Source organism: Pristis pectinata, chromosome 3 (genome assembly GCF_009764475.1).
Source record: "Pristis pectinata isolate sPriPec2 chromosome 3, sPriPec2.1.pri, whole genome shotgun sequence".
NCBI classification, from domain to species: Eukaryota; Metazoa; Chordata; class Chondrichthyes; order Rhinopristiformes; family Pristidae; genus Pristis; species Pristis pectinata.
Window position 1 is genome coordinate 97786813 of NC_067407.1, and position 144179 is coordinate 97930991.

General features: G+C 41.8%; 2 protein-coding genes across 2 annotated transcripts; one reads left to right on the plus strand and one right to left on the minus strand.

Moving 5' to 3' along the window:
* Window positions 1–12088: 12088 nt before the first annotated feature.
* prr18 (proline rich 18) lies at window positions 12089–13461 on the minus strand. The gene has a single exon (XM_052012356.1). The coding sequence runs from the start codon at window positions 13383–13385 to the stop codon at window positions 12711–12713; it is 675 nt and encodes a 224-aa protein (XP_051868316.1). The 5' UTR covers window positions 13386–13461; the 3' UTR covers window positions 12089–12710.
* A 4466-nt stretch (window positions 13462–17927) lies between these two features.
* Window positions 17928–66985, plus strand: si:ch211-130h14.4 (uncharacterized). The gene is made up of 7 exons (XM_052011241.1): window positions 17928–18057; window positions 20891–20978; window positions 52297–52425; window positions 57409–57567; window positions 61620–61718; window positions 62791–62916; window positions 66896–66985. Exons 1-7 carry the CDS (start codon window positions 17984–17986, stop codon window positions 66983–66985), a joined length of 765 nt encoding a protein of 254 aa, XP_051867201.1. The 5' UTR covers window positions 17928–17983.
* The last annotated feature ends 77194 nt before the right edge of the window (window positions 66986–144179 follow it).

A 144179-nucleotide genomic window follows, 5' to 3' on the forward strand; every position in this document is an offset into this window, starting at 1 on the left:
TACTCACAATTCCTTTGCAATAAGTGCTAACATTCCATTTGCCTTCCTAATTACTTTCTCTGCCTGTCTGCTAACTTTGTGATTCACAAAGGACAACTAGAACCTTTTGTACCACAGCATCTGTGGTCTCTCGCCATTTAAACTATATTCTGATTTTCTTCTGGGCAAGGTGGATAACCTCTCATTTCTCCACTAAAGCTATCTGTATTCATTTGTAGACACTTGGTGTTCTCTTCACAATTTGCTTTTCAAGCAGCTTTGTTTAGCACCTTATTGAAAGCCACCTGGAGTTACAGGTATACCACATTCACTAGTTGTTCCTTACCCATCTTGTCCATTACAGACTGAGAAAACTAATAGGTTTGGCAAAAAAAAACTCTTACCCTTTTGTGAAAGCACACTGATGGAGCTAGTTTGTATTATGGTTTCTAAATGTGCAGCCTCTACATTAATAATAAATTCCACTATTTTCCGCAACTGATGTCCAGTTAACTGTCTTGTAATTTGCTGCTTTCCATTTCTGTTTCCTTTCTTGAAGAATTTTTTTTTGTTTTCTTGTCTGCTTCCAGGATCTCTTCAATCACCTGTTAAGACCCAAGAATTCAAGCCATTATGTTAAGAAAAAACTACAATATCTCAATCTGAAATTAAAAACAGCAAATACTGGAAGCAATCAACAGGGCAGACACCATTCTCTGCCTGGTTTGCTAGGTGTTTTCAACATCTGTTTTTATATTGTCCAGGAGGCTTGGCAGTATTTAGTTCCATTGTTCTAGCAAAAGTGATTATTTATAGGGCTACTTTTAATGCCTTTGTGGAGACAGATATGAAAGGTTTCCATATTTCACATAATTAATTCTCCATTCTAAAAGGGACAACAATTACCTTAGCTGCTCTTTTTTTTATATACACTTGAAGCTCTTACTGTCTCAGTAGTCATAGATAACTTTAATCCTCGCGTAGATTATGAAAGGTAGGTGTGATTAATTAAGAGGCCAAATAGCCTACTCTGCATCTAATTTCTCCTTCCTTTTCAGTGATCCTTTATATTAAAAAAATTACACAATCTTCTGGCCTACCAGCAATTCTTGCAACATTGGATGCTTTTTTTCAATTTGATACCCTCCTTCCCTAGTCAGCTATGAATGGATCATTATTTTTGTAGGAATATGGAAAAATGATGAAACCGTGTTCTGCCACTACTTGAGCATATTACCTTGCCATAATCCATTTTTTACCCATTGACATCGCTTTGTTAATTGCTTTTAAGGCTATTTTCAGACATATATTTCTCTTTCCTAAAATGAATAAGAAATTTTATGTTATGATCACTCTTCCCCAGAGGATCCTCTATAATATAATCATCAGTTAATCCTTTATCATTATGGCTAGATCTGAAGTAGCTTGCAACTCCCCACCCCACCTCTACTTTCTTCTTCATCATATTGTTTGCAGAAATCAGAAAATCTAAATATACTTAATTAATCAAGGCTATCTTTCATAATCTCAGAGTTTATTGTCATATGCATGTACATGTATTCACAAGTGCAATGAAAAACTTACTTGCAGCAGTATCACAGGCATATAGCATCATATAAGCAGCATTCACAAGAAAAACATAAACATGCACAATTTTTACAAGAAAGAACGCAATTGGAACAAAAAAAAGTGCATTTTAGTGCAAAGTGGTCATAGTGTTGCTAAACTAGTGATTAGGGATTTGCTGGTTGGTTCATCTACATGAAGATTAAAGTTATCCATGCCTATTGAGTAACTTATTTGCAAACCCTATAGTTTCTTGATTTGTATTCTAGTCCTATTAACAGTAGCTAGACTGTAGAACAAAGTCCACTTCTTGCCAGTGACACATCCCCATTGTTATTTCCCAGTTGTACCCATATTTCCTGTCTTAGCATGGTCATCGATTTGACATTAATATTCTACCATTTCTCCATGTCTTAACCTTCTCATAGAGTTATACAACACAGAATCAGGCCCTTCAGCCCAACTCATCCTTGCCAACCAAGTTGCCTACCTGAGTTTGGCCCATATCCCTCTAAACCTTTGATAACCACGTAACCATATAAATGCCTGTTAAACGTAATTGTACCCACTTCTACCACTCAACAAAGCTTTCTCAAAGTTGTGCTAATCTCATCCTTTATCAGCAGAGCTATTTCACCTTCATTTCCTTTCCACTTATCCTAAATACCACGTACAGTGCAATATTTGGATCCTAGCCCTGGTTATCTTGTAACCATGTCTCTTTGCTGATTATCAGACCATACCCATTTATTTCAATTTGTGCCTTTATTTATTTTCTTGTGATAGCTACATACTGTACATTCAGCTTTTACTTTTATCTTGTTACTACTTTTTTCCCTATTCTGAAATTATGTGGGGGTGTACTCCTATGTTTGTAAGCATTGTCCTTTCTTGCATACAAATCAAATTAGATGTGGGAGTAGGCTACTCAGGCCCTCAAGCCTGCTCCACCTTTAGTATTGTGGCTGATTTGATTGTAATCTCAATTCCATATTCTGGTTCACCCACAGTAACCTCGAACTCCCCTGCTTATCAAGAATCTAAATACCTCTACCTTAAAAATATTAAATAATTCTGCTTCCACTGCCCTTTGAGGAAGGGAGTTCCAAAGACTCCTGAACTTCTAGGGGAAAGAATTTCACTTCATCTATCTTAAATGGGTTACCCCTTAATTTTAAGCACTGACTTCTAGTTCTAGGTTGTCCCACAAGAGGAAACATCCTCTCTTCATTCATCCTGTCAAGATGCTTCAAGGTCTTAAATGTTGGAATTAAGTCACCTCTCATTTTTTCTAAAGTCCAGCTGAATCAGACCAAGCTTGTCCAACCTTATAAAGTCATTCCAGGTATTTGACTGTTAAGCCTCTGAAAAGCTTTCAACATATTGACATCATTCCTCACAGCACTCCAATTCCCTAAAGCATAACTTCCCCAATTGTTTTCAATTCCCCTAGCAATAAACTATGTTCTATTAGTTTTTAATTATTTGCATGACCGACATACTAACCTTTTGCAAATCCTGCATTGGGACACTAACTCTCTAGAAACAATTACCCATTTCACTATCCCTCTTTCCTGAAACCCCCTACCCCACCAGACCTCCCTGACTTTGTTAAAACCTTTGTTACTCAATTTGCACCTAGCCCAGTTCAAGTGGTCCATCCCAACAGAACAGCTCCCTCACTCTCCAGTGGCTCGTGAATTGAAGCCAACTTCTCCCATGCCGATCGTTGAGCCACGCATTCAATTCTAATCTCATTGAGCCTATGCTGATTTGCAGGGGGCTCAAATAATAACCAGAGGCTATTACCTTTATGGTTCTCCTTTCTAATTTGGAGGCCAATTCCTCAATCTCACCAGAGCCTTTTTCTTATTTGTTGTTGTACTCACATGGACCACAACAACTGAATCTTTACCCTCTCAGCAAGTTTCTCCATCACCACCAGGACTCGTCTTTAACCCTAGCACTAGGGAGGCAATACAATCTTTGGGATTCACATTCAGGACTGCAGAGAATAATATCCATCTTCCCTTTTATACTGTCACAATTCTATCACAATTCTTTTCGAACCCCCATTTGAATGGCTCCTGTACCGTGTTGTGGCCAGCTTGCATATTCTCCCTGCAATCTCAACTCTCATTCAAATAGGCTTTAAGAACCTCATGCACGTTGGATGAAGAAAAGGACCAAGACTCCTCCAACCCTACCTCAGAGAGTCACATTCTGACCAAAAACACGCTCGTTCAATTCAGGGACGTAACTGCCTCCTGGAATAAGGTGTCCAGGAAAAGTTGAACCAAATCACTTTCATGCTTCAAACAAATGATGATTAGTCTTATAAATAATGATTACTCTTCCTTAATTACCAGGGTACCAATTAAACCTTTCTCACTGCACAAAGAGGGATCTAAAATAGCATGTTCCTGAACATACTGATCCAGAAAACACGCCCAGACAATCCTTCCCAATGTAATTGACAGCTTGCAACATCTCTGTAATTCCTATTAGATCGCACCATTTCTTTTGTTCCGTGAGTTCATCTATTTTTGTTACAAATCCTGTATGCATACATAAAGAGTCTTCAGACTTTTCTCCACATTCCGTCCTCTCATTCCAGTTGGAGATATCATCATGTTTGTTTGTTCCGGCCCTTGCTTAGAGAATCTGATTCATCGACTCATTTTGCTCCTTTATACTATTGACTCGTCCTTTCTCTTAACTTTCTGAATCTGCCTCTCGTCACAAGATTGCACATAATGAAGGCTAACATACCATTTGTTCTCTTAAATCACTTGCTGCAACTGCTTGTTGGTTTTCAATGACTCATGTACAAACACACCCAAGCCTCTTTAAACACTAATACTACCCAACTCTTACTTTTTAACAAATACTCTGCTTTTCTGTTTTATGCGTTAAAGTAAATGACCTCATTTTTCCATATTTCATCTGCCATGTTCTCACCCACTCACTTAGCTTCTCTATATCCCCCTGAAGCCTCTTTATATTCTTTTTCATATTCACTAGCCTACCTAGTGGATTGCTCAAAGAGTGAGCAAAAAAAAACAAGACAGTCTAACCATTTCAAAAGTTAATGGTTAAATGAAAATGGAAGTTTCTTTTGAATTTAAAGTCACTGAGCTGTACAGCACAGAAATAGGCCCTTCAGCCCATCTTGTCCATGCCAACCATGATGCCTATCTACACTAATCCCAAATACTTGCATTAGACCCATATCCCTCTATTCTTCTCCTATCCCTGAACCTGTCCAAATGCCTTTTAAACTTTGTACAGGTGACCCCTGCATTATAGCCATTCAGATGTCACGAACCAGCAACAAAAGAAACACACTGAGCATGATTCAGTGTTAAAAACTATTTTATTAATCACTACTTATGATAATACGTAAAATAAAAGTTAAAAAAAATGTTAGTATGTTAGAATTCAAGAATGTTAAACCTCGAACGTTAACCCCAAAACTAAACTCTTCGTGTGTGTGTGTGACAAAGTCCAAAACTCCCAGTTCCTGAATGGTTCTTAAAGTTCAGTTCCACAAGCCATAAGGTGAAACATGAGCAAGGGCTTCTTCAACAACCACCGTTGTCTGAAGATAAGATGTAGATGTAGAAAAACATAGAGAGAGTACATACGAAATCCAAATGTTCCACGATGGAACCCAAACGACACTTCAGTGTTTACTCGGTAGTGACTTCCTCACCCCGAAAAGCATCCGAACCGTGGTCGTCCACACACAAATACCTGTTTCCTTCTACAGGTCAGCAACAAAGTGAACTCCACCGGATTACTTCCAACTTCCATACATGGATTTCAGTGGCAAACACAGTTATTGTTTCTCATCCATCGATAGAGAAAACAAGCAGGCTGGTGTCTCTCTCCCTTCTCTCTCTCTCTTTCTTCTTCTTCTTCTTACTTCTTCAACAACGTCATTACGTCCTTTATCTTCTATTGACGTAAGCACGCCCCACACACACATACACACACACTCTCTATCTTAAAGGGACTTTCACTGAGTCCGTAACACCTCCCACCTAAAAAAAAAATTTTCCCAAGAAAATTTTAACCGCGCATAGAGTTAGTAATGTTAATAATTATCATGCTACACAACTACAGACTATCAGATTAGTACAGATACATGTTTCCCATTTAACATCGGGAAAGACAATCAGCAATCACATTATCTTTGCCTTTAATGTGAGTTATCATGAGATCAAACTCTTGCAAAATTAAACTCCAGTTTAACAGCCTTCTGTTCTTGTTTTTGACTCGGCTCAGAAACACCAATGGGTTATGATCTGTATACACAGTCAATGGTTTCTGAGCGGTGCAAACATATACACTGAAATGTTGCAAGGCTAAAACAAGCGACAGTAATTCTTTCTCTATGGTGGAATAATTCTTTTGATGCTCATTAAATTTCTTTGAAAAGTAAGCTACAGGATGGTCAATATCATCAAGGTCACCCTTCTGCAACAACACAGCTCCTGCAGCTTCATCACTGGCATCTACTGCTAATGAAAATGGCTTTTCAAAGTCAGGTGTTCTGAGCACAGGATCGTAGCATAAAATGGCTTTCAGCTTCTCAAATGCTTCTTGACAAGAATCTGTCCAAACAAACTTTACTCCCTTCTTCAGAAGATTAGTTAGGGGAAGAGCAATATCAGCAAAATGTTTACAAAATTTTCGATAATATCCAACCATTCCCAAAAATCTTCTAACAGTCCTCGTACCTGTGGGAATAGGGAACTCAGATATTGCTTGAACTTTTGCCTGAACAGGAGCTTGCTTGCCTTGACCTACAACATAACCAAGATACGTCACAGTGGCATGGCCAAATTCACTTTTAGCCAAGTTAACTGTAAGGTTAGCCTTGGAAAGTCTTTCAAACAACCTTTCTAACGCAGAGATGTGATCTTCCCAAGTATCATTCCCAGTCACTAAGTCGTCAATGTAGGCATCTGTATGTTTTAACCCATGAATCACTGAATTAATCATTCTTTGAAATGTTGCCGGAGCATTTTTCATTCCAAATGGCAAAGCATTGTATTCATACAATCCAGAAGGAGTTACAAAGGCTGAAATCTCCCGTCCTCTATCTGTTAATGGAACACACCAGTACCCTTTTAATAGGTCAATCTTTGTAAGAAATTTTGCCTTTCCCACTCTGTCTATGCAATCATCCACCCTAGGAATAGGGTAAGCATCTGACTTTGTTACAGCATTCACTTTCCTGTAATCTGTGCAAAATCTAACAGTTCCATCAGGTTTAGGTACAATAACACAGGGCGAACTCCAATTTGAAGTAGAATGTCTAATAATATCATTTTCCAACATGTATTTTATTTCCTGATCAACAAGTTTACTTTTTTCCACATTCATTCGATATGGGTGTTGTTTGATTGGTTTTGCATCCCCAACATCAACATCATGGGTAATTATCGATGTTCTGTTTGGAACATCTGGGAACAGATTTTTAAATTTTAAAATTAATTCTCTCATCTGTTGTTTTTGTGAAACTTGTAAATGGTCCAACTTCGTTTCAAGGTTCTCCATGATATTTTGGTTTTTCAGTTTCGATGGAACAATATTTGGTCTAAATTGGCCTTCCTCAACATCAACATCAGGCATTCTAGAAACAACCTTTTCACCATCCACCAAGGCCACCACTGAATCCCTCTCATTATAAGGTTTTAGCATGTTTACATGACAGAGTTGTGTTTTCTTGCGTCTATCTGGTGTTTTGATTATATATGTTAGATCAGTCACTCGAGATTCAATAACATAGGGTCCAGAAAAACGAGCTTGCAAGGGATTATTTTGGCTAGGGAAAAATACCAACACCTTTTGCCCCACTGCGAATGTCCTAGGCCGAGCACGTCTATCAAAATATGTCTTCATTCTTATCTGGCTTGTTTTCAAATTCTCTCTCGCTAGCTGGCAGACTCTCTCCAACCGAGTTTTAAATTTTTGGACATAGTCCAACAGACTCAAGTGAACTTCCTCATTAACCCATTGCTCTCTTAACAACTCCAAAGGTCCTCTCACCCTATGTCCAAACACAAGCTCAAACGGACTAAATCCGATTGACTCCTGGATCGATTCTCTAACGGCAAACAAAAGTAAATGGATACCTTCGTCCCAATCCTTGGTGTTTTCAAAGCAATAAGTCTTCAGCATATTTTTGAGAGTAGAATGAAATCTCTCCAGAGCTCCTTGAGATTCTGGGTGATATGCAGATGATACAATCTGCTTTGCTCCCAGCTCATAGACTATTTGTTGAAAAATTTTTGACATAAAATTACTACCTTGATCAGATTGGATTTCTTTTGGCAAACCAAACAAGGTAAAAAATTTTACAAGAGCCTTTGACACCGTCTTGGCCTTAATATTTCTAAGGGGTATTGCCTCTGGAAATCTAGAAGTGGCACACATGATGGTTAACAAATACTGATTTCCAGTCTTAGACTTTGGTAAGGGGCCAACACAGTCCACAATCACCTTCGAAAAGGGTTCACCAAAAGCAGGAATTGGTTTCAAAGGAGCCACAGGGGGTTTTTGATTTGGTTTACCTACCATCTGACATGTGTGGCAGGTTCGACAAAACATCACCACATCTTTTCTCAAACCAGGCCAATAGAATTGTTTCAAGATCTTCCCTACAGTTTTATTCACCCCAAAATGACCACCCAAAGGCATACTGTGGGCCAGGTTTAAAATCTCATCCCTATAAACTTTTGGAACAACAACCTGATGAATAACTTCCCATTCCTCAGTAACAGGAACATGAGGAGGTCTCCATTTCCTCATTAACACTCCATTTTTGACATAGTATCCAGTTGGCACCTTTTCAATCTCCTCACATGAGAGAGCTTTTTCTTTCAATTCTGTCAACTCAGGGTCCTTTGTCTGTTCCACCATGAAATCCTTCCTCGACAAAGACAAATCTTTAAATTCAGGCTCACTGTAAGGATGTTGATCCTCCAGTGAAGACAGAAAAGTCTCAGATAAGGCATCAAAATTTTCTTCCTGTTTAGGACTGTCACAATGAACCACATCAGACTGCATCGGACTGTCTGTCTTGGCTAATTCTCTAGCTCTAGCTCGAGTCACCGCACATGAGGGGTAAACATCTGGATCATCCTCAGACTCATCAATCCTTGGTTTGGTCGTTAACCGTACCACAGGATCACTTTCTCCATTTGCAAGGTCATTTCCCAATAACAAAGAAACTCCTTCCACTGGCAAACTAGGTCTTATCCCTATCTCAACTGGTCCTTCTACGAACTTTGACTTTAAAATCACCCTGTGAAAAGGGACAGACATGGTCTCACCTGTAACGCCTCGTACTAGATTTACTTCACCAGTGTCACTTTCTTCACCAAAATTTAAAACACTGTCCAGCAAGAGAGATTGACTAGCCCCAGTATCTCTAAGAATTTTCACTGGCACCTGGGGTGACTCATCATTCAGTGAAACAAAACCCTCTGATACATACGAACGGAATTCCTTTCTCACCTCCTCCAACTTTTCCGCTTTTCCCTCTTGCAAGGACTGATCTTTAACAGCATCTCCTAAACCTTCTTGATTTTTAATTGCCTGAAAGCAAGCATTGGGCCCAGCTTCCTTCTTTTTCTTCAAAAGGGCACAATTAGATATCACGTGGCCAGGTTTCCTACAGTAATAACAAGTACGCTCAACAGATTTCTCCAGCCCTGGCTTCTTTTCATCTTTTCCTTTTTGATTACCTCCCAATTTAATCTCTGGTTTACCTGGATTGTCTTTGTAACTCTTTTGAAAGGTTTTAGGTTGTCCCCATTTGGATTTATGGGTTAAAGCATAATCATCTGCCAACCTAGCAGTTTCTTGTAAAGTTTCCACTGCCTTTTCATTTAAATATGTTGTTAATTCAGCTGGAACACATCTTTTAAAGTCTTCCACCAGTATCAATTCTGTCAATTTATCAAAATCCCCATCTACATTTTTAGCCAGGCACCATCGTTCAAAACATATTCTCTTTCCATTGGCAAATTCCATATAAGTCTGATCTGCAGATTTCCTCAAGTCTCTGAATTTTTGTCTATAAGCCTCAGGGACCAATTCATAGGCCTTCAATATAGCTTGTTTTACCTTGGTATAATCAGCTGCATCCTCAACAGACAAAGCAGAATAAGCTTTTTGAGCTTTACCTTTAATCACACTCTGTACCATAAGAGCCCATCCTTTCCTTGGCCAGTTTGAACTCACAGCAACCTTTTCAAAATGTTGGAAATACTGATCAACCTGATCTTCTTCAAATGGAGGGACTAATCGAACCTCCCTGCTGGCTGAAAAACCATCATCAGAATCAGATTCCGAACTCCTACGCTTCATTTGTAACTCATGCTGCCTCTGTTTCTCCTTCTCCTCACTATCCAGCTCCATCCTCTTCAATTCCATCTGCTTCATTGCTAGATCAGCCTCTATCTTCATCTGAGTTAGCTTTTGTTCAGTCTCTAATTTCTTTTGTTCGGCCTCTAATCTCTTTTCCTCTCGTTCGGCCTCTAATTTATTTTGTTCTCGTTCGGCCTCTAATCTCTTTTGCTCTCGTTCAGCCTCTATCTTTAACTGGGTTTGCTCTCGTTCAGCCTCTATCTTTAACTGGGTTTGTTCTCGTTCAGCTTCTATCTTTGCCAGCTGCACCTGTGCCTCAGAAATTGCTATTTCACTGCCAGGAAACTGTTTTAACACTTCCTTCTCAAACACCTTCTTTTCCACATAATGGCCAGCTATCAATCTCTGAATATCTGCCTTTCTCATAGACTGCTTTACTTCTGTAAGGTTTAGCCTTGTAGCAATCTTTATCAAATCATCCTTTTTCGCCACCTCCAATCCCTTTTGGGTTGGTGACTCCAAAAATGCCTTAATATCCATTGCTGCTGGTTTCCACACACACAAGCCAATTAAAAAAAGAATTTATCAGACCTCCCTCAAAAATCTTTGGATTGAATCTCGAACAAATCTCGTCAATCTGGGGTACAATCCCAGACGACACTCGTTAACCTTGGGAACTATCCCGGACGAGCCCCCAATTTTGTCACGAACCAGCAACAAAAGAAACACACTGAGCATGATTCAGTGTTAAAAACTATTTTATTAATCACTACTTATGATAATACGTAAAATAAAAGTTAAAAAAAATGTTAGTATGTTAGAATTCAAGAATGTTAAACCTCGAACGTTAACCCCAAAACTAAACTCTTCGTGTGTGTGTGTGACAAAGTCCAAAACTCCCAGTTCCTGAATGGTTCTTAAAGTTCAGTTCCACAAGCCATAAGGTGAAACATGAGCAAGGGCTTCTTCAACAACCACCGTTGTCTGAAGATAAGATGTAGATGTAGAAAAACATAGAGAGAGTACATACGAAATCCAAATGTTCCACGATGGAACCCAAACGACACTTCAGTGTTTACTCGGTAGTGACTTCCTCACCCCGAAAAGCATCCGAACCGTGGTCGTCCACACACAAATACCTGTTTCCTTCTACAGGTCAGCAACAAAGTGAACTCCACCGGATTACTTCCAACTTCCATACATGGATTTCAGTGGCAAACACAGTTATTGTTTCTCATCCATCGATAGAGAAAACAAGCAGGCTGGTGTCTCTCTCCCTTCTCTCTCTCTCTTTCTTCTTCTTCTTCTTACTTCTTCAACAACGTCATTACGTCCTTTATCTTCTATTGACGTAAGCACGCCCCACACACACATACACACACACTCTCTATCTTAAAGGGACTTTCACTGAGTCCGTAACACAGATAACAAACATTCGCCCTTGCGGAATTCACCCTTACAGAATACACTAATCACTACGCAAAAAATTGAGTTATTTCCTCAACACAAGTTGATTATAACGCAATAGATAGATTAGAGAACACTTATTTGCATCGTGCTGGCCGCACTGGTTACAGCACAATCGGGAAAACCTGTTTAAATCTGTGCTTTTGAAGGCAACAATAGTTCTGCAATAACACTACTTTCCATAACGTGAGGATTCTTAGGAACGTAACTATCGTGTTATAGTAGGTCTACCTGTACATGCTCCTAGAATTTGTGTGAAAAGAATTAATTTTCTTGGTGGGTGTAGAGATGGCACAGCTCACGTCAGGCAAAGTGGTGATACAGACCATTTCCTCGGAACACAGTACGGGTGTCATTGTAATTGTGTCTGCCTCTACCTCCTCATCTGGCAGCTAGCTCTATTTAACCGCTACCCTCTGTGTGAATAAACGACCTCTTCTCCCCCTCCCCCCACCCACACCTTAAAGTTATGTCCTCTAGTTTTAGACTCCCCTACCCTGGGAAAAAGACTATCTACCCCATTTATGATCCATGTTATAAACCCTTACAAGGTCGCCCTGCAACTTCCTACGTGAGAACATACCCAGCCTAGGCTTCTAACGCCCTCCGTTTCAGACATCATCATGAGCGTGTGGTTTAAAGCACATTTTCAGATTTTATTCGCCAAACAATTTGCAGAATACCAGGAACACAGAAGGAATTAGTTTATTAAAGATTGAAATATAAAAACGGTTTATTGCAATAAGGTTGTATTGACGATTTTAAACGTTCAAATATAAACTAATTTTAAATTTACTGTACAATTTAAGTACTGTTATATACGTTGCCAGCAACTACTAACTACGAAAATAAAAAGTTGGCATAAATAGTCCACGATTCGATTTTCTTTTCAGTGCACGCCCACTTGAAAACGAGTGCGGGAACTGGCTCATTCTCGAAGTTGGTTGGTTATTAGAAACCGGTGTAATGTCATCTAAACATCTGGTGCTGATTTCGCCAAATCCACACTTAAATCCATGTTGCACAATACCTCCAGATTTTATGAATCGGGAAATCTTCCAGGTAGTACTTGCACACAAAACATTCCGTTAATTGTTTCCACCCACCCGTGCTGTTCAGATAGCTTATTCAAAAGCCCCCCTCGGGGCTCCAATGGTAACGGCTCCTACTCATTATGTTTTCCCAGGTGTTTGGTTTGCAGGAACAGCGATGGTTAGAAGTACATTGTATGGGAAACAAAGTGACCTTATAGCCGCTTTTGGTGGTCGCAGCAACAACTTGTCGAGCTGGCCGCCGAGGGGGAAAAGAGGCGGCTAGCGGGCCAGCTGGGGTAACCTGGCCAGCCTGCCCGCCGGCCCCCGAGCGCTCTCCACTCCCCGCAGCCACTCCAGGCATTTCTGCAGGACCGAGCTGTCGGGCGGCCCGCTGCCTTCCCCATCCTCCTCGTATTCCACGTCGTCGTACTTGTGCTGGTCGTTGAGCAGCGAGATCTTCAGCAAGCTCCCGATGTCCGAGGAGGGTGGCGCGGCCGGGCACCGAGGCGCCGCCTTCCCCTTGGACCGGCCCGTCAGCTGCTGCCGCTCCAGGATGCGCTTCTGGATCACCAGCACGGCCTCGGGGGTGAGGCTGAGCGAGAAGCGCTCCTCCTCCTCCTCCTCCTCCTCGCCGCCACCAGCTCGGCCGGTGCGCTGCGAGTGCCCGCTACCCCTCCTGGCGGAGGCGCCGGAGGCAGAGGCCGGCGCGCTGGCACACGAGTTGCCCGCCAGCCTCGGCCCGAGCAGGCGGGGCTGCGGCCGGCGGCCCCCCAGCTGGAAACCCGCCTTGGGCCACGAGTGGGAGAAATTTGGCGGTGGCGGCGGCTGGGGGGCGGACGGCTGCACTTTCTTCTTCGGCTGCCGCCGGGGCTCCTGCTGCCTACCGGGGCAGCATATGGCCTGGCGGATTGGAGGGAAGGGTACCGCCGCTCTGAGCGGGATCTCCGTCTTCATTTCTGCCAGACGGAAGATACGGCAAGTTCTCCCGCCTGCCACCCTCCCCTTTATATGGGGCGCCGCCGCAGGGGGGGGGGGGGGTCTCGGCCACTGGACGGCGGCCCAAGCCCAGGGGCGGGCCAGTGGGGCGGAGCCAGGGCTGAGCGGGCAAGATCCAGCTCAGTACCCACCGGTTAACGTACTGTGTTTCGCACGAGTAGCAAAGGCACAACGAGATAAATTGTTCGATCCGAAAATAATTTGCACCTGTGCCAGCCAGTTCAAAGAAATTAGATCCCTGGCTACCAGATTAAATAGCAGAAATTAATTATAAAGCATTTGCTTTACAAACAGCCGGCATTCGTTACCACTTGTGTCACTCAGTCTCTCGTGGTTCTCACAGACATTCACTTTGTTCTCTTCTGCCCTCACCCCTCCCTGTAATTTAAAACGTTACCTAAATCTGATGAAAGTTCACTGACCTGAAGCGTTCCTCTGTTCACCTGCCCGACCTCATATTTTCTTACAGCGTAAGAGTAGGCCGTATTTGCCAGCCATAAGCGCATTCAGGTGCAACTTACAGTAACCGGCACATCTCTTTGAGATTTGGAAGGAAAACAGAATACCTGGGCAAAAACCACATGGTCACAGGCAAAACATGCAAAGCTTCACAGGCAGCACTGGAGGTACTGGAGATGTGCGATAACAGCCCTGACGGATGCCTGGTGCATCCCAGTGCATACTTGCAGTATTCCCCGTGTTTATTACAGAAACAGGTCACTAGGCCCAACACGTCTGCTTCATACACGACTCCTTCCACCTTACGTAACAGAGATGAGGAGGAACTTCTTTAGCCAGAGGGCGGTGAATTTGTGGAATTCATTGCCACAGATGGCTGTGGAGGCCAAGTCATTGGGTATATTTAAAGCAGAAGTTGATAGGTTCTTGATTAGTAAGGGCATCAAAGGTTACTGGGAGAAGGTAGGAGAATGGGGTTGAGAGGGAAAAATAAATCAACCCTGATCCAATGGTGGAGCAGACTCAATGGGCCGAATGGTCTTAATTCTGCTCCTACCTCTTATCATGCTATTCCTTTCCTCCTTGTGATTGTCTGGCTTTGATCTATATCCATTGAATAACATACTTGTATATACAAATATAGAAGTACTCCAAGTACTCTGCTGGTTAGAGACAATTCAGATTCAGTTTATTGTCATATACACCAGGGTGCAATGAAATTCCTTGCTCGCCTGAAGCTCACCACGTAAACAGTGTACATGGTAATAATAAATACAAATAATAAATGTAGTGATGATTGCAAAAACAACAGAATGGTGCAAAGTATAGTGGTGCAAACTGAGGTAGCGCAAAAAGAAATACTAAAGTGATGTAACGGAAGGGATAGAATTCAGGTTTTGAGAACATGGCAGCACCACCGTGAAGGGATCTGAAAGAGGTGATTGGTTCAGAAATCTGATAGCAGTGGGGAAGAAACTGTCGTCCGGGCTTTCAAGTTCCTATATCTTCTCCGAGAAGATAGGAGAGAGAAAAGGGAACGACCAGGGTGGTAGGCATCCCTGACGCCTTCCTGATGCAATGCACTGCGAAGATAGTCTGGGTGGAAGGATGTGATGAGTCTGTGATGGAGGACTGATGATTCAGACCTTTCATCACACATTTTTCACGTTTTGAACTGGACCTTGCTGTCACAGTGTGAACTAAAGGGGATACATTCAATTGCAAATCAGATCCAATAAGAAATATGGGAAGGAGAATTAGACTGAGAGGAAGAGATAGTAATGACAGAATATTAATGTCAAATTTATAACCATGCTAAGGCAGGAAATGTTGATTGTACCTCGTAACTACCAATATCTCCTTGCTCACTGCTTCTTTGGGATATACATGTGAATATTAAAGTCCAACATTTCCAATCAATTGTTTGCAGTAGATTTGCTGACTGAACGCCAACAATGAACAGGTCATAACTTCTGTGTGTGTACACAGTTCAAATGTAGTTGTAAATTAGTCTTGAACTCATATGAACCATATTATGTAGGTATGTTGGGAGGCCTGGCTAACTTGCAATGAACAGATATTTCATTGACAAATACAAATGCCAAGGAAAGTAATTCATCCATGGCTAACTGCAGTGGTTCAGGATAGTTTCAGATTAAAAGAAGAAGCTTGGAAAATTGCCAAGAAGAGGAACAAGCTTAAGGGTTAGAAGCTTAAGGAAGCAGTAATAAATAATGAAAAATAAATGACGATGAGGAAAAGATACATTATGAGAGTAAATTATGATGAGATATATTAAAAAATTGTTGGAGCACTTATTTTGTTGGGAGGATGGGGCCTTCCAATTGTCCACCTCTACTTGTGCTTACACAGTGAATCTCTCTAGGCCAATACAGAGGACATACAAGAATCAACTACATAGATATGTGTCTGGAGTTACATAGAGGCCAGACCAGGTAAGGAGGGCAGATTTTCTCTACTGAAAGACATTATTGAACCTGATGGGTCTTTATGACTACCACATCCAAGTTATTAACTGAATTTAAATTCCTTAACTGTCACAGTGGGATCTGAACTCTCGGTTCTCAATTGATAGTCCAGGCTTTTGATTTCTTGTACAGTAATTTAACCACTACATCAGCAAAAGTGATCATGATACAAGGTAAATCCAAACATCTTTTAATGTTAACAATAAGCACAGGCAGTTTGGTCTCTGATACCAAAGGCTAGAGGACACCAAAAACAATTCACGGCCTAAAGGCATGAGACCACATAAATAACTACTAGCATTTGTTGTCAGAATTCTGATAGGCAATCATTAACACTCAACATACTTTTAAGGTACCTGCACTTGCACCTGCACGTGGTTTAATTAGTAAATTAGTTAATAAAACTATAATGAGAAACATTAATCAACTCTTCTGGGTTGCGAGTAGGACTGTTAAAGATCATGGATTAACAACATCTGGTAAATGGCTGTACAAAGAAAAATATTAAAAGATAGATTCATCTTTCTAGTTAAAATGCCATTCTTGGCTGAAATCATACAAATGTGCAAACTATAGAAATAAGGAGTTTGCTGTATTCCTTTGCAAGATTTAAGGTATAGTCTTCAACATGAGCAGAACTCTGGACCTCTAGACTCCTGCAGTCACTAGGTTTCTCAGTACAGAAACAATCATTTGTGTGCAAAGGACTGATTAGCCTAATTAAAAGAAAAACATTGCTGCCAGATGATTTAAGCTACAACAAAGAGATAAGTAAATAGGCCTTAACAACAACAAGACAGATATGGATGGTCTCCCACAGCAATCAGGGAGGGTCAACGGACAGAATCAATTAAAAGTAATAACTTGTTTAAAGGATATAATCAGAATGGAAACATCTTGAAACTACTTGCACATAAAATTATTGCACTGGGTTGAGATAAGCAGGAAGAAACAGCTCAGCCCCTACTAGCTAAGATTAACTGACCAGTGAAGCATTTTACCTAACTGATTCATGCTGAACTTGTGGTCTAATGTTGGGCCCAGTCAAGAAAACAAGAGAAGGCGAAGAAATGTACCATCAAAATCTTAATAAGCGAAATAGATCTATCTGTTCATTTGAGATAAAAGTCCCACAACCAATGGCTTACTAGCTAAATTGCACTTGGCCCTGTTGGACTCAATGAGCCCAGACTTGTGGAAGTATACAGTACTATCCTTCCAGCTGGCAGTATGTCAGAACCTATGAGGAAATGCACCATTACCCTTATCTACAAGGAGATGAAGAAAAGGAAAAAGATCAGAAGCTGGTGACCCAACTGAGTGTTAAGTGAGGATTGCAGTCAAAGGTGATCACCAGTCAGGTCATCACCAATTAGGTGATTCACCCATATCACCCAGATCTGACAGTTTTGTGCCACTCCAGGATGTGATTGCCTACATGCACTATGGGGGGAATGAACACTTGCCTAGTTAGCTTGGACCATGAGAGGGTCTTAGACAGAATGTTGTACATGTGCACAATGGATGTGCTGTCCAAAATGGGCTTTGGGGAGGGAATCCATAATTGGATACACTCTACATAGACATCTGTAGTGCAGACCAAAACAACAAGTGGGAAATGTAAAACTCCGCAGTCAAATCTGGAGTCAGGCAAGGCTCGCTTCCCTCTTTTACCATCGGGTAAAAGGCTCAAAACAACAGACAAGCATGCTCTAGCATAAACGAGATGACAATCCCGAGGGTGGGGGGAGAAGGTGGGGGGAGAAGGTGGGTGGATGGGTGTGTGTGGGAGGAGAGCACCAATGGTGTGGGTTACCGGAAAGTGGAAAATTCAACGTCCTTACTATTAGGTTATAAGCTACCCAAGCAGAAAACGAGCTGTCGTTCTTCCAATTTGCATTTGGTCTCTCTAAACCAATGGAGAGGGCCATTACCACGGAGTGTTGGAGCATATCATTTTAACTCTCCTTCCCATTCCCACTTCAGCCTTCTCCATTGCTGTAGAGAGGCAAAATATTTCCTATATTGCATCGACCCCTTGTGTGCACCAACGTTGACGGTGGAGCCGCCGGGCGTGGCTGGTGAGGGCAGGTGGCGGCGGGAGGTGGGATGCCTTTGAAACAGCGTCCCCTATCACCCGGAGCGACAGCTGTGCGGAAGTTGGCAGCTCGGCACCGCTGTGGGTGAGTGCTCCACCACCGGACCCAACAAGTCCTTTTGTTGATAAACGTTGTGTTTTGATTATTTTGATGGAAGGCTTGGTTTCGGAGCATGCCATTCTTTTTTTTCCCTACTTATTTCTGCTCCTGGCTCTTTCTCCTTAATTCACCCGTTTCCCAACAGGAGGAAACTCTGAGGCAGTTCGTTCACGTTTCCTTCTTGATACAGAACATTAATTCTGTAGCGAATTCCCCAGCGAATAAAAAGAGTAGGTCTGCGTGTCTTACAAATCAGGCTACGCCTACGGTTTAAAGAGCAATATTGGTTTATTAAGCATAGAAGGAATACTTAAGAAACGGCTCGCTCGCCCTAGTAACATATGCCTCCGAAAAATACCAACTTTCTACGGCGCCTCCTCTATTTCTTCTCTATAAATGTATTCCCTGGTCAAACACGCATGCAGGCACACACAGAAAATCTGGAACAAAACCCAGAATCAAACGCTGGCAATACAAAACCAGTCCTTCTGTTCCAGTCGAGAGCTAAGTTATTTTTGCGGATGTGTTATCTGGGCGTCGGTTGTTAGGAGAGGGTGGACAACTCGCCGTTCGCTGGACGATAGAGTTTAAAGGAATGTCCTTTAATGTTTAGTTTATAGGTAGGTCATCAGAATAAGTTAATGGAGGCCAGTTCCTGGAGCGTGATAACCATCAGTTTAATGTCTAAGACCCAATTCAGCTGAGTGTCCAGCACTCTGACTAGGGAATTTCATCCGCACTGTATCAGGGTGGCTTAATATTCTTGTAATAGTGATGCTACTGACGTTACTTCATCTCCATGTGTACCTGTTTCTCGAGTTCCTCAGTGTTTATGTGTGTCTGATTAAACAGTAGCTTCTTTAACAAAGAGAAATGTGTATACCAACTGAATATCTGCTCCAGAAGAAAGTTTCTGCTGTAGGAAGTAAAGTCTTGCATATTTTCTGTATTATTAATGCTTTCACTCAGCAATGTAACGTTGCTGGAAACTCTGGCTGAATTCCTTGCAGTTTGTAAACAATTGCTCAGCAGAAATGAAAGCATTTCATCTTGGTTATTAGACTACAATGGTGTTGAAATAAAAAAAACTGCAGATGCTGGAAATGCTGCAAACACTCAGCAGGTCAGGTAATATCTGTGGAATGAAAAATAGTATGTTTCAAATGGAACACCTAGTTATGACAAAGGGCCTTTGAACTGAAATGTCAATTCTATTTCTCTTTCCACCGGTTCTGCCTGACCATAATGCTATTATTAGCTTGACCTCTTGGGTAGCAGTGAAGTAAATAATGACACACCTTAGGACATTGCAAATTTTGCAGAAAGAATTTGTGGACCATTATTGATTACTAGGATGTCTAATGTTTCTTGGAGTTTTCTTAGAACACCACTTGGTATGGGAAGTGAATTGGGCTTGAGAACTGTTGATGGACTATGATCTATTCAGTATTCATCACGTGAACTGTAGGGGAATGCATTATATTTATCACAGGTGAGCTGACCACCTGTTTTGTTCTTGACTCGTGCTTAGCTTATCATTGATGTCAATGTTCTTAATGCATTTGTATGTGGAGCAGTAATGTTTGGAGAAATGGGCAACCAGGCACAAATCAAAATGAAGAGTAGTAACTTTCTTGAGATTTTAACATCTTATTGCTGACGCATGTGGCTATTTCTTAGAAGCATTGAAATAACAATTCATGGATGTTTTGCTTCTGCCAGAGCTATTCTTTAGAGCAGTGTTTTTATTTGACTGTTAGATGTGAAAGAAACTTGCTCAGATATCATTGGAAGAAACTTGCTCATGTACTGACCAAATTCATGTAGACGCTGGTTTCTTGCTCTGTTGATTAATCGGTATTTGCAGAATTGTTTTCAATTCGTCCAAGGGAAGATGCTTCTTGTGCTGGCAGTTTCATTTTCTCCCTTCTGTTTAACAGCACTCCATGATGTAATGTAAACAAAACTTTTGTCATGGTCCCATGTGGCTATTTCAAGCATTTCTACATAACCACTGCCATAGAATCTTCTGCTTGGGACTCTACACAAGCTTGTGTGTAGTTTATTGGAAAAAAAATTGCCAGGGTTCTGATCCCAAATAGCCTGGATTGGCCTTGGTTTTCTACGGGAGATATGGTAAAGTATGATAAGTGCCTATGGTGACTCGCATACCAAGAAACCTTGCAGGTTGTGAAAACTGTACCACTATGTATAGAAGGTAAATGATAATCTTGCTTGATAACCTTGCAGGTGCATGGTGTTGTTTTTGTTGTAACTGCCATTAAACTGATCGTGGAGATTGGCATTGTTACATGAGCAGTGATGTATAATCAGCTGCAAACAATCTACTGGAGGAACTCAGCAGATTGTTTGTTGCTCCATATTCCAGCATCTGCAGTCGCTTGTATTTCTATATCATCAGCTTATCCTTTGAAGCCTTTGGTGCACAACATGTAACTTGTTGGACTAAAAGTACATCTTGTAATGCTGAACGTGTAGGGATGTCTCATTGAACAATAAGGAAGGTAGGTTACTTTTAAAATTATTTCTATTCAGAATAATATTTTTAATTATGTAGTTTTACTCTATTTTCTAATTTAAATTTTTAAACATCTCTGAATGTCAGACATTTTAAAATATGAAAAATCCCTGAAAACTTGTTAAAGCCATCAAAGCTAAGGGTAGAGTTTTTTCTGCAGTCAAACTCTCGGGCTTTCTGGAGGGCCTGCCACTGTAGCTGGAAAATGGGATGCTCTAGGCTAGTACCTGATGAAAGTCTTGCAGTAATCGTTAATTAATTCTATTTCTTTCATTTCAGCTGTCCTTCAACTACAATGTGTACGCACATGAAGAGCAGCCTTCCTTCTCTCTTGGATGCATACCTCCCACCTCAGCTCAAGAAACAGGTAGAACCTACAATCTCATTTTCATTATAAACTTTCCAAATACAATGGGAGCTTTTGGCTGGGTTGCAAGTCTGTAAATATCAGCTAGACACTTCTGCTGAAATAATTACAGCTTCTCTGCTTACGATATACTTTGCATTCTTTGAAATAAAAGATGTCAGAAGAGGAGAGAAATGAAAACTGAGAAACACTTGTATTTATGCCATCAATTTTTTGAGTATCGCAGAACATATAATTAAGGCAATTTTTCTCTGCAGAAAAAACTAACTTCCCAGTTAAGTTCTTTATGCTAGATCCAGATGGACAATAAAGCTTCACCTAATATACTCCTAAATGATTACACTCCTTCCAGTGTGACATCTTTTCTTCACCAATTAACCTCAGCCTGAATCAAATCGCTTGTGTCTCATCTGATCACAGGCATCAATGTAATTAGGCATGTTGCCATACGTACACATAGTGTATCATGTTGGAATTCTTGTTATGCAACCTCTTTGTAACATGTAAGGTTTGAATTGAAGCGTACAACCTTCACTATCACAGAACATGGGGTTAATCCAGCAATGTGGTGCTGAGGTAAAAGATTAGCAAAGAACTTAGTGATTGGCAGAGCAGACATTAAGGGCTGAATAGACTCTACCTGCTATTTCTTGTGGTCCTAAGAGGATAACCAAGAAGGAATAAGGCCTATTAGGTTACATTTCTGATCCACGTGTGGAGGGGTAGAATGTTGGTAAGGTTCTTCAGTGAATAATTTATGGGTGTTTTCACAATAGAGGAGCACCATGTTAAGTTGGACAATCATAAAAAATAGTGAATGGGATAACTATAGTAAAAGAGAAAATATTAAATGATTTTGAAAGTGGCTAAGTTGACAGGCCTAGATGAAATGTAGCTCTGGTTGTTAAAAGGAGCAACATAAAAATTGTTATACCGAAGCAAATATGGAGTGATGTAGAATTGCAGGTTAACTTGTAATACTGTTGATCAGAAATATGCACTGTAATTATAATTCTGTGGTCTTTCAACATCCTACATCGTGTGTGGAAAAACATATCTACTTTGACAATGCCTTAGAAACTGAAAACCTTCACTATCTGACGTGCAGGTATATTGCCATTCCTTCATTCCTAGTGGGTCAAAATCCTGCCAGATGATATATAATAGGAGTGCTGGCATTTGAGAAGACATCCTCTCACTACAATCTTCTCATGGACAAATGGAGATGTCCATTGAATACTGATTTTAAAAGTGCTGCCCAGAGTCCATAAGCAAATAAAATAACTAAGTTTCTAAACTATGGAATGAAAGCAGTGAAATAAGCAAAATCTTAAGGACCATCAATTGAGCAACACGCCCAGTGAGACCAAAAAACACTTGACTGATAAACAAGAACATTGGTAGTGACTCAACAGAGAGGAGCTCTGTGAATAAATTAAAGCAAAATGCCTTTTCATTCCTCTTTGTAGGCAAGGCTCCAGTGCAACAGCTTTTGAAACCCCATTCCTTTGAAGGCACTGGCCCCAGCTGGGTACCAGTTCTGCTTTCTGGCATTTTTCTCAGTTGGCCATATATTACGTGCGAGTTCATTCAAAGCTGATTGCAGCCGATCCTCACTGTCTTCATCTGCCCTTAAGTGTGCATTTACCACTGCGGTCAATTCACAGTGATTGGGAGTAGGACACTTGCTTGCCTCCTCCCCCTCATTAAAGTAGGCCAGTCATCCTCTGGAGCTGGGTGGGAGCTCCCTGCTCAGAAATCAAACAACTGTGGGTGGGTCTTCCAGTTCATGCAGGGAGTTTCAGTTTAGTACATGATGTATAGAGGGATCTTGGGGTCCATGTCCATTGCTTGCTGAAAATGGCTGCACAAGTTGATAGGGTGGTAAAGAAGGCATATGACATGCTTTCTTTTATTAGTTGAGGCATTGAGTTCAAGAGTTAGGAAGTTATGTTTCAACTTTATAAAACTTTGGTTAGGCCGCAACTAGAGTATTACATTCAGTTATGGTCACCCCATTATAGGAAGGATGTGGAGGCTTTGGAGAGGGTGCAGAAGAGATTTACCAGGATACTGCCTGGATAAGAGGGCATGTGCTATGAGGAGAGGTTAGACAAACTAGGGTTGTTTTCTCTGGAGTGCTGAAGGCTGAGGGGAGACCTGATAGAAGTTTATAAATTATGAGAGGCTTATTTAAAGTAGATGGCTGGTATCTTTTTCCCAGGGTTGAAATGCCTAATACTAGAGGGCATGCATTTAAGCTGAGGGGGGAAGTTCAAAGGAGATGTGCGGGGCAGGTTTTTTTACACGTAGAGTGGTGGCTGCCTGGAATGCACTGCTGGGGTGGTGGTGGAGGCAGATATGATAGAGGTGTTTAAGAGGTTCTTAAGTAGGCACATGAATGTGCAGAGAATGCAGGGATGTGGACCATATGCAAACAGAAGGGATTTGGTGTCACTAATTTAATTAGTTTGGCACAACATTGTCGGCTGAAGGGCCTGTTCCTGTACTGTTTTGTTCTATGTTCTAATTAAAGTACTCTTAGATCAGTAAACAGCAGTAAATCATGATTTACTTGTATGTATAACTCTGGTTTTGCAGTGGCATATAGTGCAGTGGCTGGGTGCTTCCAATGATTATCCTGCCTATCTTTAAAGCATTTGAATCACACATCCATGGTACACCAATTTTTAAAATTCACTGCTCCTGCTCACTTTTCCCATAGTTCATGGGAAATATAGTTAACATTCTTGGTTAGAGGACAGCTGGTTGCTCCAGAATTCCAGTCGGTGAGGGAATGTTTGGCTGCCACTTCCTAATGCTGGTTTTAATCCCTCATTAGAAATATCACAAAGTAAGAACTATCAGGAGTTGGCCATTCAGCCCCTCGTACCATCAACAAGATCATGGCTGGTCTTCTACCTTAGCACAATCTTTCTGCCCGATCCTCATTAATTCCTTGAAGTATCCAAAAATCTACCAACTTCTGTTTTAAGTGAACTCAATAACTGAGCCTTCACTGTCCTCTGGGGGTAGAGACTTCCAAATATTCACCACTCTCGGCGTGAAGACATTTCTCCTCATCTCGGTCTTAAATTGTCTCCCCCCCCTTCCAAGACTGTGATCTCTATTTCTAGACTCATCCATCCTGTCAAACCCATTAATAATGTGCAATTCAGTGAGGTCACCTCTCAGTTCTCTAAACTCTATGTTTAAAACAAAAAGAGAGGCTAAGCCTATCTGATCTCTCCTGATGTGACAAACCCAGCAATTCAGAGACCAGTACGGTGAATCTTCACTGCACTCCCTCTGTAGAAAGTACTGTATAAAGTTTTTACACAAGGAGACCAACATTTTACACAATATTTCAGATGCAATCTGAACAAAGCCCAAAATAATTATGCTTGGATATCTTTACTTTTATGCCCGATAACTCTTGCAATAAATATAACATACCTTTGCCTTCCTAATACCCATTGCTCCTCAGTCTATTGACATTTAAAGATTCTCAGCATTTCTGTTTCTTCTGCTAGAGTGGATGACCTTGCATTTTTCCACATTGGACTCCAACTGACCTGTTGTTACCACCGACTTGCCTATATCCCATTATCATCACTACTCAAATCTCACTGACTTTTGTGTCATTAACAGATTTGGAAATTTTGCATTCGGTCTTTCAGCCAAATCATTGATATAGGTTAGTAACAATGGGAGTCTAAGCACTGTTCCCTGCAGTCCCCTACCAGTACAGCCTACCAAGCCAGGAGAATGTTTTCATTCTCTTTGAAAATAAGAATATAAAAACACTAGAAACAGGAGCAAGTCATTCAGTCTCTCCAGCCAGCTCTGTCATTAAATAAATTGTGGCTGATCCAGTCTTGGCCTCAACACCACTGTCCTACAGTGTCTCCTTAACAATTGACTCCCTTGTAGTTCCAAAGACTGTCAATTCCCACCTTGTGTATGTGTAATGCCTCCACACCACTGTGAGGTAGAAAATTCCAAATATTCACAACCCTCCAACAGAAAACAAAATCCTCCTCCTCTCTGTTGTCAGTGGGCAACCCCTTATTCTGAAATTATACTCCCTAGTTCTTGATATTCCTATTGGGGAAAAATATCTTCTGAGCATCTATCCTATCAGTCCCTCTCAGAACATTCTGTGTTTCAATAAGGTCACCCTTCATTCTTTCAAACTCTGGACAAGTGTGATATGATGCATTTTCAGCGGTCAAATGCAAAAGAAAATGTAAAGTAAATGGCAGGACCCTTTGGAGCATTGATGTACAAGGGATCTTGAGATACAAGTTCATAGCACCCTGAAAATGGCAACACAAGTGGATAGCATGGTAAAGGAGGCATATGGCATGCTTGCCTTCATTGGTCAGGGCACTGAGTAGTTGGGAAGTCTTATTATAGCTGTATAAATCTTTGGTTAGGCCACATTTGGAGTAATGTGTGCATTTCTGGTCACCACACTATAGGAAAGATGTGGAGGCTTTGGAGAGGTTGCAGCAGAAGAGGTTCAGCAGGATTTTACCTGGATTGGAGTGTATTAGTTATGTATAAAGGAGAGGTTGGACAAACTTGGATTGTTTTCTCTGCAGCAGCGGAGGCTGAGGGGAGACCTGATGTAAAATTATGAGAGGCATAGATAGAGTATATAGTCTTTTTTCCCCCAGGGTGGGAATGTCATATGGTAGAGGGCATAGATTTAAGGGGAAAGCTTCAAGTAGATGTCAGGCAGATGGTTTTGTTGCACGGAGAGTGGTGGGTGCCTGGAATGTGCTGCCTGGAAAGGTGGTAGAAGCAGACACGACACCAATGTTTAAGAGGCATTCAGACTGACACATGATCAGGCAGCAACTTGAGGGATACAGACCATGTGCAGGCAGGTGGGATTAGTTAGATTGGCACCATGGTCGGGGCAGACATGGTGGGCTGAAGAACTTGCTCCTGTGCTGTTCTATATTCTTGTGTCGATTTAAACCTAGAAATTAGAAGCAAAAGTCCATTTGAGAGTGCTCTACAATTTAGTATGGTCACGGCTGATCATCCAAATTCCATACCCCGTTCCAGGATTTCCTCATGTTCCTCTATCTCTAACAGTAACATCCAGCTCCTTTGATATATTCAATGCTTTGGCTTCAGCTGTTTTCTATGATGGAGAATTCCACAGGTTCACCACTCTCAGGGAGAAGAAATTTCTCCTCATCTTTGTCTTAAATGGCTTACTCCTTATCCTATGGCTGTAACCTCAGGCCATCAAACATCCTTCTTGCATCTAGTCTGTTGAGTCCTGTTCAAATTTTGTAGGTTTCACTGAGATCCCCTCTCAGCCTTCTAAATTCTAGTGAACATAAACCTACTTGACCCAATCTCTCTTCATGTGTCAGTCTTGCCATCCTAGGAATCAGCCTGGTGAAGCTTCACTGAACTCCCTCTAGAGACAAAAAACATCCTTCCACAAGTAATTCAAAGTGCAGTCTCGGCAAAGCCCTGTACAAATGCACTAAGACATTCCTGCGACACGAATCCCCTTGCAACGAAGGCCAGTGTATCATTTGACTTCCTGATCACCTGCATGCTTGCCTTCAGAGACTGGTGGGTGAGCACACCCAGGTCTTGTCCCTTGCCCAATTTATTGCCATCCAGATAACTCTTACTGGCACCAAAGTAGGTAACCGCACTTACATTCATACAGGCAGTCCCCAGGTTACGAGAGGGTTCTGTTCCTGAAAGCTGTTCATGACCCAAATTTTCTGTAATTTGGAAATGAAGAAAAACAGTGCATAGGAGAGGATCACAGAAAGACCTGTGATGGGAGAGCGAGCAGGTGTGGGAAGAGTGGCCATCAGCCAGCCTCACTGACTCAGCCCCCAATCCAATTGTTGCGAATTAATGGGGGAGGGGGTGGAGAAGCATGTGGAAATTCCCCATTCCCACCCACAAAGATCCCTGCAGCTCCACTGCCGCTCAAACCACTAGTTCCTGCTGAAAACCTCACTTCCGCCTCGGCAACGTACGGCTGCGCAGTCAGGCTCCAACCCCACTGGCTGACTTCAAATCATTTGACTCGCCTTGCACTCACCCGTGAAGCTCTGCTATGAAGTTAAGGGAGCTTAACTTGTTTAAAAAAATTAATGGGAAAATTTTTGCAAAGTTGAAAATTCATAAGTCACTCATTCGTATGTGAGGGTGTCCATAAGTCGAGGATTCGTAACCCGGAGATGATCTGTATTGTGTTGATTTGAGCTGCTGCTAGATGGTAAAGGGAATAGCTTAACAAGGCCCTGGTTCAGCAGGAGCTCTGCCTTCCTGGCCTTAAGCTTACTTGGTATTTTTAGCCTACCTCGCATCCTTCTCCCTCCCCTGTAATTTTCGGAGCCATGGGGTCATGTGAATAGAACCCTGCTCTAATTCTCCACCTACACTCAATGATTTTGCTGCCTCTTTGACTGACATCTAATCCCATAAGACTGAACTGTAATTCTTCCAGTTGAATATTGGGTAGACTGAAGATCTTAGACTTGGCATCCTCTGGTACCCTTTCCCTGGCCACTGCCTCAGGCTAAACCAGACCATTTCAAGATTTCAGCCTATCTCACCTTAATCTGAGTTTTTTTTATCCAAAGGCCCGTTCACAGTTGAAAACTGTGTCTGTTAAACCCATACTGGCTCCTCATCTCTAATCCCTCATATTTAAATGATCAATAGTGTTCAAATCCATCCATGACCTTGCTCTTTTCTAGTTCTGTAATCTTGCCAGTCTTCAAAAACTCTGCACTTCCCCAGGTTGCTGCTGGTGTGCAAGGGAATGCCTTCATCTCAACACTGGCTGTGGTTTCAGCTACCCAGGATCTAAACTGTGGAACTTCCTCCCTTAACACTCCTGTCTTTCCATCCCCACTACCTCATTTAAGACTGTCTATAAAGTGCATCTCTTCCCAAGCTTTGGATATCTCCCTTTAATCTCTCCTAGGCCAACGTGGCTTTGTGATTTTAGTGTTTCTGCTTGATTATACCTTTTCTGAGGTGGCTTCATTTTGTATGTTAAGGACTTGATATAAAGGCTCTGATTTAGATTGCAAGATAATATTGAGCAGCTTTATGCATGATCTTAATCCAGTGACCAGCAGATTTGATAATTAGGAACATGCGAGCCTATGTTTACCTGCACTTTGGTGTTTCTTAATGATCTCTCCCCTAAAACAAGGTAATCAAAAACAACTATACACGATAATCCAAGTGCTTCCTCACCAGCATCTCGTGCCTGCAGTTTCTAGGTTTATCCCCACTGCACATTTTGAACAAAGGGACAACATTAGCTCTCCCCCACTCTTCTGGCACCTTGCTCATGGCTAACAAAGATGCAAAAATCTGTCGGAGCCTCAGAAATCTCCTCTTCTTTGTATCCTGGGATAGATTCCATCAGGCCATGGGGATTTATTCACCTTAATGTGCTCCAGTATTTCTAGCATTGCCTCCTTCCTGATACAGATGTGCTCATGAAGACTTTTCATTGTTCCCCCAATGACGAGGATAAAAGAAGTAAAAGCAGGAGTTGCCCATTTAACCCTCTTGCCTGCTTGGCCATTCAATAAGATTTTTTACATCACTGCTACATCCCTGCACTAGCCCTTTGTCCTTTGATTCCTTTAATATCTGAGAAAATCTATTGATACTTGTCTTGAATATACTCAGCAACTAAGCTCTACAACTCCTGAGTGTAGAGAATTCCAAAGATTCTCTACCCTCTGGTAAAGAAATTTCTTCTTGTCTAAATGGCTGATCCCTTCTGGGGCTCCAACCCATGGTTCTAGACACCCTGGCCAGAGGAAACACCATATCTGTATCTATCTTGTCAAGCCCCACAAGTATTTTGTGCACTTGAATGAGATCACCTCTCATTATTCTAAATTTGAGAGTGTAGACTCACTCTACTTAATCTCTCCTCAGAGGACAATTCCTCTCCCCCACCCACTGTAATTCCAGGAATAAATCTGGCAAACCTTCGCTGCACTCCCTCTTTTGAAAATATATCTTTCCTCAGATAGGAATACCAAACCTGTACACATTATTCAAGGTGCTCTCTCTGTATAATTGGAGCAATTATAAAGAACTCCTTTGCAATAAGGGCCAAACCACTATTGCCTTCACTAATTCCTTGCTGAACCTGCATGTTAACTTTAGGCGGTTTTGTGTTCAAGTTCTCGTAGGTCCTTCTGAATGTCAATGCCTTTCAATCCTGAACTATTTAAAAGATACTCCACCTTTCAATTTTTTTCTCCCATAATGGATGACTCGCATTTTCAACATATTCCTCCTGCTATGTGTTTATAGCTCCTGAAGTGCCCTCTGCACTCTTTTCACAGCCAATAATGCCATCCACATTGTGTCATCATCATCAGGATCCAATATATAACCTCAGTCTTCCCTCTAGTTTGCTGTAAATAGCACCAATGTCTGTGAGGTGGCATTTATATCACTGATATTGTATGTGTCATTGAGATGGCCATCAAAAATACAAAGGATCACCACCTGATGCTTTGTTATGGAAACACATGACCGTGCTACCCTTATTCAGTTCCATCTTACTTGATTAAGTGGTAAAAGCCTTTGCACACAATGCTACAAAAAGAAATTAAGATGTTTCTTTCAGCCTCAGAGTTTAAACAAGATTTCAGAGAACTTCTGTCATCCTGTGCTTAGTGTAACTGATAAATCAGATGGCTCACGTTGCCTGCACTTAATTCATGACACAAGTTTGCAAATCAGACTCTTGGCTGCTGGTCTAATTCAAAGACCAAATAGTGAGCATCCTCCAAACACAGAATAATTGCTGCCAGAGGACTGGAAGCATTGTTTGCTTGTCTCCATGGTGCCCACTGTTACGGTAGCAACAGGGCCATAAATACTGCATCATTTCACAGGCAGTGGAATGAGAGGACAAAGCCTATGCTTAAATCCAGAGAGGAATTTAGCTGATTAATAGTCCTCTCTGGCTTGGGTTGATAGTGGGGAAAGGTTCCTACTCATCTAATGTGAGGACAATTAGAACTGTATCAGTCACGTTCCCACAGATTTGGTCAATAAATTGTGACAATCTCTTTTTGGATTTCACAAGTTAACAAGCATACTGCAGATACTATTCACCAATTTGTTTTTAGATACATTTAGATATATATATATATATATATATCTTGTTTGTGTTTTTAAAAGTGTACAGCATTTGTTCGGAACTATTGACCAACTGATATATAATGTGGCTTTGTTTATTCAATTAAATATTCAATTAAATCTTGTCAACTTGGAGACCATTTGTGTATCTTCAGAATTGTAGGCACTACAACTGAACTGATGTTATTACTGCTAAATACCTCTATCATAGGAATATTTCTCCATTTATGTTAGAATATCCTCATGCTTGGCAACTGTGTTTCTCCTATTTGCCTGCATATCTTCCGATGAGAGATGTGCACCAACTGTTGACCCCTTCGCAAATGTAAGAATTGAACAATTTCCAGGGTTTCTTATCAAATGCCCTTCTGTCCTGCATTTTACTTTAGCTTACTTGCCCGTAGAAATGGTCTAATGTATTTGGCAGCCTTAATGTTTAATTTGTATTGAAATACAATAATGATAATCTCCCCTTACACCAAACACATCCACACTTGCCACAATAAGATCATTTCTGTAAAACATAAAGTATCAGGTAGCTGAATTGAGGGAAAAAAAGAAAATCACAAAATCATGATGTGAGAAATCTAAAACTGAAATTTGTTAAAAATACTCTGATCAAGATGCATCTTTCGAAAGAATCATTCAGCTAATGCCTTGGATGTAGGCCCTTGAAACTATACGGTTGGAACCATAAGTGACTGAAAGCCACCACATTTCATAGGCTGCAGTTTATGATGAAGGTCCAAATGTACAGCATCAATCTTTGACATTGTTAAAGCAGATTGCCCATTCTCAGCCCCCAAGCAGTAGTCCTGAGGATGAAGACAGTGGTCAAGTCACTGGAATCGAAAAAGTGCATTTGCACTGCTGTACCTGGTGATATTTTCTGATCACATCAATTGCCTTTATGAGCTGGTTCACTATATTTTATTTCTGGTGATTTATTACTGCATACCAAACAGTGGATTACCAAGTTCAAATTGTTTAAGTACATCAATATTGTGTGTTATTTCAATTCCTTGTATGTGAAATGGAAAATGTTGCAATCTATTGTCCATATGCTGAAGGAGCCATGTGTTCATTCCTCTTGATTATCTAATAATTATCAATCAGCTTCCTGACTTTTCCATATCTTGAAAGAGCCACCTTGCATTGACTGTGAACTGCAATAGCAGCTATGATGACGACACTGTGTCTGCTGTGATTCCATTTTGTTTTCAGAAGCATTGACTGCTTGGAATTTTTCATGTGTGTTTGTATATATGCCAGGTTTCCATTTGCTTGGTGGAAGTTTAATGCCTGAACAGCATGCACTTTAGATGTGAATTTGATTTGACTGTTATTGAATGTTGATAAAGTGCCAAAAGCCACGGGAATGCTACAGAGTGGTGTTTGTGGTTGGCACAATTAGGGGTGAGTTTGAGTCCCCAAGTTCTCTTAAATATTAGCATTAATCAAGTACTAATTTTGTACTTGAATAATCCTAAAATTATAAATTTTAGCACACTTGCCAATTTAAGATTAAAATCTTAATGTGTACACAAAAGGGAAGGCTTCTAATTTACCAGCAAATTTCCACTGGCTGCATTGAAGTGATTTGAAGTGTTTTTTTTCCTCAGAATATCTTTTATAGCTTAATTGTGCATTTTACGAATAATCAGGACATTGCATTATGTAGTTCTAAGCACATCCTTAAATTTGCTTACAATGTTTACAATATATCAATTGCTCACTAATGTTTCATCCCCAATCATAAGTGAAATGTTTGAAAGGTTATTGCATGTGGCCCCATCCCTCAGTGTCCAGTGGTGAGAGGACCTTGCAGTGACCGCAGCAAGCTTTAGTGTGTCCCTCAACGTATACTCCTGCACCTTGGAATGTGCCATCAGCAGCATTTGGTTACAGACAATTCCTTGTACTGAAGACCAACAAGCCGCGGGCAGACCCACGTGCATATTTCACTGAGTTGCTGATCTTCCAGAAGCAGTTGATAGTTATTTCAGTGTGTGTCCCTGTAGAGCACAAAGTCCTGTGTTACACAGCTGCCTTGGGCAAACCTTGACAAACACCACTGCAGCCCTTTCCGGTCCCTGGTGCAATCCTGATCCAGGAGGTGACAGTTGAATATCTCATCTGCACCACAGCCATTGGAGGGTAGTGTGCAGTGGGATGGAGACTGCAGCAGTTCTTGAAGGATCTGATGGGAATGGAACTTCTCACTATCTGCCAAGTGAGGTCTTGGTCTTCGTGCTTGCTTGATGATGAGGTGTTCTGCCCAATAACATTAACAGTCTGCTCGAGGACCCATCCAACAGTTCCACCATCTCCTCCCGCAGAGCCCTGAAGGCATTCTGTGCAGACCACTGCCTGATTGACACACGGTCAAAGGTGCACTTCTGCAGAAACGGGCAGCCAGTGCAGCATGGTCCAACTGGATGGAGGCCAGGGACAGGTGAAACCTCAGCAGTTAGTCTTGCTTGGTGTTTGCATACCCAGGCTCTATGAGCAGCCTGATGCAGCCAAGCACAAAGGTCGCAGTAGGATGAGGGTGGTCATATGGAGTATACTTCTCTACCTTTCTCTGGAGATTTGTGCATCACGTTCCTATGGACTAGATCCACTTTGGTCTCCAGATGAGATGAACACGGTTGCAGTTCAGGAGCAGAGTACAGGCAACACCAGTACCATGTACAGCAACACCAAAAGCACCTTCAAGCTGTTGACCAGCTTCTTTCCAGCAATTGAGTAGCACCACTTCTAGTTTCTGCTTAGCCTTGACTATTCACTCCACTCCATTTTTGATGAGTGTCCTGGGTCCTCTGTGCCAGGTTTCCAGGACTTTTGGGTAATCGGACCTTGCAGGAAGGTGAACAAAGGATCAAAAAACAAACTGCTGGAGGAACTCAGTGGGTCAGGCAGCATCTATAGAGGCAAAGGGATAGCTGACATTTCGGGTCGAGACCCTGCATCAGGAATGCCATAGGATGAGGGGGACCATGTTGAGGATCATTTGGACCGTGACTTATTCTGTGCTGCTTCATTTTAAGTCAAATTGTTGTCTGACTTAAAAACTATGGGTGTGGGAGGGAAAGCAAACAAATTTTGCACCATTTGCTGCCAGAGGTCATTGATGTAATGCTTCTGTCTGTGGGGGGGAAAAAACTAAAGATTTGACAAGGGATAGTGCTTCTGTTTCGCCTTTGAAGGAAGTGAACAAGTTTGAGAAGTCACAATTTGTTGGCACAGAGCAGGCAAAATCCAGGTGCAAAACAGCAGCAGCAAGAGTGCAAAAACTTAACTACATCACTGTACAGTTATTGTTTATGTCATTTGCCCTGGCTTTCTAATGGTGGCCTTGGTACAGAGCAGTTATTGTCTGCATAGATTAGCAATAATGGTTATTCCTTCTGTTCCAAAATGAAATTTACTGGCTGCTGTTTTATCTGACAGCAAAGCATCCTTGTGGCAGGCAGAGTCACCTAATCATTGTCCACTGGAAATGTGCTGCCCAGGACATTGGAAAAGGCAGAAAAAGATGTGTCCAGAGATCCCATCTGAAATAAATGTTGAATGCTTTATACATGGAATTAATGTTGTGGAGGTAGCTTTTACTCTGGGTGCAGGTGGCACCAGTTTCTTCCATGGTTAACCTCTTGTCTTTAGGATTGATACCCTAACAAAAATAGTTCTCTACCAATCCTTAGCCTGTTCACTGTAACTCCATTTCCCTAAACTGAGTGGTCAATAATTCAGGTTTGGACATGAGGTAATTGATAGAAGGATTAGAGAGTAGTAGAGAATTTTTTTCCCCTTTGCAATTTATCATCTGATAGCTTGACAGGATTAAAAACCACCCCATTACTGAATGTAATCAACAAAGCTACATACTGAGAACTGGAAAGCAAGATTGCTTTCAATGGTCATTTATTTTCAGCTAATATGCAAGTGAGGGTCTGATCAACCACCTCTGTGAAAGATAATCTACATTAATAAAACAAATAAACTACAATCAAGCAAAGCTTATTCTAAAAATATATATATTTCTTTAAATGGAAGACACTTGCACACTCCCAAAGATGTAGAAAGAAACAAAATAAGATTGCAGATTTCTCAAAGCCAATCCTATACCTTCCCCTCTCTTCCAGCAATAATAAGACACTGTTTTGTTGGAAGTCATCAGGTACAAAGAATCACATTTTTTTTTGCAACACTCTGAGGCCTTTTAATTCATCCAATGCTTAATCACTCAAAAAAAAACCCACAAACCCATATTCTTACAGTGGCTGTTATGAGGGAATTTTCTCCACTCTGTCTCTCAATCTCATTTCTCCCACTTTTGCAGAAATGTCACTACTTTTGGAACCTGAACATATGGAACTTCCTAACATTCACAGCACATGTCAAAATGATTTCTAATAATGACATAAAACTGCAATATGAAAAGCAAAGCCAACTGCAAAACAGTGTAACAGAACTCTTCAAACCACGAGGCAAGTGCTGAAGCTGATGAGATCAACAATAATGATGATGATCGTGGTATTCACCTCATTTGTCAGTGCACTAAATAATGGGTGAAACCAAACATCTGCAACTCATAAGTCAGTCTATGGGTTGATACAGGTCTTCAGTAATCTTCACTGTCCTTCTAATCTAACTTGGTGAGGAAATGCCCTGAAATTTCCTTACAATAATACCATGCTAGTTCGCAGTTCTTGAAATGCTTTCATTGCAGATAACATTCAAATCCAAGAATGTTGAAGTGATATTTGATTTAATCTCAGGTGACACTGATACTCAGGTTTTAACACAATAACTGCTTACATGGCAGAGATCACATATGTAATGCCCATGCACAGAAAACTTAACATCAGTACTTTGGTTATATGAGCATTGGACAGAATGCCCTAAATAATGACACCAAGCAAAATCAAAGTTGGAATAAAGGAAGATGTTACCCAAAAAGTGCACTTCATCATTGCCACGTGTCCTATATCATGAAGAAATGTGAATGCCAGTGAACCACTCCATCCTGCTCACACTGAAAGCAACTTTATCACCTTTTCTACAATACTATAAAGCAAACTCCAAGTCGTCAACAGGAATACCATCAGCTCTCTCATTTTTGAACAAGTTATATGTACACATTTCCAGAGATACAGACTGTGAAAGAAGCCATCAATTTCTACATAAGTGTGCCAAGACCAAGAAAAACGGCATGAAACCAAATGCCCAGAAACACACAAACATTTAGAGCCACAAGGAAATATGGTTCTTGTGAAATGATGAATATAATGGCAAGCAGTCACTTGAAGAGACCCATGATTGCAGCATCAAGTGGTTTTCAAAATACCACAAGGAACATATCATTCTGCAAATACCGTTCACTATTTGTGAATCTGATGTGGACAACCATTCGATAAGAGTAAACCTGAACATTAAAATGGAAAAACAAGAGACTGTGGATGCTGGAATCTGGAGCAAGATCCTAGATCCACAAACAGGACTGTCCTGGTAGGCCCACTGTTTTTGCCTGCTCTTGCCCCACTGAACGTATCTCCTCATACCTTGACCCTATCCTGTCTCTCCCCCACTCCCCACCCAACGTCCAGTCCCTTCCCACCTACATCCAGGACACCTTGCATGCCCTCCTCCATTTTGACAACTTCCAATTCCCTGGTCCTCACTGCCTTATCTTCACCATGGACGTCCAATTCCTATACACCTCCATTCCCCATCAGGAAGGTCTTGGGTCCTCTCCGCTTTCTGAAACAAAGAACTAACCAGTTCCCCTCCAGAAACATTCTCATCTGCTTATCAGGACTTGCTCTTGCCCTGAACAACTTCTCTTTCGATTCCTCTCACTTTCTACAAATCAAAGGTGTAGCCATGGGCCCCAGCTACACCTGCCTTTTTGTTGGCTACGTGGAACAGTCCTTGTTCCAAATTTACTCTGGCACCACTCCCCAACTCCTCCTCCACTATGTTGACAACTGCATTGGTGCCACTTCGTGCAGTCATGCGGAACTCAGCAATTTTATCAACTCCGCCACTAACTTCCACATTGCCCTCATTTTCAGCATGGATGTCCAGTCCCTGTACACTTCCATCCACCATCAGGAAGGCCTCTGGACTCTCCGCTTCTTTCTGGACAACGGACCCAACCAGTTCCCCTCCACCACCACCCTCCTCCGTCTGGCAGAACTGGTACTCACCCTCAACAAATTCTTTCAGCTCCCCCCACTTTCTCCAGACCAAAGGTGTAGCCATGGGCACCAGTTATGTCTGCCTTTTGAATGGCCATGTCCCAAACCTACACCACTATCTCTCCCCAACTCTTTCTCTGCTACACTGATGACTGCATTGGTGCCACTTCCTGCAGCGCTCATCAACTTCTACCTCACCCTCAGACTCGCTTGGTCCATCACCAGCACCTCTCTCCCCTTTCTTGATCTCCCTGTCTCCAACTCTGGAGACAGATTATCCACTGACACCTTCTACAAACCCATTGACTCCCACTGTCACCTCAACTAAACCTCTTCCCACCCTGTCACTTGCAAGGATGTAATTCCCTTCTGTCAGTTCCTCATCTCCGCTGCATCTGTTCTCATGATGAGGCTTTCCATTCCAGTACATCTGAGAAAGATGTCCTCCTTTTTCAGAAAACTTGGTTCCCACCACTGCCCCCCCCCCCGCTATCGATGCAGCCCTCACCCACTTCTATTTCCCGCATATCTGCCCTAACCCCCCCCTTCCCCCCCCCCCGGTCGTAATAGGGACAGGGTTCCCCTTGTCCTCACCAAGCACCCCACAAACCTACACATCCACCACATCATTCTCCGCAACATCCACCATCTCCAATGGGATCCCACCACCAGGCACACCTTCTCCTTCCCTCCCCTCTCCATTTTCTGCAGGGATTGCTCTCTCTGTGACTCCCTTGTCCACTCATCCCTCCCCACCAGTCCCCCTCCAGGCACTTATCCCTGCAACCGTGCTCTGCTACACTTGCCCCTACACCACCTCCCTCTCCACCAATGAGGGCCCTAAACAGTTCTTCCAGGTGAGGCAGTCATTCACATGTGAATCCATCAGTGTCATTCATTGCATCCAGTGCTCCCGGTGCGGCCTCCAGTACATCGGTGAGACCCGACACAGGTTGGGGGACCACTTCATCAAGCACCTTCACTCTGTCCACCATAACAGCCAGGATCTCCCTGTGGCCAGACATTTTAATTCCTCTTCCTATTCCCACACCGACATGTCTGTCCACGGCCTCTTCTACTGCCAAATTGATGCTAGATGCAGATTAGAGGAGCAGCACCTCATATTCCCTCTTGGTAGTCTCCAACCTGACGGCATCAACATCGATTTCTCTAACTTCCGGTCACCACTCCCCTCTGGTTCCCCCCCCCCCCCCCTTTTTATTCCCTTACCCACCAGCCCCATCACCCCTTCTCTTTCCCCTCCCACACCCCCTCGATCTACCCATCACCCACACATTCCTCCCTCCAGTTCCCTTCCTCACCTCCTTCCCTTTATTCCACGGTCCACTGCCCTCTCCTATCAGATTCCACCTTCTTCAACCCTTTTCCACTTCCAGCTTTTTACATCATTCCCACTCTCCCCCTCCCTCACCTGCCTCTCATCCTCCCTCACCTGGATCCACTTATCACCTGCCAGCTCTTACTCCACCCCTTCCACCCCCTCCCCCCATCTTTTTATACTGGTTGTCTGTCCTCTTTCTTTCCTGTCCTAATGAAGGGTCTGGACTCCAAACATCAACTGCCCATTTCCTTCCATTGATGCTGCCCGACCTGCTGAGCTCCTCCAGCATTTTGCGTCTTGCTCCGGTTTTCCAGCATCTGTAGTCTCTCTTGTGGCTCACACACTTAACCCACTGGGTCTCCTTCCCTCCCCCACAGGTTCAATCTCCCTTATCTGACTACATTTATCACCTTCCCAACTTGTCAGATTCCAGAATCTGAAGCCGTTTGTTTCCACTTGTCACCTTCCAGCTCCTGTCTCTACTTCCTCCCCTCCCCTCCCCTCCCCACCCCACCTGCCCTTCATCCTCCTCCTCCACCTGGTTCCACCTATTGCCTGCCAGCTCCTGACACACCCCTCCCCCTCACCTCCTTATACTGGCTATCTCACTCCTAGACTCTCAGTACTGATGAGGTTCTCAGCCTGAAGCATTGACAATCCCTGCCTCCACAGAGGCTGTTGACCCGCTGAATTCCTCCAGCACCGTGTGCTTGAGACCTGAGCAATCCCTTCTTTACTTACCTATTGTCTCGGTTGTATCTTACTTTGATATCCTTACTCTTTATATCACTTTACTATATGTTTTTTATTAACATGGGGAGGGATATGGTGGTACAATATTATTACACTTTGTTTATATATTTCCCATTTAAGAGTACTGTATTTCATCTTGGGACAACAGCTTTAAGCATACCAGTAGCTTGGATGTGGTTTAAAGAAAGAAAGCAGCTATTATTTACAAGATGTTCAGCATGATTCTATGTAATTAATCGCAGAAACTAAGGCTAAAAGGAGGGAGTTAAAGTGGATCACATCACTTGTATATGGGTGGTTCTCTTCAGATACTGAATATTCATGGCTCTTCCTTTTTCATCCTATCCACTCTTGGCAAACACATCTGCATGTTTTAACAGTAAAATGTTCATCTATGTTCTGATGGATCAGGAAGGTGTATTCCTTGACCTTACAATGCATTTTTTTTAAACAACAATTTCATCCCAAGATGAAATGCAGTGCTCTTAAATGGAGTGTGCATCAGAAATGTGTTTGTGTAGTGAGGCTCAGCAGGGGTAATATGTGTTTGTTCCCTGGATAACTTTAATTATTATAATGTACTAAAATTATGCTCTAACCCAACCCCTCAATTCCCACTTGTTCGCTTCCATTCATAATACCCATCACAAACACTAATCTTAAGAGAATCGCAGTTGTATTTCAGTGAGCTGAGAGGACCTCAAATGCAAGTTGGGTGAATGTGTTAAAAGCAGCCGCCACACTCCACTCTCAGAATCTGGGTGATAGTTACCACCATACCCAAGTCAGCAAGTATCCTCTGTCACCAGTCCTCATTAATAATAACAGACTACATGCCCTGCATATCATCATATTGGAACACACAAAGGAACTGCATTGAGGGCTGACTTCCTTCAATGCTTCTCCAATCATGACCTCCACAGGTGGGGCTGAAGGCATCCCACAGTGAGAATGATATTAACTCAAGGCTACTTTTTACTGGAAACTAACTTCCTTTATGCTAAGTGTTTTGGAAGCTCGTGGGCCCCACCTAGTGTATTATTTTGGAAAGAACATAAATGCAGCCAGGATGCATTTTGTTACATAAAAACAGGATTGCATCAAACATTAAACTGTGGTACAGAGGTTGCTGGGGGCCTGTTAATCAAAAATATTGGACTGGACTGTAGGAATTTTGGAAATAAATTTGTCTTTTCAAATAAACTTTTTTTTAAAAAATGCCATCTATCAGTTTTGATTTTTGCATGTAAGGTTAACAGTTCACATGTTATAAAATTCTTGCTTGATTCTATTCTACAATAGCTAGTGTTATTGCTACAATAGCACTTGTTAATGTAATGGTAGTTATTTTAAAATTACTGTATAGTCTGCTGTAGCACTCTCTCCTAAAGCTGAGGAAAGTCCATCCACGCCTACAATTGTTGTAGTGTGACGTCTGTAGGTGACGTACTGACACACCAATACTTGCAACCAGACCAAAGAAACCATGCTCAACTCCAATATCCAGTCCTTCCTTCTGTCGTGTCTAAGATCCATTATTTTGCCGTATGCACCATCTTTGCCAGTCCGTAGAAAAGATTGATTTTCCTCCAGCTGTAGAGCATTTGTTGACAAGGCCCAGGCACTGGAAATGTAAGTGAGATTTGTCGTTTGACCTCAGTCTGTTGGTGGATTATGCCAACCACATGAACTAAATCAATGGTGACAGTTGACCAGAGAGCTCTGTGTATCACAGACTTGCCCACATTCCACAGAAGTTTCTAGAAGGTGATGCAGAAACATTGTTTTAGCACCTAAAATGAAGTTCTTGATGCACTTCAGGCACAGTGATTGAGCCAGAGCAGGTCCAAGCAATTTCCCAGTACATTATGAACGTTGAGTTTATTAGGGCAGATCTGTCAAATGGTGACCTCTGTCCCTCACACAGCTTCAGGAAACTGCCCAGATCCCAGGGATGTTACAATATTCAACCCAAAAACACAGCTTACCTTTTGGATTAGAATTGAAATATGGATATTATGGCCATTAATGATTTAAGAAATTATTAAAACTAAGTATAACACTTAACAATAACAGTGAGAAAACTTAAACTATTGAAATGAACAGTTTAAACATATCTAAATTAACTGATACCTAGTCCCTGCAGCCTCCCCCCTCTATTGACTTGATGAAAAGAGGAGCTAGTCTTCTGCCAGATCTCATGTTGTCAGTGCAGAACCCCCTCTGTATGTGATGGAAATTTATCACCACTGAGTGGCCCTCTGAACTCCATGAGGCCTTTAGAATTGGAACCCGTCTGGCAGAACAATCATCAATCTTGGACCATGACTTCATCATCAATGCAGAAAAACCCAGCTTGCGGGCGGTTACACAGGGAAGTGTTGGCAGCTGCATGAGGAACTGATTACATTTTCTGCAAAATTGAGCTGATTTTTAAAAAATCCCTGTGAGGGGCATTTGTGTCACTTCTGGCTTGCACATCTCCAGCAATTGCCACAAGTCAAATGGCCAAGAGCCCAGCTGCATATCTGCAGCTCCACTCCCAATACAAGATTCTGTCAGAGAGAATGTCTGTGCTGGGAGGGTACTTGGGCCACGGTCAGTTTATGTGATATAACTGCCGCACTTCCTGTAGAGTGTGCCTGATGCTCTCCTGACAGCACATTCCAAGCAAATCAAATCCTTCCTGAGGATGACATTCAGACATACAATGTTTTCAGTAGTACCTAACCTGAGTACTGGATGGATAGAGAACGGTTGACCCTTGGACTTGTATTACCCATCAGATTCCAATACCTGGGCTACTATTGCATGTGTTCTAAATACAAAGCAACATATTATTTAATTTTTACCATTTTGTCACCAGCTAACCTTTGGGTGTGTTTTCCAAGCAGCTTTTGACTTTCCTCTAAATATTATATGTAATTCAAAAGAAATTGTTGAGATATAAAATTTATTTATTGCTATTCTGTCATATCCATGAGAATCTGCCTTTTTGTTTCTTTGTAACTTTTTTAAAAAAGGACTGAGTTCAGTTTCCAAAGGGCCTTTCACAGCCTCAAGAATGTGCACGTGAACTGTAATGTTGGAAACACAGCTGCTAATTCATTTCACAACAAACAGCACAGTAACATGAGCAGATAATCAGCCGTGATTTTAGTGCAGTGTGAACTTTTACTGCCATTTGAGAGAACAAGAAGGGACCTCCAGTTTAACGTCCCACCTGAAAGATGGTGCAAACTCCTTCAGTACTGCACTGAAATTTCAGCCTAGATGTTTCTACTCGTATCTCAAGTCCTTTTATTTTTTTTAAAAGTGCAGCTGTTAAAGAAATACAAATGAAAATGATACATACTTTCAGGCTTAATTTGATAAATACATACATGTGCCTAGTTTCAGAAATTCCACGTGTAGGTAAGTTTGACTTGACAGGTTAGTCTTACCTGTTTGTGCATTAATTGACTTTAGATATGCAGATGTCAACAGCTGATTGTAATGGAGTTTCTTCCCAATCTGCAAAACATTGTTCACAGGATCTGACATTATCAGTGTAATCAACCAAAGCATCAAATGTTTGGTAACACCCTTGTTAAAAGAAATGTACATAAAATGTGTGTGAGCAAGTATGCAATAAGGGAATTACCGCTTGTAGTTTTTATGAACACGTTTTACATGGGAGAGTGTCTAAAGAGATTCTTTGCTTGCTGGTGATGTGCATTGAAATGTGGCAATGTAATTCTTACATTAATCAAGTACTATTGAAGTAAAGACACGACTGTAGTTGTAAAGCATATTGGGAAATCTCAGGATTTGTTTTATTGTATTAAAACTGTTCAAATTCCATCACCTCTACTCCAGAAACAAGGTCATTCTCACCTTGGCCATCTGCCTATGGTGCTTCCATATGTGCCCACTCAGAGGCTGTACTCCAACTTATCGCTGACTCGTTCACTGAAGCAGATCAGAGAATGGGTCTTCTGCTAAACAACAATGGTCATCTGCTAACCTGCTTCCATTGCACAACATCACCAGCAAATAACAAAGGTCCAAGATGAGGCGATGCAAAGTCAGTGTGACTTTCCACATATTGGGAGCCAACTTTTGGTGAGGGCAAACCTCATACAATATTCCACACTGCCTACAGCAGCCATCGGAAGTGGATGTTCCATGCTCAAGACTTCACTGGTACAACACTCATGATCTGTGAAAACCTCCTTGAAAAAATCCTCACTGACTCCTAGGAATCCCTGGCCCCTCAAGGCTCAGAATGGAGAAAGGGCATCTGGTGTAGCACTGAGAACCTGGAGTCTCTTACCTGGGGCTTTCGGAAGCCCAGTGAAAATATCACAGGACTGCAGTGGCTCCAACGTGACCTGACCCAACAAGCAACTCCTGCAGCACCTGTGGGAGATTTTGAAGATCCCACATCGGCCACATCGGCCTCATCAGCTGCCTCAGGATCCACAGAAATGGAGGGGGAATGAGTCATCCCCATCCCAAGACATTGCCTGGAGAAAGAAGACTTGATTAATTTTGGGACATCCTCTGGATTTTATTTTATTGAGAATTACTAACCGATGGAAGGACGTTTGTTGTGACAAATTTGTACAGAACATTCTTTTAACTGTTTGCCCCAAAATGCACAGCTTTGTGTACATTATTTGACACTTTTGTAATTTAGAAGGGTGGAATGTGTCTGCTTGGAGTTCAATCCATGTTCCGTGTATACGGCCAAAGTTAAAATTTCATAGAACAGTACCATCATGGAGCATTTTTGAACATTTTGTTCTTTTTTTAACATTGTTTTCTAAATATTCTTCAATAAACTGACGTAGTTTGTTTATCAAGTTAGAAAGTGTATTTTTCAACAAACTAATTATTTTTGATCAGTGTATGAGGGCACACTGTGCAGTAGTTGGTACTGCTGCCACACAACTCCAGTGACCTAGGTCCGATCCTGACCATAACTGTTCCCATTGGACCTTGTGCATTCTCCCTGTGACCATGTGTTTCTGCCAAGTGCTTTTTTTTTATTCATTCAAGGGATCTGGGCATCATGGGCTGAGCCAGCATTTAATTTCCCATCCCTAATTGCCCTTGACAAGTTGGTGGTGAGCTACCTTCTTGAACCGCAGCAGTCTTTGAGGTGAGGGTGTACCCAAAATGCTATTAGATGGGGCAATAAGGAAGAATTGATGAGCATGTGAGAGAGAATAGGTTACAGAGGAATGTGGTGGAATGGGCCTGATAGGATTGCCCTGAGAGTAGACGTAAGACTCAATGGGCCAAATGGCCTCCTATTTATTTTTACAACATTGACTACCACTTAGGGAAATCAGATTTTAAACAATTATAACATTGACTTTCAGAAACTTTGCAGAACTACTTGATAATTCCATTAAGTATTATCCATCATCTTCCTCTGGGAAAAGTTGCAATGACAGGATTTGGAGTTGGGGATAATAAGAGGAAAAGAGCATACTCGGAACACTGGTTAAGAATCAGAAGATATTTGTGGAGCGTTGTCACCTGCAATTAATAACTACATAGGAGCAAAAACTGAACTGACTCCATATTTTGCACCACTGTAGAATCGGGTATGTAACAGAGTTGTTTGAATTGTGGGATTATTGTAGGGACAGCTATGCCCCCACAAAATGTTGTGCTCTGCTGAGGGAAAACTCCACTAATTTGAGAAATTTTTGCTCAACAGTAAAAGAATTCCCCAACAATGTGGCAAATGCTGAAGCCAATACTGAGACCAACAGCATTCCTGATGATCCTGAGTTGCATTTTGGGATTCACCACACTTGTCATTGTGCTAAATAAGGAGTAGAACTGAACATTTGCTACTTGTGAATCGATGTATCAGGTTGATACAGGACTCCAACACTCTTCACTCTCCTCCTATTCTAACTTCGTGAGGAAATGCCATGATCTTTGACAGTTCTGTGAGTGATTTATTTCCAAATAACACTTAAATCCAAGAATGCGAAAGTGACATTCGATGTAATCTCGGGTGACAGAGATGCTCTTCAGTTTTGACACAATGACAGCTCCTTACATTGGCAGACGTCGTGCATGCAATGCCCATGCGAAGTAAAGATCTCATCAGTTATATGAGTAGGGACATAGTGCCCTAAACAACGACACTGACACACTGAGTGATTATTGGAACCCAAGTAGCAACTGCATCCAGAAGTAACTTCCTTCTTTGCTCCTCCAATCATGACTCCACTGGTGGAGCTGAAGATACCCAGCAGTGGGAGTGAAGTTAACTCACGGGCACTGTTTTTACAGTTTTCCTTTGTGTTAAGGGTTTTGGAAGCTGGTCATTCCATCTAGTGTATTCTCTTGGAACGAACATGACTATAGTTAGAATGAATGCCAACTCCTTGGTTGTATAAAACAGGATTGCATCAGTCATTAACTTGGTTCAGAGACTGCTGGGTGCCTATTAATCAAAGCACATCAAGATATTAAACTGGAATGTCTACAAGTTGCATCAAGACAATTTGGAACAGTTTGAAACCAGGGAAAAAGTTTAAGCACGGGAGCATCAAGCATCATGGGTTTCCTGTGACTTTTGCTGCTGATTTTTCAAAAATCATATTGGAGGCCTCATAAAATCAGTGCAATCTCAAGGGAGACACAAGAGACTGCAGATGCTGGAATCTGGAGCAACACACAATCTGCTGGAGGAACGCAGCGGGTCAAGCATCATCTGTGGGAGGAAGGGAATTCTCAACGTTTCGGGTTGCGAAACCAAGATGTTGTCAATTCCTTTCCTCCCACAGATGCTGCTCAACTGCTGAGTTCCTCCAGCAGATTGTGTGTTGCTCCAGTGCAACCTCAAGTTCAATGTGCAGCCAGCAGGAAATTAACCTATTGTACAAATGCCAGATGGCTGGGACCATCCATTAACAGCAGAAATCTAGTTTGGGTTATCATGGGAGTTAAATTTACAAGATTCATATCTCAAGCTTTACAGATTAGCAGCATCTTAGTGTTGTAAAAAAATGTTTTAAGTGCTGAATCTTCACAACATAAATCCTTTTCTCTCTAACATTGAATCCTAAAATGAGAACCTAAGAAATTAATTTCTGATCTATTTGCTTATTTATTTAAAGAGTTCACTATCAAAACTTCTCCATGCGTGTAAAACAACACTGGCTTTCCAGTAATATCTGGAAGTAAAATTAGATGTAATTTTTTATTACTTAAAACAAATATAAAACTGATTTTGCATGCAATATTAATAGTTCACATATTGTAAAATTATTTCTAAATTCTCATCTACACGGTACAGGCACGGTAGTGTAGCGGTTAACGTAACACTATTACAGCGCCAGCAAGCCAAGTTCAATTCCCACCGCTGTCTGTAAGGAGTTCGTACGTTCTCCCCATGTCTACGTGGGTTTCCTCCGGGTGCTCCAGTTTCCTCCCACATTCCAAAGGCGTACGGGTTAGGAAGTTGTGGACATGCTTTGTTGGCACCAGAAGTGTGGTGACACTTGCGGGCTGCCCCCAGAACACTCTACACAAAAGATGCATTTCACTGTGTGTTTCCACGTACATGTGACTAATAAAGATAGTTTATCTTACCTTACAATAGTTAGTGCTCCTGCCCCAATACTATTTGTCCACATTATGGGTACTTGTTTTAAAGTTGCTGTCTGCTGTAGTACTCTCCCCTAAAGCTGAGGAAAGTCCATCCATGCCAACAGTTGCTGAAGTGTGATGTCTGCAGGTGCTTAGCAATACTTGCAACCAGACCAAAGAAACCATGCCCAGTTCCAATATCCAGTCTTCCTTTCTGCACTATCCAAGATCAGCAGTTTTGATGTATGCACTGTCTTTGGCAGTCCGTACAAAAGATCAGTTTGTCAGCAGCTGTGGAGCATCTGTTGGCAAGACACAGGCAATGGAAATGTATCTCGAAGGACATCTGTCATTTGACCTCAGTTTTGGGATAACAGATGGATTATGCCAACCACATGAATTAAGTCAACAATGGACAGATGACCAGAGAGCTCTGTTACGTCAAAAGGACTTGCCCACATTCCACTAGAAGTTTCTAGAAGGTGATGCAGAAACTTGGTTTCAGCACCCAAAGTGAAGCTCTTGATGGATTTCAGGCAAGATGATTGAGCAGGGAGCAACTCCAAGCATCTTAGGGCAAATCTGTCAAATGGTGACTCCTGTCTGTCTCACAGCTTCAGGAAGCTGCCCAAATCCCAGGGATGTTACAACCTTCAAACCTAAACACAGTTTATTTCCTAAACGTGTGTCTATGTGGCATTCAAAATTATATTAAAGATTAAAGTGTAGCGGCTCTTACCGTGATGTGAAAGCAGGACACTAGTCGCTGGGCTGCAGAACAAAAACTGATTTATTTTCCCACCACGTGCTGGCCTTTTTAAGAGGAACGGTTCCCGCCCATCGAAAATGGAAATGACGTACGCGTTACGTCATCAAACTTTTCCCGTGTGCGGCTTCTCCCCGTCGCTCGGGGAAGACGAAGGCCCGACGCCATTTTGGGCCTCACCGCTCTGACGGCGTGTGACCCGACTGCCGAGCCAGTTCGCTTGCTCAGACGGTGAGCCGCTACAAAAGATAAATTATTCAAAATATAACACTTGAAAATGAAAGCATTTAAAATTATTGAAATGAATGGTTTAAATATATCTGAATTAATAATACCCAGTTCTTGCAGCCTCTTCTCTCCACTGAACTAAAGAGGGAAGCAATCCCTGTACCAGGTCTAACATATCAGTGCAGAACCCCCACTGTATGTGGTTCTTTGCTGAACTCTGAGGCCTTCAGAATTGAAACCATTTGAGCAGAATGACTGTAATCAGCAGGCCATGTCTTCAGCTACAATGCAGAAAAGCATTATTGGCAGACAGTTACACGGGGAACTGTTGGTAGTTATGTGGGCCATTTAAAAAAAAATGGTGTCTTGCACTAGTTCTGCTTTGCTTCAGGCCAGAACTTGCCACCAATTGAGATCTGCCTGTTGCAGATCTGACAGAGGCAGCTTGTTGGAAAGTGTTGTCCTAATTCCAAATGTCAGCACCTTACCTGAGGTAAGGCAGTCACGTAATGGAAAGCAGGACAAGCCCATCTAAAGAACAGCTTGAGATAATTAATTTGACAGCTGTCTCAGTCAGGTCTGGCAAAGGCTTTGTATGTTTCTAAGTGACTAAGGTATTCAAAGACTATGAAAAATCAATTAAATATTTGAAACCATTCTTAAACAACCTTTAAAGCATGGAAGAACAATTAAAACATAATTAAGAACATAATGAAAATCAATAAATTACCTCATTGGATCTAATACTGCCTATTGAAACAAGTGGACTGGCTGTTCTTGCACCCTCTAACCTGGCACAAGTCCAGCAGGCAGAATCTACTGTTCAGATGAAAATTCGCCCACCTGAAATGCTAAATCTACTCAGGTGCTGCTGGACCTGCTGAATATCTCCAGCAATTTCTGTTTGAATTTCATATGCTCCAGTCATCAGTACTCCATGAGCAACAATGTTATAACCAGTTAGTGTTTATGTAGCAAAGGGTTTTGATCTTCATATGGCAACTATTTAATGCCACATTCAAGACATGACATCAAATAGTCCAGCACTCCTCAATACTACACTGAAGTGTCAGCCTCAATTCTTGTGCTCAAGTCTTTGAAAAGAAAAACTGTGTAGATCTAAACTCTTGGAGTAGTAGCTATGACTTCAACTTTCAGCATTGTAAAATAGATTCTGATGTAGGGGTGAATAAAGCATGGTGAATACTGTACAAATCTTCACCCTGATTTTGTTAAAGAGCTACAAAACAAAAAACTGGTTTGGTGATGATATTAGATACACTGATTCCAGATTTGTAAAGCATTCTTTATAGGATGTTTTAAGTAATTTGAACTGTCTAAGCATGATTAGTGCAAATCTGCCTGCCAAGTAGGTTTTATTAATACGCTCACTCAAAACATCATGTGGTAACAGCCTAATTAAATCACGTGTATGCACAATGAGACATATTTACAAGAGGAACCTTGGTGTTTTTCATTAATGTAGCAGGGTGACCAGGGGAGTTGTTTTTCTTTTGCTCGTATATATATTGCCATTTGCCAATTTGATTACTAAGCCATAACAGAGAGTTCATTTCAAAAGTATTTTAATGGATATAAAGTGCTTTGGGGATATCCTAAGGCAGCAGTTCCCAATCATGGGTTTGCAGAGATATTTGACAGTGTAATTTTAATTTCAATTTTATTTCACCTGGCAGGGTGATTAACGTCATTTTGGGATCACAAAAATTTCATCATTTAATGGGATGCTGAGAAAAAGGCTGCGAAGCACTGTCCTATAGTTATGGAAGTCTTTCATTTATTGTACAGAACACTTCTAATAAATACAGGTGCATTGTTTAGCATATGATCTTCTAAATAATGAATACAAACTGCACAGATGTCACATCTTTTGAGTAATTTGTGGCAGTTTAGGCTTTGAGTATGTTTTAGATTCAGAAGTTTTTGCTTTGGAGCAATTGTTGATGTGAATGATAAATGCACTCAGAACTGCAGTAGTTTTGAAAGGGATCTTTTCGCCAAGTTTTACTCATTTGCATCCGGCCAAAAGGTCAAAATCTTTCATGAATTAGTGCAAGTGAATAGCATTTTAAAATACCCTTTTTTTTTAAAAAAGAACTTCATTTTTTGAAATATCTTTGATTGGAAATCTGGGGTGCAGTTTGATTTAACAAAGCTGAAAATTAGGAAACCTGGGTTTAAATAACTGAAAATTTAGAAACCTGTGTGGAAGCATTAACTAGTATATTGATATACATTGTGTTACTAAAATTAAGAAAAGAATGAAAAGCTTTTAAAATGTATCAGTGCCCAATTCTATTACATCTATTCTGATGAAAAGTCATCAACCTGAAACGTAAACTTGGTTTCCCTCTCAGAGTTGCCAGACATGCTGACCATTTACAGCATTTTGTTCTTCTCTTAGATTTTTAATGTCTGTGGTATATTGCTTTTTTATTGATGAATTTATGTAACTCCCCCAAAACAGCAATAGATACAGTCCTATAGGTAATAATGAATTAAGATAGGAGAGCAGTTCCTCTAACCTCTGATACATCTATTCATGGTTCTATCTCAAACTATGATGCTGCCACGTATATTTCCCCCTCTCACTCCCCAACGCCAGCCCAAAAGTCCCTGTGTTTTACAAACCCTGTGAGGATATTCGTGTCTCAGGACCTTTGCCTTGCACATCTCCAGCGGTGGCCACAGGTCGAATGGCCAAGAGCTTAACTGCAGGTCTGCAGCTCCACTCCCAGCACAAGGTTCTGTCAGAAAGGATGTCTGTGCTGGGAGGGTGCTTGGGCTACCGTCAGCTTATGTGGTGACACTGCCCCCTTTCCTGGAGAGTGTGCCTGATGCTCTCCTCACAGCAAGTTCCAAGCAAAGCAAATCTTTTGTGCGTATCCTGAAGATGACATTCAGACACACAATGTTTTCAAAAGTATCTAACTGAGTACTGGATGGATAAAGAGGAAACTTTACATTACCCTTACATTATTCAATATAATCCTTACATATTTCCAATATCTGGACTACTATTGCATGCATTTTTGTTATCTTGATACAAGATCTTTGCATATATTTTCCTAGCGACTTTTGACTCTCCTCTAAACATTATCTTCTTCTGAACTAGGTTTATTTCTATTATATTGTACCTATGGGGATGGGATGGCGCATGGAATCAAACTCGTAATTGTACTTTGTGTATTTTTAAAAAGGGACCAAGTTCCGTTCCAAAGGGCCTTTCACTGCCCCAACAATGAGCTCATGAACTGTAATGTAGGAAACACAGCTGCTAGTTCATTGTAGCAGGTTGCAACAAACAGCACTGTAATATGAGCAGATAATCAGATGTGACTGTAGTGCCATGTAAACTTTTACCGCCATTTGAGAGAACAGATGGGACCTCAGTTTAACGTCCCACCTAAACAATGGTGCTGACTCCTTCAGTATTGCACTGAAATTTCAGCCTAAATTTTTCTACTCTAATCTCACGTCCTTTTTTAAAAAGGAAAATGCAGCTGTTTATTGTAGGCATAAGGATGGTTGTAAATTAATTTTGTGCTTCTGAGAAGAAAACAACCACAGATGAAAATGATACATACCTTCTGTCTTAGCTTGATAAATATGTGCACATGCCTAACTTACCTAGTTTCAGGAATTCCACGTGTAGGTAAGTGTGACACGACAGGTCAATCTTATCTACATGTGCAGTTCCAAATCTGAGCAAAATTCTTCACGGCATCTGGCCAAATTTTGTCGGGATCAATCACTTTTAATAGTGTGATTATATAGATCTCCTAGACTGATTTTACCAGCAAAGCAGCAAATGTTTGGTAACACCCTTGTTAAAACACATGTACATAAAATGTGTGAGAGGGAGTATGAATAAGTTATGAATAAGTTTGGAAGGAAGGCCAAAAATATTGTTTGCTTGCTGGTGACATGTATTGATATCTGGCAATTTAATTTCCATGTCATAACAGTGTCTTTACTTCAACCTTGTAACATCATCTTGTGTTTTATTGTATTGAAGCTGTCCAATCTCTATCACCTCTACTCCAAAAACAAGGTCACCCTAACCTTAGTCATCAAGCTTGCATCTGCCTATGGTGCTTCCTGTGTGCCCACTCAGACACTGAGCTCCAATTTATCCCTGACTCATTTGCTGTAGTGAATGGGCCTAATGCTAAATGACTGTACAACAAAGGTCATCTATTAACCTGCCCTCACTGCACAACATCATTGCCAAACAATAAAAAAAAGCTATGGAAAGCCACGATCATCTTCCCTATCTTTGAAACTACCAACTGGCAAGAGCGAACATCAAGGACCAATGTAATTAAAGAAAAAAATAATAAAAAGAGCTTTTGTGCTATTATTCTACATCTTCCCATTACAGACTTCCCATTACACATATATGTATGTGCTTGTACTCCTGTTTCGCACATTCGTACACAGGCTCAGACACAGGAGTCCATCCCCACTGCCCCAAACTTGCTTCCAACTCACCTACCATCCTGCCCATGCTCCCAGCTGTGCTGCCTTTGCGAGCTCCTGCACATCTGGCCCATGTTCCCAAACTCCAGCCCCTGCTGCACACCTCTCCACCTTCCTGAACCTCAGCCTGGCTGCACACCTCCCCATGGTCCTGGTGCCCATCCTTCCCATTCCAACTGTACTCTGACCCACTTTACTGGAACCGTGGTTCAGTCTGTACAACTGGCCCATGTTCCCGGCCTGCAGCTGCCCAGCTCAGGCCATGCACCTGCTCACATTCCTGGCTGCACCTTTTATCCAAGTTCCTGCAATCTGATTCATTGAAGATCCAAAGTGGAGCTGGAGTGGATCAGATTGTGAAGTTACTACATCTGGGATTTTGTGAAACTCTGCTCCACTCACAAATTCAAGTCTGTCATTATATTTTTTTTATCATGGACCAATAAAGGCTCTGCTATGGACTGACACTGACCACAGACCAGTTGTTGACAAATCCAGCCTCAGATGATCCAAGCAATGTTTGCGATGGACTTGTACCAAAAATGCAGAATAAATGTAAAGAATTTTCATGATGTGCACCCAAAATGAACAACATTTCTAACAATGGATACCCCAACTTCTGTCATAACTGGCTCATTAATGTGTTCATGTTATTTGAAAATGTACAGAATACTCTGAGGAAACTGCCAGTACTTGCTTCCTACACACTTTAACCTGCAGTATTTTGGTTTCTTGCAGGGTGACAAAGGTCAACAGAATAATCCACAAAAAGATGGAGGGTCAGGCAAACACAGAAGACTCCCCTCATCAGATGAGGATGAAGAAGACCTGAAGGTGAAAGCCACAAGGAAGGCCCTGCAGGAACAGGTAGACTGCAGCCATACTTGTCCAGTCATGGGTGAACATGGGCAATTTTTTCTTCAAAAATATCTTCGTGGTTTTATACTGTTTACAGTGTAAACTGGGCAGGATTACAGTGGAAGAAGAAAGAAAAAGGTACTGAGCCACGTTGACTTCCTTAGTGTCGAGGATGCAAAGTTGTGTGTGCTTTTGCCATAAATTCCATTTAAATACTTCTCTTCTGCCCAATTCTTGGACCCAAAGAGGAAAATCTGCTTCCAGTAAACTTGAAAATTTCAGAGGGAACTCATTTTGATGATACAATGCCAGTACGTTAAGTATCCTTTCTTCAAAATAATGACCTTTTGCTACCATCCTTGAAGCACAGTGTTTTCCCTGACATACAGCCAAAACTTTAACTTCATCCTATTATAAAGTCAAACTTCATCCTGATGATAAAGTCATAGCATTATACAGCACAGAAACAGGCTCTTCATCCCACTATGTTTATGCCAACCATCAAGCACCTTTCTATCCTAATCCCATTTACCGGCACGTGGTCCATAGCCTGCAATGCCTTACCGATTTGTGGTCATCCAGGTGCTTCTTGAATGTTGTGAGAGTACCTGCCGCCACCACCTTCTCAGGCAGCATGTTCTAGATTTCAACCCCCTTCTGGATGAAACAATTCTTCCTCAGATCACCCCTAAATTTCTTGCTCCTCACCTTAAACCTATGCCCTCTGGTCTTAGACACCTCTGCCATGTCCTTGAAAAGGCCCTAAGGATCTTAAGTGTTGAAATGGGATCAGCTCTTATTCTTAGTATAGGTCTAGTCTCTTTAATCTCTCCTCATACGACAAACCTCCCATACCAGGAATCAGTTTGGAATCTTCAATGTATTTCCTCTGTTGCAAGTAATCCTTCTGTCCTTGGGTCATTCAGCCAAGTCACTGATGCTAGAAATCTGAACTAAAACAGAAAATGCTCAGGCACGTCTGGCATCAAATCTGCAATGAGCAAACACTGCAGATGAAAGTCTTTGACTTAACGTTTTCAGCTCTGTTTTGCTCTCCAGAGTGTTTTTCAATTTTCTCCGTGGCAATGACTCCAATGTTAGCTCAGACATTTGTATTCAAGATCTTTGGTCAAACTTCCTATGGTACACCATTAATAGAAGTCCAATTGCTTCCTTTTATAACTACAGAGTTTCCTGAGCTTATCCCAAAGTACAATTCCTTGTCTTTGAAAGATTCCTAGTATAAGGTGAAATAACCAGATCACCAAATCCACGAAACGAATGTTCAACTAACTGAGCAGATGATCTTAGATGTTCATCAGATTTGTTGGTCAGAGCATGTTGAGTGAACACCTCAAAGACATATACTCAAGGCTATGCTCTATGGTTGAGCAGCCTTTACATGGGAAGGCCAACAGCTACACTAGCAACGTGAAACAAGGCTTATAGAAGGTTTAACCATCTGATCTAGATTAGCGGAATCAAAGTAATCACTGCTGAGAACCATCCTAGGAAACAGAGTGAACTTCATAAACAGGCTAGGAGGCATAATACGTCTTTCCTCTTTCTGGCAAATCACCATACATTCACTGTGGGACAGTCTGCCACACCTGGATTGGCTTCTTCTGTCACACTAAAGTCTTGCATCTTAAATTTGTGAGTCCCTTCACCCATCCAGGTATTGATTGGTTTCCTCCGAAACAAACTCCAACTGTGGAGACACAAGAGGTTCTGCAGATGTTGGAACCTGGAGCAACACACACAAAATGCTGGAGGAACTCAGCAGGTCAGGCAGCATCTATGGAGGGAAATAAACAGTCGATATTTCAGGTCGAGACCCTTCATGAACCTAATGGAGGGCCTCGACCTGAAACGTCGACTGTTTATTTCCTTCCATAGATGCTACCTGACCTGCTGAGTTCCTCCAGCATTTTGTGTGTTGCTCCTTCACTGCGGTGTGCATATCTATTTATTGGAACTTTCTATTTACCTTGCACAAATTCCAACATCACTGTCTTCCCAATGAATTGCACCCAACCACTAATTCTTTTTGTTATTTCAATATGAAGGTCCTTAATATAGAAAAAGAAAAAGAAAAATTCAATATTAGGCTTTAATTAGAAACCAGTTTTGCATTTTCCTAAATCTGTACTTATTGGTATTGGTTTATTATTGTCACTTGTACCGAGGTACATTGGAAAAACTTGTCTTGCATACCGTTCATACGGATCAATTAATTACACAGTGCATTGAGGTAGTACAGGGTAAAAACAATAACAGAATACAGAGTAAAGTGTCACAGCTACAGGGAAGTGCATTGCAGGTAGACAATAAGGTGCAAGGTCATAACAAGGTAGATTGTGTGGTCAAGAGTCCATCTCATCGTATAAGGGAACCATTCAATCGTCTTTATTGATGATATTTATTGATGATATTTATTGATGTTATGTTCAGTTTCTATGACAACCCAAGGGTTCTTTTAAAGCCATTGATTTTAACCTTTATCCTTATCTCTCCCTAAAACCTTGATTTCCATTGGTGCAAGTAACAGGCAGAGGTCTAAAGTCTTGTCTTGTAAAAGGTTGGCAGCAGACTACTTAAGTTGTAAATACTGCAGACTGATGACACAATCAGTGCCATGACATAATATTAACAAGTCACAGGCACACCCTTGGTTTGCAGCAGACCACAGTGAATGTCCTCTCCCACCAATGCGCGGACATAGGCCAAGGTAAGTTGCAAAACATTTGTCTTTAACATCCCAAAGGTGAGGAGCAGCAATAGTTGTTCCCCCAGCCCTGGTAACAAGGGAATCTGCTTCCAATCTCCAGATGTGAGGGGTTCCTTACTGCTTTACTCAATCTTGAGGAAACCCACTCATTGACCACCCTGAAACCCAATGACCATCAGTGACCAAGTATTCCTCTTGCTACCACAGAGCTACTTCTGCCTGGTGGGTTAGAAATTTAATTATCAGAAGTTTTAATTAAAAGAGGCTTTGCATGTCTCCCACAATTTCCACCCTAACTCCGAGCAAAATAAAAGCTTTCAGAATTTCTCCACCATTGTTTGTGCCCTATGTGCCTTGATCATTTCTCAGGACTCCTACAGACAGGTTAAACATCATTCAATAACTTGCAAAGAAATCAGAAAATTGGACTGGAGTGGGGTGGCTGCCTTATCCATGCCCTGCATTATGGATGTGCATCAGCCTTGCCACGTATACTTTTTGTATTAATACTTTTATTTTGGTTCAAATACACAATCAAATTAAGTGAACAAGGAGGCTACAAATCAAATGTGGTAAGATCCATTTTGCTGCTCGCTAAATGAAACGCCTTTCCTCAACATGCCCAGATCCTTCCAAAGTCTTCAGAGTTCCAAGTTTCCGCAAGGCTGGCTCCTGTGAGTTGACTCCAAGTGGATATTAATGATTCCTTTTAACAGAGCAAGTGCACCTTTTTGTTCCTGTCATTTGTTCCTGGTCTCCAGTGAGGGGTTCACACTGTGTAGTAACTCCACATGCATAAGTAAAACCATGGAACAGCTGGCTATCACCTGTATGCTCTAAGGACGGGTCATTGACCTAAAATATTAATTCTATTTATCTTGCTTTGGATGCTGCCTGATGTGCTGAGTATTTCAGCCCTTTGTTTTTATTTATAATTGTTTTTATGGATGCCTTAGTGCCTGCCTATGGTGCTCTTTACACTTTTACACAGTACTCTCCCAGTCCTACAACCAAGCAGCTGTGACCCTGAGCAGCTGTGGGCCTGGATACCCTAATCCTAACCCAAACCTCCCACCTCATTGTGAGTAGCATCAGACTGGGTTATCTGGCAGGCAACAGTGAGTGCACTGCCAGAACAGACAAGGACACAAATGTTGTCTTCTTGAACAAGGGCAGGAGTTTGTGCTTCAAAAAAATACCATTTCAGGGCAAGTCAGTAGACAGTTGGGGGATTGTGACACCCTCAAAAACCCTTTGAACTCTGGTACGCCGATCCACGTTGCCCAGTCTGTGCTTCCACTGCAAGATTCCCAGCCTGGGCGAGTCTGCCTGTGCTGGAGTGGAAGTCACGTCTTCAGCCACGTGACCCTGGACCCTGATTGGCTCCACAAGTGTTGGCATGGCTATGCCCGAAATAATGGAGATATGCAAGACTAGCGTTCAATTCCCCATGCTCTCAAATGTCTTGCACAGGCTTGCAGACATTTAATAGAATGGGAAGAGGGCAGCAAAGGTGGAAGGAAAGGCCAAGAAAATCAGAAGCTGCAGAAACATTGTGGAGAATGGAAGCCAGAGGCAGGGCTGGAAAGATTTTGAATACAGAAGGAAGAGGGAGAGATGACAGAGAGTATTAGTGATCAAAAATGGTCCTATTTATGACTGGCACAGTGGAAATAGTGAAACGTGTGCATGGCCACCTTAAAGGAAGAGCCATATCCCAGAGAGTTTGTTTGAAGGGAAAAATTAAAGGAGAAAAGGTCAATGAACTCAGAAGGGAGAAAGCATTAAATTAGTTAAGTTAGAGGTTGAAATCACTGAGATTGAGAAATTGGTTGGTATGGAGGCTGGGAGAGTAAAGGAATGAAGATATATCTTGTACTGGCAACAGTAAACTAGGATTCTAAGGATGTGTAGGGTAGTTGTTTGGAGGAGAAGCAAGAGCCCATATTTTGTATAAAGGACAACAAACTTAAAGGGAACACTCTTTAAGTAAAGGGTTATAAGGTGTTCAATCTGTTAACTAAACCCAGCCATCAGCCTTAGATATTAAAATTTTGTTAATGATGAAGTTTGCTTTCTCATTGCTAGGAGAGAAATATCAACATGCCTATTCGGAAGCCATCCTTTTTCATGCCACATTTACATCATTAAAATAAAATACATGTTCAGCAAATTCCAAATTTTCCATGAATTAGCCCATATATAATCTATTTGTGATATGTTAAGACATCCTTGTAACATGGTTCTTACTCATTGTTTAGCACTATCTGGAGATTTACAAGAATGTGTACAGGCTGTGTAAGGCCTTGCAGTTACATTACATGGATTTACTGAGCAAGAGAGTCCAGAAACAGCGCCACGAAATCAAAGAGCGAGATCTTCGATTCCAGGAGAAGACTGAGAAGCGGAAGATGGAACACGTATGTATTAATGAAGAGCACTGTATGGATGAGGACAGCCTTGCTTATTAGTTTGCCATGTATTCTTTGAGAGGCATATTTCAGTAAATTGCAGGGTTTTTAATAGTACTTAATAAAAAGTTCAGTTCACTTTAGGGATCAAAACCATTGACCTTCCTCTTTTAATAACATGCAGCAAAGTCAACATTCTGCAGTTGATGTCAATGTTCTGTATTTAGAATTAACTTTAAAAAGTCAGTGCAAAACAAAGCTCAACTATTAATGGTTTCTGAGATCACAAATTATTTTCAAGTGAGGAAGGGGGTTTCTGCAGAACCCATTGGCTCTGGACCTTATTACAACTTTGTTCTGAACAGGATAAAGGAGCTGAACTGTTGGGGTGAGGTGATTGCGGCAGCTCTTGGCATTAGGGGAGCATTTCACTGAGGGTGACATCCAGGAGCCCAAGTAAAATTGGGAATCAAGGGCAATACTCCTTTACTCAATCTTGCAGAAATACTCTCATTGATCACAGGCTGGCACAAGGGAAATGGTTGTCGTTTTTGGAGACCAATCAATTTGGCCCCGAGCGTCACCACAGAAAGTCCTCTGAACGGTGTCCTCGTCGCGGCTGGCAGCCTAATCAGTGACCAACATGTCATCACAAGGTCAGAACTGAAATTTCTCCAGTGCTAATTATGGAACATTCAAATCTATTTGCGACTTCTGAGTCTCCACGACATGTCTCCACGAACTGCATAATATTTAGATGGCAAGTAACACTCAAGCCCAGGGTGACAGGCAATCGTCAGCAAGGGTGTCCAATTGTCCCTCTTTTGGCATTCAGCAACATTACCAACACCAGATCCTCCACAATCAACAACTCAGAGAAGGGATGGGGAAGCAAGGAGCAGAAGCTAAGCTGGACAACACACGTGTATGCCATAGATCAGAGACTGAGTATCCTACAGCAAGTAAACAGCCTCCTGATACCCCAAAGTATTTCCGTCATCTGGAATACACAAGTCAGCTGTGTGATGGAATCCCTTCTGCCTGCATCCTCAATATGGAAAATATCGGGGGGTGAAATCAGCAAATGTCAAGTGGGGAAAATGGCTAATTCATAGCTCATTTCACACACCATCTGATTTCCTATTGAAATCAGTGAAATATAACATCAGGCATGCTTTGAAACTGACTGCTGATTTTCTAGTAGCCATGATCAGATTAATGTTCACTTGAAACCGATTGCGACCCATTGTTCTTATCTGTTGGATTATATTATGTAATTATGTATAAATCCAGCAGAGGGAGCCAGTCACAAAGATGATGATATAATTCACACCGTTAACTTAATTTGTAATTACGATTTATGAAAGGGATGTGTTCACGGAAGAGGTTTAGTTGGGCTAAGTTTTGTAAATTGAAAGGGAATTTTCCAATAATTTTCTATGAATGGCTTGTGTTCCAGAGCTTAAGTTAACTGCAAGTTAACAGATAGACAAGGGGAGCAATCTTGTTTAAAAAGTGGTTGTCCTTCTACTTTACTCAGCACTTTCACACTTGATAGTTCATCTTAGACAATGTCCTGGGATCAAGGACAATTTCCTTCCACTCCAATGTTGTGGGTTCTTCTTCCAATGTCTGGCATTAGCTGTTTCATTTAAACGTCCTGGGCCCATAGCCTAACATTTCATCCCAAAAATTGCAGCTGTAACAATGTAGCACTGCCTACTGCACTGGATGCCTTTCCCCCCAATGTAGATTCCATACCCTATACACCAAGCCCCTGATCACTGGATTCCATGGCCATAATGCCTCATTACCCTCCCAGGCCATTTATCTCATCCTAGACTCAATTCCCTCATCGTTCATTCCCAGCATTCCAGTCTGCTCCTTCCAGGTCAGTCATCAAACCCCCCACTCTCACTATCTCCCAGTCTCAGAGCCTTGTTCTTCCCTTGTCCCTAGAAATCAGCTCATCCAAGTTGGAATAAGTTAGAAAACCTGAAGCTCATGCTGTCAGTGAGAAACTTTGGCACCAGCAGCAGTCTGCCATTTTTTTAAAAATATAAACGTTTATCAACTAAAAGCACTACAAAAGGACATCCAGTGTCAAAGTACTACAGCTAATACAGAAAATAGAAGAAAAACAAACTATGCATCTGCATAACTACAGCAATAATGCTAAAGCAGTTTGCCATTAATAAGATGTCCATTGTGGCTGCATCCTTGGGGTTAGACGTCAGACCTATCAACAGCACCACATTTTATTTTGATTTACTGGACTGTCTCCATACATTTTTGCCATGGAAACAACTTTGTAAACTGAAAGGACATAAATAAGAGAGTGGGAGACGTGATGGCAAGTTCTTTATGGCTGCTATGTTGTGGGATACAGGTTTGCCTTAAAGTGAGTTAACAAGCGGGGGAGGTATTAGCGATGGCCAGGGAGAAACTCACTTTGCCCTTGCAGTCCATGGGGGATATGGCATATGGTACAAGAGATAAAGAATGGAAAACATTCAGCTGGTCCAGGCTCAATCTGAGATGTTAACTCTCTTTCTCTTTTCCATATAGATGCTGCCTGGCCCACTGAATGTTTCCAGCCATTTCTGCTTTTATTTAAGATTTCCAACATCTGCAACTTTGTTGATTTTCAAAAAATGAAAGTTGATGACATGATGAACAAAAAGTATAGTTTTTAAGTTAAATTAATATGACTTGTTACAATCGTGAACTGAAGCTAAGGAATAACATTCCAGTGAAGCAAATTTAGTGGCAGTGTGATATGTCATTGCTCCCTAGTCTTGTGTGCTGTGGAAATCCTGCAAATAATAGGATTAGCAGCCCACCGTATATCAACCCTGGTGTTGATGCTAAACAGCTCTCCTGATGAAGAAGCCCAACATTTTTTTGTTAGTCATTGCAATTCATTTGACACTGGAGGGCAGCATACAGCCCACATTCCCAAGTTATTGTTATGTAGTTCTTTGACACAGTGGTGCATCCTGTTAAACCTGGATGCGCATAGAACGCAGACTACGTCTGAGTTGTAATACACAACTTCAGAATCAAAGGCATGACTGTAGTAGCTTTAATTTTATGTTAGAATTACTTTGTTTAATGAATGAGGCCGTCTCCAGAATTAAAATAAAATACACTTTCTTTAAGAATGTGTTTTGTCAAGAATGACCACATTACTCTAAATGAGTAGAGAATTCTATAAGATGCGTCTTATTCTATTTCACTGTTGCCTTTTGAAATGAGGGACAATATCACAAGTAAACTTTCACCTGAAGTATTAAGTGATTTACAAAATCTTGTCTGAGAATCACTGTACAGTTTATATCCAATGCTCCAATATATAAAGTGTGGCCTATACCCAAGCAGATCCAGATCCAATTTCTTTCAGATTTGAAATTATGATTACTATGTAAATACTGGTAGACTATTATAAAACGCACATAAGCATGAACATTTCATTTCTAAAATATTGTTAGTAATAGTAAAGCTGAGTTAGTGGAATTAAGCATCAGGCCATAATTGTGCATCTTCATCAATAGCTCCAAAATACTCCTTTCAGGTGAATGAATAAAATTCAACAGAAAATAAACAATGCGTTGCTTTCCAGAAAATGGGAGAAATGCATTTAACATAAATAACTTCAGAGAAGTCTGAGGACATTACCAAATCTTCATTTCCCTTTCTCTTGTAAGCAGCAGAGTTGTTTTGCAACAAGTAATTGCTGCTTATTATGGCACACAATGAAAAGAAGGTAGAAAAGGACTACAAACAGTTTTATAGGTTTGTCAGCAGGGAACTCTTGGTACAAATTGCTGGATAAATGAAAGAGCCTGTTGTTTCCTCAGTTAAAATGGTGAGTTATGTCAAAGGAGGAGAGGTGGAGCAGCATCAGCAGGCAGTGTTAAGGCTACCTGCTGGGTCCTAATTGGCAGCCAGTGTTGTTAATGGCTTCCTGTGGCTGAGTGTTTACATGTGATTTGCTTGGTGCTTTGTATCTCAGCTACCAGAAAACTGACAAGTTCTTCTATCTGTCTTTTTTTAAATAGAATAGTACAAGGCGATTGTTTGGTCACCAGTCAGAATGTTCCCAGCTCCATCATGATATCAAATATCTCAAGTCTGTTCCAAAGTCTCATTATTACATGGTATGAGTCATGAATCTTTTGCTTTCTAATGACTTACTAAAAAACACCTCAGAACTCTTAAATCAATTGTCATTCAAATTTTACATGCAAAGTTGCTAGCAAAATTTCAAAATATGGTGTTTGCATTTTTAGCATTCAAACTAATTATTCTATTAAATCCTCTTTAAAATAATTTCAAAACTAATGATAATTCCAGAAGAAACCAAATTTTATAATTTGTTTCTTATACATTTTGGAAATGTCCTCAATTATTTTGTTCCTGTCCCCTTTCAGGTTTTTGCAAATGTAAACAAATAAAGATAGGCTTACGTTTACATAGACCTCAAGATGTCCCAAAGCACCTTATAACCAATGAATATTTTCATGAGGCAATCAAGAAATCTGATTTTTTTTCAGTGATACTGATTTAAGAGTTAAGATAACTTTGGCCAGGCAGTCAAGGAACATATCAGCAGAGGTTCATTTTAATGTAAAATAAAGTGTAACCAATAGTTTTACTTCCCAGAATCCATTTTAATTAAGATGATCTATTTGCCCTCAAGTTTCTGTTACATAAATTCGGCACAAGCAGTTCTCTCCTCCAATAGCTCAGTGGGTAAGCACAATGCACAGATATTAAATCAGAAAGACAACAGTTCTCATCTTGTGCTTGATTTGTTCATTTTAGATTAGTCCAGATTGCTGGAACATAGACCTTTGAGAAAATAGTTTGTGGGTACTGTTGGGTTCAGCTAGGATAATGTTAGGTGTACCTCAGCAGAGAGCAGCATTCCTGGCCATGCCTCAACCATGTAATGGATCAGCTTGGTGAGTCACTGAAGTGGCTGAGATGGCTATTTCCATGTTCTTGGTATTAGATTAGTAGTGATATGGGTTACCATAAGGATGTACATGCAAGGATGAATATAGGATATGATTTTTAAATATAGATAGAAAAATTACATTAGGCATTTAGGAGTTTTCAGTGAGTCTCAGAACAGGTCAAAATGTTGGACCGTAAATCAATGAGGTTTGTGCCCAGAGTTGATGTTAGATTGTGCTTAAACCTATTCTCCAACCTCCCTTTGTTCAGATTGTGGAACTCCAGGACCAACTAGTCAAGAATGGGATTTTGAAAAATCAAGAAGATTATGAAGAGTTTTGGCAGCTGCTAAAGCAAAGTTCTCGTTGTTTGCAGTTTGAGACAAAACTCCAGGATGTAAAGTTAAAAAGTTTAGTTATTTGACCTTTTTGTGATTACATAATATAAGTCACATGGGGGATGCTACAAAGAGCTTCTTCATTTTAATTGAGAGTATATATTGAGATCATCACTGTCAAGAGGCTAAACCAGAACTTAGCTCAAGTTCAAGTATTCTGCTTGAACTTGAGCTGAACCACTTATGCCATATCCTGTATGTCCACTTCCACCTCGGGCCTGCCTCTGACTTTGCATCCTTCTTAAGCTTGAACTCATTCAAAGCTATTCTGACACCAAAACTGCTATCAAGCCCCTGCCTGCTGATCTACACTGGCACCAAGGAGGTCAATGCCCTGCCAGTAAGACTCTCCCCCACTCACCTATCCTTGCTTTGAAACCTCCTTCAGACATCTGATGTCCTTGTGTTTCTCCATTTTAAGCCGATTGCCAATCTCCAATTTTCATTGCTTCATCTTTACCACCTGTACGTTGAGGTGCTAATCCCTGTTTCAACTTTTCTGCCTCTACACTCTCACTTCTTTAAGATTCTCCTTCAAACCTGAATAATCGACCAAGTATTTGCTCTCTCTCATGCGAAGATCTCCTCATGTGGCTTGGAGCAAATTTTGTTTGGTTATGCTCCCATGAAGCAATTTAAGACATTTTCTTGTGCCAAGGACATGTTAACTCTCACCTATTGTGATACAAGTCTTTTCTTTTGCTCATAGTGAACAACTCACGACCTCACCTTAAAACCAGACGTGCGCCACATGTAGGAAGAGTTAAGGACAGTCATCCCACAGCTGTAAGTAATTTATCTCCATGTAATTATAGTTGTTGAAATGACCGATTTAGTATGGGTTTTCATAATATGCATTTGAATGTCTCTGCTGTTGTTTGTAATATAACTATCTAATATTATAAATATTTTTTATTAATTATATTGATTTGGCAATATAAATGGCTTCTAGAGCTTGAAGTTCCAATTTATTGTTCCTGCAAACCCTTTGGGCTTATTTTCTTCTCACCTTGATTGGCTGGAGAGTAATTATACAGTAATCCAAGTGGTTGCTATTTACACATAAGCCTTGGCGATCCATTTCAGCAGGATGTTTGCTGGGAGAGGGAATCGCAGCTGGTCCTGTACTCTTTTATTGTTCACTTGCGCATTTTCAGGCAGAAGCCATTTGCATGAATTGCTGGATATTGAATAAGGAATGGGAATCTGTGGAAAAATCAGCCCCCCCCCCCCCCACCACCCATCCCTGAACTCCAGTGGATAATGATGAACAGCGGAAAGCCTAACTAAGTTTTATTCCTGCTGAACACTGCTGTACGGTAGCGGTTAGCGTAACAGTATTACAGCGCCAGCGACCCGGGTTCAATTCTACTGCTGTCTGTAAGGAGTCTGTACGTTCTCCCCGTGTCTGTGTGGGGTTCTTCTGGGTGCTCCAGTTTTCTCCCACATTCCAAAGACATACAGGTTAGGAGTTGTGGGCATGCTATGTTGGCACCAGAAGAGTGGCGACACTTGCAGACTGCCCCCAACACATTCTCAGTAACGTAAAAAGATGCATTTCATTGTTTGTTTCGATGTACATGTGACTACTAAATAAATATCTTAAGATAAATATCTTAACAGTGAAGAGTAGGAAGGCTGCTTTTTTTTCCTATCTCCTGTTTTTAGGGATGTGAAGGCAACCGCAGAGATCATAGCACAGTATTGGATGGCTAAACGTATGATCCCCACATTTAGTATTTCTTGCAAACGTTGATGTTGGTCAGGGAAATCAATCCTTTGAGATGCACAAATATTCAGTGCAATTATATTCCCTTATCTTAGAAAAGTATTTGGTTTACACAGAAATATAAATGGGTTTGCTATTGGGATGCAAAGCAATATTTCAAAATGTGCCAGTGATACCAACTCAGAGATGTGGCAAACAGTGAGATCTAATTGATTGCAACAGGACACAGAATGAACAGACGTGGCAAATGGAATTTAATACAGAGAACTGTGAGGTGATGCATTCTAGCTGAAGGGAAGAGGTCAGGCAATATAGACATATTCTAAAGAGTGTGTAAGCAACCTCAGGGTTCATGTGAATAGATCTTTGAAGGCAGCAGACTGCATTGAGAGAATAGTTAGCAAAGTCTATGGGATCTTGTGCTATGTAAATAGAGGTATTTTTTTAATTTCAAAAATAGACTTTATTCATGATAAAAAAATATATACAAAGGAAGAAACAGTGCAAAAAACCTTTACATTCATAGTCGTTACATTCAATAATGTAAACTTTTTTAAAAGAACACAAACAAACATTGGACTATTCCCACTCATGTGGCTCCCTGAGGTGATACCCCTTTCATTGTTCGAGGGGCTTCCCCAACCAACTCTGCCCCTCCCCCATGTGCAGTAGCAGAAGGACCCTCTACTGTGGTCCTTCCCCACAGAGCCTTAGCATTGGCTGCACTGAGCTTCAGCACGTACTCCTGCAGCCTGGACTCTGCCAGTCTGCTGCATTCCCTTGCAAACATTTCGCTGTGCTGGAAAACCAACAAGTTTCAGGCAGACCAAAAGGCATCCTTCACCGAGTTGATGACCTTCCAGCAGCACTTGATGTCTGTCTCGGTGTGTGTCCCTGGGAACAGCACATAGAACAGAGGGTCCTCTGTTACACAGCTGCTGGGGATGAACTGGGACACGGACCCTTGCATCCGTCTATTGCGTATAAAAACAGGGAGGTTATACTGAACCTTTTTACAGCTCTGGTTAGGGTAGAAGCTGAGTATCACATCCAGTTGTGGCCACCACACTTTAGGAAGAATGTGAAGATTCTTGAGAGAATGCACAGGAAATTTATCCAGTTAGTTCCAAGGATGATGGATTTTAAATGCAGGGTTAGGCTGGTAAAACTGCTGTTGTTCTCCTTGGAGCAAAGGAGGGTAATGGACTGAACAGAATTATGACAGTTAAATAAGGTATACAAAGAAAAGCTGTTCCCTTTAGCTATCTGTGCAAGGAATAGAGGGCACAGATTTAGGGTTTGGACAAGTGACGTGGGAGGATGTGAGAATGAACTTTTTCCACTCAGTGAATTCTAATGACCTGGAACTCACTGCCAGCAAGATTGTGTTGCATGAGTTACTTGGATTGGCATTTAATACACACATATCTGGTGCATAAATAATATTGAAAATGTCCTACAGCAGCAATATCAAGCCGTATGACCTCCGAGGGAGGAGGGGATTTTAAAAAATCAAGTGAAAATAATTTGAGACTACTGCACATCATCCTTGGGCAAATATGAATTGCAGGTGCCTTTGTATGGCTTATACAATCCCAAATATATGCTAGTTAGCTATTTACATTCTGCTACTGCTTCCACCCACACAGAAAAGAGTAGCTTGAAAGCTGTATGGTTTTGAACAGGAACTCAGCACATAGTACCACACTCTGTACGTGCTGGTGCCAGCATAGCCACCACTGAAAAAACAAAGCTTAAACACTAGAGGCCAGTGGTTACATATTGCAAAATGGAACAATGAGTGGTTTCACCCTAAATAATGAAAGTTTTAGAGTAAAATAAAAGATGGTACTAATAAGGATTTCATGCTCTCTGCATGAAGAAAGTGAAAATCTTTTGCAAGGAATTATAAATATTTTTAAGGGTGCAGTGTTGAATACAAAAGAGTAGAATGTATATCTGCAATAAATTGCAGGTTATTTTGCAGGCTAAGGCAGCTCTGAACCAACAATAATGATTTTTCAAGTACTTTATTTATTCAAAAAGCATCAACAACTTTTCAGTTTTCTAAGCTACATATTTTATCATCTTTTCTCAGATTTATCTTAAGGACTTGTAACCTTTTCTTCAGTTACTGATGTGACTGGGGGAAGGGAAGCTGATTTGGAGAGAAAAGCAAGTTGAAGGGATGGCTGCTGGAAGTTGAGACATCTCCAGGTTTCCCTCAGCTTTGGTGATCTTGTGTACAGACCAGCAGCTGTGCCCTGGATGATGAGCTGGAGAGGGTTGGGCGCTTCACACAGCAGTGTGACTTGAACATCAGTCTTCCAACCCGCTAGACGTGGCAATATTTCTTAACCCTGTTTGTCAGGTGATTGCTGAAGGCAGTTAAAGGTTTAATTTGCAGGGCACATTCTTTCTTTGGGTACTGCATGATCTGGAAGAAAGTCAGTGAACATCTTGTGACAGTAGACTCATCTGTTCCATTACTTTTGTTTTTTCCTGCATGCTATGCACTTGCTCCAAAATTTATTCTGAAACAGCATCTCTTATTATGCAGATAATGCATAATAAGGGGTTATACTCTTAATTTTGTCTATTAATAGAATAAAATTAGTTTTTTTTCTTATTAGTGTTTGATTTGCTCAGAAATTATGCGTGTTCACCTAATCTCACAAATCTATCTTGCTTTCAATGATTTCTACATTGACCTGATTTTTCTAATGTATTTATGTATATATCTACACATTTCCTTTTTAACTTTAAGAACGAAAGACTAATTTTTCTTGCCATTCTCTTTGTTTTTCTTTTTGCATAGGCTTTTTTTGTAATTACTTAGTTAGGACTAACATTGTAAGGAAATTAATCTAAATATTCAGGGGACTGCAATATGAAGCAATGATGATTGCCACACTACACACTCTGATCTGTAATGGAGAATGTGATAGGGAAGAGTTAACTGGCCATCACCATGATGAATATTTATAATCCACGTATAGATTTGCACAACATTATTCAGAAAGATCTATCTGGAGAATAAACTTCCTGAATAATTTGTACAAAGTTATAAATGAAGATTTTGATTTTAGTTTCTTTGTTAACTTACATAAGGAGAGTTGGATTTTATATTTTAACGCCCTTCTTGGGCAGTCCCTTGGGATCAAGGATGGTCTGAGGAGACTAATGAGGTAAATGTGGGATCCAGACTCAATGCTGCAGTTGGGGCAGAAGACAGTTGATGGGGTGAGCGGGTAGTTTTGGAGTTGATGTGCTTATGTGCCTATCTGATTCAAGATTCTCAGTGCCACCTTGAATGCCCCTTCTCCACTTCGAGTAGTCATGGGCCAGGGATTCCCATGATGGTGGGGATGTTGAACTTTTTCAGGGAGGTTTTGAGGGCATCCTTGAAGTATTACTTAAGCTATCCACTGGTGGTACTCCCATGACTGAAAACTCTCATATTTCACAGCTAACCAAAGTCTTTGGTTTCTGGGGGAAATGAACAGAAGAGCCCAACGAGGAGGCGGGTCTGTGGGTTAATTTGGTAAACACGCCAGCCCCACGATGGAAAGGATTGATTGGATCTTTCTTGATTCTCTTGAGTGGTGGTGCATAGCCATTTTAATTAGTGGAGCAACTTATCCAAATAATACTGACAACAAAAAAGGCTTTAACTGTCTCTTCTCAGATTCTACACAAATGATTGACCTGGGATGTTTGATCAGCTGCATTTCAAAATTAGTTGCAATCTCTATTCTTTCCTCGGGCACTGCAAATCTTTCCTTTACAAGTATAAGGTCCAATTCCATCAGATATTGCATTCCAGATCATTGCAATGCACTTCTTTAAAAAAAAATCACTTCATCTCCCAAACAGTTGTTTTTGCAATTAGGTGAGAATTAATATAGAAAATGCCAGAGTTACACAGCAGGTCAGGCATTATCTCTGGAGAGAGATGCAGAGCTAATAGGTAGATGACATTCCATGGGCATTTTGTGTCCTTATTTCAGATTGCCACAATCTGCAGTGTTTTGCTTTTATTTTACCCTTGGACTTTGAGGTCAAATACTCTGTGACATTCATTGTTTGAGCTCAGTTATGGAGCATGCCCATCTGATTTTTTTCTCGTACAGGGGAGTCATGTTTGAAGGGAACATAAATTGGAATGTCAGTCACCCCTTGTAGAGGCAATTTTCTGACATTCTCTAAGCACAGTTCACCACTGGAAGCAAAGGATCAGTGAATTCAGCCAAGTCTGCCAATACAAACAAGATAAGATATCTTTATTAGTCACGTGTACATTGAAACACACAGTGAAATGCACCTTTAGCATAGAGTTTTCTGGGGGCAGCCCGCAAGTGTCGCCACGCTTCCGGCGCCAACATAGCATGCCCACAACTTACTAACCCGTATGTCTTTGGAATGTGGGAAGAAACCAGAGCACCCAGAGGAAACCCACACAGACACAGGGAGAACATACAAACTCCTTACAGACAGCGGCCAGAATTGAAACCGGGTCGCTGGTGCTGTAATAGCGTTACGCTAACCGCTACACTACCATGCCTGCCACACAGTCAGGATGGAGAACACATTTGAGGGAAGAGGTACTGGAGGATCACAGTATTGGAATATATGAGTATGGCATCAGAAGGATATCTGACACTTGACCTTCCTGTGCATTTTGGCTGCAGATCTTTATTGCTTGCTTGAGACTTTTAGTGTTGTCAACAAATGTGGTCAGAGTATAACGAAGAGAATCTCCCAATTACTTATCATAAATTTGGTGGAAAGTCTGTGGAAATTCCAGAAATTGAAGTTATGCAAGGCAATTTGGAAAACCATCTGCAGGACTCAACTCCTTAGAACTGCGCGATCTCACAGCTCAAACAATTTAGCTGTCATCATGCTACCATCCACAATACAGGAAGGTTAAGGAGTTGAAGGCAGTAGGAAATCCAGAAAGTTGAGCCTCAGCAGGGTTAGCCTTTTCAATGATGCACAGAGATAAAACGTGAAGGAGGGGCTCTCCTGACAATTTGGTTGATCATATAATTGTTAGTGTGAAATTCAGTCCAGGAAGGTGCTCAACATGTGCCAAATCATTTTCTATGCAGGATGACATTGGGGATGACCAGCGCCTTAGACAAAAAAAGAAAAGAGAGCTGGGGATTCTTACTGCTAACTCATGCTCAGGATATGAGAATGGGATTGGGCTCAATTATGATGAGCCAAATGGCCGAAATGCTTGAAGCTGCCCACGTTTCCAGCTTCAGGTGTGGTACTGGAGGCCAGGAGAGGTACTGCACCAACAGTATTTGGTGCTTTGGCAAAAAGGGAAAAAAATTGCCTGATTAGATTTTTCAAGAGATCCCATACGTACCACAGCCAATGAATTGCTTTTCAAAGTGCGTTGTTGTTACAATGTTAAGGTGATGGCCAAACTGTGAACAAGAAGAGAGAGTTGAAGTATGGAGGGAATTGAGAGTGTGAAAACCGGTGAAGACTGTACCAAACTTTATGTAGACCAGTGAACTGTTTATTTAAGATATCATGTGAAGGAGTGTAAGCAATTATAGATTTAAATTTCACAGGTACAATGCTATGGATTTTGTTGCTGCTGTGTATCTAGCTGTAAGAAATACATATTAGATTCCACCTATTCTGTATAATTTGCCTCACCACTATTGCAAGCAAAGAAGGTACTTATTGATACAGTATCTATCATTACCTTTGTTGTCAGTCCATATATACATCCTGTCTTAAGCCCTGTGATCCACCGCAGCCTTTAGAAGTTTGGTTGGATGCAATTTGACCATTAAACCTCCTCTGAGTACTTTCAGCTGATTTTTGTAATTGCTTCCAATGCTGTGAAGATTACTGGGCCTGTCACCAAACAGTGAGGAGGCCAGGCAGGTCTTTCATCCTACCTCCTGCCTAAGGTAGGCCACATGGGCCTCTGTTTACCCTGTCTGTCCCAGGACAAACAGATTTTAGCTCATTCCTTGTTACCATTAATCTAACTCGAGTCAGAGAAATTGTTCACAGGCGCATGGTGGAAAACAGCAAGAAAATTCCTCTTTAAAAGAGGAAGAACAAAAATGAAAATAGTTCATCATATTCCTAAAGCTGCTATGGCAAATTCTGAAAGTGATAATTTTACTAAACCAATCCTTGGGGGTATGCTATTGTCTCAGAACATGACTTTCATTTTAAGAAGCATCAGTTGAGCTCAGTTTATGTTATTCGACCTTGGAGTCTACAGAGCACAGCTTTGAGAAGTATATCCAGGGTCAAGTGCAGGCGTTGAGGGCAATTCAGCTGGACAAGTTAGGAAACGAAAGGGTCAAAAAAATAATAGCAAAAGGGGAATTAATCATTAGGGAGGTTGACAGCCTTTTCTGTGATTCCAGGATGGCGTGTCCCTGGTTCCAACATACAATGATGTCACTGAGCAACAGCAGAACACTCTGAGATGGCTGGGGGAGGAGGAGCAGTTGGCAGTGATGGGATGAATAGCTAGAGGGTTTTTTGTATTCATTCAAGGGACGTGGGCTTCACAGGCTGAGCCAGCTTTTAATTGCCCATCCCTAACTGACCCTGAGAAGATGGTGGTGAGCTGCTGCCTTGAACTGTAGTCCTTGTACCCGTGGGTATATCACAACACTGTTAGGGAAAGAATTCCAGGATTTTGATCCAGCGATGGTGAAGGAATGGCGATATATTTCCAAGTCAGGGTGGTGTGTGGTTTGCAGGGCAACTTCCAGGCGGTGGTGTTCCCATGCTTTTGCTGCCCTTGTTCTTCAAGCTGGTAGAGGTCAAAGCTTTAGAAGGTGCTGTCTTAGAAGTTTTTTGTGAGTTGCTGCAGTGCATCCTTGTAGATGGTACAAACTGCTGCTACTGTGCATCGGTGGTGGTGTGAGTGAATGGTTGTGGATGGGGTGCCTATCAAGAGGGCTGCTATCTCCTGTATAGTATCAAGCTTCTTGAGTGTTGTTGAAGCTGCTCTCATCCAGGCAAATGGAGAGTATTCAATCATACTCCTGACTTGAACCTTGTCGATGGTGGACAGAACGATTGTAGTAAGGGTAATGAGTAGGTCTGTAGAGAGCAACTTGCAACGTGTCGCCGTGCTCTGGCGCCATCTTGGACTTCCAGGCATAAGTCACCAGGCTTTGGGGAGTTAGGAGGTGAGTTACTTGCTGCAGGATTCCTAGCCTCTGACCTGCCCTTGTAGCCACACTATGTATATGGCTACTCGTTCAGTTTCTGGTCAGTGATAACCCCCAGGATATTGAGAATAGGGGATTCAATGTTGGTGATGCCATTGAATGTCAGGGGGTGATGGCTAGATTTTCAGTTGTTGGATATTGTCATTGCATGGCACTTGTTGGCATGAATTTAACTTGCTACCTATCAACCCAGGCCTGATATTGTCTAACTGCATTTGAATGTGGGCTGCTTCGTTATCTGAAGAATCATGAATGGTGCTGAACATTATGGAATCATCAGCGAACATCCCCAGTTCTGACTTTATGATTGAAACTGAAGATGGTTGGGCCAAGGAGACTACCCTGAGGAAGTCCTGCAGAGATGTCCTGTGGCTGAGATGATTGACCAGCACAACCATCTTCCTTTGTGCTGGGTATCATTCCAACTAGAGGAGGGTTTTCCCCCGATTCCCACTGACCCCGGTTTAGCCAGGGCTCTTGATGCCATATTCAATCAAATGCTGCCTTGATGTCAAACGCAGTCACTCTCACTTTCTCTCTGGAGTTCAGCTTTTTTGTCCATGTTTGGACCAAGGCTACAAAGAAGCCAGGTGCTGAGTGACTATCTTGTGGTCTATGTTGGTGCCAGTGATGTAGGCAAGAAGAGGTCCAGCAAGCTGATAATGGAGGTAGGAAAGTGGAAACAGGAGGATCTCATGAGCAGTAAACAAAGGCTGGAGGAGAAATGAAGCAAAGAAATTTGGCAGTGCTTCATGTATAAATATCTGTGCAAGGCATCTAGAATATAAGGTTCTAGGTGGATGATATTGTAGCTGTCACTGAGGCATGGCTGACAGAAGAGTTGGAATGGCAACTCAACATTCCTGGTAACAGGGTTTACAGATGAGGTGCAGGGTTGGGGAGGGTGGTATAAGAATGGAGTAGTTGCAATGTTTTGTTAATTACAGCTGTGACAAGGATAATATGTTGGCAAGATCATCAAAGGGTGGAACTGAAGAACAACAAAAAGGCAGTTCTTTCATGTTCCCGCAGACAATCAAGATAGAAAGCCATATCTGGAGATAGTGAGAGCTCAGAACAAATACATTTCTGCAAAAGAAAAGATGTATTCCCAAGTCTGGACTTTCCTCTCTCTAGATATCAAGGAGCATAGAGTGTGAGAAGGAAGCTTTGGAAACCAAAAGGCCAACTACAGAAAGCCTAGGAACATGTGGAGAGCAGGGGGCTGAAATTAAGGTGGAAATTAGAAAGTAAAGAAAATGCATGAAAAAATATAGCCAAGTTAGAGATAAAGGTTTTTTTTCATAATTACATAAGAGCAATAGGATGGGCCTACTAGTGACTAATAAGATACCCATGGGTGAAAATGCAAGTAAAGGGTATAATTCTAAATGATTAGCCTGATTTTGTTCTGAATGAATATAGATGATGCAGCTGAGGAAAGCGTGTGGAATATTATAGACAATAGACAATAGGAGCAGAAGTAGACCATTCGGCCCTTTGAGTCTGCACTGCCATTTTGAGATCATGGCTGATCCTCAACAATCAATATCCTGTTCCTGCCTTGTCCCCATATCCCTTGATTCCCCTATCTATAAGAAACCCATCTAGCTCCTTCTTGAAAGTGCCCAGAGAATTGGCCTCCACTGCCCTCTGAGGCAGTGCAGTCCACAAATTCACAACCCTCTGGGAGAAGAAGTTTTTCCTCACCTCTGTCCTAAATGGCCTAGCCCTTATTCTTAAATCATGCCCCCTGGTCCTGGACTTCCCCAACATCTGGATCATATTTCCTGTCTCTATCTTGTCCAATCCCTTAATAATCCTGTATGTTTCAATCAGATCCCCTCTCAATCTTCTCAATTCCAGCGTGTACAATCCCAGTCTCTCCAACCTCTCAGCATAAGACAGTCCCGACATCCACGGAATTAACCTCGTAAACCTACGCTGCACGCCCTCTATAGCCAGGATATCCTTCCTTAACCCTGGAGACCAAAACTGTACACAATACTCCAGGAGTGTTCTCACCAGGGCCCTGTACAAATGCAAAAGAATCTCTTTGCTTTTGTACTCAATTCCCCTTGTAATACAGGCCAACATTCCATTAGCCTTCATCACTGCCTGCTGCACTTGCTCATTCACTTTCAGTGACTGATGAACAAGGACTCCGAGATCCCTTTGTATTTCCCCCTTACCTAACTCCACACCATTCAGATAATAATCCGCCTTCCTGTTCCTGCTCCCAAAGTGGATAACCTCACACTTATCCACATTAAACTTCATCTGCCAAGTATCTGCCCACTTACCCAACCTATCCAAATCACCTTGAATTCTCCTAACTTCCTCTACACATGTCGCACTGCCACCCAACTTTGTATCATCAGCAAACTTGCTAATGTTATTCACAATGCCTTCATCTAAATCATCAACGTAGATCGTAAACAGCTGCGGTCCCAGCACCGAGCCCTGTGGCATCCCTATGGGATCTAGCATCTCTAAAAGTAAATAAATTATTCACCCTGTGTGAGAAAGAAGGGTCCCTTTGGGGATTCATGTGTTCATAGCACATCACCAGTGACCTTGGATCTTGGAGTGCAAGTCCACTAACCCCTGTCAGAAGATAGACAGGTAGCTGAGGTGATGAAGAAGGCATATAGAATAATTTCCCCATTGTCCAATGAACCAAAACTCATGACGGAACTTTATAAAGCACTGATTCTTCCTCAGCCAGTGTTAAATGTGTGGGTCTGGTCACCACATTACAGGAAGTATATGGAGGGTGCAGCGAAGATATAAGGGTTTTGTCAAGGCTGGAGAAGTTCAGTTATGAGAAAAGCTCAGCAGGCTGGGTTTGTTTTATTTGAGAGATAGGGAGCTGAGGTGAGGCCATTCTGAGATGGCCCACAGCTTGAAGAGTCTCATTTCATCAACATCTGGCTATATGTGACCATATATAGCAAATTAAAGACACTGGTGTCCAATATCCTGGCAGTAATCACGATGTCTTCATTGGTAGCAATCCACTGTGGTATCTGTACTAGATCCAATACCCACAGCCGATGCACTCCATGACATTTTTGTTTGATACCATTCACTGTGACAAATTAATACCTATGGCACAATTTGGAAATTATAGGGGAATAATTAGCATTTAATTACCAGAAACTACTTTTTCTAACTAAATGCTTCAACTCTGTACTCATTTCCCATGTAGCTGACAGTGCTGGTTGTCACACTTGTCAATGACTATCTAACTCCACTTAGTGCAGTCGTGTATCATGTTAGGAAGAGTGTGTAACTCCTGTGGATATCTGTCTGGTTGAAATTAGAAAGGGGGTAAAAAGAGGTAGCAGGAATTGAAAAGAGTAGCAGTGACTTGTGCTGACAAGTATTTTATTGGTGTGAATTCTCACTGCTTGAATGACAAACATGCCTGACCAGTAGCAGGACATTCTGTTTCAGCTCTGTAGCCCCCGCTGAGCACATTCTCCTAGCATGTGGAAAGTGAAATGCAGAATGGAGCATGCAGCTAATTTTAAAGTTTTGGATTCCCTTCAACATTTCTCTTCGTTACTTTCTCCTTTGCTCACCTTTTGCTGGAGTGTGGAGAAGAGAAGGGAAGGTGGTGAGGGGTGGGGATAGAGAGGTGCGATTTATGGTCCCCATGCTTCAACAATAGAAGGCCAAAAGGAGAGTGTAGTATAGCACACTGGTGATGTGCTATGAACACATGAATCCCCAAAGGGACCCTTTTTTTTAAGTAAGAATATCTGATAAGATGGCAAAGTAAGGTGAAGGGGCTCCAGAAAGAGGAATAATCAGCAGTTGACCATTGTACACTCCATGCAGAAATCCAATAAGAGATAGACACATGCATGGAAATGGGTCCTTCCCCTCCTTTCCCAGTCAGGGATTGATTTTTGTGGTTGGCAGAGGACTAGAGAAGTGGCAAAGAACCATATAAATGTGAGGAGAGAAATTCTCTGCAAAATCCGTTTTGTGTTTGTATAGTTGGAGTGCAGAATTAAATGTGCACACCTCGTCCTGCAGAACATAAACCTATTGTCTGGTAGAAAGGCTGAACTAATGCCAGGTCCAATGTTCAGACTCTGAGGGAAATAACAACAGAGCTGGAAATTGTCGCTGGGTCAGCACCGTCTGTAGAGTGAGGAATGTTTCAGGCTGATGATCTCTCATTGGCACTTCTACTTTTGAATTACTGTTTAATCCACTTTTGTTGTTTATTTTGCTTGATAAAAAGCACAATAATTGTTTGATTATATGCTCGTGGTTCAGTTGATGAGTGCCAAGCTTCCAGATGGAATTCCAGAGTAAAAGAGAATTTGCATTTAGAAAGCACCTTGCAGCCAAGAAGTACTTCAGAAACATAGTCACTACTGTAATGTAGGAAGCAGAGCAGCAAATGTGTGCACAGCAAACTCCCACAATCACCGGAGAGATAGGGCCTCAAGTTAACACCGCACCCAAAGGGCAAGGGTGTGTGTACAGTTAATTGATCTCAACTGTGGTAGCAGTCTGATTGCCACAATAGGACTCGGATGCTCCTGATCCAGGGATAGTGAGAAGAAAACAAAATCAGCCATGTTTTCCTGCTTATTATTCTCTGTGCCCATGTATCAATTGCACTGGTAACAAAAGCAGAATGTAGCCCTGGCATGAAGTGATAGCCCCCCCATTATCAAAAGATTGATTGACCCCACCTTCACCTTCATAGACAAAGCATGCTTGTCTAGGTGAGATATCAGTCTCCATTCTCACCTCTGTCCTCTGGCCATTAAACCAGCTGTAATCTCAACACAGCTCACATGATGAAGAAGATTTGAGGTGGCCCTGCCTGTGGCCATCAACCAGGAGGTGCCGGGCAATCATGTGAAGAGAGTCTGGACATTGCCTTATCCTTCATGCATGGTGTTGATTTGATTGCTGCCTAGTATTAAATCCAGACTACGTCTGCTGTCTCAGATAGATGTTACATAATTCAATGACACCGTCTTGAAAAAACTTATGGGAGTCCTATCGGTCCTTGTCCTATAGTTTTCATTTTTGTCATCTGAAAGCAAACTCTCACATTAACAAGCTATACCACGTATTTATCGGTTTTGCTCCGCTCCACCACATCTCTCTGAATTGGAGGACAAAATGTAAACTCCGACATGGGAGCAATTGCATTGTGCAAAACAAGAACAGGGGCAGTGAAGAGATCTGCATTTATATGGAGTCCTTCAGACATTCAGAATGCCTCAAAAAGCCAATGTCACTATTATTGTGCAGGGAATAAATAACTGTACTGAGATAATAGATCAGTTCAACCATCTTGGAGTGTGGAAGAAAAAGGGGCACCGTTATATATCAGGAATGGGCAAGCTGGTCATATTCCATTAAACTATATAATTTCAGCTATGAACGAGGCTTCTGCTTAGGACAAATGAGGATCTACCCACATGATGTGAAGGTGGGGCCCATGTGATGAGATTTTCAGCAGATAGTTCATGCAGGAGTTACTTAAGTACACTTCAGGCCAGGAGGAGCAGGAGTACCTCCTGAAACACCCAAGGATACTTCATCCTTTGTCCACCCCCAATATCCACTATCCCCCTCCTGAACTTCAGCTTTGTCTGGTCCAGTGCTGCTGACACCAGTTCTTCTCCCCTTCCCTTCCCTCCAGCACCCCTCCCCCCGCAGTTAACATGTCAGTTTGTCAGGCTATCATCAAGATCAGCAAAGCCTTAGCGTCTCAACCGTTGCTGGGTTCTTTGGGGGTGATTTTGGCCCCATTGATGCTTCATTGCAAATTTCAGAGCACAGTACACTTCATTATCTCCAGCCGTGACAAAGCCTTGCCGATTTGCATCTAAAATCACCTATTGCCACTGGAATCATGCTTTTCTGTTACTATGATATGTTGTGAGGAAGGTGTTCAGGGAGGCCATACTTAGAAGAAGAAGTCGCATGTTCTTGTGCAACTCCTGGAATGGTATTCCTGGCCACTTAAAAAAAAACAAATGGAACCAGATCTTCCTATCAATGTCTTCTTCCTCACAGAGTCCAAGCTAAAAGTGTGATGTGTGTAGTCAGGACCCGGTGACGTGGATTGAATCTCATCACATGTTTAGAGCAGTTTTGGGTGCATCTACTGGTCCCCTACTCTGAAGAACAGGTTGAAGTTAAAGACAGCAGAATCCAGGTGGGATGTTGGTGGGTAAATTGTTTTATTTGTCCTCTTAGGAAATATAGTGCAGATTAAAATCTCAGTTGAAATTATCATATCACAGCGCCTAATAGTAAATTAGTGCAATCTCTCTGGAATGTCACTATCAGGCTTAAGTTCACACAGTAGCCATTTTAGAATTGGGACTGGAAATCTGGAGAATCAAAAGCAATATTCTCTATGCCCTGGTTCTTCATATGCCCAATCTGAACACCTTCCTCTACAGTTGCCAAGATATGTGAACCTTGTCACTTGTGCACAAGATGAATTCACTTCATTCTATGACGTGTAAGCAACACATCTTCAGCTCACCTTTGTCACTGCAGACCAGGGTGAGGGGGTGGAAAATGCATCCTTGTTTTTTTTTCACAATTGCCCGTCTTAAGTCTCTACTGATCCTTTTCCAGTTTAATCTGGTTTGGAGTTGACCTAAGAACAGGACTTCAAAGTTCTGAGGAGCTTGCTAATGATGTGATACCTCTCAAAGCAGTCTTTGAGCTGTGCAGCTAACACCCAATAATACTGCTCACTCCATTGTGGACACACTTTGGCTGGTGGGTGCAAAATGTCTGCTGGAACAGAGGCTAAGTTCAAGGTAGTTGGCAACATTTACTCACAGTTCAATGGGGCAGATAACACACGATTACAAGCCTAGTTTTTACATAAATGAGAAAAGTTGATCTTTGCAATGTATTAATCACGCGTACATTCAAAAATAATGTCAGATCAGTGCTCAGTAACTGAGTACATTTAACACTGACATTGCACTAAGGAAATCAAGAGATGGGAATTGGGCAGGAAAGTGCTGCGGTTGAAGATTGGACGACAAGTGGTGTAGCTCGTAGAGCTGCTACTTCACAGTCCCAGTGACCCGAGTGGTATCTGTGTAGAGTTTGTACCTTCTCCCTGTGACTGTGTGGGTTGCCTCCCCCATCCCAAAGACATGCTGGTTGGTGGATTAATTAGCTACTGTAAATTACCCCTAGAATTTGGGGAGAGTTGATGGGAATGCGAGGAAAATAACATGTGATTTGTGTCGGATTGGTGTAAGTGGGTGCAAAATATTCAGCGCAAACTCAGTGTGCTGCAGGATCTGTTTCTGTGCTGTATGAGTCTATGACTCCAAGATCAGTCCACTGTTGTGAAATGGCAGAGAAGCTCAAGATGCCAAAAGGTTTCTCCCTGTTCCTGTATTCACATGACCAGTTTATATTTGCCATTAATTTCCTTATTGCTGAAGCTCTTAAAGGAAAACAGGTTTCTTTAGGATTCATATTTCATTGTTTGCACCAACTGTTTCTTCATATATTTCAATGTGGCATGTTTTCCATGTGCCTGAAATTAACAGTAATTAAAACATGTATTATGTTTGTGCACTTTCCTTTAACTCAAGTTTGTTGCCTTGAAGATCATATTTTCAGTAGTATGAAATGGTTTTTAAAAATGCAAAATCCTTTCCAACTGCAGGAACAATATCTACAGCCAAATTGCCCCTGCTGCAGATATTGGCAATCTATGCTATCGACATGCCCTGGGATCTGGGTGGATATTTGTAGGAAACACCCCACATTTCTATAGTCAGTCCCTCCACATGTCAACCAGTTCTAAAGCAAAATAAATCAATCTGTGCTCAATTTATAACAAAATGCACAAATAGAATGCTGTAAGGGACTTTTGTTGAGAAGGGATAACTTGGGGTAAATTACATAGCAGAGAGTGTTCTTTGTGGCCTCGTTTGTGTTACAGAGTGGACTTTGCAGCAAAACGCTAACTGCTGGCTCCAGTTATTTAGAACTTTCTGGTTCCTGTCCCTGTGCATTTCCCCTCGTTTTTGTTCATAGTCATGATCTTTGCAGTAGGCACTTCCCAGTAGCAACATTACCTCATTTGCCCTAGCCTCAGTACTGTGAGAGTTGGGCTGTTACAGATGCTGACAGTGACCTGGGTTCAATCTTGACTTCTGGTACTGTCACTGTGGAATCTCCCTGTGACCATGTGGGTACCTCCTAGTGCTCCACTTTTCTCCTACATCCCAAAGAGGTGTGGGTTGGTAGGTTAATTGACCATTGTAAAAATTGCCCCTAATCTGTGGGTGAGAAGGAGAATCTAGAGTTGATGGGAATATGGGGAGAAGGGTTACAGGGGGAATGGGATAGCCCTGTGAACTCAATATCATAAGGAAATATGGAAATGAAAAATGGATGATCATTGACCCTGGACGAAATAGCAAATCTGAACTCTGGCCCCACATTCCTCACTTTGCCTGGTTTAGGTGGACTGTCAGAAAGACAAGTCAAGGATGTATGCACCGGATAAGCGCTGCCCAGATCTGTATCCACTGGGCCAGCAAAAGCTTTACGACCTTAAAGCTGAAGTTCCTACAATATACTGGTTTTTAATTGGTGTTAATTTAAATGAAGTTTTGACCCTAGTCTTTAAGCACTTGATCTTTTTAAGAACTTCAGCTTAGTTGAGGTTGCAGAACCTTTACCAAATTGCAAAAAGTTAGACTTGGTGATTTTTACAGCAGCTTCTTAAAAGGAGTTAAATGATCACTGCTTAAAGTTTAGTCATTAACAAACAGTTAACTGGATTTATCATTCATTCACATTCTTTGCAGAGTGGGCTTCCAAGATTGCCGACCTTCCAACACACAAACCATCCCAAGAGTAAACAAAAGAAAGTGCATGAAGAATCTGAGCAAATGTTTCCCAAGGTAGGTGCCAAACCCACAGGCCCAGTACCTTCTGTTTAGCAATGTTTTTCAGCAGCAGATACACCGCCCAGTGTTAAAATTAATACTCCTTTTCCTCTCCAGCTAATTAATTGTTGTCACCTAAAGCGAGCAGGTGCTGGAAATTCTGCTTGCCTTGCTTTTTACAACTCACAGGAGGGAGGTGGATGCTCATTGTGAATAAGGGAAATCTAATGTTAGGCATTCCTCTCTGCACTCATGATGCAAAGGCCATTAACACATTGCATTCTCGCCTAAAGTAATACATTTGCAAAACCCAAAAGCAAACAAAAAAAATCTGAAGGGTGATGAAAAATCACTATCTTGGGCAGTTTGCGGCATCGTTGAACTAAATGGGCATTCTGGGATGGATGGATTTATTTGAGAATACTTTCTCACATGCTGCTGTCAAAGTCAACTCATTCCTTCAGAAGCAGGGTTTCATTGGAGCCTGTTGAGGAGTCAGTAAACAAAGTGTAGGCCTGGCTGTCAGCACAACTGCAAGAAGCATTGCTCACTGGCCAGCTATAGCCTTTACACTGACAGTTGAGAAGTCAGCTTGGATAAGTTTTGCAATAAATATACAGTGGAGATTTATAGGGGAGCAAGGCCAGAATCACCTGTCAAAAAAAAGACCTAAGCCAGGCATTTTTCAGATGCCTTTGCAATAAGCAAAAGATGGAAACAGCAAAAGAAGGCATTTGTACTGATTGTTGTTGAGTTGCAAGCTCTGGTCCACTGATCCCATATGTGGGTGTTCAACTGATGTTGGGAAGGCACAGAAGAGTGAGCAGGAGTTGTGCCACATGCATCCACCTTACATACACTTTAAGTTTCTCCTCTGTCAAGTAGCCTGAAGTGCTCACACCCATTTTGTGCATTTCTTCCATTAAAGCTAAAATGGTATATATATGAAAACGATAAAGTAGCCAGCAGGCCAAGATCTTTTCAAAGGTGTTGTCTGGCCTCTTGACTGGATTTCTCATTATATTTCAGATTTCCAGAATCTGCAGTTTTTTTTAGTTTTTCTTTCACTTTAAATGGTTATTTTCTGGCATCTTCTCCCATGGTAGGGGTATCAAAAACAAGAGGGCATTGTTTTAAGGTGAGAGTTAGGAAATTTAAAGGGAATCCTAGGGATATGTTTTCATACAGAGAGTGGTTGATAGCTGGAACTTGCTGCCTGAGGAGGGTGATGGAGTCAGGTACAATCGCCACATTTAAGGGGCATTTAGGCAGACACTTAAATGGGCGAGGCATTGAATGACAAGGCCCTAATGCGGGCAAATGGAATTAGTGTAGATGGGCAAGAGATCAGCAAGGACTTGATGAGCCAAAGGGCCTGTTTCTGTGCTGTACAGCTCTGTGACTGTAAATCTGAGATGTCTGCAAAGATTGTCACTTTTGCAATGTAATCATATCAAATATGGTGAAGTCCATACATTTATATTGTACCAGCACAATGTTGTTTTAATTAGGTATTATCCATATTTTTTGGGATGTCAATATCTGTACCTCAAGGACAGTATTTTTATGGGGGACCTGAAAGAATCGAAGGGCATTATCATTTCCAACCAGCTTAATCACTGCAAGTGATCTTTCTGACTCCCAAAGCCTTCACCTCTGTTACATGAGAGACATTGAGGAGGATCCTTCTCGAATCTGGCTGCCCTCAGAAGTTTAATATAGTTCTATAGCTGCTACACAATGACATGCAAGCCATGGTGCTAAGCAGAAAATTCAGCACAAACTTGGATCAAGCGAGGGAGTGCATTGCACCAACACTCTTCTCAACTTTCAACCTTCCCTGCTGCAGTGCAGCACCTCACCTTCAACAAGCTTCCCACCAGAGTGAATGCGATTTCTTTCTTTTTCAATTTCTTGCTCACCTTTTGTTGAATTCTAAAATGGTCACACTCCTCAGGTGTGCTGTTTTTCTGGCAACTTTATAAGCATTTTCCTTGGATTTAACACCATGTTTAAATTCTCCTGCAATCCACAGTTAGACTATTTTTTTCTTTTGTGCCATTGTGCCTTAAAGGGATGTATATTTGTTGTGAATTATGCATTATTTGTTTGAATGCCAGGCATTACCTGTCCCCTGTCATACCCTTTAATGCATTTCCACAATCTACCACAGCCAACCTGCAACCCATACCTTCACAGTTTCTTTTCTCATACTGGACCACATCACTTTGAAACATAATATAAAATTCTATCTTATTATGGTCACTCTTTCCTTTGAGCTCTTTTACAACAAATTTATTAATTGACCTTTCTCACAAAACTAGATCTAAAGTAGTCTGTTTCCTAGTCAGTTCCTCTACATTGTTAGTTTTAATTTGGTTTGCCCAGCCTGTATGCAGATTAAAGTCCCTCATGTCTCTATATTACCCCTTTAATTTCACCATTTACACCATCCCCTACATCAAAATTTGTATTCCGTGGGCTATAAACAAGAGAATATGGGCAGCTTGTCTTTATTTTGGAAGATGTGCATCATGACGTTTACATTCTTTTCTGCTGTGTTTTGATCATCTTTCTCCTTGCTTTGTTTCCATTTACTGTGCAGTGCATCCCTGGCATGAGGGCAGGAAGATAACCTTCCTCTCAGCCTTTGCCAATTTGTAACAGCAATGAGGAGGCCTATCAGGACACCTCACTTTATGCTACCCAGCTTTCCTTCCTTCTTGTGAGCAAGGGCAGATGACTGAGATTTCAATGACATGTGCAACTGAGGGTGTGCTCTCACTGGAAAGTAGTCTACACTTTTATCCAAACCATATTTGCTTGTTGTGCAATACCACAATTTAGATAGCATTGCGCTGCACAGAGGTACATCGATTGTCATTTTGTAGATTATAATTTGGTGTTTTCTCTACTACTTGAAGCAGCAGCCCAACCATGTCATTCTAGTGGATCCTTTATAGGTCTGTCTGTATTGATATTGCAAGTGCATAATGAACCCCCTTTGAAAGCAATGATTGTTTCAACACCATCTAAAGCAGGGAAAACTTCAGTCTGGATTTGCTGTCTTGATTACTGTCTCGGCTGTCTTAAAATGAACGGATGAATTTAACTTCGCAGTATGGAAATGTTAGTCGGGATAAGCACTGTCATTGAAGCAGCTTAACGTGAAGGCCAGCGCCTACCTCTGCCTCCTTGTGATGGCACGGGGCATTTTCTGAACGTGGAGGTCTCACCTTCAAACAAGTTGCCATTGTCAACTGCTCAGTGGGAGGGGTGGAGAACAGAAGACTTATCAAAAAAATACTGACACCTTCCCATGATGATTCACTGTAATTTTATGGGCTGTGAGGAGGCAACTTTGACACCAATCACTTAAAGAGCAGCCAACAGCTGCAGAACAGGGAGGGGGTGGGAGTGCAGTGGGTGGTGAGCTGGGGAGGAAGAAAAGATCATGAAGATTCACTTTTACCTTTGATGTTTACAATAGGCTGAGTCTTTTCTACTTCCTCTTTGTAATTAGCTGTTTTTGGTACTTTGACAACCTAACCAACTAATTAAACAAAATTCCTCAAAAAATTCTTTCCTATTTACTGTTTTTTCCTAATTATTACCTTTGCAATGGAAGAGCTACTGGATTTAGATTAGGATTTCAGTTTTTGCGCTGTGCCTCGTGAAGTATTTCTGGGACCAAAACGTTTGCTTCCGTTACCAAAGGCACCAGCGTGTTTGTGAGGTGATGATGTATTTTCCAGGCTAAAAACTAAAGTAGAAAAGGAGGTTTCCTGCAGAGCAAGATCCAGATATTTTCGTTCCTCCTTCATTTGAGTATTACTAACATGCAAGGAGTACATGTGCTGAGGAACGAAATGAAGCTCAGTGCCGCCACTGCCAAGGACTGGGGAGGGACCACAGTCCATGTCTCAAGTGTTTCACAGTTGCAGTGTTTAAGGGTGAAGCATTAGTAGTGTTGATTTTTTGTAAGGGAATGCGCTGAATTGTTTGGTGTAGTGAATGAAGATAATGATGTGTGCTGATTATATTTTCCGTATATATTGTGAATATACATTTTCCCAAAAATGTAGATCTCTAATATGCAGGGGCTCAGCATTTCAGGTATACAAGAGTGTCAACCACGTTGAAGAATAGTCAAGCCTTCATGGTACAAGGTGCTTGTTTTACAGAAGTAGTGTCAGTGTCAGCAAGCAACCCAAAATTCGACATGGAATTTTATGTTAAAATAGCATCAAATTCAAGTCAGTTGAGTTTATTGCCATATGCACAGGTGCAATGAAAAACTTAATTGCAGCAGCATTACAGGGACAGAGCATCATGTAAGCAGCATTTACAAAAAAAACATAAATTATACACAATTTTTACAAGAGAGGACACAATTAGAACAAAAAAAAAGCAAAGTCCATTTTAGTGCAAAATGATCAAAGTGGTCATATTGTTGCTGAACTGTAGTGATCAGGGTTGTGCCGGTTGATTCAAGAACCGAATGGTTGAAGGGAAGGGAAGTTGCTGTTCTTGAACCTGGTGGTGTGGAACTTCAGGCGTCTGTACCTCCTGCCCGATGGTAGCTGAGAGAAGATGGCATGGCCCAGATGGTGGGGATCTTTGATTGATGGATGTTGTGCTCTTGAGGCAGTGCCTCTTGTATGGTGGGGAGGGATGTGCCCATGATGTAGCATAACACAAAAGTTGTGTGCTGCTGGTTCCTGGATGCAGTCACCTGCTTCACTATGAATCACAGCATTGGTCTACGTAGCTGCCAGGAGCCACAGTTGTGTGAGTAAATTCACAGTAATATTCATGTGCTGCTGCAGCTGTTACTCAGAGCTTATTTGTGTATTGTTCCCCAATCCAGCCCCTGAGAGAAGCGACAATATATGTTTTTTTTAAACTGTGGTAGTTTATTTTAAAATTTGTACTCAAAAGGTAAATGTAAACAGGAGGAAGAAGTGCAAAAGAAAACTTAGTTATGCCAGAAACACAGGAAACCTTGCACCAGGTCCTTGTCAATCAACAACATCAAAACACCTATTAAAAATCTGAACTTCAGAACAAGATGTAGAATTTATGTAACAGAGTGAAATGCATGATATCAATTCACAGTTCAAGTCAACAGCAATAAAATTTGGGAGAGATGAAAAACAGGCTACCAGCTCACTTTCCACTACTTTACAGTTTTGCAAAGAGTCAAGATTACCCAAACAGGTTTTTATGCAGCAATAGATGGATGAGGGGAGCAGGCTTATGGCTTTCAGTAGCCTGAATGTCTGTCTCATGCAGATTTTGAAGCAGTTTCAGTTACACTAACTGGCACAGAGGATTTTAACATTGTTATCAAAGAAGGGGAAGAGTGGTCACCTGAAAAAAGGGAGCACATGACAAAGTCAGTCACCACAGCCCAGTGGCAGCCTTACGGTTTTGCCTCCTGTGTATTCATTGGTAGTGATGCCATTGTTAGTTGTGGTGTTGTTACTGAAAGTGGGCTTCGGTTTGTACCAACCAAGTATGAAGACCAGCCCCTCTGAGGCAAAAGCACCGTGGCAGTTATAAGTCAAGTTTGCATTGGATTCAGCAATTTCATCAGCAGTGCACAATTTAGCAAAAGCCACACTAGCTGAGATAATCGGATGAGTATTGGTTGCTGATTAGACACAGATTAAATGCACATCTGTATCCACACAGTAGTGTAGCGGTTAGTTTAACGCTTTACAGCACCAGTGATCTGGGTTCAAATCCGGCCACTGTCTGTAAGGAGTTTGTACATTCTCCCCGTGTCTGCGTGGGTTTCCTCCGGGTGCTCCAGTTTCCTCCCACATTTCAAAGACGTACGGGTTAGGAAGTTGTGGGCATGCTATTTTGGCACCGGAAGCGTGGTGACACTTGCAGGCTGCCCCCAGAACACTCTACGCAAAAAAGATGCATTTCACTGTGTGTTTCGATGTACATGTGACTAATAAAGATATCATCTTAAATGGGTATAATGACTTATCACCTAATGTACACTTCTTATTCAGCATTATCAAAACAGCAACTAAATTATTTTTGAATCTATTATCCCAGGCCCTGCAGTTTTCAAAGGTGCCCACTTCTACTGGAATTATCAGAGCTCATTAGCTCCCCGACTTAGTTCCCAACCACGTGTTCATTCACCCACAAGTATTGTTTGAGTAATCTGTTCTTTGCTCACAGAAGAAATATGCAGTTGATGTGGCATTCACAATAAATCCAAGGAAAGACGGTGCATCAGGGTGCCAAGCACCCAGCAAATGGAGAACTTTGCATGAACCCCAAGGGTATGCTATCCTGAGGTGTTAATCTAGGTTTTGTGCTCCATCCTCTGAAGTGAACCCAGAGGCAAGTTTACCACCACTGATCCACAATGGATAACAAAATAAAGATGGCACTCCCCAGAAATGGTTTTTACCAGGGCCTCAAACAACAGTGACACCACCAAGGCTCTGCTTGGCTAAGCTTTGGGTTTACCATGATGGTTGGCCAAAGCTTAGTTGAGCAGAGCCTTGGTGGTGTCACTGTTGTTTGAGGCCCTGGTGAAGACCATTTCTGAGGAATAACGTCTTTATTTAGTTATCAGTTATGGACCAGACAGTGCTGTAGTAACTATCTCACTGACAGAAACCTACATACTAGGAATTACATCTTCTTGCCTTAGAACAAAAGGGACTTTTATTGAAATGTACATCACTGCTTCTACCGTAGGTTAAGATTGAGTCCATTCTTTCTACGGTTTAATATGTACAAGATTAGTCAGAGCCTTATGGTTAGGATTGGGAAATGGAGGAATTGAAGAGAAAAGCTATTTCTTTTTCAAAGTCATTTTGGGTAGTTCCAGCTGTGAAACTGCCTTCTTTTTGACCAACCTTTCCTCTCCCTTCCTCCCCTTTCCAAAGGATGCCTGATTCCCCAGCTGGAGAAGCTGCTTGATATCTTGCCCATCACATTTGTCACATCTAAACTGTGGAGGATGTAACATCTGAGATGATTTTTACCCGGCATCCACATAAAATTTGTCAGTGTATTAGGCCTGGATACCCAGGCCACTTGTAGCACTCGGCTGTTCTCCCAGCTGAGATGAATTAATTCAACATGAAGCTAGGGTTTAATCTGAAACCTTCTGGTGTGTGAGTGTTTTACTTGGTGATGCTGTTAATCAATGCGTCAAGGTGGGCCTGACTCCCTTCCTGGAATCGGTCTTCAAATCCTCCATTACATGCCATTCTGGTCACCTCACTATAGGAAGGATGTCAAGGCTTTAGAGCGGGTGCAGAGGAGGTTTACTAGGATGCTGCCTGGATTAGAGGGCATGTGCTATTAGGAGAGGCTGGACAAACTTGGGCTCTTTTCTCTGGAGTGATGGAGGCTGAGAGGTGATCTGTTGAAAATTATGAGGGGTATAGATAGGGTGGACAAGCAAGATCTTTTTTCCATTATTGAGCGATCCAATACCAGAGGGCATGCATTTAAGGTGAGAGGGGATAGGTTCAGTACAGACGTGCAAGGTATGTTTTTTACTGAGAGAGTGGTGGATGCCTAGAATTCGTTGCCTGATAGGGTGGTGGAGGCAAATTCATTGGGGGCATTTAAGAGGGGCTTGGATGGGCACGTGAATGAGAGGAAAACAGAGTGATATGGGCATTCTGTAGGTAGGAGGGAATAGCTATGTCGGCACAACATTGTGGGCCGAGGGGCCTGTTCTGTGCTGTGCTGTACTGTTCTGTGGTCTACCTTGGCCATTCAGTAAAACTCATTCACTTCTACATTTTGCCAGGTCAGTAATGGTCCTTATTATGATTATAATGTTTCATTATGTCATAACCAACAGTAAAACAATTACTGAACAATTAGGAACAGAAAGTGGACATTGATGACAATGGCAGAGTGCAGTATTTTTTTCCTGAGTGTGTTTCTTTAAATTAGGGACCCCACTGGCCATTAAAGATTCTGGCCATCTCTACTCAATCTCCTGGTGTTTATATGTACAGTTCTGACCAGTTACAGTTCTTCATTTATCCCAGAGAGTTGGCCACAGCATTATCCATTTCTTGTCATCATCAGTGTAAACTATAAAAGGTGCTATTGAACTGTATTCATTCAGCTGGATATTTTGGGCAGTTCTTGGTGCTTCTTGCTGTCCATTTCTCATCTGCTGACATTTGTTTTAATATATGTTGTTCATTTCTGTAAGGTGGTCATGGACACATTGGCAATAATTCAGAAACTTTGAAACTGACCCAGAGGAAGACAATTTCACTTTTAATGTGGAATGTGGTTCTGCTGACCACACAGTTTCTATTGGCACAAATACCATAGACACCAATTTGGTGTTTTTTAAAATTAGATAATGCATTTCTGTCCATCTGTGTTGAATTGCAGGGTAGATTTCTGCCTTTGAGTTTTCAGGTTTGGCCACTAAGGCTCTGAATTTAGAAGTCCACTGGTCTATCCTGCAAATCGGGCACCTGGAGTTCTCATTCTGCTCAGTCGGCTCCTGCAAATGCTAAAGACTTGAGTGTGGGGGTATCTCCTTCAGCAGCGATCAGCACCAGTGATGGAGTTGCCCCTTTTCATTGTTCTCACATTTCCTTACAACATAACAGGAGGCAATTCAGCCCATCAAGTCTATGCCAGATGTTGTAGCAATCCCATCAATTCCATTCCCCAATTTATTTCCTTGTAATCTGTTCTCTCTCGCATGCCTATCGCCGAATCTCCTTACCACTACGGGTAATTTACAGCAGCCAAATAACCTGCCTACCAGTATTCTTCCTGGATTTTTGATATCGCCCCATAGAGCATTTTCAGTACCTTTTTAGATCCTCAAAGTCAAGATCATTGCTTGTCTCAATTTTGAGTTGCTTCGGTGATGAGATGTGAACCAGCGAACCTATCTCTGTGCCTCTTGTAAACGATACAAGTTTGCGTTGAAGTGATGATACCTCTCCTGCGCGGTAGAGAGCTGTGTGTCCCTGTCCTTGCAGCCTTCTGTGGAGGTCGCTTAAACACGAGGTGATGACTGCCATGAAGTGAAATTTCTGCACGCACTCAGGACTTGCAAACTCTGCATATTCGCAGCCATTTACCTCATTATCACCTTCGATTCTTCCAGGTAGGCTGCAAAATGTACAAGCAGTCTTCCATTTAGAAACCTGTGGTGCAGAAGGTGGTCTGAAAATTGATAGCTTATCTCTTCGAGAAGTTCGCCGCTATGGTGTTGACAGCTTGCACATGCAGCACTGCAGTATCAGTGGAAACATACGTGCACAGGAGCTTCTTGGTCGTCTGTTGCTTTTTGTCACTCCATGTCGGTTAAAAAATGATTCAATGGATCAGGGTCGGGAGCCGCAAGTTAAGTCCATAAAGACTCTGGAACTGGAGTCAAGAATGCATTATGCATTTTCAAACCAGCTGCATTGTACCGCTGGGCTAGATTTCTGCCCTGATAGATTTTCTAGTTCGGTCACTGAACTTCTGAATATAGAAGCCCGCATATCGTTGTCCTACAAAGTTCGAGTTCTGCTCGGTCCACACTCTGTGCGACAGGACACTCACGTGTGACCGATAAATGTGCTGGGGATCCGCTAGCAAAAATAATTTGAAGATCTGCTAATCTTCTAGTTGGTCCGTGAGCGTCATATTTTTTCAAATCATTGTCACAGACCTTGGTATTGGTTTATTATTGTCACTTGTACCGACGTACAATGAAAAACTTTTCTTGCATACCGTTCATACAGATCAATTCATTACACAGTGCAGTTACATTGAGTTCATACAGAGTGCATTGAGGCAGTACAGGTAAAAACAATAACAGTACAGAGTAAAGTGTCACAGCTGCAGAGAGTAATAGTAAGTGACATAGAATTTAAATTTAAAAGTGTAGAACGATTATAGTAAGGGTAATGAGTAAATCTGTAGAGAGCAGCTTGCAACCAGTTGCCATGCTCTGGCACCATCTTGCTTGAGTACCTGCCAGTTGATTTCTTTTTATGAGCAACTCTTAAAAACCCCACAAGTCCAAAAGGCACGGCCCCGTGGAGGACAACTGGGATGTTCCTACCAACTGAACATCTTCCACTCTGAGAGCCCGGTTCTTCCAACCTGAGGCAGAGCACACATTAGACACAGAGTAAAACTCTCCAGTCACCTCCAACGACAAGTCCTGAAATTCCTTGGACCTATGGCCACCATGTTGCTGTAATTTTGTGCATTGGAACACCATCCATCTGTCCACGGATTTTCTGCAGGGCTGGAAGTCAGAGAACAGTCGGGATCTCTGCTCCAGCTTGAGGAAAGTACTTCTTGTTTCACCTGAGTGGGCTTTAGTTTCCACTTCCCACAACATCTGGGAAGTGGAAACTAAAGCCCACTCAGGTGAAATAAATGGGAGAACATTGAGAAATGTGGATGGACTGAGGGACCCTGGAGTGTATGTTCAGAGAGTAATAATATTAGCAGGACAGGTCAATAGGATGGTTAAAAAGGCACATCGAATTCTGAGAGGGTGGTAGAGGCAGAAGTCTGTATTACATTTTATTAAGTGTCTTGTGTACCTGAAGAGCTGTGATCCACAGGCTATGAATAATGTGCCAGAAGGTGGGATTGGGTTAGATCACCTTTTTTTAAGGCTGGCACAAACACAATGTGATTAAATTGCCTTCTGCATTGTAGATTTTCTCTCACTGAGCGCAGAATAAGTTAGGCAATACAGAGGAAATAATGGGTGCAGAAAGAAAGAAGGTTTCATACAGCACCTTTCACAACTTCAGGATATCCCAATGCACTTTCCGATTAATGAAGTAATTTTGAAATGTATCACTATTATAATGTTGCCTAGAACTTAGCCAATCTGCACATAGCATTTCCTCACAAATTGCAAGATGATTGATAATGTCCAGATAATCAGTTAGTTGACAGACAAATATTGCCTAGGCCACTGAGGAAACCCTTCTCTTCTTCGAACTGGCATCAAGGGATCTCTTGTATCCACCTGAGTCTAATAGCTCATCTGAAAGCCAAGATACATCACGGACAAGGCAATAGTTGCTCCAAATCATACTTGGATGTCAGACTAAATCATGTGTTCAAATCTCATGCGAGACTGGAACCCTCTCCCTCCTGATTCAAGCAGCAGAGGTATCACTGTTGAGCCATGGCTAGGGTGCTGGAGAGTGTTGTGGAACTTATCAGGGATGTGAATTCAAAAAACACAGAAAACAGAAGCATATTTCAATGGTATACAGCGGGATATAATGCAGATATGGGTGGAGAAATTGCAGATGGAGTTTAACCCAGCCAAATGTGAGGTGTTGCACTTTGGGAGATCTAATGTAAAGGGACAGTACACTGTTAATGGTGGGACCCTTAACAGTGTTGATGTACAAAGGGATCTTGGGGTCCAAGGCCATAGCTCCCTGAAAGTGGCTGCACAAGTTGACAGGGTGGCAGAGAAGGCATATGTCATGCTTGCCTTTATTAGTCGAGGCATTGAGTTCAAGAGTCAGGAAGTTATATTGCAGCTTGATAAAATTCTAGTATTGCATTCAATTCTGGTCGCCCCATTACAGAGAGGATGTGGAGGCTATGGAGAGAGTGCAAAAGAGGTTTACCAGGATGCTGCCTGGATTAGAGGGCATGTGCTATGTAGAGAGGTTGGACAAATTTGGGTGGTTTTCTCTGGAGTGGCAGAGGCTGAGGGGAGACCTGATAGATTATGCGAGGTATAGAGAGTAGACAGCTGGTATCTTTTTCCCAGGGTCTAAAATCCAAAAACTAGAGGGCATGCATTTAAGGTGAGAGGGGGTAAGTTCAAAGCAGATGTGCAGAGCAAGTTTTTTATACCAGAGAGTGTTGGGTGCCTGGAATGCACTACCAGGGGTGGTGGTGGAGGTAAATACGATAAGAGGAATTTAAGATAAGATAAGATATCTTTATTAGTCACATGTACATCAAAACACACAGTGAAATGCATCTTTTGCATAGAGTGTTCTGGGGGCAGCCCGCAAGTGTCGCCACACTTCCAGCGCCAACGTAGCATGCCCACAACTTCCTAAGCCATACGTCTTTGGAATGTGGGAGGAAACCGGAGCACCCAGAGGAAACCCACGCAGACACTGGGAGAACGTACAAACCCCTTACAGACAGTGACCGGAATTGAATCCGGGTCGCTGGCGCTGCAATAGAGTTATGCTAACTGCTACGCTACCGATAGGCACATGAATGTGCAAGGAATGGAGGGATATGGACATTGTGTAGGCTGAAGGAATTAGTTCAGTTAGCCATTTAATTACTGGATTAATTAGTTCAGCACAACATTGTAGGCTGAAGGGCCTGTTCCTGTGCTTTACTGTTCTATGTTCCAGTACAGAGGAGACCAATGGGAAGCAGTCTGTTTCTTGACCAGTGAGTTATAATGGGGCAGACTGTAGTGCTGCAGATAGGACTGGGTGGGTTGGGTATGGATAAGGAAAGGAACTGTCAAGTTTACTTGGAATATGCTGCTTCATGCTTAAAATTATAAGTGGTTTTGTTATGAGTAGAGTAGTACAAAATATTTCCACTAACAGGAGGATTGGTAAACTAACGACACACATTTAAAGTCATTGGCCAAAAATATAAGATATCTTTATTAGTCACATATACATCGAAACACACAGTGAAACGCATCTTTTGCGTAGAATGTTCTGGGGGCAGCCCGCAAGTGTCGCCACGCTTCCAGCGCCAACATAGCCTGCCCACAACTTCCTAAGCCATACGTCTTTGGAATGTGGGAGGAAACCGGAGCACCTGGAGGAAACCCACGCAGACACGGGGAGAACGTACAAACTCCTTACAGACAGCGGCGGGAATTGAACCGAGGTAGCTGGCGCTGTAATAGCGTTATGCTGACTGCTACACTACCATGCCGTGGAAAGACAACAGGTTGTCATGATCTGGACTACACCACTGAAATGTGGTGGAATCAATAATATTTACAGAGAGTGGGGGGAAATTACAAGAGAAATGCAATGGAATGGGTATTTGGATTGTTCTTTCAAAGAGCTGGCACAGGTGTGGTGGGCTGAATGTACTCCACCTGTAGTGTATGATTCTATAATTTTTACAAAACAAATAGTGTATGATGTGATTTGAGCTCCAAGGAAGAGGTCCCAAATACTTAAAATATTGAAGCAATATCAAGCTAAGAGATTAAAAGGTTTTGGTATTGAGTGCGACCTGGTGCCCTTGAACGTGAATCACTGACATTTAATACGCAGATTCCGCAAGCAATTAACAAGGCAAATAATATGATGACCTTCACTGCAATAGGATTTGAGAACAAGAGTTACTACAATTATATGGGGGCAGTGGTGAGCCCACAGCTGGAATATTATGTACTGGTCTGGTCTCCCTACCTGATGAAGGATATACTTGCAGGAGTGGGAGAGAAGCAAAGTTTCACCAGATTAGTTCAGGGGCTGAAAAACACTATGATGCTAGAGGAACTAGCATCATAGTGTTTTTCATTTAGATTCTAGCATCTGCAGTCCTTTGTTTCTCTAAGTTCATGAGGTGGCAGGTTTGCCTTATGTAGGAGACGTGAAGCAGATTGGGTCCGTGCTCCTTTGATTTTAGAAGAATAAGCAGTGATCTCACTGAAAATTCTTACAGGGCTAGATGCAGGGATAATGTTTCCCCTGACCAGGTTATCTATAACTGGACGTCACAGTCTCAAAATAAGGGAAATAAAGGGCTGCAGATGCTGGAATCTAGAATAAAAACATGATGATGCTGAAGGAATTCAGCAGGCCAGGCAGCATCCGTGGAGAAAAGCAGGCGGTCAACGTTTCGGATCAGGACCCTTCTTCAGAACTGAAGATAGGAAAAGGGGAAGCCCAATATATAGGAGGGAAAAGCAGAGCAGTGATAGGTGGACAAAAGAGGGGAGGCGGGGTGAGCACAGAGTGGTGACAGGTAGATGCAGGTAAGAGATAGTGATAGGCAGGTGCAGGGGAAGAGGGGAGACCAGACCCACCGGTGGAAGGGTCAAAGGTAAGGAGAGAAAGGGGGAAGAAAAGGGCAGTAGAAAAGAGAGAGAGAGGCTAGGAAAGGGAAGAGAAGAAGCATGGTGATGTTGGGGGATGGGGGGAGGATGTGGGGAAGGGGGGTGGGGATTACTTAAAGTGGGAGAATTCAATGTTCATGTCGTTAGGCTGCAAGGTTCCAAGACGGAAAATGAGGTGCTGTTCCTCCAGTTTGCACTTGGAATTCTCCTGGCAGTGGAGGAGGCCCAGGACTGATATATCAGTGATGGTGTGGGAGGGCAAGTTGAAATGACTGGCAATGGGAAGATGCAGATCGTGGTTATGGACAGAGCGCAGACGTTCTGCGAAATAATCACCTAGTCTGTGTTTGGCCTCACTGATGTAGAGGAGACCACACTTGGAGCACCGAATGCAGTAAGTGATGTTAAGGAATAATTTCCGTCTCACCTGAAAAGACCGCTTGGGTCCCTGGATGGAGGTGGTGTGGGGGTAGGTGTTGCACCTATGGCAGGGGCAGTGGAAAGTTCCTGGGGTGGGAGCGAGATGGGTGGGGGGAGAAGAGAGAACTAGGGAGTCAAGGAGAGAGTGGTCCCTGCGAAAGGCAGAAAGGGATGGGGAGGGGAAGGGAAGATATAGTTGGTAGTGGGGTCCTGTTGGAGATGGCGGAAGTGGCGGAGAATGATGTGTTGGATACGTAGGCTGGTGAAAGGAAATGTGAGGACAAGGGGGACCCTATCCCTGTTGGGTCTGGGAGGGGTGGGGGTGAGAGCGGAAGTGCGGGAAATGGCAGAGATACGGGCGCGAGCTCTCTCGACCACAGTTGGGGGGAAGCCCCGGTTAGAAAAGAAGTTGGACATCTCAGATGTCCTGGAGTGGAAGCCTCATCATGGGAGCAGATGCGGTGGAGGCGGAGAAGTTGAGAAAAAGGGATAGCATCCTTGCAAGAGGCAGGGTGAGAGGAGCTGTATTCGAGGTAGCAGTGGGCGTCGGTGGGTTTTTGGAAGATGTCAGTGGATAAGGACTCTGCTGAGATGGAGATGGAAAGATCGAGGAAGGAGAGAGAGGTGTCAGAGATAGTCCAAGTGAATTGGAGCGCAGGGTGAAAATTTGTGGCGAAATTTTTTAAACTGTCGAGTTCTGCACGGGTGCAAGAGGTGGCACCAATGTAGTCATTGATATAGCGGAGGAAGAGTTGAGGAATGGGGCCAGAGTAGGCATGGAACAGAGACTGTTCGATGTAGCCAACGAAGAAGCAGGCATAACTGGGGCCCATGCAAGTGCCCATAGCTACGCCCTTGGTCAGTAGAAAGTGAGAGGAATCGAAATTGATGTTGTTTAGGGTGAGGACAAGTTCAGCCAGGTGGAGGAGAGTGTTAGTGGAAGGGGACTGGTTCTGTTTCTGGTCAAGAAAGAAGCAGAGGACAGTGAGGCTGTCATGATGGGGAATGGAGGTATATGGGGACTGGACGTCCATGGTGAAGATGAAGTTGTGCGTGCCGGAGAACTAAAAGCTATGGAAGAGTAGGAGATCATGTGATGTGTCACGGATGTAGGTGGGAAGGGATTGGACCAGGGAGGACAGGATAGAGGGGCAAAAGCACGCGGAGACAATGGGTCTGCCGGGACAGTCCTTCTTGTGGATTTTGGGGAGGAGATAGAAGCAGACAATCCTAGGTTACGGGACTATCATGCTGGTAGCTGTGGGGGGGAGATCTCCCGAGGTGATGAGGTCAGTGATGGTGCGGGAGATAATGTCCTGGTGGTCCTTGGTGTGGTCATGGTCCAGGGGTAGGTAGGAGGAAGTGTCCGAGAATTGGTGTCTGGCCTCTGCAAGGTAGAGGTCAGTATGCCAGACTACCACGGCATGGGGCAGCCATTCAGGACAGAGATGAGAAGAAATATTTTTTATCCATAAAGTGGATTTCTGGAATTATCTATGGAGGCCAAGTGTCTAAGTATATTCGAGACAGATATTGACAGACTTCTCGATATTAAGGAAATGAGGGGATTTGGTGAAACTACAGGAATGTGGCACTAAGTGAAAGGTCATCAATGATCTCAGTGAAGGCAGGGAAGACTTGAGGGGCAACATGACGTACCCCCGCTTCTATTCCTTATTTTCTGATGTTCTTATGAGCACATTTGAAAAAAGTGACATCAGAGTTAAAAGTATTGCAAGGAAGAGCAAGTTTTTTATGGCAAGTTGTCAAGATCTAGAAAGACTGGAGGAAGCAGATTCAATCGTAATTTTAAAAAAGGAATTGCACATCTACTTAAACAATTTTCGGTCTTTAGGAAGACTTGGAGTAATTGGTAACTTCTACTTGGAGAACAGACAGGCACAATGAGCTGAATAACTTCTTGTACTGGTCAATTTTAATGCTAGAAAGAGCACAGAAGAGATTCACCAGGACACTTGTTTAAAGGAGATGTGCGGGGCAAGTTTTTTTTTACAGAGGGAGTGGCGGATGCCCAGGAACGGGCTGTCAGAGGCAACAGTTACTAGGCTTTTAGATAGACACATGAATATACAAGGAATGGAGGGATATATGGATCATGTGCAGGCAGAAGAGATTTAGTTTAGTTTGGCATCATGTTTGGCACAGACATCATGATCCTGTACTGCACTGTTCTATGTTCTATAAAATGTTTGCTAGGCAATAATGCCATGTTCCCAACTTTGCCTCAGTTACAGTTGCCAAGCATTTCAGAATGCTTCCTGCCACTACTGGGGACCTCGGGCAAGGAACTGCACAGTACAGTGAAAATATTAATGTTAAATGTTAAAGACCCATTTTTTTTACACACTGTGATGGAGATTGTAGCTCCTAATCCAACAACTGTGGGACCGCTTCTCAAGGTTCTCAATGTTTTTTCACAGGTAATGTTCATCTTTATTCAGATGATGCAATGCCAGGTAGGTCACAGGTATTGGTTTATTATTGTCACTTGTACCAAGGTATAGTGAAAAGCTTGTCTTACAAACCAATTGTACAGGTCAATTCATTACACAGTGCAGTTACATTGAGTTAGTACAGAGTGCATTGATATAGTACAGGTAAAAACAATAACAGTACAGAGTAAAGTGTCACAGCTACAGAGAAAGTGCAGTGCAATAAGGTGCAAGGTCACAACAAGGTAGGTCGTGAGGTCATAGTCCATCTCATTGTGTAAGGGAACCGTTCAATAGTCCTATCACAGTGGGGTAGAAGCTGTCCTTACGTCTGGTGGTACGTGCCCTCAGGCTCCTGTATCTTCTACCCGATGGAAGAAGAGAGTAGAGAGAATGTCCTGGGTGGGTGGGGTCTTATGCTGGCTGCTTCACCAAGACAACGAGAGGTAAAGACAAGAGTCCAAGGAGGGGAGGCCGGTGTCCGTGATGCTCTGGGCTGTGTCCACAACTCTCTGCAGCTTCTTGCGGTCTTGGGCAGAGCAGTTGCCGTACCAAGCCGTGATACATCCAGATAGGATGATTTCTATGGTGCATCGGTAAAAGTTGGTGAGAGTCAAAGGGGACAAACCAAATTTCTTTAGCCTCCTGAGGAAGTAGAGGCACTGGTGAGCTTTTTTGGCTGTGGCATCTACGTGATTTGACCAGGACAGGCTGTTGGTGATGTTCATTCCCAGGAACTTGAAGCTCTCAACCCTCTCGACCTCAGCACCATTGATGTAGACAGGTGCATGTACACCGCCCCCTTTCCTGAAGTCAGTGACCAGCTCTTTAGTTTTGTTGACATTGAGGGAAAGGTTGTTGTCATGACATCATCCCACTAAGCTCTCTATCTCCTTCCTGTACTCCGACTCATCGTTGTTTGAGATACGGCCTACAACGGTGGTATTATCTGCAAACTTGTAGATGGAGTTAGAGCAGAATCTGGCCACACAGTCGTGAATGTATATGGAGTAGAGTAGAGGGCTGAGGATGCAGCCTTGTGGGGCACCAGTGTTGAGAATAATTGTGCCAGAGGTATTGTTGCCTATCCTCACTGATTGCGGTCTGTTTGTTAGAAAGTCAAGGATCCAGTTACAGAGGGAGGTGTTGAGTCCTAGGTCTCAGAGTTTGGTGACAAGCTTGCTTGGAATTATTGTACTGAAGGCAGAGCTGTAGTCAATAAACAAGAGTCTAACGTATATGGCTTTACCATCCAGATGCTCCAGAGCTGAGTGTAGGGCCAGGGAGATGGCATCCACTGTAGACCTGTTTCGGTGATAGGTGAATTGCAGTGGGTCCAGGTTGTCTGGTAGGCTGGAGTTGATGCGTGCCATGACCAAGCTCTCAAAGCACTTCATGATGGTGGATGTCAGAGCCACTGGTCGGTAGTTATTGAGACCAGGAGGGGCATTAACTTCCTCAGTGTGGCTTTCCATTACTCCAGCTGTACAGGATGGTCCCTGTTGATTTAGTTGCACAGCATACTTAATATTCTATAACTCTGTTTTTACATCTACTGTACACTAAGTTGCTAACATTCCCCATCAGTTTGAGCAGGTCGCTTGACTATAGTTTTGGCAACATTGGATTTACCCAGTGCCATCCTGTTAAACTATATAAAGCAGAAGATTGACACAGTTTCTCCATATAATATTATGTAGTGCTGGTCATGCTATTATGTAAGATGTTTTTATCTATTGATACTAGTTCCAGAACCACTTCTTTACACCTCTTCAGCCTAGGGTGTATTTCCTCACCTCTCTGCCTTTGCATTATTACTAGCCAAGCAAAGCACCACCCAAATGGTGGTAAATTCCAACCCCGAGTCGGGAAAGCCTAGCGAAAGTCTTTCATTTTATGTCGTGATGCTCATTGGTCTTCTTTTCATGATTCCGTCTGGCCGGGGACAAGATGTGACTGTAGTAAGCACAGACTCCCGAGCTTGTAGCAAGCAGCCAGAAAAAAATGAAAGAGAAAAAAAGAAAAGCAGACGAATACTCCTCTTTATCATGGTAACAGTAATTAGTATATTGTGAAGAAAGGGTCTAGACAATAGACTGAGTTACACTGACCACTACAGTATAAACTGCTTCCTGCTCCAAGGAGTCACTATACACTTTTACTGAGGTAACACATACACAGAGCTGGGAACTACAAAGCTCAACAACTGTTCTCACAGCATCAAAGACACAGGACTACACCTCCTTCAGCTCTGTGAAGCGCCTTTCAATGCATACCTTAAAATACTGTAAATCCCTAATGCTTCAGATTAATTAACAAATGTATTAATTTTAAGACAAAACACCAACAAGGAAATAGTTTCTTTATTGGTCAGTTTATTCCTTGCACTATAATGTAAAAGAATAGAAAGAGGCTTTAAACATTAACTTCAGACATCTTTTTAAACCACTTCCATATAGTGTATTTTTACAGGTGTATGTTCAAATGTGGCAACTTCTACCTGAAATTATATTTCTAAATAAAAACATGTTTACCATACATGTGTGCACACAAACAATCTACTTCTATAACAACATGATGAATTTATAATGTGTCATTCAGCTTTGGAAAAAAATATTTCATCACATTGGGCATACTGATAAATTAAACTACTTGATATGGCTTGCATCGAGGCTGTGAGCCTTCATTACTAAGCTCGGTGCTCAGATTTTGTGCTGGAATCATGAGTGCAAGGTAGCGTTTGACCTTGTTACAAATATTTCTCACATCAATTCCAGCGGGTTGGCATGGCAGGAAAAAGCAGAGAGATATATAGTAACATCTGATCAGAACAACTGAAAATTTATTTGGTAGAGTTTGGTCAGTAGTTTATCAGAGAACAAGTCAATTGTCTATGAAGGCATAAATATGAACACACCAAATATTAGATGCATCAACCTGACCCCATACCAATGAAAGAAAAATCAAAAACCAAAAATTGGAAGAGTAACATCTCTGCATGCTATATATAAAGACAGTTATTATGAGATGTGTGGGGATAACTTCAACTATCCAGACAACAGAAAAGTTGCCAAATTTGAACCTACACCTGTAAAAATGTGTGGAACAGATTAAAAAAAATATTAGAATCTAATAATTAACCTTTCTTTCCTGTTGTTTTATATCATAATGCAAGGAGCAAACTGACCAATTGGGAAATTATTGCCTTGAAGATGGCTTAGCCTAAAAATAAATATCCTGAGGAGAAATCTGGAGCCTTTAGGATTTACAGTATTTTAAGGTGTGCATTGAAGAGTTGAAGGAAGGATTGTTCCATGTCTATGTTGCTGAGCAGTTGAAGTGCTGCAGATAACTAGAAATCAAAGATCCCCATTTTAAAGGCAGCTTCTAGACAAGGCTTAGCTTAGCTCTTCACCCAAAGGCTAATTCTATGGTAATTGAAATCCAAAGGTAGTAGCTATAGGCCCTGATAACAAGGCCCTCCTGGAGAATATTTTAAAGAAAGAAAGACTTGCATTGATGTAATGCCAGGAATCAAGCCTTAAGGACCAGAATTCAATGCCAAACGTTTGATGATGTTACAGAAGTGGTCAAGTCAGTGAATGTTACATACCACCAACTGCACCACCAGCCTCAGACAGAGCTCAATACACCATGCCCCCATCTCCCACCTACTAACCTCCACTTCATAGCCCTCACGTCAGCACCACACATGTCCCTCTCTTTTCAGATAGCCAAGATCCTGGTTAGGCAATTAATTTAACATGTATAGCCACCAGCATGGATGCTTGCTGTTTCCATGCACCTGCTGTCCTAATCCTTCCTGATGGAAGAGGTTGTAGATTTGGGAGGTGCTGTCAAGACAGCCAGGTGAGTAACTGCGGTGTACTTGGTACATGGCACATGTATGCTGGTGGTGGAGGGAATGAATATTTAGGATGGTTGATGAGGTGTCCATCATCGTTTGTCCAGGATGGTGTTGAACTTTTTGAGAATTGTTGATGCTCATCCAGGCAAGTGGGAAAGATTCCACTACGGTCCTGACTTGTGCCTTATCGATAATGGAATGGTTTGGGGTGTCTATTGGTGAGTCATTCGCCACTGGATGCCCAGCCTCTGACCTGCTCCTATAACCAGAGTATTTATGCAGCTGGGCCAGTTGCGTTTCCAGTCAAGGGTGACTCCTAAGAGATTGATGAAGGGTGACCCAGTGGTGCTGATGACATTAAATGTCAAGGGCAGATTTAGACTCTGGCAGTTCTTTGTGGTGCAAATATTTATCACCACTTCTCAGTCCACGTCTGAATGTTCTTCAATTCTTTCTAAATGCAGGCATGGGCTGCTTCATTTGCTGAGGAGTTGCAACTGGAATTGAACATTGTGCAGACATCAGCAAACATTTCTACTTCTGACCTTACAACGTTGATAAAGTAGCTGGGGATGGTTGAGCCTAGGACACTGTGAATCATCTGTAGTGATGTCCAAGAGCAAAGACGATTAACCCTTTAACAAACACCACCACATGCCAATTATCCTGGCTCAGCTGGGAACCTATTCACCAGTTCTTAATATTTGAGGCTCTGCTTCAAATCTGTTCTTAATTCTAAATTCTAGTTCATGCAGTGACTGCATCACTTATGCTATTTCCTCTACACTGCACAGGTAAAAAACTAATTCCTACAAAATGATGGTAAGTTAAAGCAGTTAAGGCCAGAAAGGTTAAAACAGTGGCAACTGATGTCCCAACAGAGATTAATACTACGACAGCACAAAGAGAAGTCAAAGAACTGCAGAGTGATAAGGGCAGCCAATATTTTTGTGTGAAGACAGCTGTTAAAAATAAAACAAATGCCGTCAACAGTGGAGATGACATTATAAAATTAGTCTCGGGGGCTGAGAATCAGACATCTCTTCATCTTGAGAGTTTCCAAAGACACCTTAGTGTCAATTGTATGAAGACTTGATTAACATTAGGGATCCCACTTAGGTCACCTACACTTGCAAATTCTTTTCTTAAGGTCTGGCACTTACCTGGAGACAGCCATCAGATAATTTGTACTCTTCCCCTGAGGACACAAAATTTAGCTCTCTCTGAAAGATACAAAGCAGAACTGGATGAAAGAGATCTCTCCCTAGCAGAGCCAAGTCCAACTACCAAGCATGAGGAAAATTGAGTTGGATTCCAGGCTGGGTTGGCAGGGGTGAGGGAAGGGTGGTGTGGCAGTGGCGGAGGGGTTTGATCCTAGAATTTGGCTGTTTGCTGGCTGTTGATTGAACCTCATTAACACAACATCAAAATGTTAAGAATTATCCAAGGTGGCAATGATGAGGTCTTGAGTCATTTTAGGCAGCTTTTAGCTCAAAATGCCACCTTGGTAAGGGAATTGAAGCTTCTGCTTGGAACAGCTACCTCAGAAGCTCATGAAAGAGCCAAATGCCACTTCAACTGCGGCTAATGCTCACTGAAGAGGCTGGTTGGCATCCAGTTTGTAACACCAAGTCTTCTTTTGAAAATAGTTGTTGCCTGCAATTTGGAAAGACTTTGTTAATGGTTGATTTCTTGAAAGTTATTATCATGTTAATTTGTTGCTGGAGCTGTGAAGAGAACCTTGGAAACATAGGAACCAACCTTGGAGAGTTTCTGGGGCAATTTATCAAGAATTTACCAGTACTCAAGTAACATTTTTCCATAAAATCTTGTAGCATCTAATATGAGTAAGTGATGTGTTACTTTGCCTTGTATCAACTGTGATAACACTCTTGCCTCGTCGTAAAGTTGTAGGTTCCACTTTGATTCAGAGAGTTGAACACAAGTGTATAGGCTGATTCACCAGTGCAGTACAGAGTGAGTGTGAGACAGTTGGGTTGCCTGCTTTTGGATGAGACCGTGAAGCAAGACTGCATTGGCAAAAAGTACTTACTTAATTTGGGATATTCTGAGGTTATGAAAGCCACTATATAAAATCAGGTTTTTCTTTCTTATTTCACACTTTTAAAATGTTGTCAGAAGAAAAAGAGTACAGAGTCATGGTCCTCTTGGTGGTGAGAGGAGTTGGGGCCTTTACTTGGGGCAAACAACGGAAGAAGGACATGAGCCAAGCAGAGCAGTGTAAGTTACTGCAAAAGAGGCAGAAGACGGCAAGAGTAGGGTGAGGGGATTCCACTTCCTCTGGGCCAGCTCCACCAGGAGCTATGGTGCTGCATAAAAGAACCCCTTTAGTCTCCAAGCCATTCTGCATTGAGCACTGTGCACCAGCCAGAGCACCAAAGTGGGTATGAGAAGCCTTCAAGTAACTGCACGAAAATTTCATGTGATCAGAGATCGAGTGCTAAACTTGCATGTTTTTAGGTTGACACGTCCAGGTAAATTCAAAGAAGCAAGTGAGGAGATTGCTGGGGCTTTGACAAGGATCTTTGCGTCCTCACTAGCAATAGGCGAGTCCCTGAGGACTGGAGATTAGCAAAAATTGTGCCTTTGTTCAAGAAGGGAAATAGGGACAATCCAGGTAATTATTGGCCGGTGAGCCTCACATCAGTGGTAGGGAAACTATTAGAGAGGATATTGAGGGATAGGATTTATGCACATTTGGAAAGGCATGGCCTGCTTGGGGACAGTCAGCATGGCTTTGTGTGGGGCAGGTCATGTCTTACAAACTTGACTGAGTTTTTTGAGGAGGTGACAAAGATGCTTGATGAGGGTAAGGCAGTGTATGTTATCTACATGGACTTTAGTTAGGCATTTGATAAGGTCCCTCATGGTAGGTTGATTCAGAACATAAAGGTGCATGGGATCCATGGTGAATTGCAAGTGCAGATTCAGAACTGGCTTGCCCAAAGAAGACAGAGAGTAAAGGTAGAAGGTTATTATTCTGGCTGGAGGTCCGTAACCAGTGGATCGGTGCTGGGACCTCTGTTGTTTGTGATGTATATCAATGATTTGGATGAAAATGTAGATGGTTGGATTAGCAAATTTGTGGCCGGCACTAAGATCGATGGAGTCGTGCACAGTGTAAAGGGCTATCGAAGAATACAGTGGGATATAGATCAGTCACAGATATGGGCAAAGAAGTGGCAGATGGAGCTTAATCTGGGCGAGTGTAAGGTGTTGCACTTTGGGAGATTAAATGAAAGGAGAAAGTATACAGTTAATGGTAGGCCCCTTAATAGCATTGAGGTACAGAGGGATCTTGGGGTCCAAGTCCATAGTTCATTGAAAGTGGCTATGCAGGTGGATAAGGTGGTAAAGAAGGTGTATGGAATGCTTGCCTTCATCGGTAGGGGTGTTGAGTATAAGAGTAAGGAAGTCATGCTGCAACTATGTAAAACTTTAGTCAGACCGCACTTCGACTATTGCGTGCAGTTCTAATCGCCCCATTATAGGAAGTATGTGGAGACTGTGGAAAAGATTCAGAAGAGATTTACCAGGATGCTGCCTGGATTAGAGGGTATGAGCTGTAAGGACAGGTTGGAGAAACGTGGGTTGTTCTCTGTAGAGCGTCAGAGGCTGAGGGGAGACCTAATAGAAGTTTTAAAATTATGAGAGGCGTAGGTGGGTAGACAGTCAGAATATTTTCCCCAGAGTAGAAATGTCAAACACCAGAGGACATACTTTTAAGGTTAGAGGGGGGAAGTTTAAAGGCAATGTCAGAGGCAAGTTTTTTTTATGTAGAGAGTGGTAGGTGCCTGGAATGGATTACCAGGGGTAGTAGTGGAATCGAGCAGTTTGGTGGAGTTTAAGACACTTTTAGATAGACACATGAATATGAAGGGAATGGAGGGATGTGGATGATGCACAGGAAGAGGACATTTAGTATAAATCAGCATCAAGATCAGCACAATATCGTGGGTGGAATGGCTTGTCCAGTGGCCTACTGTTCTATGTTCAAATTATAGTAATCTGCCACACAGGCTACTCCAATATTCTGACTCACCACCTGTTTTCGCCCTTTGGCCAAATTAATCCTCCAGAGTGTAGCCCCTGGGCCCCCTGGTAGTCCGCTAAGTGAAGATCACAACTGCTTACGTGTTAAGTCAAGCCAGCTGAGTGCCAGATTCATGAGTTGGCAGGAGGATTTTTGTGCCGTGTCTCATTCAGAATCAATCCAGCACTCATGAACTAGAGAGGGAGGCAGTGGAGGTTGTAAAGCCATACTTAATAGTGTCAGTATCTACAGAATAAGATGAAGGATCCAGCTTTCATGGGTGTTTTGACAAGTTCTGTTTCTGTCTTTTTATTGGCTGAAGGCTGAAGTTAACTAAAAGTTGTCTGGAGCTAGGAGCTGTTAGAAGCTGTCCAGGCATGACTAGGAAATTGGTGGACTGCTCAGACATCATGGGAAGTTAGGGACGAAATTGCAGGGGCCCTGGCAGGGATATTAGCATCATCTTTTGCCACAGGTGAGATACTGGAAGACTGGAGGGTGGCTAATGTTGTGCATTTAGTTAAGAAGGGCTACAAGGACAAGCCAGGGAACTACAGGCTAGTGAGCCTAACATCACTGGTGGGAAAGTTACTGTAAGGACAAGATCTACAAGTATTTGGAAAGGCAAGGACTGACAGGAGGTAATCAGCATGGCTTTGTGCATGGGAAATCATGTCTCATAAATTTGAATAAGTTTTTTGAAGAGGTAACAAAGAAGATTGACAAGGGTAGGGCGATACACGTTGTCTACAAGGGCTTTAGCAAGACCTTTGATAAGGTCTCACATGGAGGTTAGTTCACATGGAATCCAGGGTGAGCTAGCCAATTGCCTTGGTGGAAAGAGACAGAGGGTGGTATAGAGGATTGTTATTCAGATTGAAGGCCAGTGACTAGTGGTGTGCCGCAAGGATGGGTGCTGTTGTTTGTCATCTATATTAATGACTTGGATGACAATGTTGTTAATGTGATTAGAAAGTTTGCAGATGACACCAAAATTGGTGGTGTAGTGGACAGTGAAGGAGGTTATCTAAGATTACAACAGGATCTAGATGAACTGGGGAAGTAGGCCAAGGAATGGCAGATGGAATTTAACTCAGACAAGTATGAAGTGTTGCATTTTGGTAAGCTAAACCAGGTTAGGACTTGCACAATAAGTGCAATGGCCCTGGAGAATGTTGTAAGACAGAGAAACCCAGGGTACAGGTACTTTGTTTCCTGAAAGTGGCAACCCAGGTAGACAGAGAGGTGAAGAAGGCATTTGGCATGCTTGCCTTCATCGGTCAGGGCATTGAATACAAGAGTGGGGATGTTGTGTTGCAACTGTACAAGATGTTGGTGAGACCACACTTGGAGCATTCCGCACATTTCTGGTCTCCCAGCTACAGGAAAGATGTCTTTAAGCTGGAAAGGGTGCAGAAAAGGTTCACAAAGATGTTACCAGGACTGGAGGGCTTAAGTCCTCTGGGAAAGGCTGGGACATTTTCCCTGGAGCACTGGAGGGTGAGAGGTGATCTTGTAGAGTATATAAAATTATGAGGTGTGTAGATGAGGTGGCTGGTCGCAGTCTTTGTCCCAGGGTAGGGGAGTCTAAAACTGGAATACAGATTTAAGGTGAGAGGGGAAAATTTTAAAAAGGACCTGAAGGGCAAGTTTTTCACACAGAGGATGGTGGGTATATGGGATGAGCTGCCAGAGGAAGCTGTAGACGTGGGCACAATTAAATGTTTAAAAGACATCTAGACGAGTACATGGACAGAAAAGGTTTAGAGGGATATGGGCCAAACACAAGCAAATGGGACTAGCTTGGATAGACATCTTGGTTGGCATGGACGAGTTGGGCTGAATGGCCTGTTTCTGTGCTGTATAACTATACAACTATACAATTCTATGACTATCTCCACAGACGCCCCTTCTCACCAGCTCAATATTTTCATACTCGACATGGCCATGTTGGGTTCAAACCAACATCTATCTGTCTTCTTTGTCACTAAATGTCAGGGCTTCAAGGAAGGGCTACCCAAATTATTTAGTTATTGTGATTTATTTTTGTTATTATTACAGAATAACTTGGATTGAGATCAAGTAACTAAATACTCTGATGAACAAATGCACAATGATATTGTTGTGCATTGGAGTCAGCAGAACATTTACAAACCTATATTCATTTACAAGAGGAATTAAACCTCCAGTTTCAAATATACAACCACGTCCCATGTCAATTCAAGGCATCCTGCATCCCTGATGATAATTTCAGCCCCCAACAGGAGTTTCCTGATTTTCAGTTCTAGTGAAAGATAGTTGTGACCTTTGCACCAGCAGCAATGGCAAATGTTATTTATGAACTTTGGATATCACACTTGATGGCCCAATTGTTGAGGGTGGAAACAAGGCCAGTAGCCGTAACATGACTTCTTGTAAGTCTCGGCACCCTCTTACATCCAAGAAGGTTCAGGCGATGTATTGGATTATGGACGGTATGTATTCTTCAAAGATCCCAACAATCTATTAGCTTGTGTCTGATCACTGTCAGACTTTATATGGGTATGTGTATGTGCACGTTGGTCTCATTAGCCTTAACAGGTGTGGGAAGGGTACTAGGTATGCGGTGAGTCTGCTGGTGGGGATGTGATAGAAGATATGTATCTTTCCCTGCAGACCTGTGAGGGGAAGAGAACTGAACACACTCATAAATCTTTACAGATCACAGAAATTATATGATCATCTGGGTTACTTCAATCCAGCTTCACTTCACCAAATCACTAAAATTTAGGTGCTCACCTGCTGAAACCAGAACTTGTAAGAAGTTACAAATATTTATTCATGATCACCATTCCCAGTGGTTCCCTATGTGCCTACCTTTGGGAACATGACATGGAGCTGAATTTACATTGTGTAATTATGCTGTGACAAAATCAAGCCATTCACATATGAATGAGAAACCAGTCTGCACTTTCTTGTTTGGCTCCCTAGCTTATCAACCCACAATTGTGTGACAAGGTGCATAACCGTCTAAACTAGTTGTAACTTGTTCTTGCATCTAACCCCTCATTTCCACTCCAGAGACAGTTTCCCACTTGCATTGAACAGGTCTAAACTCTCCCTCTACACCAAATGAATCGAGCAAGAGGCACATATCCTGCTCCTTCCGCAACATCCCCCTTTCTTTTCCTGGATCCTACGTTAACTGATATTATTGACAGAACCTCTCCTTAGATGTTATCCCTTTTTAAAAACAGCTGTTATCATCCACTTCCTTGTGGTCTCCTTCCAAACCATGACACTTCTCCAACCTTCTCTCCCAAATCTATGCCCATCATCCTCACTGCTCTGCATATGAATCTCTTCTACTATGTTTCTGCCCATACCACAATACTGAAGTTGCTCTTATTAAAATTATGAATTATATTCTGTGTGACTGAACGTAATGAATTGCAGTTATTCCTTGATTTACAAAAGTGGGAAATGTTTATTGAGCAAAATTTCATAAGTTGAAAAGCCTCGGCAAAATGCATTGTATTTCAGTATAACATATTTCCACTATTCACCATAGCAAAGAATAGATTTATATATCAAGGACCTTTACAGTAAAGATTTAATGGTATCATAGCAGAAAATCATGTATAGATTTGTTCATAACTTGAATACCTGTATCCTTTCTTGTTCCTTCATGACTTTGACACAGTTGATCTTCCCATCTTCCTCCAATACCTCTCCTTCGTTGTCCAGCTAGTTAAGACTTCAGATTCACTCTCATTTTTTCCAGTCATAGCTGGAGAACTTCCAGCAGCAGCTCCTCTTCTTGCACCTTCACTTCTTACTCTGGATCTGAACTTGGTCCTCAGCTTCTGTGTGATGATCAGTGGCATCATATGAAAACTCATCAGATTCCTCACATGTGCTACCTGTGCCAAGCTCTACATCATTGTTACCTCGTGACCAGTCCATTGCCCCAGGTTTGCCACACTGCTACCAAAGTATAGGCTGTTGGAGGAGCAGAAACTTGTTTCAGTTAATTCTCACCATAAGATGTTCTTTAGCCACCAAAACCTTTCCTCTCCCTAGTCACTGTCTGAGGTTAAAGCAGATTGTTCACTGTCTCAAAATCCTATTTGACTGAGTTGAGTTTCTGATGCCGCATCCATTCCAACATCAAAGCCATTTATTTCCTTAGATCAACTATTTCTGCCCTTCCTCAGCCCATCTGCTGAAATCCTCATTCATCCCACTGTGGCCTCCTGACACAACTATTTCAACATTCACCTGGCCAACTTACAACTTAACATCCTCCATAAAGTTGACCTCCTCCAAGACTCTGCTGCCTATATTCTAATTTATACCAACTCCCTGACTGGCTCCCTGTCCAGGTGCTCAAATCCTTCCTTAGCCTTGTGCCTGCCTAGCTCCCTCAACCACAGTACTCTTTTTTCACTGTATATCTTAAATACCCCTGATTTTCTTGCTCCACCATGGCTAGCCATGCCTTCAGCTACCTACACCCCAAGCTCCATTCTTGAATATCTCTGCCTCTCTTTCTTCCTTTGCCGCTCCTTAGGAACTACCTCTTTATCTCAGCTTTAGGTTTAACTGTCTAGAAATTAATTGAAATAAGTCTCTGCTCATCCAACACTCTACTTTCTGCAAGTAGTATGACAAATCAGAGACAGGGGAAGGTTTGAGAGGAGACAGTGATGTGGAGCTAGGTGTGGTTAGTATATGTGAAGAAATGATATGTTTTCAGATGATGCCAAATTTTGTCATAGCCTCACAGTGAAGCATTTGGGACATTTTACTATGTTAAAGGAGATATGAAAACATAGCTTTTGTCTTGACTCTCATGCCTGAGTCATATACGTCCACTTGTTCTGTTGGCACATTTACCTACATCTGGTGTAAGATGAGGTCAAGGTTGTCCTGCTACCTATATCACATGTATTGATTGGGTCAGATTCTCCTGCTGAAGAATCCAGCTGCAGCCCCTGTACCATGTGGGAATCTCATGATCCGCCTGTGTTCCAGAGGCCCATGTATAGGAAGTGCCTGCTGCTTTACCAGCTCATGCTCAGGGTTGCTGAGTTTGAGGGACTGCTGGATTCATTGTAGGGTACATGTTTTGTTTTATATCAGACTGCAGCATGGATCAGATCAGATCATGCTCTCCATCTACCTGCACAAATTATTGAAATTACCCATACTTTATTGAGCCTCTCTATGAAGAAAATGCTCATCAATTCATCTCCTGTCATTTTGCTGATTATTCTACACCTGTGACCTTTTAGCTGGGGAGCAAATTTCTTCTTTCTTGTTTCAATTGATCTCAAATATTCCAAGTTGCTCAACTAACTGAAATCCCTGATCCTTTACATCAATATAATCAACTTTCACTGTAGTCCCTCTAAGGCCTTTCTAAATGGGGTTAAAAGTGTGCTCAATACTCTGCTAAAGCTCACCAGTGATTTGTAAATTTTGAATACTGTTCCCTTTTTTTGTATTCAATGCTGATATTTATAAAGCCAAGGATTCTGTACCAAGGTAAATTGACCAAAAGTCTTGCCCTCCCATATTGAAACATTTCCGAATTAGCGTTCCCAAGCCCCTCTGCCTTTGGAAACCTGCATCCTACCTGAAAACTTAGATTGCTGCCTCTCCATGTTATTTGTTCCCATGTGCTTTCTGTGACAAAGTAATCTTTAATAAATCCAAATGGGCTCTCTTTTAATGGTGTATGCTGCTCCAAGCAAGAATTAATTTTCTCCTTGTCAACTGAATGGCACAAAAGATCTGGAAATGCTTGATAATTGTGTGACTCACAGGGTATCTTCTTACTAAGACACATGGGATCCATGGAGATTTGGTAGACTGGATTCAAAATTGGCTTGGCCATAGGGTAGTGGTGGAGGAGTGTTAATCTGACTGAAGGTCTATGACCTGTGGTGTTCTGCAGAGATCAGTGCCAGGACCTCTCTCATTTGAGATCTATATAAATGATTTGGATGAAAATGTAGGTGTCTGATTAATAAGTTTGCATAGGACATAAAAATTGGCAGGCTTGTGATTAGTGAGGAAGGTTGTCAAAGGATTCATTAGGATAAAGACCAATTGGAAATGTGGGCAGAGAAATGGCAGATGGAGCTTAATCTGGATAAGTGTGAGGTGTTGTGCTTTGGAAGGTCAAATGTAAGATGAAAGACCCTTAGGAGCGCTGATGTACAGAGGGATCTTGGGGTGGAAGTCCATAGCTCTCTGTAAGTGGCAACGTAAGTAGATAGTGTGGTAAAGAAGGTGTATGGCTTACTTGCCTTCATCAGTCAGGGTGTTGAGTATCAAAACTGGGATGTCATGTTGCAGCTGTATAAAACTTTGGTTAGGCCACATTAAGAATATTGTGTGCAGCTTTGTTTGCCACATTAAAGGAAGGATGTGGAGGCTATGGAGAGGGTGCAGAAGAGATTCACCAGGACGTTGCTTGGATTAAAGAGTATTAGCTATGACAAGAAGTTGGACAAACTTGGATTGTTTTCTCTGGAGCGTCGGAAGCTGAGGGGGTGACTTGATAGAAGTATGTAAAATTATGAGATGCTGAGATAGGGTAGATATTCAGAGTCTTTTACCCAGGGTGGAAATGTCAAATACTAGAGGGCAGAGGTTCAAGGTGAGAGGGGGAAATTTCAAAGGAGTTTTACAATGCAAGTTTTTTACACAGAGAGTGGTAGGTGTCTGGAACACGCTGCCAGAGGAAGTGGGGGAAGCAACGTTGAAGAGACGCTTAGACAGACACATGACCAGGCAGGGAATGGAGGGATATAAACAATGTGCAAGCTGATGGGAATAGTTGAAATTGGCATCATGGCCAGGACAGACATGATGGGCCAAAAGGCCTTTTCCTGTGCTGTACTGGTCTACGTTCTATGTTCTAAACTGTCAGGCTTTACCGATAATGAGGTATGCCATGATGCTATTATTTCATGTGGTTGGAAACTGCAAAAAAGCAACAGTTTGTGGTGATTTTTTGAGATTACAGAGAAAATCGGGGATCAATGAAAATTCTATCCATGTGATTTTATATAGATTTTAAGACATTTGTTGCTATATACAATACCATTGGTCATGATCACAGTCTGAACATTTATGGAGATGGGGGCATCTTAGTTTCATATTTAAACACATATAAAGTTTCTCTGGGCCATGAAGGGCTAGGAGAGGCCCCAAGTTTCATCTCAAGCTTTTGTAGTTATTCAGTATCAGCAATGGTGGCAGTAAGCTGCTAAAAATGGCCTTAGTGCCACAGGTCTAGAAGTCAATCTGAGTTCCCCATCTTCGTCTCTAACCAGTGACCCATATTGCAAGGTGGGTGCAATATGAGGACAGGCTTGGCTCGTTATGGTACACCAAGGTGATTCAAGCCACATGGAGACTTAACCACTTTTACTAGAATATCTGCTTCTGTACTAGCTTTATAGTAGTACTACTACTTCTATAGTAGTATTTAGTTTTACGGTTATATTTAGTATTAACAGAAAATGGATGTTTCTTTTTTTTACATATTAATTGTGCTTATTAGATGAAAAACCTTAAACAAGTGCAGGAGACACCCCCTGATAGAGAGGGGCGACTTGACAAGCTCTACCAGATGTACAATCGCTCCATTGCTAACATGGCAATAACCCAACGGTGAGTCCACTGATTTTCTTTCTAAATTTGTACCTAAAGCAAAATCTTCAAAGATACATATGATAGAAAATAATAATTGGAAACCATTTGATCTGATGTCATTGTTTCTCTGATTATAAATAATTTGTGAGTTCTTATTTTCATTTTAAAGATTAATTCAATATACTAGTCTCCATGTACTAGAATCTGATCATATCCCTATGTGCAATGGATTGTGAAAGGATCTTAAACAAAAGTTGATTTGCTCTAAAATCATCAATAACAGTACTTAATCGGGAATTTCTACTATAAATTTCTACTATAAACATGGATAAATGGGTCCCAGTAAAATTTCCCCGTCTGCGAGAGAAAGCCAGCCACCAATTCAGTTCGCTCTTTATTAGCATTTGAATTGGGCCAAGCTAGTTGTTTGGCTTTAAAAGAGAAATGCATCCTTTGTTGTAATAATTAGAGCCAAGGTCATTTTCCCATTCCCTTTTATCAGCTAAAATGGACATGGAAATGACAATACAGAAGAAAGTTTGTTCTACTGACTGAAATGTAAATGTAGGCTTTGTTCAAGGGAATCAAGCTCACCATCACACCATTTAATGTAAATTTATTCACTTCAGCTCCTTACGTTAAGGGTTCTTTAATTCTGTGTCACGAGATTCACCTGCTCATATACCCAGATCCCAGTGGAGGAGTTGTGCACATTATCTTTGAAATTTTAATTGAAATCTTCTAAAAGTAAAAATGTAATGCAATTTCACTACTGATGATATGTCAACTATCCCATCAGCTCAAAGAAAGGGGGTTGGGTTTTGGGGTTGTAACGATTTTGAAGGCCTCAGCGTTTATAGTCATACTGTGAAACTGACAGCAGCTTTTGGAATAGGCATACGTGAAGTTGAAAGCAGGAATCTTGTTGTTGCTGTCTGTGATTCCCTGTTCTTCCACAAGGGGCACAGGGGCACAGTTTTGTAGTCTATACCCGCATAGTCTTCAAAAATCGGTGATGTGATGAGAACGTAAGGTATTTAGAAAAAATTCTCACAGTAAAATACCGTGAAAATATTATGCCTTGTTACATGAGGTGAGTTCTTGATGATGTACTAGGTGATGTTTACTGTTTAGCATTAATAAAAAAAATCACAGAATGCTGGAAATGCCCAGCAGGTTAGGCAACACCTGCAGTGAGAGAAATGTTTTAGGTCAAAGACCAGTCACCAATGTAGCTTTTCATTCCTGCTGTACAACGTTTCTGGCTCTTTTAAAAAAGAATGCAAATTTTGTATGTGTAGATTGTAATTGCCTCCTATAAATATTTTAAAATATAAAGGATGTTAAAATAGTATATCTTCAAAGATTGCTTATGCTATTTTAACTCCTACCTTAATAATTTCAATCCTAAATTATTATTTTTTAATTAAATTCCTGGTTTGCTATGACTAAGAATTCTTCATCATATTTGACAAGTCCATCTGTTTGTTGACATCCGTGTTGCTGGTTCTCAGGATCTGGTTGAACTGAGGCCACAAAGTAACTGCAATTGCAAAAGGAGGATGTCCTCACCACAGAGATTGTTAAATTGTTGTGGTGTTTGAGATCAGCACTGCTCACTGCAAAATCCTGGCCAAGGATTAATTTCACAGCCAATGCAGAATTAGTTGATTTTAACTTGGAAGGGTTTTAGAATATTCATTTGTATACAAATCATTGACTTACGTAAAGTAAATATGTATGTAAGGCTAGGTGAAAATGGAATTGGGGTCAGCAATAGTGTCCTCCATAGTTTAATCAGCTGCTGATAAACATCGTTCAGGGAGAAATCTTAGACAAATAAAGAAATAGGTAATAGTTCCTGCACTACATAACATGGAAGATAATAAAGAAATCAGCATCTTCAGAAGAAATGAGGTAGTGCACGGTTGAGGGTTAGCGGTAGAAAATGTGCCACATAATTTAAAAATTCTGAAGTTGTGCTAATCCTAGGCAAGATGACATCAGAGAAATCAGACAAATTAGCATGAATTTTCAATCCAAGCATTTACTTAATTTTGCCCTGAGTTCTCACTGTCTCTATTCTTCTTACTCAAAAATACATTTGTGTCTTTTAAATATTCTTATACTGGAACATAGAATGTAGAACAGTACAGCACAGAACAAGCCTTTCGGCCCACAATGTTGTGCCGACATAGCTAATCCCTCCTACCTACAGAATGCCCATATCCCTCCATTTTCCTCCCATTCATGTACCCATCCAAGCCCCTCTTAAAATCCCCCAATGAATTTGCCTCCACCACCCTATCGGCAAAGCATTCCAGGCATCCACCACTCTCTGAGTAAAAAATGTACCCCTCACATCTCTTCTGAACCTACCCCCCCTCACCTTAAATGCATGCCCTCTGGTATTGGATCGCTGAATAATGGGAAAAAAGATAGTGCTTGTCCACCCTATCAATGCCCCTCATAATTTTATACACTTCCAACAGATCACCCCTCAGCCTCTGATGCTCCAGAGAAAAGAGTCCAAGTTTGATTAGCCTGTCCTGATAGCACATGCCCTCTAATCCAGGCAGCATCCTAGTAAACCTCCTCTGCACCCTCTCTAAAGCCTCGACGTCCTTCCTGTAGTGAGGTGACCAGAATTACTGTAAATGCAGCCTAACGAGAGTTCTATAGAGATGTATCATAACTTCTTGACTTCTATACTCAATACCTCAATTAATGAAAGCAAGCATTCTATAAGCCTTTTTAACCAACCTACCTACCTGTGTAGCCACTTTCAATGAGCCATGGACTTGCAGCCAAAGGTCTCTCTGCTCTTCAACACTATTAAGGGACTTGCCCTTAAGAGTGTACTGCCTCTTGACATTAGTCCTACCAAGGTGCAAAACCTCACATTTATCCGGGTTAAACTCCATCTGCCATTTCTCTGCCCACATCTGCAACTGATCTATATCACGCTGTATCCATCACCAGACTTCTACACTATTCACAACTCTACCAGTCTTGGTATCGTCTGCAAACTTACTAACCCACCCATCAACACACTCATCCAGGTCATTTACGTACATCACAAACAGCAGAGGTCCCAGTACAGATCCCTGTGGAACGCCACTACTCACAGGTGTCCAGCCTGAATAAGTCCCTTCAACCACCCGTCTTCTACGGGCAAGCCAGTTCTAGATCCACACAGCCAATTCTCCACTGACCCCATGCATCCGAACTTTCTTGATTAACCTATTATGTGGGACCTTGTCAAATGCCTTAATGAAGTCCATATAGATGACATCGACAGCTCTACCTTCATCACTCTCTCTCGTCACCTTGTCAAAAAAAGCTCAACCAGGTTAGTAAGACACGACTGGCCCCGCACAAAGCAATGCTGGCTTTCCCTAATCAAGCCATTGGATTCCAGATGCTCATATATCCTCTCTCTAAGAATTTTCTGCAGCAATTTCCCTACAACAGACGTGAGACTCACCAGTCCATAGTTCTCTGGATTTTCCCTTGTTCCTTTCTTAAATAGAGGAACAACTCTCCACTCACCACTCGCCAGTCCTCCGGGACCTCACCCGTGGTCAAAGAGGACACAAAGATACTGTTCAAGGCCACAGCAATTTCCTCTCTTGCCTCCCTCAGTAACCTGGGGTATATCCCATCGGGCCCCGGGGACTTAGCCACCTTAATACTTTATAGGGGACTTAACACTACCTCCTCCTTGACCTCAAAATACCCTGACGTGTTTCCGCTCTCAGTTCCAATTTCTGCATCCTGCATGTCCCCTTGGTGGGTAAACCCTGAAGAGAAATACTCATTCAGAACATCACCCACATCCTCGGCATCCAAACATAGATTCCCTTCTTTATCCATAAGTGGTCCTACCCCATCCTTCGTTATCCTCTTACTCCTTAGGTAGGTATAGAATGCTTTTGCATTCTCCTTAACCCGACTTGCTAAGGACTTTTCATGGCCCCTCCTGACTTTCCTAATTCCTTTCTTAAGTTCATTTCTAGCTTCTTTATAGTCTTCATGTGATCTATCTGATTCTAACTTCTGAAGCTCTACATACTCTTCCTTTTTCTTCTTGACTAAGTTCATCACTTCTTTGGACATCGAAGGTTCTCTTATTTTGCCATTCATGTCCTTCTAATCAGGACATATTTATCCTGTACCCTATGTATTTGATCCTTAAACACTTTCCACATGCTCGATGTGGACTTGCCAGCAAAAAGGTGTTCCCTGTTTACCTAGTTCCTGCCTTATGCCTTCATAATTAGCCCTGCTCCAATTTAAAGCCTTCCTGCTAGCCCCATACCCATCCTTATATATAACTATCCTGGAAGTTAATGAGCTGTGGTCACTGTTCCCCAGTTGCTCACCCACTGATAGGTGAGTCACCTGGCCAGGCTCATTACCCAACACCAGGTCCAGAATAGCTCTCCCCTTGTTGGACTCATTTAAGAACCCCTCATGGATACACCTAACAAATTCTGCCCCATCTAACCCCCTTGCACTAAAAAGGTCCCAATTTACGTTAGGGAACTAAAAATGTCCCAATTTTATATGGACAATGTTTTTATTGCAAAAGATGTAGTTTTGCATTTCCTGCACACCGGCCATGAGAAGGATGACTCCCTCCAGTGATATTTCAACTTGATCATGAGAGCAGACCAGCGTGACTGGATATTGTTCTATCCTCTATTTTTGAAATTCACAAACATGCTGCAAAACTGTGCTACCACGATCCAATATTTTAGTTCTGAAACTCATTTGCAAACAACTACTTCGTTCCACCTCTTTGTTACGTCTTCCTTAAAAACACTCTTAAATGGGGGAGAGAAGGAAACAAAAATTTATCACTGACAGTATGAGGTAGCTTTTTATCCAAGCCTCTAGTCATGTTCTGGGCCACTTCATGGTGACCTGGAATTGCTTCCAACCCATACCTACATTTACCAGATGCAGAGGGTCTGATATGTGAGGGGCTACCTCACTGGCCCTCTGAACTCTGACGTCCAGCAGTGTGGCCCAGAGGATGTATGGAGCACGGGCCATGTACTGTGGAGTCTCTGAAACCTGCAACACTCATGGGACTGTGACAGAAGGCAAAGTTGGACCAGAACTTTATCTTTGTTGAAGCTGGAATTAATTTTATGTTTTTAAATGCCTCTGACATTTTTAATGAAATAAAAAAAATTTAAATTTAAAATAAAGTTAATTAAAAACCTTAGAAACTCTTAGAAATAATATAAAAATATTAATGTAAAGTAATTTTTAAAGTAGTACTTGCTTTGCAAATCTGTGCCTTACAATTCCTATTAAATTCCATGTGGTCTCACATCCTGCACCAGGATCCATGTAGACTCCAGCTGCAGGACAAGCTGACAGATTCAACCCTTCAAATCTCCCAGTAAATCCTGGACTTTGGTATTTCACAGTGTGTGCTCAGAAGTCTGGGACTTGGTTCAGTGTCATAGCCGAACACCAGCAGTTCCATTCAGACCCACTGCCCACAACCCAGCCCAGCGTAATGACTTTTTCCTTATTTTGGTGTCAGTCGTAATTCGATTACATTCCTTTTGAAGTGCCTTTGTAGCTTCACATTAGAAGTGCTATATAAATGCATTGTTGCAAAGTTAATATGACTTCATGTCTTTTGCATCTGTACTGGAATGCATTTATAGCTTTTTATTCACTTCAGTGCAAAGTGTATAATAGTGAACATTTGTATTTGTAAATTATGAAAGTGTTTTTAAGCTAAGATATGCTACACTTAAAAAGTGGAAGGTTAAATTTAAGTCTACTAGATTGTTTAAATTTGCTTTGCTATGCGTAGTATGCATTATAAATGCCTAAAAAATGTTATGATATAACTGATAATAAATGTTAAATGGACAAGAGTAAACAAAAGAAAAACTGTCCCTAATTGTCCATTGAATAAATGAGCAACAGAAATCCTTAGTTAACAGATTATGATTTATATCACATTTCTGTTCAGTGAGTGATGACCACCTCAGTTTTGCTTCAAATTTGCTTTTCTCTGTTTGGTGCTATATTGAGCAGACTGCTTAAGAGGAGTGGCCAGTTTGCAGAGTTCAAAGAGCCCAGTGTTCAAGATTTTGTAAGTAATCAAAGCTCTCACATTGTACTGTTGGCCTGATCACATCCACACCCATAACACTTGGATATATATTTCTTTTGCATGAAATCATTTGTAATGGCTATCTGTGCCATGGTAATTGAAATGGAGTTGTGAACAATGATCTTATCAGTGACTAATTGTTCTATCTATGTTAATTACATGACCATGAGTGTTACACAAATAACACAGATATCCATTCTAATGCAGATTATTGACCATTATCTCATCACAGCAACATCAGATTTCCTTTGCAATTCCAATAACTTTTATTCTGTATAATGTCAAGTACAATAATGACATAATAAAGCCTTAAAATAATAGAGAATATTGCTTTCTCCGACTCTTTGAAGAGTGTGAATTACTCAGCTCAAACATAGTAATCTTGTTACGTTTTTGTTTAAGTATGTATCAGGCCACCCAATAACACATCTGAACAATTAACTTCAACTGCTCGATTTGGTAGTAGATTCCACATTCTCATCACTGAGTAAAACCGTATCTATTGAACTCTTTACTGGATTTATCAGTGGCTTCCTTGTGTTTATGGCTTGGTGATGTATTATCCATATGTGGAGACAACCTCGGTACATCTGCCTTATCTACCACCACCCTATAGGCATGAAACTCCCAAAGTTGCTGTCGGTGCTTTGCTGCTGGGCAGCTGCACTCTTCATGGGATGCAACTAGTCTTTACCCCTTATGTAAAACATTCCTTGTTTTACATAAGGGGTTTACAAAGAAGGCTTCCTTACTCTTAATTCCACAAGAATATTCAAAAATATTTATGTCTTTTAATTGCTTTCCACCTTAGCTTTTAAGAGTTGTTTATGATTTTCTTATAGTTTTACATTTTTGAATGTGTCAGGAATATTTAGAAGCATTATGTTCTTTTTAACAGCTCTTACATTCTTGCAACAGCAGGGCCATGACTTAGCCAGCTGGAGGTTTCCTTTTCAGCTGTTAATGCACGAGGCCTGTTTTGGCCACCTACATGATCACATTGTGACAAAGAAGGCCCTTTCAATGTACAGTGTCTCACCACCAGGTTCATCCCAGTCTTTTCTAGAATTTCCCACTGGGAAGACTAAGTTTGAATTTCTTTTTCCAAAACCCAAGATGGATAATTGCTGACTGCAAGTTCAGCCCAGGTTTAAAATAAACCTCCAAACCTATAGATGGTGGTGTTCTCATGCGCCTGAACCCCTTGTCCTTCTTGCCATAAGGGTTTGGGAGGTGCTGTAAGAGTAGTCCAAGCAGGTACACACTGCAGCCACAGTACTCGCATGGCAGAGGCAATGAATGTTTAGAACGGTAGATGGGTTAACAATCCGGTCAGCTGTTTTTCTGGTATTACATCGAGCTGCCTGAGTGTTGTTGGAGCTGCATTCATACAGGCAATTGGAGTGTGTTCCATCATGTGGCTGATTTGTACTTGTAGATGGTGGAAAGGCTTTGGGTGCTTCACTTGCTGTAGGATATCCAGCCTCCCATCTACTTTAATAGCAACAGTATGTATGTCGTGGGTCCAGTTAAATTCCTGATCAATGGTGACCCTCTGCATGTTGATGGTGGGGGACTCAGTGAACCAATGTCTTTGAACACCAAGAGTAGAAGGTTACACTCTCACTTGTTCAGGATAGCTATTGACTGGCAGTTTTATGGTGTAAATGTTAACTGCCATATATCAGCCCATACCCTAATATTATCCAGGTCTTGTTGCACATAGGAAGGGACTGCTTCAATTGCTACACAGTTGCATATGGAATTGAATGTTGTGCAGTCATCACAGAACTTACCCTAATGATGAAAGGAAGTTCATTAATGAAGCAGCTAAGGATGGTTGGGCTTAGGACAACTGCAGTGATGTCCTAGGGCTAGGACATTGTAGTAGTAATGTAGAAATCGGAAACACCCAGAACACTCTACACAAAGGATGCATTTCACTGTGTTTCGATGAACATGTGACTAATAAAGATATCTTAAGTTACAATCATAGCATCATATCTAATTCCAATTTTGAGCTTATGTTCACATCAGCACCTAAAACAATGCCCAATTCTACCCGATCTCAGCTAATCTGTTACTGAAGCCCTCATATGAGTCTGTTACCTCTAGACTTAACGCTTTTATTGTACTACTGGTTGATCTCCCATGTTTTACTCTCCAAAAGCAGCTTCTTCTCCTATATCCCAACAAGTGTCAATTCCAGTTCACCTTTTATCATTGTGTTTACAGACTTATACTGTCTCCTGGTTAAGTAACAATTTTGCAGTTCTCACCCAATTCCACCCTCCCCCCCCCAAATCCCTCAATGGTTTCAACCCTCACCATCTCCATAATCTCTCACAGCCCCAAAAAGCTTGAGTTAAATGGAATTAAGACATGGCTTCTCAAACAGACCTTAAATGTACTCATTGATTGCTTTATCGTTAGTTCCGTAGGCACCAAGCTCGGGAATACCCTGCCAAATTCCTTGTGCTTTCCTACAACTTTTTCCTCCTTTAAAATGCTCCACAAACCAACTTCTTTTACCATGCATTTGGTCCTCTGCCCTGCTGTTTTATTTGCATTTGTTATGGCCTTGTTAAGATCTTGTAATGATTTGTAAATGTGTACCTCTAGATCCCTCTGAATAAGTGACCTGCTTAATCCAATATCTACAAAACATCATCTCACATTTGGCTATATCCAAATTCAATTCCTATTTACAAACCCAGGCTGCAGATTTATTTCCATCAATAGGTACTAGACATCCTTTACATTACCTGTATCACCATCCACCCCAACATTCTGCAACATGGTATCACCTGAAAATCTTGAAGTTTTACCTATGGTTACCAAGAACCTAAAAAAAAATTCTCCCCAAGATTATCATGAAATGGACATCTCCTCAAATGGTTATATTCAAATCTGGGAAGTGCATCCCAAGAGAGAGAGACTAAAATATGGCCCAACATTGTGAGATGCATTAATGAAATAATGAACCTTCCAGCAACACAGTGCTTCAAACCATTAAAGAAAAACATGCATTTTAAAACTCAACATTTATTGATCATCAACACTGTTGTAAACAGCATATTCCAACACCACTCAGAAAAGATGCCTTTGTTCCAGGTGTTTTGTCAAGAGCATGATACAACTGTAAAGAAAATCCAGAGCCAAAAGACAAGACATGACTGGTTTTCATCTCAGAATGATCCTCAAATTTGTGAGAAGCCAAATTCAAGGAGTTTTGAATCTCACAATCAGGAAGAAACTTCTGAAGCATTGAAAGCAGAGTAAGTGAACCGACTTTCAGCTTTCAATTCACAACTCAGCATAGATTTGGGTCAGAGTATGGACAAGTTAAAAATGGAAATGATGTCTGAATTATGGAGATTGGATTATATCATTTTTACTAATGTGAGTTTATCAGGATGTTTTCTCTGTTCATTGAATGATGTCAAGCGGATTTTTTAAAATTACATCTGTTTGAGAAGTACTTGTTTAATGTATCCAACAGGGCAACATTCCTTCAGCACTGGTCTGATGTGTCAGCCTGGATTATGTGCTCAGACTTTCAGATTCTGGTTGAGTAGTGCATAGGCCCAGCAACAGTCCTACAAACTGACAGAATATATAAATGCTGGTGGTATAGGTGGTATTGTGGACAATGAAGATAATTATCAAAAATTACAGTGGGGTGTTGATCAATTGGGCCAAGAAATAGCAAATAGAGTTTAATTTAGATAAGTGCAAGGTGTCGCATTTTGGAACGTCAAGTCAAGGTAGGACTTTCGTAGTGAATGGCATGGCCCTGGGGAGTGTTGTAGTACAGCGGGACCTTAGAGTACAAGTACATGATTCACTAAAAGTGGAGCCACAGATAGGCAGGGTGGTGAAGGTGGCTTTTGACACACTGGCCTTCATAAATTGGGACATTGAGCATAAAAGTTGGGTGTTCATAGTGCGATTGCACAGGATGCTGGTGAGGTCACACTTGGAGTATTGTGTTCAGTTTTGGTCACCCTGCTGTAGGAAAGATGTTATTAAACTGGAAAGAGTGCAGAAAGAATTTTCAAGGATGTTGCCAGGACTTGAGAAATTGAGTTATATGGAGAGGTTGGACAGGCTAGGACTTTATTCCTTGAAGTGTAGGAGACCGAGAGATAGGGTGAATGCACTCAGTTGTTATCCCAGGGTTGGGAAATCAAGAACTAGAGGGCATAGGTTTAAGGTGAGAGGAGAAAGATTTAATAGAAACTTGAGGGGCAACTTTTTAAAAAAATATATATATACACAACAAATGGTGGTATACATGTGGAATGAGTTGCCAGAGGAACTGATTGAGGCAGGTACCATAACTTTTAAAAGGCAGTTGGACAGGTACATTGGATCGGAAAGGTTTAGAAGGTTATGGGCCAAACACTGGCAAATGGGGCATCTTGGTCAGTGTGGACCCATTTCTATCCTATATGATTCTGTGGTAACGTGCATTTATTAACAACTCAGTAAACAGAATAGAATCGTGAGCCACGTTTCTTAGTTTTCAACTGAGAGTGGCAGATGGAAATGTAGAACTCCTGCTATTGATAGAGTCAATTATTGGGCAACACTGCAACAAATGGATTTTACGGTGCAGTATACAAAATGTACTTGCGTAGAGGCAATTCTGGGGTTGTGGATTTAGCCCCTGAAAAGGATAGGACAGAGGACTTTCTAAATGGTGATGGGACACACACAAATGTCATGAACAAGTCCAAAAATCACCCAAAAGGCTGTTGTAACCAGCTGACTGGAATGCCTGGATTAGAAGTCATGCTGCTACAATACAAAGTTCCAGTTAGATTAACTTTTGAATGCTGTATTTGGGTCAGGGTACTACATGAATGGTATACTATGGCCTTTAAGGGAGTGCAGTGTGAATGTAATAGAATGGTATTGGGAAGTAATCAGAAGTTACACAAGTTGGGTTCACATTCTCTCAAAATGAGAAGAATCAAGTCACTATTTGATCAAAGATTTCTATTTATTAACCAACAGGTTAGAAAGTCAAACAATGTCTGCTCTTTGTTGTTATCCAATCGGAGATTGACAGACTTCTGTTAACAGATGTTAAGGAATATGGACAATGGTATATTGATCTCACTGGCACAACAGGCTCCTAAATACAGATATAGTACTTCACATATTAGTGGCAAATGGAGAATCCCCTAGCTTTCTGGCATGGTTCAGATTCAGGTCCATGAGTGCAAGCAGCCCTTGGAACTCCTCATCTATAGGTTTATTTTGCAGATGTAAATCTAGCAAATGAGTGGGAATACACTTAAATGTTCACAGCATTGTTGATGTCTGCACCTAAATTTCATATGTATTTTTCCCCCCCAAAACCCAATATCTTGGTTGTTGACCACTGACCAGAGGGCAACTAAATAACAGTTAAATCTGTTGAGAGATTTTATTACATTCAGTTTGTTGTTCTTGTCAACCTTGTTGTTTTACGTTTTGTAACTTTTACCCACAGAATTGCAAGCCAAGATCTTAAACCACAAGGCCAGAACCAGAAAACTCCAAACCCTGTGAATTATTATGTGCCTTTAAATATGGAAGAGATTCTCCTGAATAGCAATATTGTGGTAAGTAAATTTGACATAAATCGGGGGGGGGGGAGGGAGAGAGAGAGGGGGGGGGGGGAGGGAGAGAGAGAGGGGGGGGGGGGGAGGGAGAGAGAGAGGGGGGGGGGGGAGGGAGAGTGAGAGGGGGGGGGGGGGAGGGAGAGAGAGAGGGGGGGGGGGGGAGGGAGAGAGAGAGGGGGGGGGGAGGGAGAGAGAGAGGGGGGGGGAGGGAGAGAGAGAGGGGGGGGGGAGGGAGAGAGAGAGGGGGGGGGAGGGAGAGAGAGAGGGGGGGGGGAGGGAGAGAGAGAGGGGGGGGGAGGGAGAGAGAGAGGGGGGGGGAGGGAGAGAGAGAGGGGGGGGGGAGGGAGAGAGAGAGGGGGGGGAGGGAGAGAGAGAGGGGGGGGGAGGGAGAGAGAGAGGGGGGGGGGAGGGAGAGAGAGAGGGGGGGGAGGGGGGGGAGGAGGGAGAGGGGGGGAGGGAGAGAGGGGGGGAGGGAGAGAGAGAGAGCGGGGAAACTAACATTACCTGATAAGTCCACTTCTGATAGTCCTGAAGAGTCAGCTTGCTGATTTTTGAAGTTCCTATTCCATGGAGTACTGAACTTTGGAAGGATATACTGTACATATTTTGTAATTGCCTTGATGCCCAGATTTCAAAAGAAAGCACAACTCCACAACATCCATTTATGGACCAACAGTAAACTGTGACAGTTCTACCATAAGCTGTTGTCTGCAACATAACATCATCATCAGTAGACACACATGGACTTGCAAGCACATTATTTCAAAACATTAGGGACATATTTGTTCTGTCACACTGGCAAAATATTCCAGTGGATTCAGGAATAGCCTGCTGGAAGAATTGCTCTCAGGTAAATTTTAATTAGCCAAGGTCAGTGGTAAGCTGACAGTGCTCATTAACTGGAAATCCTAGACCTTTGTCTGTCAGGTAACTCCAGAGCATGGAGACACAAGAGACCAAGATGCTGGATTCTGGAGCAGAAATCCAAAGTACTGGAGGAACACAGCAGGTCAAGTGGTGGGGGTGGGGGCGGTGGAGGTGTGGAAGTGAAGGAATTGATGTTTCAGAATCCAAAACATCGAGAATTCCTTTCACCTCACAGATGCTGCTTGACCCATTGTTCCTCTTGCCGTTTGTTTTTAAACTCCAGAGCATTGAAGTTGCAGAGTCAATTAAACACCAGACTGGCTGAAAGTTCCAATCTTACAGGGTCAGGAAAATCATGTCAGAAATTGAGTATCATGTATTGATACTCTTTTCACCTCTCCTCCCGAAAGCGCTCACCATAGATTGCTTGATCTTTGAAAAGTGCTTGTCACTGGCCTTGAAAAAAGCTCCCATTAACATACAAAAAAAAATTAGAAGCATGAAGTATAGTTTATCCAATTGTTCTTAATACACACACTTTTCTTCCCCCAGGAAGCGAAGCGTCCCAGCAGCCTTTGGACAAATTACACAACCTAGGAATAAGAGAATCCAAGTTAAAACAGACCCTTCACACAGAACATGATTTCATGACCATAGGATTTGTAGTTTATGACAATAATCAACTATTTAGAGTACTTAAGGCAGATGAAGAATTCGAGTGGATATTTCAAGTTATGCTTTATGAAATGCAACTCATCATATATTTTAGCAGTGGCTTAAACCCATTGCTTTAAGTTCATACTACTGACATGCATAAGTAATTGACCCATTTTTACTGAAAGAGTCTAAAAGAATTTTGCTAGATAAAGATGATTCAATTTTTGTTAAAACTTAGGAAATCCAATTTATACCTCGAAATTCCAAACCTTGGCCAACAGCACGAGAGCAAGGTTACTGAGACAACAACTCCAGCATTGCCTGCTCTCATTTCATAGTTGGAATCAAAATACGACACCTCTTAAATCATGTCAACGTTCATCAAACTGACTGCAAGAACAGCCATTGGTATAATAACCTGAAGTTACAATTTTCTGAAATATGTAAATATCAAACATTAAGAATGTCTCAAAGCTCTATACGCAAGATAATATTACCTACATCCGAAAGTCAGAACTTTGGATTTCAGCATTTAGTTTTGTATTCTTGATTTCTGTATACTGAAGAAAGTTGACCATCCTTCATTCAACTCTATAAAAGTTAATAAATTGCAATAATGTGTCATTATTTAACACCATTCTCTGTTGTTTAATGTTATTGCACTTAATGCCAACCTGAAATATTGATCTAAGTTCAAAAATCAAAATTAGATGAAGTGAACGTAATCAGGGTTAATCAAATAATACACTAACTCCAGAGCACAATGTCACAGCATCAATTAACAGGACTAGCTCAAGACTCCATTCTTGCAGGGTCAGGAAAATTGTGTCAGAAAAATGAGTATTGTGCATTGATACCCTTGCCACCTGAAAGCTCTCACCATAGTTGGCTTGATCTTTGAGAAGTTCTTGTTACTGACCTTGGAGAAAGCGCCAAACAACAAAAAGCATAAAGTACAGTTTATCCAAATTGTGTTCAACATGCACACTTCTCCCCCAAGAAGCGAAATGGCCCAGCGGTGCAGGTTTCAATCATGTTTAACTCAAATACTGCTCCCCGTCTTAAGCTGGTCAAGAATGGAGAGCAATTCTAGTAAAGATAAAAGTTACCAACCATTTCTAAAAGAGATGGGGTTCCCAGCATTACATGGTCACCCTTTATATATGGGGAGTCCATGACGAAGAAACAGTCATCCAAAAAAAAGTTAGGAAGTGCAGAAGTCTTTGGGTTGTCTCTCAAACTGGAACTCAGCCTTTGACAATGGTGGAGGTGACAACATCTTGAGTGAGTGCATCCATGACATGACACAATGGGGGTACATAGAGGGAACAGAGGTTAGAAATATGGTCAGTTTAAGTGATTAGGAAGTCAGGAGGACAGACAGGTGTTTCTGCAATTATCAAAACAAGTGCTGCATGATGTATTTACTCCTGGTTCAAGGGTAAAAGGTATCCCAAGTGAAGTGGAGCATCGAGAGTTGTGGTTCACATTAGAAATAACAATTTGGGAAGGAAAGGGCTGAGACCCTACAGTTAGAGTTGCAGAAGACAGGGAAGAAATTACCATTATAAATCCTACTTGTAATCTCTGAATTACTCCCAGTGTCATGCACTAATTAAAATAGGAAGATTAATGTGGCTAAAACATGGTGCAAGAGGGAGGGCTTCATATTTGTGCGACAGGAGAAGGACCTGGTCAAGATGGATATTCGTACCTTAAGACTGGGACCAACACCCTGGCAGGGAATTTCATTTGTGTGGGTTGGAGTGAGTTTAAACAAAATTGGCAGGGGTTGGGCATTGGCATAAGTAATAGAAGAGAGTAAATGTGCACAGAGTGTTAGTAATAGAAAAGGAAGTAGTACTACTACCAGGAATAAACAGAAGTAAACAATGGCTATTAGTGTATATACACAGGATTATAATGCATGCATGTAATAGAAAGCAAGGCAAATAAGCTTGAAGAGCATGTATAAATACAATGTGTTTATAATACAGTGGCAATAAATTAGACTTGACTGAAAGAAGGGATGTGACTGGGCACTGAATATTACAGGATACAACTTGGTCAGAAAAGATAGGAAGGAAAAAAGAACGGTGATACAGTAGTACTAACTATGGCAGATAGTTTTGTGCTAGAGTGATGATTTCCTTCGGAGGCTAGGTACTGAATCTATTGTATAGAGTTAAGAAAGGATAGATCATCATACTACTGGGATATTTCAACTCTTCAAAACAGAGTGAGGGGAAGTGAAAAGAAAATTAAGGCAAGTGAATATAGCTTCAACGAAGAATGATCACAAACAGAAGAGGGAATCCGAAAGTCTTTATGGGCATGTAAAAAAGAGGGGAATACCAGGAGAGTCATCGCCATCTGGGAATACACAGAGACTGAAACTAAAAGCTGGAATATTCCAACATAGGTCTCCACCAAGTAGAAGGATGCCTCCAAAATATCAGAAGACAAGGCAAGCTGAAATTTTATGAGGAGGAGGTACTCAAAAGCCAAGTAGGCTATGCTTAGTAAACAAACCACCTAATCAGGATGGGGTATCATTTTGGTTGCCGAGGGATGTGGAGGTGAAGGTTGCAGTGCTTCATGGATACAGATGAACTGCTAGGTGTTTAGAAAATGGAAAATACCCTTGTTCAACAAGGAATGCAAATATCCCAGCCAATTATAGACCACTCAGTTTAACTTCAGTTGTGGAGAAGCTTTGAGAACATCATGGAAAAATATCAATAACTATCAATAGTGCAGCAAAGTGGCACATAACCTTGCAATGCTTCCTCACAGTTCCAGAGACTGAGGTTTGATCTTGACCAGGGATGCTGGTCTTTTTGCAACCACATGAATTTCCTCTGGGTGCTCTGGTTTCCTTCTGCACATCTTTGGGATGTGGGCAAGTCAACTGAGTATGGTAACTTGCCCTGTAGTTTAGGTTACTGGTGGGCATACGAGAGAGAGACAGAGAGAATGTGTTGCTGGGGTACAGAAAATAAGGAGAGAGGGAAGGGACAAATGGGATTGCTCCCCATAAAAGTTAGCATTGGCCCAATGGAGAAAAAAAAAGTGGCCTCTGTATCAGGGCAAGATTACACATAGTTTGAGTTAATAAGAGAACAGCATGAATTTGATAAAGGCAAATCATGTCCAACCAGACTAATTGAATTTTGAAGATGGAAGAGAATTGAATAGCTGTCATCTAGATGGATCTTCAGAGTGTTTGTTCATGCCTCACCCAAGCCTGGTTAGAAAAATTTAAGGCCCATGGAATTAAAGGAGCAGCAGCATGGAGAAAAAGTTGGCTTCAAAGCAGAAAGTTGTGGTAACTTGTTGTTTTTCCAGATTGAAGAATGGTGCAGTGGTGTTTTACATCAGTCAGTGCTGGAACACAATATGACCTGGGCATGGGAGTACAGGGCAAGTTTTTCAAATTTCCAAGTGGCACAAACCTTAAAGGGTGGCAAAAGGTCAGGAGAATTGTAACAGAGAGCAAAAAGGCACAGAGAGGCTGGCTGAATGGGCAGATGATATTTAATATGAAGTGTGAAGGATACAATTCTCCAAAAAGAATGGGGAGGGACAATACAGACTAAATTGAAATTTCTAAAAGGCGTCAAGGAACAGAGGAATATGGGTGTGTATGTACACAAATCCTTGAAAGCACATTGGGATTGATGAATAAAGTATGTGGATCCCAAGTTTATGGAGGAATAGAGTACAAAGCAGGAAAGTCACGCTCAACCTGTATTCAACTATTGTGTCCAATTCTGATTACCTAATCTTAGAAGGAACATGAAGACCAAGATTTACCAGAATGTTTTAGGGAAGAGATTTGACTGGAGAAGCTGTGGTGATCACCCTGGAGAAAGGTAGTTAAGAGATTTGACAGAAGGATGCAAGATTGAGTAACTAAGAATCCAGCAAGGGTATAGGACTGATAAAATTCCTCTACAAGTATCTAGCAAAGGCTTGATGCCCTAAATGCCATAACAATTCCACGATCATATATCTAGGTACAAGGTGACAAGAGTTTAGTTAAAGCCACAATGTACTGATAAGCTTCCTCCTTGGTTGTCTAACTAGTTATCCTCATGGTTAGTGCACTTGCTTGCAGAACATCATTAATCTATTCATAGAGCAGAATGTCTAATCAATAAGCAGAACTCAGTAAACTGAAACCAAGCTGAAGGATTTACTAATTGTCATAGAGAGTGGGGCTGCTTATAATCTCTCACTGGGACACATTATCTAAGAGACAGATCCCCCTGAGAGTAAAGTAAGACTAACCTGCAAAATGATCAGAGTTCTGGATAACTTCTTCAACAGTCTGAAAAAAGTAATAAAAATGTCACAGATTTGAACATTCTTAGTTTATGGCTTGCAAGAAATCTTATTGGATTGAATGATCCACAAGATGGCAACAAGATTTTAAAAACTCTCCATAGTCTCACCCTATACATCTTTACAATTCCCTCTTCTGGACTTCAGATCATCCTCCAAGATCACCACTAATGGGAACTACACCTTCAGCTACAGAGGCCCAGGTTGCAAGAGCAGGACAGATGCTGGGTGTCCTGCAGCAAGCAACTCAGCACCTGCCACCAAGGCCTTTCTGACATTTACAATGCAAAATTCAGGAATTCAATGGAATACTGTCAACTTGCCTGGATGAATGCAGCTCCAGTAAAGAATCTGAACACCATTCATTCAAAGCAACCCTTTTAATTGGTATCCCATCCAACTGGACCACAGTGGTGCAGTACATGCCAACTACACAGTGCAGTTACTCATCTACCCCACTCCAACAACACACAACAAACACACTACCTTTACAACCATGGGGCAGCAGGGTGATGGGAACATGACCTGCACATTTCTCTCCACATCACCCAACATGCTCACTTGAAAATCTTAGTCAAACGCCATGGAACAGGCCCTCTCACCAACCGAGTCTGTGCCTACCACCAGGTACCCATTTAAACTAATCCCATTTTATTCCCACCCCCCACATTCCCCCTCTCACCTAGAGGCAAAATGCAGCAGCCAATTAACCAATCAACCCACAGATCTTTGGAATGTGGGAGGAAACCCAAACAGTTAGAACTTCTCACAGATAGCACCAGAGCTGTGAGGCTGCAGATTATACAAGCTGCACCCGTCTTCCTTCATTGGCACTCCCTACCCACCTGCAATATGAAAGTGCCTTCACTGAAAGGACTGTTGCAATTAGAGAATGTGGTTCCCAACAACCTTCTCAAAAGGTAATTAGGGATGGTCAGTAAGTGCTGGCATTAACAGTTATGCCCACATCCCAAAAATTGAATAGAGCTCTAGAATTCTCTCCTTCAATCTCTCCGCCTTTTACTAACCTGCTTAAATCAGCAAAGGGGAAAATGCAAAACAAGATCAGGCTTGACTGATCTAGTTTATATTCAAGCCAAAAAATGACAGGGCGGTGTGGGTGGGAAAGGACATGTATAGAAGGGAGGAGTTTTAGAATAAGTACAAGATCTCACAAAAAGGTTAAAAAGATTTTCAACTTCTTTAAGCATCCTGAAACAAAAGATACAAAACAGTGGGTCTAACTATTCCTTGCATATTTTGTAAATACCAATGAAATAGCAACAACTGGTTAGAATGTTTATGTCAAAGGGTAGTCAGATTTATTTCACTGGTACCAAGTAAATTAACTCAGTGCGAGAAACGCCATATTTCTTTTCCCAATCATTTTAAGATGATGATAGCTTTTGGAGCTCTCAAAATTTGATCGGTTTAAAAGCTTTTGAGCAGGAGATTTTGAGAACATTCTGACAACACAGTTGCATGTTGCTGTAATCCATTGATGTTTCAACATGCTACAAGCAATGTGGGCTTGATTTTCCCTTTGGTTAATTTCTGTAAAACAGTGACAGAGCTACCTTTCAAAACCTATTGATTTAATCACACTGACCACTGTGCTCATTTATTCCTTCATTTTTCAAAAAAAAAATCCAGAGATGTAAAAAAAAATTAAGACCAAGTCAATTCATCCCCTTACTGGATTGTATCAAGCAGATGAACTAGCCGAGGTTTTACATTGAAATACCAATTTGCACATCTTAATCAATTACCCTCAGCCTTATCGTTCAAAGTCATGGGCCATTATGTCTGCAGATTAGCTTGACGCAAGTGGATTAACAGGATAGCTTACTGCAACTGATTCAAAATAGATTTGGAAAGTTGAATTAAGGAAAAAATCTACAGATTTTGAAATTAAGCAGATATAGTAAACATGCTTGTATTGTAATGTCTATCACATACTTACCTTTTTGAAGGAGACAACCATTTGAAGGACAGCTTGGAGCGACAAGTTCATTTGCTGCAAATTCTCCAACTCGTGCTAAAAATAAAAGTATCATGAAGCCCTGTTAATAATTATACAGAGTACAACCCATCTAACAACAGATTTAGTTCAGTCTACAAGAGCAACAAAGCTAAACAAAGGAAGGAAGGAGCAGGCTTTACTCAAACCCATCCTGCTACTCCATACAATCATGTCTGACACCGAAGAGGAGATGTGGCCTTGGGTAGATCAGACCCCATAGCCCATAATTCCCTTATCTTACAAAAATGTATCTACTTCTTCTTTAAATCCCCCCAATGATCTCACCTCCACAAAACTCCAGGGTAAAGAATTCCAGAGATTCACCACCCTGTTCAAGAAGTTCCTATGCACCTCAGTTTTAAATGATCACCCCCTAATCATAACTATATCCCCTCATTCGAGACTCTTCCACTGGTGATAACATCTCAACATCTACTCATTTATGTCCCTTCTGGATCTTATGTTTCACTAAGATCACCCCCCATTCTTCTAAAGTCCAAAGAATATAGATCTAATTTCTTCATCTGCTAGTGATACAACAAACCTCTCATCCCAGAAATTCACCTAATGAATCTCTTTAGGACTGCTGCCAATGCTAGCATATCATTTGTTAAATAAGGGAATCAAACTCTGCACCAGTACTCCAGGTATAGCCTAACTTGTACAATCATAGCAACACATCCCATTTCTAAACTTCAAACCTCTTGCAACAAAGGCCAATGTACCATTTGCCTTTCTCACCATTTCCTGCACTTGCCAGCTAACTTTTTGCATTTCATGCACAAGAATACCCAGAGGTCTCTCTACTAATGTCCATCTGCAATCTTTCTCCATTTAGATAACAGCCTGCCTTTAGATTCTTCATACTGAAGTGCTTAACCTCACACTTTCCTCTATTTCCCCAAGTTTTCTGCCATTCACTCAGCACATCTATATCCAGTTAGAGTTCTAATATCCTCATCACAACATTCCCTCCCAACTATTTCCAGGGGAAGGTCCTCTGTTTCTTTGCTCTATTTAGGCCCCTCATAACTTTATGCACCTAATTTAGTTACTCTCAATTTCACCTGTTCCAAAGAAAACCACCCAACCCAAGCAAATTTTACAACTTAAATTTTCCATTTCTGGCAATACCCTCAGATCTCCTCTGTGCAGTCTCCAGAGCAATTACTTTCCTCTAATGAAATCACACTATGGGCCAACTAGTGTCGTCTCCAATTCCAGCATAAAATCTTACATTCTATGCCTTGGCTAATTAAAGAAAGCATCCTATTTACCTATTCAAATCAGCTTATTGACTTGTCCTGCAACCTTCAAAGATCTGTGGATAGACATTCCAAAGTCCCTCATTTCATTCATACTTCTCAATATCCTCCCATTTATTGCATTTTTACACCTTGTTACCCCTCACCAAAAACTTTATCCTCATTTTTCTGCTTCTAGTTCACTTCTACTAAATCACTTCTCAGCCGAGCAAATTTGGCAAAGGCCAGTGCTGTCTCCAATTATGATCTCTACCAAAAAAAGAGGAATTAGCACATTTGGTACAGACTAAGCGACATATCATCTGGCGTTACCATGGTTGAATGCTTAGAGACTGGCATCCGATAACAATGTATGTGGCGAAAATTTATTCAATTCACATGGATTCTAGTCCCACACTATCCCATTGACACAATGTCTAAAAGAATGGCCTACAAATTGCTCAGTTGTTTATATGTTTTTCTTTAATCACTACAAATCCAAAGCAACTATAGGTGGCCAATTAATACCGGATTACCAGTTTCACCCACCCCAGATTAAAGAAAAATACATCTGGATTTGCAAAAGAAAGGTTTGTAAATGAAAATGCCAACAGTTGGATATGTCTCTTCAATCACAGGGACCAATATACCCTTAAGGTTGAAGTTTTATGCACTTTGGCTGCTAGTTCTCAAGAAAACTATTTTAAATATCAGCCACAGTGCTGAAACTCGAAAAGCAAGAGCTTAATGTTTAGTATTGAAAAGTGATGGAAGATGTCTCTGCAGTGTTTGGGAATAGGAAGGTACCAAATACCATATTCACAAGGTAGGCTTTGGAAAAATGTACAACTTTCCTTTTTTAAAAAAAAAGTAGCATTGCTGGGGACAAATTTAGAGTATTGCACACTATAGTAAAAATATTTGCTTGAACTTGCATAATATCTTAATTTCCTCTACATACTATTAAATGAGTGTAACAAGTGCAAAATTAATAATGTTCTCCAAGCATAATCATTTGCAAATGACAAATAAAGCTAAGAATCATAGAAATTTATGAAATGGAAAACAGCCACTCAGCCCATCTTGTCCATGCTGACCCACAAGGAATTGACCATAGAACCATACAGCACAAAACAGGCCCTTCGGCCCACCATGTTGTGCCGTCCACATCAATCCTCTTCTTGGCTCACAGCCTGCAGATCAAGGCTCTTCAGGTGCTATACAGATTTCTTTTGTGTGTGACACCACCTTTGCAGACAGCAAGTTTCAACCCCAACATTCAGTGAGTGAGAAATTTTTATCCCTCAACATCCTTCTAACTTAAATTGGTGTTCCCTAATTAGCAAAGTTCTCTGTTAAGAGAAAAAGAGCACTTATACTTTGTACAGTTTAGACCAGTGGTGTGCCGCAGGGTTCAGTGCTGGGTCCACTGTTGTTTGTCATCTATATTAACAATTTGGATGACAATGTTGTTAACAGATTTAGTAAGTTTGCAGACGACACCAAAACTGGTGGTGTAGTGAACAGTGAAGAGGTTTATCCAAGTTTACAAGGGGCTCTAAAACAACTTGAAAAGCAGGTCTGAGAATGGTAAATGGAATTTAACTCCAACAAGTGCGAAGAGTTCCACGTTGATAGGTGAGACCAGGGGAGGACTTGAACAGTAAATGGTAGGGTCCTGAAAAGTATTGTAGAACAGAGGGACCTGGGGTTACAGGTACACAGTTCCCTGAAAGTGGAGACACAGGTAGACAGAATGGTGAAGGCAGCATTTGGCACACTTGCCTTCAGTGAGGGTACTGAGTGCAAGAATTAGATCATCATTTTTTTTTTAAGATCTTGATTAGTCACGTACATCGAAACACACAGTGAAATGCATCTTTTGCATAGTGTTCTGGGGGGCAGCCCGCAAGTGTCGCCACACTTCCAGCGCCAAAATAGCATGCCCACAACTTCCTAACCTGTACATCTTTGGAATGTGGGAGGAAACTGGAGCACCTGGAGGAAACCCACGCAGACACAGGGGAGAACATACAAACTCCTTACAGACAGCAGCGGGAATTGAACCCGGATCGCTGGCGCTGTGAAGCGTTACGCTAACCGCTACACTACTGTGCCTGCCCTGTACCGTCCTTGTTACATCTGTACAAGACATTGGTGAGATCACACCTGGAATACTGTGTGCAGTGCTGGTCACCTGGGTATAGGAAAGCCATTATTAAACTGGAGAGATTGCAGAAAAGATTCACAAGTATGTTACTGGGACCGGGGGAGGGGGGGGGGGGTGCGGGTGCTTGAACTACAAGGAGAGAATGGATAGACTGGGACTTTTTTCCCCTGGAGCGTAGGAGGTTGAGAAGTGACCTTATAGAAGTTTATATAAAATCATGAGGGGCATAGATAAAGTGAAGTCTTTTTCCCAGCATAGGGGAGTTTAAAACTAGAAGATATAGGTTTAAGGTGAGAGGGGAAATATTTAAATGGGATACAAGGGGCAAATTTTCCCACACAGAGGGTGTTGGATAGATAAAATAACTTGCCAGAGGAAGTTGTAGAGGCGGGTAAAATTATAACATTTAAAAACACATTTAGACAGCTGCATCAATAGGAAAGGTTTAGATGGATATGGGCCAAACACAGAGAAATGGGATTAGCTCAAGTAGACAACTTGATCAGCATGACGAGTTGAGCCATAGGGCCCGTTTCCTTGCTATATAGGCTCCATGACTCCTTGACCTTCATGTCATGCTGCTGTCGTCATTGCCAAATTGACCTTCCCTTTCCTTCCTAATTCTCTTTCCCTTCATTTATACATTAGGCACAAGAGATTCTGCAGAAGCTAGAATCTGGAGTAACACACAAAATGCTGGAGGAACTCAGGTCAGGCAGCATCTATGGAGGGAAATAAACAGTCGATGTTTGGAGTCAAGACCCTTCATCAGGATTGGAAAGGAAGAAGGCAGAAGCCAGAATAAAAGGGTTGGGGGGGGGGGGGGGGGCGGGTGGAAGGGGAGGACCCAAGCTGGCAGGTGATAGGAGGAAGGGGGATGAAAGGGAATGATGTGAGAAGCGGGGGGGGGGGGGGGGGGGGGGGAGAAAGGTGGAAGAGGCAAAAGGACAGAAGACGACACTTACTGTATACATTTGAGTTTCCTTTCATTTTACCAGCTAGTAATTTTTTCAGACACTCTCTGGCTTCCTAATTTCATTCCTGCACTTTCAATACCCCAGCAGGCTTTCCACAGTGTTGAACTCCTAGTATCTTTTTTGCCTCATCCTAATCTGAATCCTTGCTATCCACTGGAGGGGAGGGGAGGGGTTTAGAATTGAGAGTTCCTTTTTCTTTATTAAAACAAAACCTACAGAACTCTTGTAGCTTCTCATTAAAAGCATCTCACTGTAAGATTTCTGAGCTTTCCACTGTTCACATTAATATAATACATAAAAAAACAAGTTCACAGCAGAAACACTTTACTCTGTACTGTTGTTTTTTTTTAACCTGTACTACATCAACGCACTCTGTACTAACTTGATGTAACTGCATTGTGTAATGAATTGACCTGTAAGATCGGTTTGTAAGACAAGTTTTTCACGGTACCTCAGTACAAGTGACAATAATAAACCAATACGTAGGCCATTCAGAGCAACTAATCCACAGCAGCGTTTATACTCCCAGCATAATTATTGCTTCTCAAAAGGAACATGAGAACTCTGCTTGGCACAAAAGGTGGAAAAGAAGATAATGCATTTAGTGAATATGAGAATGAAAGGAATTAACAATTGCAGCTTCCAAATGTTGCTTTGTCCAATTAACTGAATTCATCAATTAAAACCACTGTACATGTCTAGGAACATGAAGACACATCCCCCTTCCACTATTATAGTGGCAAAAAAAAGAGGCGCGATTTCCTGTCAGTTTTAAAACGCGGCCCTTCAGCATGGTCCCCGGTCTCCGCAGCCCAGACTGGTCGCTTGGAGCGGGGACGGCGCTCTGCTCTGTTTCATTCCCCCGCCGACACAACGTTCCAAAATGGAACGCGAGCCCGGGAGTCCCGCGCAGCGCGCTCTCTACCTTCAGCAGTTCGCGTTCCCGCTCTACCGGAGTTCCATTTGCAAGAGTCACGTCTGGTGCCCTCCTGACATCCTTCCCGCGGATTTCCCATCCCTTTTTCTTTGAAGACATAGTGTTCCCTACACACGCTCTAATACTGCTGACTCTTCACTTCCCGTTTCACTCCGCCGACCCTCCGGATTTGAAGAAGCGCGCCGCTGCAACTCTACAAGGCCACTCAGCTGCTCTCCGGTGACGTCGAACTTGCCGGCGAGCCCAGAGTTATCAATCTATTGCTTCTGGAAGGCAGAAATCCAATTAAAACATCGCCAATGACACGAGTTTTCAAGTTAGTATTAATGTTTTTAATAATATTACAAGGCAAAACGGTGAAAGCATTAACTCACAAAGCTGAGTAACACTTTTGCCACTACGGGACTTTCAAAACTTGGAAATTCCAACAACTCGAAAGTACCTTACGACTGAAAATAACATTCAATTGAGGCTGATGGTTGTTGGATTTGATTGAGGATTGGACCAGGGTACCACAGATGGAAGAGAATACGGAAAAAGAAAGAAAGAGGAGTGAGTGGGCTTTCGATGGCTCAATGCCAAGGCCCCGCCCTCAAACACTTCTATAGACATTGACAGTCAGCAAAGCTGGGGGAGGAGTTTTATCAGCTGTGAAGGCGGTCATTGATTTGATAGATTTTAAAATTTCTCTAACAAGTGTTACGAGCCAAGTTGCTCTTTGGTGACTGTCCTTTTAAGGCACCTGGATGGTAGTGCAGTAGTTTGTGTGACACTGTCTGACTGCTACAAGTGGGAGCAAAAAAGCATCTATAACTGGAATGATGTAAGAGTCTGAAGGTGGATTCACTGATGTGCTGGCAACTTCACAGACAGAGAGAGAGAGAGACATAAAAGTTGATAGCACTGACTGCCAGTGAAGCACAATCATTGTGACTGTCACTTTCCAATCCATACATGGATTTTTGGAGCAATCTGTGGAGTCCACTTTGTCGTTAACCTGTACCAGGAATCAGGTATATCTTTGAGCAGCCAAGTATTGAGTGCCCTCAAAGTGGCAGATATCTCTGACTAAAAGCAACAGAGTTCTTTGGCAATTGAGGTGTTGTATTGGTTCCAGCGTGGAACTTGTGGAATTCGTAAACTCCTTCTCTCTACATTGTAATGTGGTTTTCAAAAGCCTTTGCTCATCGTTTTGCTTCATGACTTGCTGAACTGAACTTTGAGAACTGTTCCTAGACTTGGGGTTTGGGAACTTGCCACACACACACACACACTTCGGGTTATTTTGGTCAATGACTGATAGCTAACGTTTTTATTTCTCTTATTATTACAAGCAGTTATTAATAAATAGATTCTAACATTTAAACATGGCTCATTGTGTTTCTTTTGTTGCTGGTACGTAACACGAGCAAAGATATTAACAATTAGTAAAATGACCTCTTTTAAAAGTTAACTAAAAGCTCATCAAAAAAACATGACTAATTGCAAACATCAAAGTAAAGAAAAATACTTTAAGAAAAAGTAATTTACCTTCTCTTGGACTCTTAAATCTTTACCAAAAATCCCCATCAAAATCCATACAATCCTGGAGCTTGGACCATGTCTGACCACACAGGATTCAAGTGCTGATCTGCTGCCCTGCAGAGTCCAATGGTGGAACAATCTGGCAGATTCAGCATTCCAAAACTGTCATTAAATCCCAGATTTTGGTTTTGTCAATGTGCACAGTGTTGTGCCAAAATTAAGCAGGATTGTCCGCAGATCTGATAGAAACAAGCCTTGCGCACACAATGCTGCACACAACACACTTTATTGCTAAATTACAACAAGTGGTAATTATCTCGGAAGAGCACCTGAGCCCGTTCAACTGCAGCGCCCCGTTCCAATCAGTCCACAGCGTCAGTCGCGGCCTAACCTGCGTTGAGCCCAAATCCAAGAGACCTCACCACCGGTGTGCTCACCCTTTTATACCCTGGTCACTTCTCTCTGCCCCTGCCTGGACTGATCCTTTGTCCAGGTCGACCCATCACATGACCATTGCCTCAGGCACTGCAGAGACAATACCTTGGTTACCTAGCACCCAGGTCACCCTTCCCCCGTGTGCACACACATTTGATCCCAGTGACTGTCCCTTGTGCTCTCTGGCCGACATTTGATGATTCTTACTGCACACAGAATGCAGTTATTTAGTCATGTTTGCAAGCTAGATGCTAGGTGATAACATTACAGCAAAAGGAGCTGGGTACATAACTGAAGAGGGACAAGAGCCATGTAGCTTTTTAAGCAAATTTACAATGCAGGGATGGAGAGGAAGAGTAAGTTGGAATGGACAAATTCAATGTCTGTAACTGAAAGGAATAAAAAAAACTGAAAACGTTGGAAAATGACAAAGAAAAGTGACAAAAAAGTAAAGATTCAAAAATTTTCAATTTCACCAACAAATAAAACTTGAAGGAATGAGATTTCACACTCAGAGGCTGAGATAGAAAAGTCTAAGCCTCTGAGTTTAATTCATATTCATCATAAAAATACAGGAATTTCATACTGGATAATGCATTTTAATGGTGAGGAAGAAATTATGATGACTCTTTCATGAAGTTAACAGCAGAGGAGCATGTGGTACAGCATATCCTGCACTTAATCACATGTTCAACTCTTACCTGAAGGTGTAGTAGAATTTAATGTGTGCTAATAATATCAAGAATATGCTAACAGCAAATTATGAGCTTATGTACCAGGTATAAATACTTTCAGCTTATGGAGATAGCCATAGTATAAAATGTTCTCCAGACTGCACATGTCCAAACTGAAGCATTCTGGGAAGTGGAATCAGGTGCCATTGATTAATTCCTTGCAGTTGATGAGTTCTGAGAAGAAAATCAATGCAAAGATTTAGCTTTAAATAAAGAAACATTGCTTCCGCAGAAAATATATTTAAGCTTGTTTTTAAATGTAGTTTTGAAATTCATTAATTGCAATAAAAACAATATTATTTCCAAGATAAATTCTTATGAATAACTGGGTTCAAACAGTGTGGATCTATTTTTTAATTATGGAATATGGATACTGCTTTATTACATGTCTAATTGCCCTTGAAAGTGGTCTATTAACACATTTCAAAGTGCAGTTAGAAATCAACAACATTTCCGACAGTTTAGTATAACAAATGGGTCCAGATAGGGAAGGAAGATCTTTACATCCATCCATTTCTTATCCATTGTTAAAAAAAAATCCTAGTTTTTTAATGACCTGTATAATGTCCCCATCTGCCTTGGTGAAATTTGATCACGATTCTGAATTTTTAGCACAGGCCTCTGGATTAGAGATTATTTAACCACGGCCACATTCCTCTGTTGTTTTACATCCCTTGCCCATTTGCTGTGCATAGGAAATAACTGATAGCAAATTGGAGATATGTTTATGCTTCTTCAGTCAATGTAGGTACTAATCATCTTGTTTCTGACCACTTCTCCTGGGGACTTGAAAATCTTCTCATTAATGTGGTATTGGAAGGTGCGCACTCAGCACTGGGGATAACTTTGCTATCCACTGAACTAGGGATGCCTTTATAAATTTTTTTTATTATTCATTCAAGCCCTTCACAAGCTGAGCCCATCCATTGCCGCTGAGAAGGTGGTGGTGAGCTTGCACTTCTGCAGTCCTTGAGGTGTAGTTATACCCACAGTGCTGTTAGGGAAACAGTTCCAGGATTTTGACCCAGCGATGGTGAAGGAATAGTGATATATTTCCAAGTCAGGATGGTGCTTGGCTTAGAGAGCAACTACCAGGTGGTGGTATCCCCATGCTTTTGCTGCCCTTCTCCTTCTAACTGACAGAACTCGTGGGTTTGGAAGGCGCTGTCTAGGAAATCTTAGTGGAGAGTTGCTGCTGTACATCTTGTAGATGGTACAAACTGCTGCTACTGTGCATTGGTGGTGGAGTGAGTGAATGGTTGTGCATGGAGTGTATGGTGTCAAGATTCTTGAGTGTTGTTGAAGCACTCATCCAGGCAAGTGGAGAATATTCCATCAGACTCCTGACTTGAGCCTCGTAGAGGGTGGACAGGCTTTGGGGGTTAGGAGGTGAGTTACTCGCCGCAGGATTCCTAGCCTTTGACCTGCTCTTGTAACCACACTGTGTATATGGCTACTCCAGTTCAGTTTCTGGTCAATGTGAAGCCCCTCAGGACATTGATAGTGGGAGATTCAGTGTTGATAATGCCATTGACTGTCAGGGGGTGATAGCTGGATTTTCACTTGTTTAATATTGTCATTGCCTGGCACATGTGGTGCAAATGTTACTTGCAGCCATCAGCCCAGGTCTTGCTGCATTTGGATGTGGACTGCTTCAATATCTGAGGAGTTGCAAATGGTGCTGAACATTGTGCAATCATCAGCGAGCATCCCTACTTCTGAACTTACAATTCAAGAAAGGATAAGTTAATTCCAGTTGAAGTTTGAACTTGCATTCCAGGTTTCTCTTCAATCCTACTCCATGTGACCTGCTGAGTACAAGGTTGGTGTGATGGCACAGTGGTTAGTGCTGCTGCCTCATACATCCAGGAACCTGGGTTCAATCCTGACTTTAGATGCTTAAAGTCAGGAAACCTAGAGGAAATCTCCATGCAGTCACAGGGAGTCTTAACATTCTCCCTGTGACTGCATGAAGATTTCCTCTAGGTTTCCTGGTTTCCTCCCACATCCCAAAAATATGCTGGTTGGTAAGTTAATTAGCTACTGTAAATTTCCCGTAACGTACAGAGTGGTAGGAGAATCAGAGACGGAGAATAGATTGCTGGGAATGAAATTAATGGGTTTGCTCTGAAAGCCAGAATAGACTCAGTGGGCAAAATGGCCTCCTTCTACATTGTGAGAAATATGAACGTATGTGCTGTTTGGACTTCAGATTTCTGTCATTCGCAGTACTTTATGGATTCTCCATGAACCCTATCATAGAAACCATAGCACAGAAATGTACAATAGGCAGAGTGAAATGGATATCTGAAGGCATGACAGACAGGGATTACTCACAAATGTGAAAAAAATATATAAATCAACATACTGGAAATATTAAAAATGTGGGCAATATCTGTGAGAAGGTGAACAGTTAAGTTTATAGGTCTTTCTCGTCGTCGCTGGGAGACCCTTGCCATGTAATAGGTTTTAAGGAAGTGTAAAAGTAGGGAAAGGGGGAGAAAAGGGTAAAAGCCAAAGGGAGCCAAGATGAGCGGGATGATGGTGTAGGGCACATGGCAATGGGGATGGGACAAATAACAAAACAAAATATGGTTCTGAAAGGAGTGTAAATGAGAATAGCGGAATCATTACTGCCTGTAGCTGCCTGAAAAAAGTTGCAATGCATTTTGTTTGGCAAAAATAAGCAAAATCAAAGGAGCACTGTAGAACATAAATATAATTTCAGCCTAGGAGAGGGTTGCAGCTGGTAGGAACATTAGGTCTCCATCCAGGCAGGAAATGGAAAACCCTTTGGCCATCTTGCTGTCAGACTGAGCTGCATAGGGATAGAAGGTTGATGGTGGAAAGAGCACGCAAGGAGCTGGAAATGATTGAAGAAGCAGAAAGTGAAAGAAGGTGCAGGTAGAAAGAGTTTGGACCATGTGAGAAAAAAAGTAGAATTGAGGCAGGAAGAAATCTGTTCCATGAGACAAGAACAGGCTGAAAGAATGAATTTATGGGAGCATTCCTGCTTGTGAAGCATGGGAGGGGGGTAGATATCTCTCGAATGAGGACTTGATCCCATGATCTGACTCAGTGCAAGAAGATCACTCACTAAGGCACAACTGAGATGTGCAAGTGTCTACAGGTGAGAGGTGCTGTTGGTGTAATCCTAGTGTCCAAGATTGGGCATGAGACCAC

Bases quoted from the DNA above. Each gene is read 5' to 3' on its own strand.
- prr18 (XM_052012356.1), bottom strand. From the start codon at position 13,385: ATGAAGACGGAGATCCCGCTCAGAGCGGCGGTACCCTTCCCTCCAATC.
- si:ch211-130h14.4 (XM_052011241.1), top strand. From the start codon at position 17,984: ATGCCTTTGAAACAGCGTCCCCTATCACCCGGAGCGACAGCTGTGCGG. The intron at 18,058-20,890 runs GTGAGTGCTCCA...CTTTCATTTCAG, and splicing joins GCAGCTCGGCACCGCTGTGG to CTGTCCTTCAACTACAATGT. The intron at 61,719-62,790 runs GTATGAGTCATG...CCCTTTGTTCAG, and splicing joins CAAAGTCTCATTATTACATG to ATTGTGGAACTCCAGGACCA.